General features: G+C 39.1%; 1 protein-coding gene across 1 annotated transcript; it reads right to left on the minus strand.

Moving 5' to 3' along the window:
* Positions 1 to 6,528: 6,528 nt before the first annotated feature.
* TACR1 (tachykinin receptor 1) lies at positions 6,529 to 99,904 on the minus strand (the record flags this gene model as incomplete). The annotated part of the gene is made up of 5 exons (XM_082672593.1): positions 6,529 to 7,015; positions 8,566 to 8,762; positions 15,823 to 15,973; positions 77,835 to 78,029; positions 99,516 to 99,904. The coding sequence occupies 5 exons, from the start codon at positions 99,902 to 99,904 to the stop codon at positions 6,724 to 6,726; spliced, it is 1,224 nt and encodes a 407-aa protein (XP_082528719.1). The 3' UTR covers positions 6,529 to 6,723.
* Positions 99,905 to 144,179: the final 44,275 nt, after the last annotated feature.

The raw sequence follows: 144,179 nt of genomic DNA on the forward strand, positions 1-144,179 counted from the left end.
AAAAAAAAAAGAGGAGGGTTATGAAAAGGCAAGAAGGGAGACTAGAAAAAAACAACAACAATAAACCCAATTGAAAAATCAACAATTGAAAGAGGGTTAAAGAATTTGGAACTTCAGAACCTAAAAAAGTTAGGATGTCTATCTGATATGAGAAAGCTTAGGAGTTTGTGGAAGTCAGTCAGTGAGACAGGAAAACATTTTCTGTGAGTGACTGTATGTGCGTTGCCACTGAGGAAAACCTTGGGCTTAAGATTTTGTTGTCTTTCGACAACATTTGGTGTGGTAAAACATCAAGGTTTCTTTCCAGCATCTCTACTTTGACATTCCTCCCACTGGACTGTGGTGAAACTCTGTCTACCCCTCTGGACTGTAAGTTTTTTGAGGGCAGGGACCATGTGCTATTGAAATTTATATTTCCAACCCCCCACAGACTGACTGCTACATCATGGCAAATCTTCAGTGGATGAAGTTGAATTACCAGCTGTCAAGTCCTTATAGGTATAAAATAAGCAGAAAAGTGCTGCCTCTCTTTCTGAGATAGCGTTTGGGTTGTCCCCAAATTTCTGAGGTGAACCCAGAATCATGTTCATAATCATCCATAACAACATCTGTTTTTGACTATCTGGACCAGCCCAGGTGGCTGCCATGTTTCAGGAATAGTTATTGTCCCGTAGGACACTTTTGCCAAAACAGGTACTCCTCCAGGCGGTGGTTATGGAACAAGAGGGCAATGGGCATGGGTCAATGAGTCAGAAAAGGGCAGAGGAGCACGGCCAAATCCAGAAGGAGCTTTCTGGGCAGTGAGCATGCACTGCCTGGCCTCTTCATGCACTAACATTCTTCTTTAAATTCATGATTGGCATGGTTAGGAGATGACAGCACTGGAACCTGGCATCCCTCTGGAGTCTGCTGTTCTCCCAGCCCAGCCTAGTGGCTGGATCTCTTGCTTCAGCTGCTTCTTTTGAGTGTTGGCACTAATTCAGGAGTCCTGCTCTGAAAATCTTCTTAATTTCAGAAAATGGGTGAGTGGGAGGTGAGGTAAGGGGGTGAAAGAAAAGAGTGGGTGAGTGGGTACATGAAGTGGGCAAGAGGGTACTAGAGATAAGAAACGAGAATTTGTTAGGGATGGTGGGTTTTCACTATTCCACCAAATACGCTCTTTATTAAAATGTGTACTAAGAAGGCATCCAGAGTAGTGGGATTAAAACCTAGAGATTTCAGCAGGGAGTATGTTAGGAGGAGAGAGTTTCTAGGGATGAAAATAATTTTGGACTAAAGAGTGGAGTACAAAAGGATACTGGACATAAAAAGAAGAGGAAAGAGACAAAGGACATGTGAACACATTGCAGAGGACTTGGGTTTGAATCTGTCTGTGTGAAAATCTCTGAAGCTCGTGAAATAGATGCTAACATGCCAGCAGGCAGTGGTGAGGCAAGGGCAGCACCCCCGGTGGGGCTTATGTCATTGTTGATACACTTTGTCACTTGTTTCCAATTAGCAGCCTTTTCTCCTTGCTAGCTGCACTGCTTGAGAAAGAAGCCAGAACCAAAGGTTGAATTTTATGTTGAATTTGGTGTTCATGAGATGTGCCCTTCCATGCCTCATTCCACTTCCTCCCTGTTTTCCTAACTGGTAAAGATAAATGAGGGTGTCTCAGAACATTGCCTGTGGAGTTCAGGAAAGCAGTTTCTGCAGTTAAATGCTCCCTTCACTCTTGAAAATGGAGAGGAACGGTCTTGGTGTGTCCCTACCTTGCCTGCCTCTGTTTGAGGCCTTGACTGAAACCCCCTCTTGAGTTCCAGAGCTGAGGAAATCCATTTACTCATGAAAAGAATCTGAGGCAGCTATGCAGGGAGAATTACCAAAGCCAGACTGGCTCCTAAAGCTAAGCACCTTCAGCGCGTATGAGGTCACATGTGCCTACACAGGACTAAATGAAAACGTGCTTGCATTTCCACAAGAATGTCAATACTCCACAGCTGATATTATTTGTTGACCTGTAACTAAGGTTAGTCTTTCTTCAGCTAACAAATATTCATATTTCCATGGAAGAGTGAGCACACCCCTTAATCATGAATTTGGTGTTTTTACTGCCACAAACATCTTTAAGGATGTTCTACAACTTTAACACATCTGGGCGCCTGAGGTGAATTATGATTTTGTTCCAAAGTTGTTTCAAGTTTCATGGCAGCCACTCTGATTCTCCCAGGGCTCACCTACCTCCCAGTGTGCTCTGAAGGCCTCAGGGCTCCTCACCCCTCTCCCATAAACAATTTATTTTCTCTCCTTCTCTAGAGAGTGGAGGATGAATGATTTCTTCTGAGAAGATTCAGGTTTTGCACCCTTTATTACACACACACACACACACACACACACACACACACACACACAGTGTTTTACATATGATTTGTGGAGACCTTGAAGGGAAGATGTGGATTTCTTGAAGCTTATCCAGGCACCTCAATTTAAGATGCCTTAGTTTAAACAGAAACATCTTTATTATTTGTTTCTGATACTCATCGTGTTGCGACGCTATCTAGATTCTCCTCAAACCTCCCTGTTTTAACGCAGACATAGAGAATGGACTTGAGGACACGCGGAGGGGGAAGGGTAAGCTGGGATGAAGTGAGAGAGTGGCAAGGACATATATACACTACCAAATTGTAAAATAACTAGTGGGAAGCAGCCACATAGCACAGGGAGATCAGCTCAGTGCTTTGTGACCACATAGAGGGGTGGGTTAGGGAGTGTGGGAGGGAGGGAGACACAAGAGGGAGGAGATATGGGGATATATGTATATGTATAGCTGATTCACTTTGTTATAAAGCAGAAACTAACACACCATTGTAAAACAATTATACTCCAATAAAGATGTTAAAAAAAAAACCCAAACTCCCTCTTGTAAGCTTTACAATCTTTGTCATTGCAAGTTTGCTGACAGCTGCTGATCACTCTTTTGAGGATGCATGCCTGAGGGGTGAGGTGGTACAGGGTGGCCCCTACTTCCTGGGCTTCCGTTCAGGTTTGCTGGGCTTACAGAGATGAACCATTGAAGTTTCTAATACTGCCAAGGGTTTCCTGATATGTGTTTTCAAACAGAGGGGGCTGGACCAAAGCTCTGGTGGAAGCTGTGGAAGTGATGTTACAGATCTCCCTTCAGGAGAGGCCCTGCAGTGGGTGTGCCATCAGCTGCCTGCCTCCAGCTGCTGTGATTTCAGGGACCACCACAGTGTTCAAGAGCAGACCACCCTCTCCCAGGAGAGCTCCCAGTCAGTGACCCAGCATGTTGAGGGTACCAGGCCTGGCCATTTCTGCCTGCTGGGGCTTTTCTCTGGGCACCCTTTGCACACTGGTGGGCCAGCTGAGACTTTCTCAAGGCTGCTCCTCATATGGAAGCTCCTCCTGCCCAATCTTACCCTCCCCCTTTTTTCACAGGTGTCAGATCTGCATAGTGGTCTCAAGGCCTCCCCTGCTTACCTTCCTCACCCCTTATCTTTCCCAAGTGTTCCCTCAATAAATCTCTTGCACTTCTGACTCTGTCTTGGTGTCTGCTTCTAGGAGGACTTGAACTGACACAGCTCTACTCATAGGTGACACTGTTGGTCACTTCATACAATCCCATATTACCTTCCCAGATTCCCACCTGGAAACAGTTCCCACATCTTGCCAACCCATTTTGTCACAGAGTTAGGAGTTTTCTGGGTGTTGGGTTCCATTCTTTGGTCTTTGCAATTTATTAAGATTCATAGTACCACCCCATTCAGTGTCTTGTAGGTTGCTTAGTTTCTCTGGAGATGAGACAGAGGCATGAGACAGTTAAAAACACACTTTATTTCTATATGGAGATTCTTTCTATGATCTCAGGTTGGAAAACATAGAAACTTCAAGAAATACCCCTCTCCACTTACATGATTCTTCCTGAAACCAGGTCAATAAGGTTAGCTCCCAAGTCCCCTTTTCCAAGGGTTCCACTCAGTCCTTCCAAGAGAAAGGACATTCCAGTATGTCTTAGCACTCCAGTGGGAGGTGAGGAAGACAAGGACCCCTATCCTTTAGTTCTTGCCATATAGTGTCCCTCCCCAACCCTCAGTTGCTATGGTACTACTGTGAGTCCATTATATACATCAGCTTCTCTCTGTGAAAGAATGAGGAGGAATCAGCACAATACAAATAGCTCATTGACAGCAACTGGATCCCACATTTTAGAAGTAACATAACAGTGATAGCCCCATGATGCCTTATATTCTATTACTACTGAACAGAATATCAAGGAAAAACACTTAGGAGATAACACAGGATGACAGATTTCTATAAGAATGAGACCAATGCACAGTGCAGATCATGGTGTTTCTCACACATGGGAGGAGACAACAATTTTATAAGTTAAACGGGTGTTGGAGAGTGAGTTAGAGGAAGACTTGCTGGGCTCTCTCAGAGGAAACGTTCTGCCATATTTGAAACTGTACACTCCTATTATGTGCAGTGATGATGCTGTCCAAACACACCCCTTCAGTTCCCCTGGATTGGCTGGTGCTCTCTTTGGAATTATCTCAGAGAGCTCTCATTGCAAAAGGCTATCTTAAGGTCTTTGGCCCGATTACCCATGTTGAGTGTGGGTCTTTAGAATCCTGTGGAAAATCTGCTTCTCAACTTCCTCCATGCCTGCTGGGCAGCCTAGACCCACTAAGACTGGTGAGTTAACAATGGCCTGTTGGTAGGCTCCTCAAGAACAGAAGGAGCTGTGCGTCCCCAGCTCAGGGCCAAGTCCAGAGCAAGTGCTCCATAAACCTTGTTGAATTCAACTCTAACCTCTTCCATAGAGGGGATGTCCCCTACTCATTAAGACTTTCTTCTTAGGTACTTCTCATAATCATGCCAGTTCTTTACATCCCTCTGAAGTGAATAATCCATACATGGTATGATTCTTTATCAGAAATAAGACTAATGCTTTGGGCACTGACTTTTGTTGCCCCTAAATTATGTGTTCCATTCATATATTTGCACTGAGTTGGTTTTCTTAGTTTATTTAATCCTTCTCATGCTGCTTTGGAGGATATCTTTCTGGCTTATACTGTTGCTATATAACTTCTTCCTGGCCTGTCAATGCCCTGGTAGGGTTAGGGCCAGCACAGCTGGTAACGGCTGTAAACCTATGTGCAGCACAGTTCTCCCTCAACATGATGGATGCAGAATATGTCCATGCATTCTTCAAACCACAAAGAAGGCATTTAAGGTAGTTACATGAGGTTTCTGCTTTCAGCCACATCTGTACAAAGCACAGATCTGGGAGACAGAAAGAAACTGCACACTCACCTGCTATAACCCCCAAACTGTCAGGACACGAAGCTTTAAGTTCATGACTCTCTGTCAACTGACTCTTCTGTAAGGTTGATCGATCATCCCACCTCTTTTAGACAGGAGGCCAGCAAAGCTGGTGGCAGGAAGGGGAGATTCAGAGAGTCTAAAGGGAAGATGCAAGGTGGCCTCTTCCCACAAGCGTTGTTGCAGGGTGCAGCCTCCTCAGTCACTGAACTCATGCCTTATGCTAGTATAAAGCTAAAAATCTAGGTGAGTGCCCCTGCCCTAAGATACCCAAAAGTCCAGAGCAGGGAGCCTACATGTTTTTCTTCCCTGGTGGCATTCTCCAGCTGGGAGACTTAGCCTGTTAAATCCTTATAGAGAGATGTAGGATTTGACACGAAGTCCTCTGCTCTGTCAAAGGCCAAAATCTTCAGGAGAAGGAAAGTGCTCACAGTTTTAGGATAAATCAGAGAATGTCATATATGGATACTGATACATGGTCTTAGCAGTTGCTACATCTCTAGGTATTAATTCGCTGGACTTACTGCTTCTATTCTTCCTGAGACTACAAATTTTTGGTTGAACAACAAAAAAAGACTCATACAATCATTGAACCAATGAATGTTAACATTCAAAAGGACACCTAGATGATGTAGTTCAGCTCATAGTTTTACAAATAAGGAAAGAGAGGATCAGGTAGATTAAGTATTGCACAGTTCTCCTGAGTCTTGGTTCATAACAGACATTAGCTAGTATCAGTGGACATATTCTATCAGCATTGATTGCTCAGGACAGTCACTGGGGACATAATACAGATAAACTTGAGGCTCTCAATCCCATACTGCACTGAGATATTGAGATGCCAAAAAGGGGCAGAAGTATGCCTTCTTTTCATGAGTCCTTAGAAGAGAGTGTTACATCTTTCATTCAGATTTTATGTGGTTCCTCCTTTTGTTCACCTTATCAAGCAGAGGCTGATGCAGTATGAGCCACCAGCTAAAGGAAAATAATCTAAGCAAGACTGAGAACACCTTTATTGAAATAAGATAGCAGCTTTAGGCAAACAGATCAGTTGGATCTTTTGCTGCATTGCAGGAATTACCCTGAAATGAGTGCCAACATGCAATTAAAGTTAATTCTAGAATCTTGGAATGGATTGTAGAGAAAATCGAGTCTAACCTTCCCATTGTACAGGCTCAGAGAAGTTCGATGATTTGTTTTGGGTCACACAGCATGTGGGTGGCAAAGACATAGAAGAATGCAGGTTTTTGACTCCAGAATAGAATGTTTTTCCTAAACTATTCTGACCTTTTCACAAGCCGCAAAAGCGTTTCTTATGGTCTCTATATTGAGGATTTATCCATGCATGAAATGAAGCAAGACAAACACAAAGGTGACTGCGCCTACTGAACGCCCCATAGTCTAGGAGAGCATGTTGGAGTAGAAGCTGAAGTTCTCCGTCGTGGTCTTAGAGTCGCTGCGAGGGGAGTCATTGGAGGTCTTGTCCAGGGATGAGGGCATGGCCTTGGGGCCTTCCTCCAGGTCTTCCTCATGGGCCCCCACCAGTGTGGAGACAGTGGTCTCCAGGCGGCTGACTTTATACACACTGCCCTGCGTCTGGAGGTACCTAGTGGATTTCATTTCGAGCCCCTCATAGTCACCAGCACTGATGAAAGGGCAGCACCGAAAGGCTTGCTTGAAGCCCAGACGGAACCTGAAGAGAGAGTAGAAGGAGAGGTAATCCTTGAGTATGGCCTGCTTTCAGAGGTGTTCCCATCATTGTGGTAGCTCTTTAATACGTGGACATACCCAAATGAGACACTGTGTTATTAATTTTTTTAATTAATTGACAGCTGAAGATGCTAAGGGCAAAAAGATTCAAAGGTCAGTGATCAAGGTCAAATCCAGGACTAGAACCCAAGTTCATGTGAAATGCATGTCTGTACTTAGGGTGGCTGTTGAAATATACTGCCTCCACTGGTTCAGGGTCAGCTGATTTTGGGTCAATTCAACATCAGTAAAAACATTCACCAAGTGTTTACTATATGCACAATACTGTGTCAAGACTCAGTCCTTTCCTTCAAGTAGCCCACTGACTTTCTGCCAATCATGTCCCTTCAGAATCAACTTTTGGGAGATTAAACTTAGAAGTGTTTAGGTATGTTGTGAGGCTCCTAGAAGAAAGATAAATCCATGAGTTAGACAAGCAAGACCATTTGGACAAGTCCCAGGGGATATCTGTCCCCAAATTCATAGCACCTGAGTGTCTCATTCAGCGAAGTCACGTTATAGGCTGATAACTGTTGGCTATAAATGTGACAAGGCTTTTTTCCTTCCCCCTCCTTCTCCTGCCTCCTTTTTCACAGAGGCTGAGATGGTGCTCCAGATGAGTGAGCTGCCACCATGGCATACCAGCTGCCTCTTGGGGACTCTGCACACAGTGGTGAATTCCCTATTACTGAACACCATTCTAGATGGCTCTCCCTTCTCTTACTTGTCTGAGGTTGGCTTCCACTTCAGGGAAGGCTCTCCTGGCCCCTGTGGCCAAGTAAAGGCAGAATCAGGCCTTTGAGGCTCTGACTTCTTTTTGCTTACCCTGTCCTGCTGGAAGTGCTGGAAGAAACTGGACAAAGCTGCCCAGATTTTATGATGGGATGGGAAGAAGAAAATGAGAGACCAGAGAAGGGAAAAGATGCCATGTGGTGGATAATTATTCTAGGGGCATCAATCTCTCTCTTTCTCTCTTGTTCTCTCTCTCACTATCACTCTCTGACTCATTCACTCTCTGACTCCTCTCTCTCTCTCTCTGATTCTCTTTCTCTCTGTCTGCATGGACAACCCTCTGTGCATGGAATCCATAGAGCAGATTGAGAAATTCATGAACTTGATCCAGCTTGCAACCTGCTTTATATATATTAATCACAGAGGTTTCTTTTATCTGCCCCTGCACCCCACCCTCTACTACTGACTTAGTAACGAGTGTTTAAAAGTCAGAAGATTTCACATAAAAACATGGATTTCTGGTTCATCTTGGAAAAGAAAAAAAAGTCTCCTCAGGGCTCATATTCCTGCATGGTGACAAGAAGACCATTTGTCTTTGTAGTTCCCAAGTAGCCAACCTAAATGAGGAAAGCCAGCTGTGAGACAAGAGGGAGTGGTAAAGACTACAGAGAACTAATCATCGCATGGTTCAGTCCGCAGGGATTGAACAGTGTGATGATTAGTTTCTTGTCCTGGAGAGAGTATGGGGGATGGGGTTCTTACCTGTCATTGAGGCAGCAGTAGATGATGGGGTTGTACATTGTAGAGCTCATGGCCAGCCACATGATGGCCAGGTAAACCTGCTGAATAAACTTCTCCAGGTAGAGATCAGGGTTGATGTAAGGCAGGAGGAAGAAGACGTGGAAGGGCAGCCAGCAGATGGCAAAGGTGCATACAACAATAATCATCATCTTAACCACCTGGCAGGAGGGTGAGACAGGTGAGACCACCAGCACATCCTCTCTTTCTCATGTTATTTTCTCTCTTATCCTGCCCCCTGACTGTGCACAATGTGATATGGAGTGTAAAGTAATTATAATAACACCTTTCAAGGTGGAGGAAGGACCATTTATATGTGGTACCAAAGGACTTTGTTTATGTCAGTGATTCTCAGAGGGTGGCCCCAGGACCAGCAACATGAGTTGCTGTCAGAAATGCAAATTCTTGGACCCCATTCCAGGCTAACCGAATCAAAAAGTTTGAGTGTGGGACCCAGAATTCAGACTTTGACAAGCCCTTCTGATTGTTCTGATGTGCACTCATGTTTGAGAACTTCTGTGTTGTACCATACTTCTGGGCAATGACTGGAGAAGCCAAGGGAGACCAGATTAATGAGCAAAGGGGAATGGGTGTTCAGGAGGTAAAGACCCAGGAATGGGGAGGAAGCAGCAGGGGGAAAGGGGTCATGAGCCAGAGCAGGCTTCTAGGTGTGAAGACTCAGGGAGAGGGAAAGAGAAGGGGTGGGATTTGGACAGCAGCAGCAAGGGAGTGTCAGATGTTTAAAGGGGATATTAATAAAATGGTTTTATGAATACTGGGTGATATAACCCATTCCTTTTTATTCCCAAGAAACCTTCAGAGAAAAAATGACCTAAGAGAGGTGTGGCCAAGATAGTGGTGTAGGAAGACACTGAGCTCACCTCCTCCCATGGGCACACCAACTAGTTACAGAGAAACTATTAATGAGAATGACCTGAAGACTAGCAGAAAAGCTTTTCTTGAACTAAAGATATAAATAAGGAATCACAATGAGATGGATAGGAGGGACAGAGATGCAGTATAGTCAAGAGCCACACCCCTGGGGAGGTCACCCCCAAATGGAAGGATGATCACAATTGCAGAGGTCCTCCCCAAGGAGCAAGAGGTCTGAGCCCCACATCAGCGGGGTATGCACTGGGAAGACAAACCCTCAGAATCTCTTGCTTTGAAGGCAAGCAGGGCTTGCACACTGGAGGGCTAGAGAGCTGTAGGAAACAGAGATTCTGCTCTTAAAGAGTGCACAAAAAATCTCACATGCTCTGAGTCTCAGCACAGAGGTAGTGATTTGAGAGGAGCCTGAGCCAGACCCACTTGCTGACCTTGAAGAGCCTCCTGGAGAAGAAGGAGGCAATTGGGAACATCCCTGGGGACAAAAACACCAGTGGCAGCTGTTTGGGGGAGCTCATTCTACCATGAGGACACTGGTTTTGGCAAATGCCATTTTGGAGTTCTTCTTCTAGTCTATTAGCTCTGGGAGGTTACCCACCCACCAGTGGGCTGGTACCAGCCCCAGGGCCCTCATAGACCCACAGCCAGCTGCCCCAGGACCTGGCCCTGTGCACAAGTGCGCCAACAGTCACAAGGCAGAGTCGGCAGTGAACTGGGCTGGGGGCCAGCCCCACCTACCAACATGCCCACAGTAGTCAGTCCCAACACAACAGAACGGCCCACACAGCACATATAGGGGGCACCCCTAGAGCATATAGCTCTGTTGATCAGAGGAGAGTGTGCTGCTGGGCCCCACAGGACAGCTCCAACACAAGGCCACTTCTCCAAGCTCAGAACATGTAACCAACTTACCTAATGCATAGAAATAAGCACAGAGAAATAAATACACACAATTTGAGGAGACAGAGGAATATGTTTTCAACAAAGGCACAAGACAAAACCTCAGAAAAAGAACTAAATGAGGTGGAGATAAGCAATCTACTTGAAAAAGATTTCAAAGTAATGAAAATAAATATGCTCAATGAACTTGAGAGAAGAATGGATAAACACAATGAGAATTTAAATAAAATTAGAAAATATAAAGAAGAACCAAACAGAACTGAAGAATACAATAACTGAAATAAAAAATTCACTAGAAGGAATCAACAGTGGATTAGGTGATACAGAGGAGTGGATCAGCAAACTGGAAGACACCCAAGCTGAACAAAAAATTTAAAAAGAAAATAATTAACAAAAAAATGAGTGTAGTTTAAGAGACCTCTGGGACAACCAAAGTGTACAAATATTTGCATTGTAGGGGTCCAAGAAGGATAAGAGAGAGAGAAAGCATCAAAGAACTTATTTGAAGGAATAATAGCTGAAAAGTTCCCCAATCTGGGAAAGGGAACAGACATCCATGTCCAAGAAGCACAAAGAGTCCCAAACAAGATGAACCCAAAGCAGTCCACACCAATACACATTATATTAATATGGCATATATTAAAGATAAAGAGAGAATATTAAGAGCAGCAAGAGGAAACAAATAGTTACACACATGGGAACTCCCATAAGACTGTCAGCTGACTTTTCAGTAGAAATTTTGCAGGCCAGAAGGGAGTGGCACCATATATTCAAAGTGATGAAAGGATAAAACATGCAACCAAGAATACTCTATCTGGCAAGACTATCATTCAGATTTGAAGGAGAGATACAAATTTTAAGACAAGCAACAGCTAAAAGAATTCAGCACCACTAAACTGGCTTAACGAGAAATGTTAAAGGGACTTCTCTAAGGGGAAAAGAAAAGACCATAGCCAGAAATATGAAAATTATGAGAGGAAAAATCTCATTGGTTAAAGCAAACATACAATAAAGATAGTAGATCAACCACTTATAAAGCTAGTAGGAAGATTAAAGACAAAAGTAGTAAAATCATCTATATCCACAATAAGTAGTTAAGGGATACACAAAACAAAAAGATGTAAAATATGATGTCAAAACCATTAAATGTGGGGGGGGGAAATAAAAATGAAGGGTGGTTAGAATGAGTTCAGACTTAAGTGGTCACCAACTTAAAAATAATCACATGTGGGACTTCCCTTTGGTGCAGTGGTTAAGAATCTGCCTGCCAATGTGGGGGACACAGGTTCGAGCCCTGGTCTGGGAAGATCCCACATGCCGCAGAGCCCATGCACCACAATTACTGAGCCTGCACTCTAGAGCCCGTGAGCCACAACTACTGAGGTTGCATGCCACAACTACTGAAGCCGGCGCACCTACAGCCCATGATCCACAACAAGAGAAGCCACTGCAGAGAGAAGCCCTCACATCGCAATGAAGAGTAGTCCCCACAACCCACAACTAGAGAAAGTCTGCATGTAGCAATGAAGACCCAACGCAGCCAAAAAAAAAAAAATCACATGTGTATGTATATATAGTTTGCTATATATAAACATCATGGTAACCACAAACCAAAAAAATCTCTAATAGATACACATGAAAAAAGAGAAAGGAATCCAAACATAACATTAAAGGCAGACATTAAACCACAAGGGAAGAGAGCAAAAAAGAGAAGAAAAGAGAACTATAAAACAACAAAATGGCAATAAGTACATTACAGACCAATATAACTGATGAACATGCATGCAAAATCCTCAACAAAATATTAGCAAACAGAATTCAACAATACCTTAAAAGGACCATACACCATGATTGAGTGGAATTTGTGCCTGGGATGCAAGGATGTTTCAACATCAGCAAATTAGTCAATGTGTTACATCACACTAACAAATTGAAGAATAAAAATCATATGATCATTTTCATAAATACAGAAAAAACTTTTGACAGAATTCAGTACCTTTTTATGACAAAAACTCTCAACAAAGTGGGTATAGAGGGAACATACCTCAACATATAAAGGCCATATATGACAAACCCATAGCTAACATCATATTCAGTGGTGAAAAGGTGAAAGCATTTCCTCTAAGATCAGGAACAAGAAAACATTGCCCACTCTCACCCTTTTTATTCAATGTAGTATTGGGAGTTCTATTCAAAGCAATCAGACAAGAAAAAGAAATAAAAGATATCCAAATTAGAAAGGAAGACTTCAAACTGTCACTGTTTGCAGATGACAGGATACTATACATTGAATATCCTAAAGAACCCACCAAAAAACTATTAGAACTAATAAACAAATTCAATAAATTTTCAGGATACAAAATTAATATACAGAAATCTGTTGCATTTCTATATACTAACACTGAAATATCAGAATGAGAAATTAAGAAAACAGTCCCATTTACGACTGCATCAAAAAGAATAAAATACCTAAGAATAAACCTAACCAAGGAGGTAGACAACTTGTACTTGGAAAACTATAAGGCACTGATAAAATAAATTGAAGGGGACACAAGCAAAAACCAAAATATAGCATGCTCACAGATTGGAAGAATTAATATTGTTAAAATGACCATACTACCCAGGGCAACCTACAGATTCAATGCAATCTATCAAAATACCAAAGGCAATTTCACAGAACTACAACAAATAATTCTAAAACTTATACAGAAACACAAAAAGCCCCAAGTAGCCATAAAAATCTTGAGAAAGAAGAACAAAGCTGGAGGCATTATGCTCTTGATTTCAAAAACATACTAAAAGCTACAGTAATCAAAACAATATGGTACTGGCACAAAACAGTCACAGAGCTCAAAAGAACAGAATAGAGATCCCAGAAATAAATCCACACCCATATGGTCAATTAATCTATGACAAAGGAGGCAAGAATTATAGTGGGGAAAATACAGCCTCTTCAAAAAACAGTGTTGGGAAAAGTTGACTGCTACATGCAAAAAAATAGAACTGGATTACATTCTCACATCATATATAAAAATAAATTCAAACTGGATTAAAAACTTAAATAGAAGACCTGAAACCACAAAACTTCTAGAAGAAAACAGGAAGCACCCTTTTTGACACTGATCTTAGCATTTTTTTAAAAAAATTTGTCTCCTCAGGCAAGGGAAACAAGAGCAAAAATTAACAAATGGGACTACATCAAAGTGAAAAGCTTTTGCACAGTGAAGGAAACTAAAAACAAAAAGGCAGCTTACTGAATATTTGCAAATAATATATCTGATAGGGGATTAATATCTAAAATATACAAAGAACTAATATCACTCAACATCAAAAAAACCAAACAACTGCATTAAAATATGGCAGGGACCTGAAGAGATGTTTCTCCAAATAAGGCATACGGATGGCCAAAAGGCACATGTAAAGATACCCAACATCACTCATCAAACCAAAACCGCAATGAGATATCACTTCACACGTGTCAGAATGGCTATATCACAAAGACAGCAGATAACAAGCATTGGCAAGGATGTGGAGAAAAATGAGCCTTTGTAAACTGTTGGTGGAAATGTAAATTGGTGCAGCCATTCTGGAAAACAGTATGGAGATTCCTCAACAAATTGAAAAGAGAACTACCATATGATCCAGCAACTACACCCCTGGGTATTTATCCAAAGGAAACAAAAACACTTTGAAAAGATAAAAGTACCCTGATGTTTATAGGAGCATTATTTACAATAGCCAAGATATGGAAGCAACCTAAGTGTCCATTGATAGAGGAATGGGTATAAAAATATATTTTATGTATATATATATACACACACATACAATGGAATATTACCCAGACATTAAAAAATGAAATCTTGTCATTTGGGACAACATGGATGAATATAGAGGGTATTATCCTAAGAGAAAGTCAAATATCACATCATCTCACTTATATGTGGAATCTAAAAAACAAAACAAAGAAACAAACAAAACAAAAGCAGACTCATAAAGATGTAGAGAATAAAAGGGTGGTTGCCAGAAAGAAGGGGGATGGGTAGGTGGGTGAAATGGGTGAAGGGGATTAAGGGGTACAAACCTTAAATAAGTCATGGGGATGTAATAAGCAGCATAAAGAATATGGTCAGTAACATTTTAATAACTTTGTATGGGGACAGATCGTTACTAGAATTATTGTGGTGCTAGTGGATGCAAATGTCAAATCATTATGTAATACACCTGAAATTAATATACTATTGTAAGTCAACTGTATTTCAATAAAAAAGAAAAGCTATCTAGCATCCACACAATGAAATACTATGCAAAGAAGTACCAAAAGAGAAAAATAAAGAATGAGAAATCTCTTTCTATATTGATTTTTGAAGATTTTGTGGATATTGTTAAATTTAAAAATAAGAGGAAGAACAGCGTGTATTTACTATTTGTGTAAGAAAGAAAAGAATATATATTTATTTGGCTTACAAATAAATTTGGCTTACAAATAAATTTATTTGCATTACAATATCTGAAAGGATTAACAACAACTGTGGTTATCATACTGTGTGTGTGTGTGTGTGTGTGTGTGTGTGTGTGTGTGTGCATACACATTTGGGAACTGTGTAGATGGAGGACCTAGAAAGGAGGGAGACCTTTCATGGTAAGACTCAATATATTTCTTGACTTTTAATTTTCGAATAATTTAAGACTCCCAAGAAGTTGCAAAAATAGGTCAGAGAGTTCCCAGGTACCCATCACACAGCTTCTCCCAATGATATCATCTTACATAACTATGCCACATGATCAAAATCAGGAAACTGATGATAGTGCAGTGCTATTAACGGACTGCATTTGGATTTTGCCAGTTTTTACATGCATTTTTTTTTTGGTGTATAGTTCTATGAAATTTTATCATATGCAGAGATAAGTGAAAAACCCACAGCAATCAGGATACATAGCTGCTCCATCATCACAAAGAAACTCACTCATGCTGTTCCTTTGTAGACAGACTCTTCCCCCAGTACTAATCCTGGCAACTCCTAGTCTATTCTCCATCACCATAATTTTGTTTCTTTTAGTACTTTTTGATGTTTGAACCAAGTAAATGTACTATTTTGTCAAATTTTAATAATAAAAGAGAACTGAATAACGCTTCATGCTTTTGTAGTTAAATATGTGTGTTTGTGTTTTAATGACTTGACAGTTTTCAATTAGCCTTAAGGCGAGAGTGAGGTGGCTTATGCCTGTACAGGCAGGCCTAGGTTACGAAAACATTGAAGAAAGATCTCTTCCCTCCCCTCCCTTCCCCTTTCCTCCACTCCATTCTATTGTTCCCAGGACCCAGGGATGTTTTGTGCCTGCTGCCTCTGGGTCTCCTGAGGCTCTGGGGCTCATAAACTTGCCGATCTGTCACCTATGCCAGGGTGGGTTAAGTACTGCCTGCCCTTTGCTCACCTTGCGCTTGGCAGAGACTTGCTCGTGGTAACGGTCAGAGGAGTCCCCAGGGATCTCGCTGGCCCACAGTGTGATACCCACTACAGTGTACGCATAGCCTATCACCAGCAGGGGGAGGAAGTAGATCAACACAGTCACACAGATGTGGTACCTGCAACAAGGTGGATGGAAGGGGTCAGTTCAAGAAATAATAGGGTTGGTCAAGCCTTGATGGTTACATTTCTCAGCATTTGCCATTAATAAGCTTTGATAATAAGGCTAGCCACCTGCATTGGAGAGAAGGGTGATATGTTAATGGATAAAGTAGAGAAAGCAAATCTCTTCAACTTATGTTTTTCTTATGGACTTTTTCCATAATGGAGATTCCTATTCAGAATGAAAAGAGAAGAACAAACACTGATCAGAGGGAACTGAATCTGTTGTATACCTACAGCAATTTTAGTTGATGTTAAGTTCAATATTGCTTACCTCTCCCTCCAAAGAGAAAATGAAATCTTAGGCTGCATTAATGGAAGTATAGTCTCTAGAATAAAGGAGGTGATTTTACTGCTCAATACATACTTGTCAGATTTAAACTTAGGGTCAATTTTGGTGCAGGAACATAGACCAACTAGTACATTCAGATGAGAACCATCGTCGTGGTTAATGAGACAATCTATCCTAAATGGCAAATGGCTTCACGGATATAAGCATAATTATCTTGGAGAGAGATAAGACTTATCCTAGAATTAAGATCAGTAGGTGAGAGCCACAAAGTTTAAGCTACTTCTAGGCCTGGTCCTTAAATATATATCTCCAGATGGAAGCTGTCTGGGTCTCTGAGTTACCACTTGGAGGACAGATACCAAATGATTTGAGTCTGATTGGAATATGAGAAAGAAACAAACTTTTGCAGTGTTAAACCACAGATTTTGAGGTTTCTTACAACAGCACAACTTATCCTATTCTGTTTAACATGAAGCTCATTGTAAGTTGGACATTTTAATAAATTATTTGAATTTTGAGAAAGAGTATTTTTTCTCAGATGGTCCTTGGCATGTCTGGCTAGTTATAGGACTTTCCCCCTGATGTGAGTTTACTGCAAAGCCTCAGCATTCCTGATAATAATAATAATAAGAAGAACAGCTAATATTTTGAGGGTTTTACTCTAAGTCACTGTGTTCATAATAACATTAATGATAGTATTAATAGCTGAACTGGAAGTTAGATTTTATTGAGTGAATAACACAGTGCCATGCACTTTACTGGCATTATCTTCTTTAATCCTCAAAACAAATGATTAGGTAGATACTATCATAATCCCATTTTGTAGATAAGGAAACCAAAGCTTAGAATTTAATTAACTTTCCGAAATTCATAGCTGGTAAAATGAGGAGCTGAGATTAGAGCCAGCCACAGAGCCAGCTTCTTTTCACTGGAGAAAAGTCACCCAGTGATATATATATATTTTAATAATTTAATTTTATTTATTTTTTTATACAGTAGGTTCTTATTTGTTATCTATTTTATACATACTAGTGTATACATGTCAATCCCAATCTCCCAATTCACCCAACCACCACCATCAGCACCACCACTTTCCCCCCTTGGTGTCCATACGTTTCTTCTCTACACTGTGTCTCTATTTCTGCCCTGCAAACCGGTTCATCAGTACCATTTTTCTAGGCTCCACATATATACGTTAATATACGATATTTGTTTTTCTCTTTCTGGCTCACTTCACTCTGTATGACAGTCTCTAGAACCATCCACGTCTCTACCAGTGACCCAATTTCATTCTTTTTTATGGCTGAGTAATATTCCATTGTATATATGTACCACATCTTATTTATCCATTCATCTGTTGATGGGCATTTAGGTTGCTTCCATGACCTGGCTATTGTAAATAGTGCTGCAAGGAACATCAGGGTGCATGTGTCTTTTTGAATTATGGTTTTCTCTAGGGGTATGCCCAGTAGTGGGATTGCTGGGTCACATGGTAATTCTATTTTTAGTTTTCAAAGGAACCTCCATACTGTTCTCCATAGTGGCTGTATCAATTTATATTCCCACCAACAGTGCAAGAGTGTTCCCTTTTCTCCACACCCTCTCCAGCATTTGTTGTTTGTAGATTTTCTGATGATGCCCATTCTAACTGGTGTAAGGTAATACCTCATTGTGGTTTTGATTTGCATTTCTCTAATAATTAGTGATGTTGAGCAGCTTTTCATGTGTTTCTTGGCCATCTGTATGTCTTCTTTGGAGAAATGTTTATTTAGGTCTTCTGCCCATTTTTTGATTGGGTTATTTGTTTTATTAATATTGAGCTGCATGAGCTATTTATATATTTTGGAGATTAATCCTTTGTCCATTGATTCATTTGCAAATATATTCTCCCATTCTGAGGGCTTTCTTTTCATCTTGTTCATTGTTTCCTTGGCTCTGCAAAAACTTAAGTTTCATTAGGTCCCATTTGTTTATTTTTGTTTTTATTTCCATTACTCTAGGAGGTGGATCAAAAAAGATCTTGCTGTGATTTATGTCAAAGAGTGTTCTGCCTATGTTTTCCTCTAAGATTTTTATAGTGTCTGGTCTTACATTTACATCCATTTTGAGTTTATTTTTGTGTATGGTGTTAGGGAGGGTTCTAATTTCATTCTTTAACATGTAGCTGTCCAGTTTTCCCAACACCACTTATTGAAGAGACTGTCTTTTCTCCATTGTGTATCCTTGCCTCCTTTGCCATAGATTAGTTTACCATAGGTGTGTGGGTTTATCTCTGGTCTTTCTATCCTGTTACATTGATCTATATTTCTGTTTTTGTGACAGTACCATATTTTCTTGATTACTGTAGCTTTGTAGTATAGTCTGAAGTCAGGGAGTCTGACTCCTCCACCTCTGTTTTTTTTTTTCCCCTCAAGACTGCTTTGGCTATTCAGGGTTTTTTGTCTCTATACAAATTTTAAGATTTTTTTGTTCTAGTTCTGTAAAAAATGCCACTGGTAATTCAATAGGGATTGAATTGAATGTGTAGATTGCTTTGGGTAGTAGAGTCATTTTCACAATATTGATTCTTCCAATCCAAGAACATGGTATATCTCTCCATCTGTTTGTGTCATCTTTGATTTCTTTCATCAGTGTCTTATAATTTTCTGAGTACAGGTCTTTTACCTCCTTAGGTAGGTTTATTCCTAGGTATTTTATTCTTTTTGTTGAAATGGTGAATGGGATTATTTCCTTAATTTCTCTTTCTGATTTTTCATTCTTAGTGTATAGGAATGCAAGAGATTTCTGTGCATTAATTTTGTATCCTGCAACTTTACCAAATTCATTGATTAGCTCTAGTCACCCAGTGATATTTTCTTCCACTATTTATGCTTATTTTCTGCAATATTTTTTTTCCAAAAAGGAAAACCCACTTACTCACTCACAATTTCTCCTTTATCAATAGTTTGTTTTCAATCACTTCTTTGCAAAGCCCCACAGTTTTACCACTTATTCTGCCTCCTCTGAATGCTAAAATTTGAAACTTGAAGAAACTTGAAGAGTTCTTAAAGTAACAAGCCACAGATTCAGCAAAGCAGGGTGTTTAGTGCAAGCTGTTATGTACAGACTGGCTGTTCCATGCAGACAGGCTGTTCTGTGCAGACAGGCTCTTCCATGCAGACAGGCTGTTCCAGTCTTACCAGACTTTCAATGTTCACTTTGATTGTCTCCTCTAGAAGACTTCTTGGGAGCCTCAGTTCTCTAGTCACCACAGCAGTGACTGCATACTTGTTTCCTACCTGATCTCAGTCCCTCTTCCTGATTGCTGTATAGATACTGCTTGAAATCAAAATGTTTGGGGACTATGGTGTCAGGGAGACCCTGGGAACCTGCAGGTTGCACCTATTTCTTCTATCTGTAAGAACAGCCCTCCCTTTTGAAGACCAATACTTACTTGGCGATAAAAACATGTTAACTGAGCTTTGTGGGGTCTTTCTCTCAGAGCGCTGAGCATCTTTTTGGAGTCAGGGATATGATGAGAGAACACTGCAGTCAAGTCACAGATGCTTCTTACCTTGGACCAGTGGTTCTCAAACTTAAACCAGCCTCAGAATCACCTAGAGGGCTTGTACAAATATGGAAGGCTAGGCCCCACTCTGGGCCCCACCCAGTTTCCAACTTAGCATGTCTGAGGTAAGTCTGAGAATCTGAATTTATAACAAGTTCCCAGGTGACGCTGATGCTGGTTCTGGTTCAGACTTTGAGAAACATTTAGACCACTGGTTCTCAAGCTCAGAATCACATGAGAAACATCGGGGGAGATTTTTAAATGATCAGTGTCCAGAGATACTCATGTAATTGGTCATGAGTGTGGGAGCAGAAAACCACAGTTTAGAAAATTCCCCAAGCCATTCTGGAATACAGCTGACATTGAGAATCACCTTTTCAGATCCAAGGCCTACAAGCCTGTTGGAACTACTATATTGTTGTTGGAGATTTAATTACATCACTAAAGTATGTATTAACCATATTTTCTAGTTTCTGTATCTGATGCTTTGACATCTTGGGTCTTGCTGATGAATCTAGGAGGGACTGCCTGTCCAGAGCTAGCTAACTCCTAGAGATAACTCCTGCTAGTGTGACTTCATATTCAAACTAAACAACCCAAGGCCCCTACCTGCCGTCTATCTGCTTTTTCGGGGCTCTTACACTACAGGATACTATCCTTCTGCCCTAATCACCCCAGGGCCACCTCAGACATCCATGGGCAGCCCCTACACTGGAGCCCACTGAAATGATTCAAACAAGAAAATGCTAGGCCTGTTTACCCTGCCTCACTGGTTGCTTCCCTCAAAAACATAGTAAAAGACTTTCCTACAGTTTCCCCATGCTCTCTGCCTGTGACCCTCTGTGGGGTGGTGTGCACCTTCCTCTTGGGAACTATGAGTAATAAACTATATTTTCAATGGAAATCACGTCCTGATCTGTTAGTCTCACTGTACGTGAATTAAAAAAATGAAATCTATACTTTAAAACAAAGTGCTCCAGGGAGATCAACTCGATGCTTTGTGACTACCTAGAGGGGTGGGATAGGGAGAGTGGGAGGGAGATGCAAGAGGGAGGAGATATGGGGATATATGTATATGTATAGCTGATTCACTATGTTATAAAGCAGAAACTAACACACCATTGTAAAGCAATTATACTCCAATAAAGATGTTAAAAACAAAAAACAAAGAAAACCCCCACAAAGTGCTCTTTGGAAAATCACAAATCAGACCATTAGGAAAATGCTAAGCTAAATCAGTAAACATAAATTATCAGCTTCTTTTTTTTTTTTAAGAAAGAAAAGTTATTTTGTTATTCATTTGTGGGAAAGAAAAAGTATGGACTTAATTTCAACTAAAATGAGTTATAGACAGGTCCATGCTCTAACAGGGATAATTAAGAATAACAGGAATATGCCCCAACAATTCCACTTCTAGATACATACCCAGAAATGAATGCAGGGACTCAAACAAATACTTGTACACCAATGTTCATAGCAGCATTATTCACAATAACTAAAGCGTGGAAACAACCCAAATGCACCTCAGTAGATGAATGGATAATCAAAATGTGGTATATACATAAAATAGAATATTATTTAGCCTTAAAAAGAATGAAGTTTTGATACATGCTACAACTGGATGAACCTTGCAAACATTATGCTAAGTGAATAAGCCAGACACAAAAGGACAAATATTGTATGACTCCACTTACATGAAATATTTAGAACAGGAAAATTCATAAAGACAGAAAATAGAACAGAGGTTACCAGGAGCTGGGATATGGGGATGGGAGTTACTGTTTAATAGGTACAGAATCTGGGATGATAAAAAGTTCTTGAAATGGACAGTGGTGACAGTTGCATAACATTGTGAATGTAAAATGATAAATTTTACATTATGAATATTTTATCACATATGTAAATGTCATACACACACACATATATATTACATAATATAATAAAAAACCATAAGAACATTTAATCTGACCTGGGGTCCCGGGTCTCCAGATTTTCAGCCTTCTATTCCCCTCAGATACTCCTCAACTACCTCCAAAATAATAAAAATCCTCCACTGTGATCAAAGGGTAAGTTAATCTTGCTCATATAAACCCCTTTCACATGGAAGTTGCAAGTGCTCAATCCAATGTCCAAGTTATCAAAAATTCTAAATGAATGTAGGTCAAGTGAATGAAATTTAATCACTAGAAAATATGAAAATAAATATATTTCTTCCATCTTGACACATTCTTGGAGAAGTTTTACCTATTCTTGCAGTTAATTGGAGATAAACCTGCATTTTAATATTTTGCCCAAATCATTATTTTAGAGAACTGGTCAATAGGACCTAGTATAATCTTATTTTGTACAGCTTCATGGGTTTTTTTGGCTCTTGAATCTGATAGCTCTCAGAAGTAATATCTGCCTTGGGAGAAGAGATCAAGGATCAGGGATCAGGGATGTGCCAAATGTGAGCCAGGGAAAGAATCAGGAGTGACTGCAATAGACTGTGACTGAAAGGACAGCTTGGTTCCCACATGATGAGATAGATGAGACATGTGCATTGGTTTTTTTGTGTTTTTTATTAAGTCTTTTTAAAAACTGAGGCATAGTTGATTTATAAAATTATATGTTTCAGTGCAACATAGTGATTCACAATTTTAGAGGCTATACTCCATTTATAGTTATTATAAAATATTGACTATATCCCCTATTCTGTACAACATATCCTTGTAGCTTATTTATTTTATACATAGTAGTTTGTACCTCTTAATCCCATACTCCTATCTTGCCTCTCCACCCTTGCCTCTCACCACTGGTAAGCACTAGTTTGTCACTATATCTATGAATCTGTTTCTCTTTTATTATATTCACTAGTTTGTTCTATTTTTTAGATTCCACATATAAGTGATAACATACAGTATTTTGTCTTTCTCTGTCTGACTTATTTCACTAAGTACCTTCCAAGTCCATCCATGTTGTTGCAAGTGGCAAAATTTCGTTCCTTTTTATGGCTGAGTAATAGTTCATTGTATTAATATTTATATACCACATCTTCTTTAGTCATTCATCTGGTGATGGAAACTTAGGTTGCTTCCATGTCCTGGCTATTGTCAATTATGCTACTATGAACATTGGGATGCATATATCTTTTTGATTTTTGAATTAGTGTTTTTGTTTTTTTGTATATACATCCAGGAATGGAATTGCTGGGTCATATGGCTAATTCTGTTTTTAGTTTTTTGAGGAACCTCCTTTCTGATTTCCATAATGGCTGCACCAATTTACATTCTCACCAACAGTGTAGGTTTCTTCACATCCTCACCAACAGTTGTTATCTGTAGACTTTTTGAAGATAGCCATTCTGACAAGTGTGAGGTGATATCTCATTGTGGTTTTGATTTGCATTTCTCTGATGATTAGTGATACTAAGCATGTTTTCATGTGCCTGTTAACCATCTATATGTCTTCTTTGGAAATATGTCTAATCAGGTCTTCTGTCCATTTTTAATTGGGTTGTTTCTTGATATTGAGCTGTATGAACAGTTCATATATTTTAGATATTAAACCCTTATTGGTTATATCATTTGTAAATATTTTCTCCCATTCAGTAGGTTGTCTTTTCATTTTGTCCATGGTTCCCTTTGCAGTACAAAAGCTTTTAAGTTCAATTAGGTCTCTTTTGTTTATTTTTGATTTTATTTCCTTTGCCTTAGGAGACAGATCTAAAACAATATTGCTATGATTTATGTCAAAGAATGTTCTGCCTATGTTTTCTTCTAGGAGTTTTATGATTTCAAGCCTTGTATTTAGGTCTTTAACCCTACTATCATTTTCTTACATGTAGTTGTCCAATTTTTCCAGCATCACTTATTGAAGAAACTGCCTTTTTCCAATTGTATATTCTTGCCTCATTTGTCATAGATTAATTGACCATAAGTGCATGGGTTTATTTCTGGGCTCTCAATTCTGTTCCATTGATCTATGTGTCTGTTTTTGTGCCAGTACCATACTGTTTTTACTATTATAGTTTTGTAGTATAGTCTGATGTCCAGACGCATGATCCTCCAGCTCTCTTCTTTTTCAAGATTATTTTGGCTATTCAGGGTCTTTTGCGTTTCCATACAAATTTTAAAATTATTTGTTCTAGTTCTGTGAAAAATTACCCCAGCTTTCTTTTGATTTCCATTTGCATGGATTACCTTTTTCCATCCCCTACTTTCAGTCTGCGTCTTTAGATCTGAGGTGAGTATCTTGTAGGCAGCATTATATACAGGTCTTGTTTTATATTCTTTCAGCCACTCTATGCCTTTTGATAGGAGAATTTAGTCCATTTACATTTAAAGTAATTATTGATATGTACTTTCTTACTGCTATTTTGTTTATTGTTTTTGCGTTGTTTTTGTAGTTCTTTTTGTTTCTTCTTTTTTTCTCTTCTACTGTGATTTTATGACTATCTTAGTGTTATGTTTGGATTCCTTTCTCTTTTGTGTGTGTATCTATTATAGAGTTTTGGTTTGTGATTATCATAAAGTTTATATATATATAATTATCTATGTCTATATATGATTGTTTTAAGTTGCTGATCTCTTAATTCAAACACACTTTAACAACCCTGCATTTGTACTCTCTTCTCTTCTCGATTACTGTTTTTGACTTCACATTTTACATCTAATTGTTTGAGGTATCCCTTAGCTGCTTATTGTGGATATAGGTGATTTTACTACTTCTGTCTTTTAACTTTCCTACTAGCTTTATGCATGGATCATTTCCTACCTTTATTGTATATTTGCCTTTACTAATGAGTCTTTTCCTTTCATAATTTTCATGTTTCTATTTGTGACCTTTCCTTTTTTTACTTAGAGAAGTCCCTTTAGCATTTCTATTAAAGCTGGTGTGTTTGCTGAACTATTTTAGCTTTTGCTTGTCTGTAAAATTTTTGACCCCTTCATCAAATCTGAAGGAGAGCCTTGTTGGGTACTGTGTTTTTGGTTGTAGGCTTCTCCTCTTTTATCACTTTAAATATATCATGCCACTCACTTCTGGCCTGCAGAGTTTCTACTGAAAAGTCAGCTGATGGCCTTATGGGAGTTTCCTTGTATGTTATTTGTTGCTTTTCCCTTGCTGCTTTTAATATTCTTTCTTTAACTTTAATTTTTGTCATTTTAATTAGAATGTGTCTTGGTGTGTTCCTCTTTGGGTTAATCCTGTATGGGACTCTCTGCACTTCCTGGACTTGGATGACTGTTCCTTTCCCAGGTTAGGGAAGTTTTCAGCTATTATGTTTCCAAATATATTATCAGCCCCTTTCTCTTTCTCTCTTCTCCTGGAATCTCTATAAAGCAAATATTAGTGCACTTGGTGTTTTCCCAGAGGCCTCTTAAACTGTCCTCATTTCTTTACATTCCTTTCTTTTTTTTTCTGTTCAGTGGCAGTGATTTCCACTACCCTGTCTTCCAGCTCACTGATTCATTCCTCTGTTTCATTTAGTCTACTTTTGATTCCTTCTAGTGTATTTTTCATTTCAGTTATTGTGTTCTTCATCTCTATTTGGTTATTCTTTATATTTTCTAACTCTTTGTTAAAAACTTATAACTTCTGACTCTGTACATCTATTCTTCTCCCGACTTCATTACCCTGAACTCTTTCTTGGGTATAGTGCATATCTCCACTTCACTTAGTTCCTCTTCTGGGGTTTTATCTTGTTCCTTCATTTTGAACAAGTTCCTCTGTTGCCTTATTTTTCCCAACTTGCTGTTTTTAATTCCTATGATTCTGGAAGTTTGGTTATATTTCCTGACTGTGGAAAGGTGGCCTTTTATAGGAGATGTCCTGTGTGTCTGGCAGCACACTCCTCTCTCATCACTAGAGCTATATGTTCCCCTATGTGGGCTTTGTGTGTTCTTCTGTTGTGGCAGGTTGACTACTGTGAGTGGTCTGGTAGGCTTGGTTGGCCCTGGTCTGGTTGGTTGCTAGGCCCTGCCTTGTGTGAAGTTTGCTGGACACTAGTTTGTGAGGCTGGGTTACAAGGCAGTTGGCTTCAGAACCCAAGGAGGACCAAGGGCTAGTGCTGACGCACTGGTGGACGGAGTTGGGGTCCAGGAGACTCCAGCATTGTTACCTGCCCACTGGTGGGTGAAGCCATGTTCTGGGGCTAATGCTGGTCCACCGGCAGGCAGAGTTGGGTCCTGGGATCTATCTTCAAGACCCAGGGGTCCCAGAGCTTGTGTCAGACTGCTGGTGGGTGGGGTCAGTTTCTGACACAGTAGGCTGTTTTGTCGGGTGTGTCCCAAAGCGTCTGTTGGCCTGCAAGTGGGCAGGGCCTGGGTTCAGTCAGACCAAGGGCCTGGGTTCAGTCAGTCCAAGCAGGTGCTGGACTGGTGGTGAGTGGGCTAGGTCTTCAGGCTGTGGGGTTGCTGTTGTCCTATGGCTGGGTTCCACCTGTGGTGGGTAATGCTTGTCCTGAGGAGAACATTCTCACTGGTGGGCAAAGCTGGGGCCCATCTTGTCCCAGGGCAGGATCTGGCCTGCTATTGTGTGGACTGGGTCCTCAGGCTATGGGGCTGTGTATGTTCTGTGGCTCATGTCTACCTGTTAGTGAGTGAGGCTGGTCTCAAGGCTAGAGCAGGGTTGGTGGGGCCAGGGATTCTGGGGAATGGGTCTGCCTACTGGTGGGTGAAGCTGAGTCCTGAGGTCTCTGAGTGCAAGGCCCTGGGGGTCCCAGTTTTCGTTCTTGCACTCTGTTGTGTGGGGCCAGGTCCTGGACATTTTGGTGGGCCGGACTGTGTCCAGTGGTGGCTGTGGGCTCAGGGGGTTTTAAGGCACCCTGTTGTAAGTGGGGTGTTAAAGTCCCCTACTATTATTGTATTGCTGATTTCTTTTTTTAATGTCTCTTAATATTTGCTTTATATATATAAGTGGTCCTGTATAGAGTGCATATATATTAATGTGTGTAGTACCCTCCTCTTGCATTGATCACTTTATCACTATATAATGCCCTTATTTGTCTTTTGTTATAGAATTTGTTTTAAATTCTATTGTGTCTGATCTGAGTATTGTTATCTGCTTCCTTGTCATTTCCATTTGCATGAAATATCTATTTCTATCCCCTTAATTTCATTCTGTGTGTCTTTGGTTCTGCAGTGCATCTCTTGTAAGCAGCATATAGATAGGTCTTGTTTTTTTTCTTTATCCATTCAGCCATTCTATGTCTTTTGGTTGGAGCATTCAGTCCATTGACATTTAAAGTAATTATTGATAGATATGCACTTATTGACATTTTATTACTCATTTTCAAGTTGTTTTTGTAGTTTTTCCCTATTCTTTTCTTTTTCTCTTAGTCTCTCCACTTGTGGTTTGATGATTTCCTTAGTGGTATGCTTGTCTTCCCCTCTCTCTTGTTTTTGAGTATTTACTGTAACTTTTTGATTTATGCTTACCATGGGGTTCATATATGTTCACTTATAACTATATCTATTTGTTTTAAGCAGGTAGTCCTTTAAGTTCAAACATATTCTAAAAGATCTACATTTTTTATTCCCTTCCCCCATACTTTGTGCTTTTGATGTCACATTTTACACCTTCATATTTATCCCTTTACTGATTATTCTAGTTATACTTGATTTTACACTTTTTTGTCCTTTAATCTTTGGATTAGCTTATTTAAGTTATTGATCCTTAGACTTTCAGCTGTTCTAGTGGGATTTTCCCCTTTCCTACAGAATCTTCATGTTTTAGCCTTTTCTTTTCCCTTTAGAGAAGACCCTTTAACATTTCTTTTAGGGAAGGTTTAGTATTGATTGACTCTTTTAGTTTTTGCTTATATGAAAATTTCTTTACCTCTCCTTCTATTTTAAATGATAATCTTTCTGGGTAGATTATCCTTGGTTGCAGGCTTTTCCCTTTCAGTAATTTAAATATATCATGCTACTCCCTTCTGACCTGCATAGTTTCTGCAGAAAAAGCAGCTGTTAACCTTATGGGGGTTCCCTTGTATATGATTCTTGGTTTTTATTTTGCTACTTTTAGAATTCTCTCTTTAATTTTGCCATTTTAATTATATGTCTTGGTGTGGGTCTATTTAAGTTTATCTTGTTTGGGATTCTCTGTGCTTCCTGTACCTAGATATCTATTTCCCTCTTCAGGCTTGGGAAGTTTTCAGCCATAATTTCATTAAATATATTTTTAACCCCCTTCTCTCTCTTTCCTCCTTCTGGGACCCCTATAATGCAAATGTTGGTATGTTTGCTATTATCCTAAAGATCCCTTAAACTATTCTCATTGAAAAAAAATTTTTTTTTTTGCAATTTTGATTGGGTGATTTCCATTATTCTATCATCTAGATCACATATGCATTCTTCTGTATCATCAAGTCTGCTGTTCATTCCTCTAGTGTGCTTTTCCTTTCATTTATTGTATTCTTTACTTCTGACTCATTCTTGTTGATATATTCTAGTTCCTTGTTAAATTTCTCACTGTGTTCATCTGTTCTTTTTTCTAATTCAGTTAGCATTCTTATTACTAATGCTTTGAATTCTTTATCTGGTTTATTTCCATTTTATTAGTTGTTTTTCCATGGGTTTTCTCTTGCACTTTCAATTGTGACAAATTCCTCTGTCTTCTCATTTTGCTTATCTTTCTCTGTCTCTATGCAATTAAGTGAAACAGTTACCTATTGTAGTCTTGAAGATGTGTCCTTGTGTGGGAGTGTCCCTATACAGTCTCCCTATGTCCAGTGGCATTGGTCAGAGAGCTGGATTTGATGTGAACACAAGTCACATCTTCTTCAGGGTGTGCTGGCAGCTATCATCTTGTAAAGAGCTGGGGCTGGAGATGGAAAGACGAGGGCCAGAGCCAAGTGTGAAGCAGGGCTTCCCCTATGCTCAATGGTTGTTTCTGCCCTATCAGTTGTGGGGTCAGGTCCCAAGTTGCTGGAGCAGAAGAAATCCTGTAGGTTGGGTCCGAGCTGGCTCTGTTCCCTTTAAGTGTGTGTTCTTCTCCCTCCCAGTACTGCACCCAGCAGTACTGGTACAAGAGGGACTGTTGAGGGTAGTCAGCAAGGTTTGGGATGTGGGTTGTGGCAGTCTGGCTGCTGTCAGAAATCCAGACTGCCTCTGATGTGCCACCTGTACAATTGCCAATAATGGCTGCCTTTTCCCTGCTCAGACGCTACTTAGGGTTTGAGCTTCTTCAGCATCTCACAGCCCAGCTTTTCCCTTGGTTGTAGCAGTCCTTGCTCCAGTTTGGAGATGCAATGCAAGGCAAGCAGTGTTGGAGCATTTGCTCAGTTCAGGCTGGGGTGCATGCCGGGGAGGTGGCGGAAAACCAGTCAGCCACCAGTGTGATTTAAATTCTCCCTCTCTGTCCGGCTCAGGAGCAAGCAAGTGTTTATGTATTCCTCATGACTGGAGTTCAGGCTTCCCTCTGCTCTCCTGTTAGCGCCACCAGCCCTCCAACCAGCCAAGGGTGTTCATCTTGCTGGCATCAGACTCCAGGGTTGGGGTGGCCAATATGTGGCTCAAACTGCTCACTCCCCAGGGAGGATCTCTGCCTGTGTAATTACCCTTTTCCTCCTAGTCCCCTCCCAAGGGTACTGACCTGATCGCTTCTCTTCCCTTCCAACCCAATTCCATGTGTATCTTTCTTACAGCTTTGATTGTACAGGAGTCTCTCTGCCAGTTTCCAGATAGTTTCCAGTGAGAATTGCTCCACACGTAGATGTATTTTTGATCTGTTTATGGGAGGAAGTAAACTCTGTGTTCCCTTACTATGCAATCTTGATCTCCCTCCCCATATCTGCTTGATTGGATGATATGGTCCTTAGAGGGAGAGTCCAGTGTTATTTCTCTTTAATTCCTTTTACAACACAGGCACCAAGGAAATATTGGGTTGGCCTGAATGAACTTTTTGGCCAACCCAATACTTCACAGAAAGGTATAATCTCAGGCTTCAAAGGACATTAGAATTCTCACCTCATCCATTCCGTACAGCAAGAAATCCCTCCTGATGGTATCCACCACAGGAGGGGATTCATTGTAAGTTGAAATTTTACAATTATGCTATAGTTATTGTCATTTCTTTTTTGTGAATTGACCACTTGCATAATTTACTTAATTTTACATTGGGGTGTTCATATTGTCTTTGCTAATTTGTAAGAACTCTTTATGGATTCTATCATATCATAGTTAAAATGTCTTTTCCATATAAAATCATGAAAACATTCACTTATGCTTTCTCTTAGCTTATTTATTTATTTGCATTTAACTATTCAGTCTCTCAGGGATCTACTTTGGTATTATGAGAAAAGGCTCCAAATTTGCTTTCTCCAACAATTGTTAATAGTTTCCCAAGTACCACTATTGGATACTCCATCCTTTCCCTGATGATTTAAAATTGCACTTCTGTCTTATACACTCACATGGCTCTGTTTCTGGGCTTTTGCTCTGTTTCCTGGGTCTATCTCTCCTTTCTGGTATCAGCTTCACACCATCTCAATTTCTGTGGCTTTGTAGTACATTTTTTTAATCCTATGGCAGTACAAATCTCTTATTATTTTACTAAGTTCCAAAAAATAAAGTATCTCCATTCCTGCACATTTCTTAAGAAGAGGGTCAAGGGATGGTTTTAGTTATTTGCAGCCAGGTTTGCAGCTTCACAAAAGATATCATATGGTCAGCTCACTGGCCCATCCCAGCACTGATTCTCATGATGAAGTTCAGTGGTGGATGCTATTGATCTGCCCAGGGCCTTATGTCTTTGTTTCAGATTCTTTCTTGGTCAGCTCTTTCAGGCAAACAGAAAGGTTCTATAAGGATGTGTTGCCAGGAATGGCTCCAGAGTTTGGAAATGCTCTAACAAGAAATATTTAAATACTGGACTCCAGCAGAAATAAACTCAGTTCCCTTATCCACACCCCTCCTCCATCCAGCCTGCTTAGGGGCAGGGCAGGGATTTGGGTGGAGGCAGGTGACTAGTAATCCTGCCTGAAATTTTTATTCGGTGGATATGTTAAAGAAAAAAAACAAACCATAAATTACAAAGCTTCTGCAGGCTTCATATATCTGAGAAAGAGGAACAAATTAGTAGTTGGTTTGTTGGTTGTTGGTAGTTGGTAGTTGGTTTGGCTGAGGATCTTATTGTGTTTTGCGATAAGAAAAGATAGGCCAATAGCTTAACTTAAAGTGGGGTGAAAAATGCCAAACTACTGTCTGTGAGGAAGAAAAATATCAAGAGTACCAGTAACAAGAAGGAGAGGGAAAAGGAGAGATTAAGAGAGAGAGAGAGAGAGAGAGAGAAAGACATTGAGACCCCTTGGTTGGTAGCAGGGACTTGTAAAAGGACACATCTAGCAAGAAATTTTCTATGGTAAGGACTGCTCAGTATACTGCAGGAACCGTGGTATCGGAAAGTCAATTCAAGAAAGTACAATCCTGTCCTATACTGTAAATCTCTGATTTCTCTAACCACTCCCAAAATCTTCTGTAAAATATGCCTCACCCAACAATTCCATGTCAGTGGGGCTTTGAGATATGAATGAAGAGGACTGGTTTCCAGAGTGGAACCAAGTGGGCTGGCCAGAAATAGTGGTGGCCACAAAGTTCCCATTACCTTGTGTGGGATAGGAGATGTGGTGGAGAGGAAGTCTCTGTCTCAGGAAGCAGGGAGACAGAGACAGATTTCCTGAATCTGTATTATGTTCCCTGGTCAATCTTCCCAGTCTGGCAGATGACATCAAATCATGTAGATATTCCTTGAATCCCCATGGTAGTTCTGGAAACCCCAACCAGCCACAGGGCTCAGATAATTGACGTCTGAACAGACATTGCCACCATGTGGTGCCAAACTGCAGCTGGCACCTGGACCATTCAGTATTTCACTTAGGTGACTGGTATTTCTGTAACCTATTAATAAAATAGCATGCATTTTATGTGCTTGAATTAATTGTAAACTGCATACCCCTCCTCCCAATCCCTTACCATGTCATGATGTCATTTTCCGGTATGTACCTTGGCCTGGTCTTTACCAACATGGCTTGGGCTTTGCAAACCTCCTCGCATAATTACAAGCCCATTGAGAACAAGATTGAATTTTATCTGTAATTTGTTTTTTCTGAGTGTCAGTGGACATTGATAAATGTTTTGTTTATATAACTTACCCACTTTCAACCTCTCTAGATAGTGCTTAACTCTATGTGTTTTGCTCACCTCGAGGTTGGCTTCACTGACTATCACTGCAGTGGAATATTCCTTGCTGTATAAGCAAGCAGGGACAGATCTGGGATGAGCTTATGCCTTGGCTGCTGAAGCTTGTGATGAATGCTGAGCCAAAGAGGACTCAGATACATGTAGCAGAACTGAAGCTTGTACTTTACCATTCTGTTGAGCATTTAAAATACTGTTTTTTTGGTAGGGCATTGTTTAAAATTTGATTGATGCTAACTGGTATTAGTAAACATTCCCTTATATAAGTAAGTTGCCTATAAATGTGGGTGTTTTTATACTCTAATCTTTGGCATCTGAAAAATGCAAAATAATCAAAACAATCGTAGTCACAAGAGCCTGCAACTAATAACCATTCATGTCCCCAGGTCTGGACTAAGTGCTCAGACTCATGGCCCTCATGCTGAGTGCCCACTTTCCTTGCTATGCCCTGATAGTATTTTCTCTCCACAAGGAAAATCTTGGCATAACAACCACTAACAAATGGCCAGGTAGTGGCCATTTTTCTTTTGATAAAGTCTGATGAAATTTAGTTTATCAAGTGCGGTACAACATAAACAGCCATTTGCTTGTAGAAGATGTAGAAATTTTACATTTTCTATGTGCAGTAGTTTTATTGTAAAGGTGTTTCTGAAAAGTGGATTTGACTTCATCTATTACTTCTGGAACTTGGGGTAAGGGACAGTTATTGCTAACCCCATTTTAAATTGAAAAATAAAGGTACAAGGAAGATAACTGCTTTGTTCAAGTCACTCAGGGTTGAAATGGGAATAGAAAACAGATATGTTCTTTTCTCATTTCAACCCTTTGCATTTCTATTATTTCTGTTTAGATGAGCTTGAAAGAAGAATGGATAAATGTCTCTTAGAGCAGGGAAAACACAGTTTTCAAGAATAAGCATGTATATTAAGCACAAAAATTATTCACAGCATTTAATAATGCAGATAATTCACTGAAAAATGTCATAACTTAAAATATCAGACACAGAATTCAATTCCATCTACATGGGTGACTCGGAATGTGGCCAAGTCTTGGATTTCAGCTTACATCTGGATTCCTTTTTGTATTTCCACAGCCTTTTCCTGTCTTGAACCCTGAGCCCAAAGACTCTCAGTTGGCTGAAATATGTGGGAAAGACAAACACTTTACTTTCGGTACCTCAGCCAAAATTTCTCAGCATAGACAATAGACCGTTATGCTGTGAACCACACAAGCTGCTAGTCTATAGTTTTCATTAACAAATTGAGCAATGCAATTTGTGTGTTTCACAAGAAATTGTCAAGGAGACTACATTAATCAGTTTGAAGTCTGCCGTGAGTTATATGTGAGAGGACAAACATTTTTAATGAAGGACTGTTGACAGCTTTTCATACCTCCTCAAGCTGGTCGAAGAGAATCTAGTCAATAGATGCTTTCATGCTTCTGTGGCTGAGGGGAATAGTTGTGACAGAGATCATAGGGCCTTCAAAACATAAAATATTTACTACCTGGCCTCTTAAACTCTGCCCACTCTGTTCCACTGTACTGCAAAGAGAAGAGGCTATTACTAGTACAGAAAAAAAAGGGAGAGTATGCAAATCAATAAAATTAGAAATGAAAAAGGAGAAATCACAACTGATACCACAGAAATACAAAGGATTATAAGAGATTACTACTAACAACAATATGCCAATAAAATGGACAACCTTGAAGAAATGAACAAATTCTTGGAAGGGTACAATTTTCCAAGACTGAACCAGAAAGAATTAGAAAATATAAACAGCTCTATCACAAGTAATGTAATTGAAACTGTAATTAAAAATTTTCCAACAAAGTCCAGGACCAGATGGCTTAACAGGCGAATTCTATCAAACATTTAGAGAAGAGCTAACACTGATTCTTCTCAAACTCTTGCAAAAAAATTACAGAGGGAGGAACACTCCAAAATTCATTTTACAAAGCCACCATCACCCTGATGCCAAAACCAGAAAAAGATATCACAAAAAAAGAAAATTACAAACCAATATCACTGATGAACATGGATGAACAAAATACTAGCAAACTGAATCCAACAACATATTAAAAGGATCATGCACCATAATCAAGTGGGATTTATCCCAGGGATGCAAGGATTTATCAATATCCACAAATAAATCAGTGTGATATACTATATTAACAAATTAAGGAATAAAAACCATATGATCATCTCAATAGATGCAGAAAAAGCTTTTGACAAAATTCAACACCAATTTATGATAAAAAATAAAACTCTCCAGAAAATGGGCACAGAGGGAAGCCATCTCAACATAATAAAGGCCATATATGACAAACCCACAGCAAACATCTTTCTCAATGGTGAAAAACTGAAAGCATTTCCACTAAGATCAGGAACAAGACAAGATATCCACTCTCACCAATTTTATTCATCATGGGTTTGGAAGTCCTAGCCACAGCAATCAGAGAAGAAAAAGAAATAAACTGTATACAAATTGGAAAAGAAGAAGTAAAGCTGTCACTGCTTGCAGATGACATGATACTATACATAGAAAATCCTAAAGATGCCACCAGAAAACTACTAGAACTAATCAATGAATTTGGTAAGTTTGCAGGATACAAAATTAATGCACAGAAATCTCTGACATTCCTATACATTAACAATGAAAAATCAGAAAAAGAAATTAAGGAAACAATTCCATTTACCATTGCAACAAAAAGAATAAAGTACCTAGCAATAAACCTGCCTAAGGAGGCAAAAGACTTGTACTCAGGAAACTATAAAACACTGAGGAAAGAAATCAAAGATGACATAAACAGACAGAGAAATATACCATGGTCTTGGATTGGAAGAATCAATATTGTGAAAATGACTAAACTACCCAAAGCAATCTACAGATTCAATGTAATCCCTATCAAACTACCAATGGCATTCTTCACAGAATTAGAACAAACAATTTTACAATTCATATGGAAACACAAAAGACCTCAAGTAGCCAAAGCAATCTTGAGAAAGAAAAACTGAGCTGGAGGAATCAGGCTTCCCAACTTCAAACTATACTATAAAGCTACAGTAATCAAGACAGTATGGTACTGGCACAAAAACAGAATTATAGCTCAATGGTACAGTGGGAGAAAATATTTGCAAATGAAAAAACAGACAAAGGATTAATGTCCAAAATATACAAATAGCCCATGGAGCTCAATATCAAAAAAAAACCAAACAACTCAATTAAAAAATGGGCAGAAGACCTTAATAGACATTTCACCAAAGAAGACACACAGATGGTCAAGAGGCACATGAAAAGATGCTCAACATCACTAATTATTAGAGAAATGCAAATCAAAACTACAATGAGGTATCACCTCACACTTGTCAGAATAGCCATTATCAAAAAATCTACAAACAAGTGCTGGGGAGGGTGTGGAGAAAAGGGAACCCTCTTGCACTGTTGGTGGGAATGTAATTTGATACAACCACTATGGAGAACAGTATGGAGGTTCCTTAAAAAACTAAAAATAGAAGTACTGTATGGCCCAGCAATCCCACTGCTGGGCATATACCCTGAGAAAACCAGAATTCAAAAAGAGACATGTACCACAATGTTCATTGCAGCACTATTTACAATAGCCAGGACATGGAAGCAACCCAAATATCCATCAAGAGATGACTGGATAAAGAAGATGTGCAACATATGGAATGGAATGGAATATTTCTCAGCCATAAAAAGAACTGAAATTGAGTTATTTGTAGTGAGGTGAATGGACCTTGAGTCTGTCATACAGAGTGAAATAAGTCAGAAAGAGAAAAACAAATACCATATGCTAATGCATATATATGGAATCTAAAAAAAAATGTTCTGATGAACCTAGTGGCAGGGCAGGAATAAAGATGTAGACATAGAGAATGCACTTAAGGACCCTGGGGGAAGGGGAAGCTGGGGCGAAGTGAGAGTAGCATCGACATATATACACTACCCAATGTAAAATAGCTAGCTAGTGGAAAGCAGCAGCATAGCACAGGGAGATTAGCTCGGTGCTTTGTGACCACCTAGAAGGGTGGGATGGGGCAGGGAGGCTCAAGAGGGTGGGGATATGGGGATATATATATGCATATGGCTGATTCACTTTGTTGTACAACAGAAACTAACACAGTATTGTGAAACAATTGTACTCCAATAAAGATGTATTAAAAAAAAAGAAGAAAGTAGTATAGATCAATACTGTGCCTTCACTGGTCTTATTAGTGCTATCGTGATGCTCTCCCTTCTTCTGGCACCAACCCAACTCCTACCCTTCTTCAAGGTCCATCTCCTGATGCTGAGAACTTCTCTGGACGAGTCTAGTCTTCACAATTCCTCCTAGTCCTTTGATCTCCAAGACCACTTAACATCTACTAAGTTTTTGATTACTTGATGCCTTGTACAGTTCTTCATTTCAGGCAGCTTAGCTTTGTCTTCCAAGTTACCTGTAAACTCTGTGAAAGCACAGACCATGGGTATCTTTCTTCTCCCTACATTATCAACCATGGATTAAGTTTTCTACTACTCAGCTCTGATTGTTGATACAAATGTCCTCCCTGTTTAGGCTCCCTATTACCTACCAGATTAAGCATGAACTCCTTAGCACAACATTTAAAGCTCTCTATAATCTTCAGCCCCCATTCTTACTAGCTAACTAGTGCCCAGAGTGGCTGCTCAGGAATGGTCTTTTCTGCTTTCCCTTACTTTGCTTTCTCTTATGCTCTTACTTCATTGGAAGAGGCCTGAGAACAGTTCTGGATTTGATAATGATGAGGTCAGTCATGAGCAATTTTAGTGTTAGGATGGGGACAAAAGCCAGAAAGCAGGAACAAAGGAATATGTCAATGAAAAAAATAACTGTAGCAGGCATAGTGTAGATGTTTGTGCTGAGAAGGAAGAAGTGGTGAGGCAGCCAGAAGACCGATGTTTAGTCTAGGGTGAGTACTGCATGGATTTGTGGGTGAATGACAGGAGTCAACGGCAATATGAAGAGGAAGTTAGCTAGGAATATCTCAGAAGGAGCAGAAAGAGGGCTCAATTGCAGAGAGGGAGAGAGAAGAGAAGGGAGGTCCAGTTTCTGTCTTCTCAGTGTGGTTGACATGAGCCATCTACTGAATCAAATATGCAGGACAGGATTAGAGATCTGAGGAGACTGGCCACAGGAAGGCAGCTGCTGACATCAGTAAGAGAAGATTGCCAAGTAGCATGAATTAATATGGACACAATTAGCCTCATTTCCTGGCTTTTGCTAGCATTCCTGGGAGATCTGAGTCTGATAATATCAGGACTGATAATATCAGGGGAGAAAATATCAGGAGAAAATATAAGGTGGGAGAGTTGAAGTTGGGGATGGCCATAGAATCCATGGAAAACCTTGGGAACAATGCCTAGGTGAACACATTGGATTGAGCGACCTTTGATTTAGCACCAACTGCAGTCCAGAAAATTACCATGTCTTACCCTGTTTAACCAATTCTGTTAAGATTGGGGTTCATCATCCTAATTTTTCAATTTAATTTGAGGTTCAAAGATGTTCCTTGACTGATGTGGTTTGAGCTGGAACTTTAATCCAGATATTTATTTCCTTTTCCACTCTATCATTGTGCCTTCGTACTATAGAAATGGTGTGTCAAGAGGCCCCAGGGTACCACAGATTGGGTGGGGGGGTAAGTGGAGCCTTGAACGGTTAAGATTCTTTAGCACCTTCATTTCTATCGAATCACATATACTTCCTCATTGTGACACCATTCATCTAACCCCTCCTGGTCCACCCAGCCACATGAGTGGTGTTTGTTCTCTGCTGAATTTGTCTGTGAAAAGCAGAGTCCTGAGGGTACCAGTGTCCATCTGGGGGAACCATGGGTAGCACAGGTCACTCCTTGCTTTACCCTCTCTCCAGTAGAAGAAAATCAGGAGTGGGAAGGGGACCAGCAAGGGTCCAACCCCAAGACCCCTTTGCTCTTCACTATGACTCTCCAAGAAAGACCTCTGTTAGGGACTGAATGTCTGTGTTCCCCAAATAGACCTGTTGAAACGTTAACTCCCAGAGGGATGATATTAGGAGACCGGAGTCTTTGGGAGGTAATTAAGTCATGAGGGTGGAGCTCTTATAAGAAGAGAGAAATAATCTCTCTTTCTCCGCAGTTGAGGATACAGCAAGGTGTCCCTCCACAAACCAGGAAGAAAGTTCTCACCAGGAAAAGAGTGGGCCAGCATCTTGATCTTGCATTTACCAGCCTTCAAAACTGTGAGAAATAAATGTTTGCTGTTTAAGCCACCTAGCCTATGGTATTTTGTTGCAGCAGCCCAAATTAAGATAACCCCAGTTTATTCCAGACTCAGATTTCTGAGTACAATTCTCTGGTGAAAACCTGTTTTGGTGTCATCTTAACAATAACAACAAAAAGTGTTTTTAAAGATAAGAAGGCAGTTTCCTGGGTCTAGAAGCAGAAAGACAAGAGACTTTCCCATCATATTTAAACTCATTTCTTCCATCTTCATGGCAGTTAGTCTCAACAGAATGTTTAAAAAAAAATCACTGTGAGCCAGCTTTAAAAATGATGATTTCTGGGCCCTACCCTAGGGATTCTGAGGGAAGTCCTGGGAGCACGAATTTTAACAAGTGCCTCAGTGATTCTGAGGCAGGTAGCTCTTCCTACATGTGAAAAAACGGTGCTCAGAGAGGGACATTGTGTCTGTTGTACACAGTGGTGTCTCGGGATGGCTGGTTGGCCAGGCACCAAGAGACCCTCAAGGGCATTTTCCTTAATAAGTTTTCTCTAGTGCAGGGGCTTGCTCCAGTCTTTGAGCCTCAGAACCCTCATTTGTCAGCATGCATAGCCTCACAGGCATGGACATACTAACCACACTCTCAGGAATCTGATTTGTAAACCATTTTTAAGGGAGAAATATGACCGCTAAGTAAACTCGGTGTTGGTGCTGGCCAAATCAAAAGGCTGCAGATCATGTAACCAGATTCAGCACCAGGAGCGTTGGCTGGCTGAACCCAGGGCCTCCCTGGCATCAGACTCTGAGAGCCTGAAAGGCAGGTGCACCCGCTTCCACAGTGAGAATCTATTTGTCAGAGGGATGGATACACCTGTTCCTGAGGGGACCCCTGCCCTTGCATAGTGCCTGGCACACAGTTGGTGTCCTGAAGGTGACTTAGCAGGGTGAGAACAGCTTCAGAACTCTTTCGTCTAAAATCTCAAGATCTATGGTTCCCAGACTTCTGCATTTCATGGAAAAATTTTAAATAAAATTTGGGAACTGATGTAGGTTTTGTTTTCAGTTTCTTATTGTTCCAAGTAAGGATGGAACAACAAAATTAACCTAACCTAAACTAAGGTAAGCTAAACTAAGCTACTGATGATTGTCTTCATCATTCCATTTGGCAAAGTATATTTTAATAACAGAAAAGAAGGGTGGGTATAATTTCTGCATGAAAACCAGACCTTTAAATGAAAAAAACCTCATTACCCACAGGTATACAGACTGGGTATTTGGAAACACCTGACACTCTGGGCAATCAGTCTCTTTCTTTGCCTGCAGTCACCCTCCAGACAAGCTACAATCGGATTCATTTTATTTCCATCTACTCACAATCACAGTCCAGCCCAACCTCTGAGATCACCCTGATTGGGGTTTTAGGTGTTCTCAAACTGGGCAGTGTCACTTTCAGACAAGCTCCTGATGTAAAGACAGCTTTGGCATCCTCTGTGTGTGGAAGCTCCCAGTGAAAGTCTCAGAGGGTGATTTTATTTCCAAGAGGAGGCATTTGAGGAGAAGTGTGATGACTGCCTGGTGCTGGTCACCAGGGCTCGGAGCCTGCATCTTCACTCTGACCTCCCTCTTAGGGAGGGTGTGTGATAAGGGGGCCACACGATGTTGGTGTTGGCTGGTAAGACAGTAACTGGTTTGAGTCCAGTTTCTAAGTGGGACCAAGACAGAAGAAATAAAGAAACAAAAAGGAATAAAGGATAAGCGCATGGTGGTTGCTCACAGGTGAGAGTGCAGCTTGCGGCTTTCCCTGCCTGGAGTCAGGTGGGCACCCACTGGGGCTGGCCTGGGAGGAGGGAGCAGTCGACCAGTAGGTAACGAGGCTCCTCTGTCTGGAGACCAGTCACGGAGGAAATAGGAGAACAGAGAAAGGAATCTCTCCCACTTCCATTTAATGGAATTTTCCACAGCCTCACATAGGAATGGCCACCTCTTACCAAGAGACATAAGGCCAAATAAAGCAAGGCTTCCCAAACCCACCTGGAGGACCATTTCTGCTGGGCAGAGTGAGACATTTACAGAATAGGTTTCCTCAGCTCAGCTTTGAGGCCCTTTCCTACCCAAGGGCAACTTCACAAGCCCTGAAATAAAGGATACCTGCACCACCCCTCCCATTTTGTGTTCTGCCCAAACCCAAAACACATCTTGGAATTATATGACATATATAGTGTCCGAGATGAACCACACATATTAGAGTTTATATTAGTGTATATTATTAAGTAGTGTGTTTTTTTTAAAAACACCTACTATGTAATATACTATCTACTAAATGGAAGGAAGTGTCAAAATATTTTCACAACTGGTGCAGCTGTGCCTGTTTGTTTCTGCTGAATGCCAGCCCAGCTCATGAGGAGCACCCAGCTTATCTGCAAGGTAAGAAATGACCGACACAAGTGTTGGCTGGTGCTGTCGTAACTTGCTGCAAAGGAAAAAAATTGACAATGGGGGTTTTGTCATTTTTGTTCCCTGAAACTCCAGCCTCTAGCAAGAGCCCTATTAAATCTCTTAACTGTTAAGCCCTGTTAACAGTCCATCAGGAGCTCTTGGGCATACTCTGCCTTGTGGGGGAGGCAAAACTCAAACTTCATGTCCAAGTAACATGGCTCTATAGAATGTGGCTGATTTTCCCAGGTAGACTGGCCCTGGGTCCTGCATCATTTTTGAGATGTCTTTCCCCACTATGGAGAAATAAGAATTTTTATAAAAATAGCTACTGAAGAATATACTGACATGAAATGCAATATGATCCAGATTTCTCTTTAAAACTTTTTTTACAGACTTCTCTTTTAAAATGAGAAGTAAAATTATTTTATTCACCTTATTCACTAATAACAACAGTATTTTCAGGCAAGACGGTCGCTTCGAATTGTAGTCTATATGCTGCCACCTGCCATACAGAGGCCAGGCTAATTTGGGGTGTGTGTGCATGAGGATTAGTCTTCCTTCATGGAATAAAATGTTTTAGTCCTAATAGGGTTGGAGAGCATCTATATATGCAGTGTAAGTAGGTGACCAAATTGTCTTGGCTTGCCCGGGATTTTCCTGATTTTAAAATGAAAAGTCCTACGTTCAGGGAAACCCCTCAGTTCCAGACAAATCAGTATCGTTGTTTACCCTAGATGTGGAGTTGCTGTGAGCCTGCTCCTCTTCCCAGCTGTCCCCTCTTTCAATGGCTATAATAGGGCTGATTGTACACTATTTAAAATCCATTCTTTTGAGTTAAAACACTGTCCATATTAAAATGTAGGCATCTTTGAGAGGGGTGAACCATTAAACCATTATAACTGGAAGCAACATTCTATGCAGCTGATCACTCCCTCTTCTTGAAACAACTATCTTCTTCCTCATAAAGATGCAAATTAAGATCACAACAAGATAGCATTTTACATTTACTATGTAGGCAAAAAATAAAGAAGTCTGGCAACACCAAGTGTTGACAGGGACACAGAACACCAGGAACTCTTATTTACTGCTGGCAGGTATGTAAGTTGGTACACCCACTTTGGAAAACAATCATCATATAGACTCTTATAAAGTTGAACTTTATAACTTATAAAGTTCAACTCTTATAAAGTTGAACATGTGCGAACTCAAGTTAATTTCACTTTAAGATATATGCCCTAGAGAAACTCTTCTACTTGGGTCTCAGGAATCATACACAAGTATTTCATAGTAGCAAAAAATTGGAAACCACCTAAGTGATGACAAGTAATACAATGGATAAATGAATTATGGAGTACTTATACAGGAGACAATATGGAGCAGTTAACACTAATGAACCACCGCTACATAATGTCAAGCAAAAATGTTAAACTAATTATGAAAACTAAATGCAGCCATTTCCATAAAGGTGAAAATCAAGAAAATTCCTATTTTTTAGGAATCCATACAGAGCACCTATGGGAAGGAAGCAGAGATGGTTTCTATAGCTTAATAATGTTCTAGTTCACAAGATGAGTGTTAGATTCTTATATTATAAATTATTAATATGCCCAATTATTTACATATATGTTACATACATTTATTTGTAAAAATAAAAAATACATAACAAATGTTTTAGGAAAATAAAATGTGGAAATAAATCAAAATATTGTCAATGAATACAATAAACATAAAGAGACTAAATTCACTGGCTAAAAGGCCAGTAAGATGGTAAGATTATATTTTAAACAGCAACAATTATGAGAAATCCAGGTAAGTGCTCTTTATGAAAGTGACACACAAAACAAAAGCACAGAGAAAAATTGACAGTAAAAGGGCAGAAGAAGATATTACAAGCAAGAGGTAACTATGTTAACATCAGACAAATAGACGTTAAGCCAAAATTTAGGAATATCCAATATCCTAATATCCAATATTAGGAATCGAGTCTCTGTAAAATCACCAGAAAGTTAAAACTTATTTTAATCTGTATAACATAGCTTTACTATGTTAGAAAGGTATAAAGCAATACACAACATAAGTACTAGGAGAAATGGATAAATTCACAACAACACTGGGTGGGAGATTTTAACACAAGTGAATGGGAGATGCAGGTTTGTGCTTCAATCTGCCTCTGCTATTCTGTCCCTACTAATTTTTATGTGACCGTGAGCAAGTCTCTTCCTCTCGTTAAACCTTAGTTTCTCATATCTGAAAAGAAGAGACTGGACCATATGAATAGGAATTCCATGAAATACCCACAATCCTATGCCAGGCAGTGTTTTGGAAAGAGAACTTGTCATATGATGGATGCTTTTAAGAATCTACCACGCACTGTTTTCCCTGACAATGTCACCTCCCAACACCCCACTGCCTCTCACCCCCATCCCAGGCAGCTTTACAAATACAGAAGCTTATATTTGTTAGCTGAAAGGCTAAGAGAGTGAAAACACAGTCCAGTCGATCCAGCTTCTGGGAGCTGTACTTGTGGTTTGCCTCTTGAAGCTAATTAGAGTGAGGTAGGCAGTCCAAACCACCTCCACTGGAAGGCTGGCATTAATACAGGACAAATGCACCTGCAAACCTGGAAGTGGCCATCTGTGAAAGTTGGGAGTACAGCTTCCTTCAGTGGCAATTCCAAGTGCAGCATAAAGGGACTAGTTGGACAGTGCTGGTGTGTAATAGAGGTTGTTTTTGCTGCCTTGACAATCACTGGTGCAACATTGGGCTGACTGCTGCTTATCTCTGTATCTCTTTCTCTTCTCTAAAGTGATTGGACTGGGTTCTAACCTCCAAGGCCTTCCCAGCTCTGGAAGAGACTGAGAACTCTAAGTCTTGGCAAGATAACTCTTTTGTTAATTGACATTTTTACTCAGTAGGAAAAGGGGAGTGTACTAGCATTTACTAGGTGCTACGAGGTTCCAGATGCTTTACATAAGTAATTTCATATAATTCTCACCATATACCTATTGTTATTTTAGTTTTACTTATGAGAACTGAGGCTCAGAGAAAAAATACAGTAATATTGACAGGATTCAAACTCAGGTCTTTTGACACCACAGAGTGTGATTTTTTCTATGCCAACCAACCTACAGTAGCTAATTCATCTCCAGTAAAAGATTGTTCAGATTGTTCTGCTGTGAATTTTTCTTCCTATAAGGCAGAATTCTTCCCGAAGAAGCTAAAAGAAAAGAGAGGTTTTTGGTAAATTGCTGACACAGGACTACAAAAATTCCACAAATATCTGATGATTGATATGGGAACAACTCAAATACACAAACATTCTGGCAAGGGATGTGTAGGAGGTCATCCTGAGGTAGAGCCTTGTAGTCAACAAGGCAGCACGTGCATTCATTCATTCTTACATCCACTTTTCAAATACTTTCTCAGCATTTATTGTGGGACAGGTCTGGAATGCTGAGGGTACAGTGATGAGCAACATAGACCCAGTCCCTGCTCTCTTTAGTTCTGCTAAATTCTCAGTAGCTCAGGTCTACTGAGAATTCAGTCACTGGATAATGCATTTCAATATGGTGTGAAAGTGCTGTGATGGGAGAGTACATGTATCATGGGAGCTTTTGTCTGGTGCCTGCTCCTCCAGACAAGAGGGTTCAGGGAAGGCTCCTAGGAACATAACCCATTAATGATCTTGTCCTCTTCTCTTTATCCTTCAGTCTTCCCGTTTTTCTTGGTCTCAGCTCTGTGCTGTTCTCTCTTTCTTCCAATAATCAAACTCACATCAATTAATTCAGGTTGGAAAGCTCATCCACATCTATTGTGTTACCCCTTCTGGAGAATCTACATTTTGATTTGGGACTCCTGATATCAAATGAACCAATTCTCTATTGATGTGACTTCTATTATTAGAGCAGGGAGATGTTCCAGATTGGGAGTGAGATGGGCTCCCCTAGATCACCCAGGTAGGGCCTCTGACCACCAGCAAAGAGGAAAGAACAGGGGTTGTTCATTTAAAGTGCTTAGCATAGTACCTGGCTTATACAAGAGCTTGACAAAAAATTAATGTCATTCAAAATAATAATTTCATTTCTATTAGTTCCCCTTTGCTTCCATTTTATTATTTCTCCTTTCTATGAAGACCCTCTGCTTCTAGGCAAAATGTCCAATGGCATCTTGGTTTGCTTTTCCACATTCCACTCTAATATGTTCCAATTACACCATCTATGCCACTTCCAACATCGTGGAGGTAGCACAGAGATGCAAACAGGGTCCTGGAAGTGATATATTCAGAGGAACCAAGGATCCTCTTTGGGCACCAAAAAAGCAAATAGTAACTCTAAGTGGTTTTCAAACCATACATATTCTTGTCTGCCTTTGTTCCTTTTCTGATAGGAACAAAGTCACACTGTGTGCAAAATGTTTAGCACCATGACTTGTCTCCTATAGGCTCTTAGTAAATGAGAGTTTCTCTTTTTTGGTAGTTCTTCCACTACCCACCATATATTTTTTAAAATCTATTTAGTAACAAATCCTGAAGATTCTCAGAATTATTAAGGGGAAAATATGATAAATAATTCTAAAGTTCATGTAAAGTGAACACAGACATTGAATCATGCACCCACAAGCTCTCTGACAAATGTATTAAAGCATCAAAATCCTGTCTGTGCTTGAGGCCTTACCAATGTCAGGGAGCTCACACTTCACAAGGCAGTCTATACCATTACTTCTCAGTAGTAATTATTCCCAAAGTTGTCTTTACATGGATGCCACATAACATGCCTTCCTGCCACTTCCATTCATTGGTCCTAATTTTGCTCTCTGGAACAACCCAAAGTAAGTCCCTTACCTCTTCCATGTGAAAGGGCCGTAGGACTGTAGTGTTGTCCATCACAGTTGAAGGGGCTATTATAATAAGTCTCCTTAGCATATCCTTCTGTGTCTAGTCTCTCTTCCAGAGAGAGTACATTAGTGCTCCCAGCCCCACCTTATACCTAGGCAAGAGGGGGTCATTATCCCATGTCCTTTGCTATAGGAGCCCCTGTCAGGCCCTTTCATGACCAGGCCAACCCCATAAAGCAAGGAGTCTGTGCGTTTCCTGGGGGTCAAGAAGACATGCCTGTAGGTGACCCCTCCACCCTCATCATGTTGTACTTGGAACCCTGGAATTCCCTAGACCCTATTTCTAGGGCCTATGTAAGCCTCTTCCTTTGGGTCAGTCTCCCCAAGGGTAGACAATGCTGCTTGTGTTGCCTGTGAGGTGGCCAAGGGACAACTGCTTATAGGGACTGGATTTAGAAAGAACTTGGATGCAGAGATTGGGGTGTCACTGTGTGAGACCCCATCTCTGGGTAGGGGCAGAAGCAGTGGTGAGAAGGAAAGTAGACCAGTCTGCAAGCTAGAGGCTAGGTTGTCCTGCAAGATCATTTTCTCACAGAGAACATCAAGGAGTAAAATGTTCAAACCTGGGCTTCAGGTTAACATTAAGGCATATTTTTTTCAAGATAAAGGATAAAGATGTTAATGAATGGTTTATTAGCTTGATTTATAACTTTTAAATATTTAGACATATTATGCAAGATGCACTCTTGTTTTGGCAGGCCTGAGTGCTACAGTAGTTTGGAGAAGGAAGAGACAAACATTTGCTAAGCAGCTGTATCACCTCAGGCAGGTTGCTGCATCACAAGATGCAGAGAAGGTTTTCAGAAGCTGGTTTTGAAGCAATTAAGTGGATCTGACCACAGATCACAGCATTAACGGAAGCAGTTACTCTCCAATTTTGCAAATGGTTGTTACATGTTTATTACTTATACTTCAGGATATTAAGATTGTGAGGAAAGTAATTCTTACTGAAATTAACTGCAAGCATAAGGAAGGACGTCCCCTAGGAGATAAGGTTTGAATTTTGCCTTGCAGTATTTGTCAATATTGGGAAGGAATTCCAAGGCACACAAATTATTGAGCAAAGTCCTGGAGGTAATGAGGGTGACCTGGCTGGAGTCAGTCATTGTTGATTTCTTCCAGCCCCAACCACTCTTTATAGTCCCCCATGTGGCTAAATTCCTGACCTTTCTTCAAATCTTACTGAAGTTCCTCTTCTTCCATGGAGCTTACTTGGATTTCCTCATTTCATAATCACCTTTCTTTTCTGCTTCCATTGGAATACTTTATCTACACCATCAACATGTACAAGCATTTTTAGAAAATCTACTGTACATGGGCACTACTAGTTGGCACTAACCAGTTTAGAATTTAATTGTGAACTAATACTTTTGGGAGTGTTATTTTTGACTCCAAAAACTAGAACTCGTGGGGATCAAGAGCCCTTCAGTTAGAGAATGACAATAAAACTGGTCTGTGGCAAGGTCATTCTGACAGTTCTAAGTTGTTTGGGTTGAGGAGAGAGAAAACGAAGGAGGGGGAGCAATTATCAGTCTTCTCAGACTTTTTGATCAAAGTTGCTTCTTGTAGTACAGGAACTGGGGACATGTGTATCCTCTGGGGAATCTGAGGGCATAGTCCTAAGCTATGCATGTCAAGCTCAGACATTTATGTAAAGCCTCTTGCTTTATCTTAAAACTTCATGCAGATTTTATATTTTATGCCATGATACATTTTTGTATCTGTTAAAATTAAGTTTTAAATTACTTATCACTGAGTAAAACCAACTCTCCTGGAATATTTATCATGCCAGTTTTATAAAACATGAATTATTCTCAGGGCCAAGCACAGCACTTGACACATAGTGAACAATTGATAAATATTTGTTGAATGAATGAATGAATGAATGAATCATATTGGGGAGTCTCATATGCCCAGTCCATTGCACTATATTCCCAGGAGGAAGCATGGCTGCATTTGAGTAGCTGGAGGTTAGATCACTATTTCAATGGTCATATCAGGTGTGAACAAAGAATGTTGCCTGCCATTTCAGTAAACAAAAGATGTTGCGGCCATCAAGCTATCAGACATTACGGTGCACCCTGAGGGGATTCAGGATGGAGAAAAACAGGATACTGGCCCTAGATAGTTAGGGTGCATATCAAAGGAATAACTTCATTAAGCCCAGACTCTTGCATCTTCCCATACATAGAAAAGTGCTAAATTCATTAAATTGAGATGTCTGGTTTTTCTTTAATTAGCAGTAATGTTTTGATGTTGGCTTACCTGTTTTTGTTTTTGGTTTCTTTGCAAAAATTCCTATATATCCTGTCTCCTCCCTTACCTCGTTGGAAGAGTCCCTCAGAGCTTTTTGAGAGGCTGTATCCCAGGCTTAAGTCCTCAGTAATACCCCAAATAAAACATAATTTTCAACTTTTAGGTTGTGCATTTTTTTCAGTTGACAGTTTTAGCAACCAATGAAGGGACCCAGAGCAGACTTCTCTCCTTTGCCTGAACTCTATGAGGACCTGGAACCTTGGCATTGGGAAATGGAATATTTCCTGCCATATCAGTAAACAAAGGATGTCACAGTCATCAGAGATTGCAGCCACAGCCTATGGTGAACTGGTGAGCCCTGAGGGAACTCAGGAAGTAAAGAATACCTGTCATCTAGCAACCAAAAGACTTCAGCCACTTCCTACGCTGAGCCCTGAGGAAACTCAGGATATGAAAACAGAGGATACTGGCCCCAGATAGCTGAGGTGCCTATCAAAGGAATGATTTCAGTGAGCTCAGACTCTTGCATCTTCCCATACATAGAAAAGTGCTAAATTCCTTAACCTGGCATATCTGGTTTCCTTTAATTAACAGGAATCTTTTGATGTTCTTGACTATCTGCCCTTTGTTGCAAAACTCCTGTATATACTAGCTCCCCCTTCGCCTCGTCGGAACAGTTCTCTCAGGGTTACTTGAGATGCTGCCTCCCAGCCTTGAAGTCCTAAAAATTCCTGCCGAATAAAACATAACTCTCAACTTTTAGGTTGTGAATATTTTTTAAGTCGACAGTATCCGCAGAGGCCTCTTGTGCCCATCTGCCTTCTCAGAGAGTCCAGACAAATTTGGGCGAGTCTCTTCCGGTTCTTGGATTTTCAGATTATTGGCAGATGATCCTGAATTTTATGTGGTGATGTATAACAGGTACCTGGCTCCCCAGTTGAAAGATACTGCAGGAATCTGGTTGAAAGACACTGGGAGTTGTTCATTTGCGAGACACTGAACAGTCTGGACTGGGAGTCCAGAGAGGCTGGCTTAAATGAGGGGTACCAGAGAGCCAACCTCCAACTAACACTCCAGCTAGATTTATGTATGTACAAAACTTATAAACAAGTACTTACTTAATTGGGTGTTAAAGGAAATCTCCCCATGAAAATAGCCAATATGGGGCTCTTTTATCGCATACACATTAAGTTAGAGAATCTGATGGATGGAACATCTTTTCAGAATTCTGACCTTAAAGAAATAAAAGCCCTTCTGGGGGAACTTGTACTAGGTGGCTACAAAGACCAATTATCATTCACTACACACATTTGATAGGGTTTACTGTTGAGAAAAGCTGTAGAAGTGTAAATTCAAATGGAAACTAATTAAAACCCTTGCCTAAAGAAGCCCCATCAGTCCCAAACAACTTCAAGTAGAGACCTTTGATTAAAGTCACTTTTGTGCTAGTCAGTACTTCTCCAGCTTTATCTCCAGGTTGTCACTGATTTCCCCACCCCTTTCCATTTTAAACAAATAATTGGACACCTGTTTATCTCCTTACCATTCCTAATCACTTCTCCCCTGCTGAGACCTGGTCCTTTAAACTAAGTAGTCTATTCACCTGGAGGAATTGAAGCATTTTTTGATACTGTTACCAAGTCTAACTGCAGCTCTAGCAGGGTCAGGATTCTAATTACCTAGTTGCTATTTGTGGTATTTTCATGAGGCAAAGTGCTACATGCAGTTACATAGAGATCTACTCATTGATAAGGAACTTGACCCCCAGGGGCAGGCATTTAGTTATTGTTTTTGGAATCCTTCCAAGGGAAGCTCTCCTCTGTGGTAGAATGAACTTCTCTCATCTGCAGTCCTGCCACACCTGAGTCCTTGCTTGATCCTTGGTTTGATCTTGCAGCCTGAAGTTCCACCTATCCCTTTTGGTGATGGATAAAGACCTAGACCCTCAACTGGCCAGCAATGCATTGTCTGACCTGGCCCTGCCCCTTTCTGCAGCCACATCTCAAGCCACTCTCCCATGAACCTTGTTCCAGCCATCCTGGCTGGACTTGGTCCTTGTTCTTGATCAGGTCCTACTGCTTTCAGCCTCAGGACAATTCCTTGCAGCCTCTCCGCTTGGAATAAGTCCCCCTACTCTCCTTTTTCATTCACAAACTCCTCAAGGCTTAGCCCCGCTGCGCATCTTCCTCGAAACCTCCAGCCTTTTTATTTATTCTCAAGGTATACTGTCTTTCAAATGCTTGTCACAGTTGATGATATTATATTGTTAGATGATTATTTGATGTGTGTCTTTGCCACTTGATATTAAGCACATGGAAGATAGGGATAATCTTTGGTTTGTTCACTGTTGTATATCCAGGGGTTGAGACTCAATAAATATTTGCTGAATGAATTCATAAAAGTGTTTGCTTTGTGGCATGGTCATTCTGACAGTTCTGTGTTGTTCAGGTTGAGGAGAGAGAAAACGAAAGCGGGGCGGGAGGCAATTACTGGTCCTCTCAGACTTTTTGATGAAAGTTACTTCTTGCAGCAGAGGAACTGGGGACATGTATCCTCTGGAGAATCTGAGGGCATAGCCCTAAGCTATGCATGTCAAGCTTAGACATTTATGTGAAGCCTCGCTTCATCTTAGACTGATGAAATTGCATTGGTGAGAGTGCTAAGGTGCATGTGCACGTGCATGTATGTGTGGTGTGTGTGTGTGTGTCTCCCTCCTCTTCCCTTCTTCTTCCATAAGGTGGAGACCCTTGTACTTTAGACAATAGCTGCCATGTGTATGGCAATGGTGGGTTAGGTGGGTCATTTACAAGGAACTTGGAAGCAAAATGACTTATGGTGTCCTCCCAACGCACAAACCTTAAATCACGTCTCCCTTCTTAATTCCCTTGACGTGAGCTACCTATTCTCACTTCCTGAGATTCCTTATCTCTGGATTTCAAATCTTCTCCCTCTTCCCCAAAGCTCTTCTGCTTTAGCTGCTCACAACTCCTTCTCCCCCCTTTCCATGTGCTGCCCCCATCTTCTTGCTAGTCTGATAGATTCCCTTAGAGAATATCAAGCTCTTAGCCTGTGGCAATTTTCCATCTGATTATAGTGGTTTCCAGTTTTAACATACCCACGTAAGATAGCCCAGGCTCAATTAGATGCCATGGAGGCTTATCACATGTTCCTCTCTTTGGCCTAGAACACAGAACTGGGGGCCAGGTACAGAGTTTCAGATGAGGCCACTGGTCAGAGAGTTCTTCATGTTCCAGAGATCACAACTGCCACAATTTTACATAGGAAGTACACATGACTCATCTTTTGCATAAATATAAGATTTTTCATCAGCAAAATCTACTAGCTCTCCTTTCAAAGATATATCAAGAAACAGACCACTTTTCACCACCTCCACTTGCAGCATTTTGACCTAAGCCACTTCCATCTTTCTCCAGAATTACTGCCATGGTCTCCCTGCTTCTCCCTTAAGTCCCTATTTCAACACTGCATTCTGAGTGATCTTATTGACATTGTAATTCAATCATGCTGCTCCTCTGCTTAATGTCCTCCAATGGAAGGAAATCCTGCCATTTGAAACAGCATGGATGGACTTTGAGCACATATTCCTAGGTGAAATAAGTCAAAGAAAGGCAAATGCTGTATGATCTCACTTATATGTGGAATCTGAATAAAACCAAACTCACAGAGTATAGATTGGTGGTTGCCAGAAATAAGGGATAGAGAGTGGAGAAAATGGGTGAAGGTGGCCAAAAGGTACAAATTTCCAATTGTAACATAACTCCTAGGGACGTGATATACAAAATGTGACTATAGTTAAAAATATTGTATTGTATTTGAAAGTTGCTTAAAAGTTCTCACCTCAAGAAAAAAAAATTGTAACTGTGTGAAGTGATGAATGTTAACTAAACTTACTGTGGTAATCATTTCACAGTATATACATATATCAAACCATTATGTTGTACACCTAAATTCTTTAAATTTCATTTCAGAGAAATGAAATGTATAACCATGTGAACATGTTGGTAGGGGCAGAGGTGTCACTCTCTTAGCTGACAGATTGGGAAAGTGTTGCCGAGAGGCTAAATTCTTAATGTAGAAGCTGGAAGCAGTTAAGGGAGCCTGAGTGGAGACGGCTTGGCTTTGTCACCATCACCACTCCTACCTTCCCCCCACCCAACCATAGTGCATTACAAGGGTTTTATCAATACTAAAAGAAATAAATTTCTGGAAATCACAGCACACTGCCTGTCTTAAAATGAATGCACCAAATATGGCAACTCATCATTTCATCAAAATCATTATCAACACCATTCATCTAATTATCTATATTGCACCGTTTTTTCCATAAGTACAGTGTGAGGACTTATCACAGCATTTGTTGAAACAAATATATTATTGCCTCCTCAGGTCTGCTCAAAGATCACTTCTCAATGACATGACCATCCTACTGCAAAGTACAACCCACTCCTTTCCTGTCCTCTGAACTTCCATCTCCACTCTGATTTTATTTTTTTCCCCCAAATTGCTTTTCACCTTCTAACATGCTATACAATTTACTTATTTTTGTTTATCTATTGCTTAATTTCTACCCCCCTACCCCCACTAGAATGTAAACTAAGCATGGATATCTGCTCTGCCCATTAGCATTCCACTCTCCCTTCAAGTTCCAGTCAAGTCTCAGCCTTTTTTCCTGTCTCTGGTTTGCACTGATTCTGCCTCCCTTGGTTACTCATGGAGTAAATTTTTTATTTCACATCTCAGTGTTTGACAGAATTCCTTTTTGTAATCTTCTATTTCTTATGTGCTTGGAGGTAAAAAATAATTTCACACTGGGCTATAACTCTTAATTTAGTCATAAGTTAATGATGACCTTGAAAAATTACCCAACCAGTCTAGACCTCATTCTCTCCATTTTACAATAAGGGGCTCAATTAGGTGATATTCAAGTTCTCCTCAGATTTTATGTTCTAAGACATGATAAGTAGTTTGACAGCAGGGTCCATGGCCAATAATAATAATGACAGTTCTCATTCACAAGTTCCTGCTTGCTACATTGTTTCCAATCCTCTCAATAATCCTATAAGGGAGGTACTATTATACCCATTTTACAGATTAGGAAACTAATACTCAGAACTGTTAAAAAAAACTTACTTAAGTGACTGTTAGTGAGACAGTCACTAACAGCAGTGACTGATAGGCTGGAACTCTATCTTAAGCCTGTCTAACTTCAAAGGCTGTGTCCATTTCCCACTTCTAAATGGCTTCTTGCCTTATATTTCTTTTATATTACTCTTGACCATGGATGACATACCCGGGTACAATAAATGATCTGAGGTGAAATTTGAATTGTATTTCAAAGCTCAAAAAGAGGAATCTGTTTGCATTTTCTTGTGTGGCTCTGACACCTGCCTGCTGTTTGGGCTGGGGCTTACCCTCAGAAGCTCCTTGATCCTGGCAGTTGGACAGAAGACAGCCCACCTGGTGAAGAAGTTGCTCTCCCACCCACTGATGTATGACTGTGGGCAGGTTACATAAGTTTTATATGCCTCAGTTTACAAATTGTTTTCATTCATTAAATAAGGATAATAACACCTACCTCCTGGGATTTTTAGGAGAAATTTAAATGAAGAATGATTGTAACATCAGCATGTGATGTTTTAAAGATTTTTTTTAAAATTGTGGTAAAATATATATAATATTTACCATCATTTTTTAAATATTTACCATCTTAACCATTTTTAATGTACAGTTCATTGGTATTAAATACATTCATTTTGTTATACAACCACTACCACTCTCCACCTCCAAAACTCTTTTCATCTTGCAAAACTGAAACTCTATATATGGTGGGTTTTTTTTGTTCCAACTTAACCTGGATGCAGAACTCAGCACACCTTCCAATTCTCTCAAAAGAATACACAAACACCAAACATACACTCACATCAATGAGCAACAAAGACCTCCCTGATAATCTGACAGGGTGTTAGGAGGGAGGGTTTTCATCACACACACTGTAGTAAACAATTCCATATTCACATATTCTGAGTCACCTTTCCTGATATGATGCCAATCCTCTGGTTCCCATCCTTCTCATCCCTCCCCCAACTTCAAATCCCTCCTCCATTGATTGTGCAGAATGCAATACCACCAGCTTTCTTTTCCAAATTCATGTTTCCAACTTATTATGGTGCTCAGAAAACAAAGTCCTTGCCAGTTAACATGGCATTTGTTGGGGTTCTAAATAATAAAGATTATTTTCCTTGTACATTATCATCATCACCTACATCATCAAAAACTTCTGTTGTGAAGAAGAGACCAAGATGACGGAGGAGTAGGAAGCAGAGTTCACCTTCTTCCACAGAAACATGGAAAATACAAGTGGAACAATTGTATTTGTACAAGTGGAACGATTCACACAGAACAGCTACTGCGTGCTGACAGAAGACCTCAGACATCCAAAAAGGGAAGAAAACCTCCATGTAACTGGGTAGGAAAAAAAGAAAAGGAAAAAGAACGAATCAGGATGGGACCTGTGCCCCATGGAGGGAGCTGTGAAGGAGGAAATGTTCCCGCACCTTGGGAAGTCTCCTCACTGGTGGGGAGATCAGCCTGGAAGGAGGGGGAGCTTCAAAGTCTAAGAGGAGAGAGCAGCAATCAGTTTGTGGAAGGCAAAAGTAAGAGTAACCTGCACAGAGGGTTGGCACCACCACCCTGAGCTCCCCAACCTGAGACATTCCTCTCTCAGTGTGGGGGGGTGTTGGGGAATGAAGCTCAGGCTCTGAAGGTCAGTCCCAATAAGAGGACTAGGGTTAGGTGTGGAAACAGCCTTAAGAGGTTGGGCAGTGACAACTGAGGGTGTACTAGGAAGAAACTTGGACCCACCAGAGAGGCAAGTCACAGTTATTGGAAGGCACATGGAGAGGGGTGGGACCACCATAAGAACTTCTTTTCCTGCGAGTGTTCCCAGGCAACAAGACACCACCGACAGGAGCTCTGGGGGCAGGTGCAAGTCGCAGTTGCCATCTTGGGCTCCAGAGGTGGGCACTGGCCACCTCTTCCAAACCCATGGGCAGACACCAGGACATGCCCCTGCTGACCCAGAAGGTCAGGGATAGCTTCTGAAACTAGGAAATCTGTCAGTGGGCACTGTGACCTGCCCTGCTCTCCTGAGAGGCATGGATAGCTCCCCCCACTAAGAAATCAGCCCAGAGGAGGGGCTGAAACCACAGCAGAACCACAGGGGCCATATGACTAAGGAAGAAGAGCTGAAATCTCTCCTCATGGCTTCATGAACTATGGAGTTACAACTCTGGTGACAACTTCCTAAATGCAGCACCTGTGAAACATCCAAAAGGACAACAAGTGCTCTGGCAGCTGGGATGGGGCTGGATTTAGCAGCTATGGGCTTTGTGGGCATGTACATGTGGGGGTTGGGCAAGGCCAGAGTCTGAGCTGCTTCCATAGCTCCCACAGTGGGTCCAGGTGTATGACAACTGCAGTCGTGGGACCTGATCTCAGTGGATCTGTGCTAGTGGCCTGGTGAAAACGAAAGTCACCAGGGCCAATTACTGGCACATGCACAGTTAAGGTGGGACTGAGAGCAGTGTCAACAAGAGTGTACCTTTTGAGCCCATACAATGGGTGAAAAGTGACACAACAGAACACATTCACAGGTGAACAGCTCCAAAGGAGGAATAGTCAGTGGCTTCTCTCCCAGTGAGGGTGCTACAATTCCATCTACTTCACACCACAGGTCAGAAACACAGCTAAGAAACAGATATGGGGGCTTCTACTCCAACAATGAGGGAGCAGCCACTGGCCCTGAAGGGCAGTGAGAACCACAGAGCAAAGGGGAGACCCTGCTCAATATCTAGGGCAGGCTCTGGTCTCCACACCAGTCAAAACCCATATCAAGCGGATAATGGCACAAGCCTCTGGACCAACCTCACCCAACAGGGGGCAGACACCAGAAGCAAGAGGAACTATGATATTGCAGCCTGTGGAAAGGAGACCACAAACACAGTAAGTTTCACAAAATGAGATGACAAAGAAACATGTTGCAGACAAAGGAGAAAGATAAAAACTTACAAGAAAACTTCTTCCTTTGAAGAGATGGGCAATCTACTTGAAAAAGAATTCAGAGTATGATATTAAAGATGATCCAAGATCTCGAAAAAAGAATGGAGGCACAAATTGAGAAGATATAAGAAATGTTTAACAAAGACCTAGAAGAACTAAAGAACAAACAAACAGAGATGAACAATACAATCACTGAAATGAAAAATACACTAGAAGGAACCAACAGCAGAATAATTGAGGCAGAAGAATGGGTAAGTGAGCTGGAAGACAGAATGATGGAAATCACTGCTACAGAATAGAACAAAGAAAAAAGAATAAAAAGAAATAAGGACAGTCTCAGAGACACCTGGGACAACATTAAATGCACCAACATTGACATTATAGGGGTCCCAGGAGAGGAAGAGAAAAAGAAAGAGGCTAAGAAAATATTTGAAGAGATTCTAATTGAAAACTTACCTAACATGGGAAAGGGAATAGTCACCAAAGTCCAGGAAGTTCAGAGAGTCCCATATAGGATAAACCCAAGGAAGAACACACCAAGACACACATTAATCAAACTAACAAAAATTAAATATAATGAAAAAATATTGAAAGCAACAAGGGAAAAGCAGCAAATAACATACAAGGGAATTCCCAGAAGGTTATCCACTGATTTTTCAGCAGAAACTCTGCAGGCCAGAAGGAAGTGACACGATAAATTCAAAGTGATGAAAGGGAAAAACCTACAACCAAGGATACTCTACCCAGCAAGGCTCTCATTCAGATTCGAAGGAGAAATCAAAAGCTTTAGAGACAAGCAAAAGCTAAGAGAATTCAGCACCACCAAACCATCTTTACAACAAATGCCAAAGGATCTTCTCTAATCAAAGGGGTTGGGGAGAGAAGCCACAACTAGAAATAAGAAAATCACAAATGGGAAAGCCCACTGGTAAAGGCAAACATACAATAAAATCAGGAAATCATCCACACACAAATGTGATATCAAAACCAGTAACCATGATGAGAAGAGAGAACAAAGGTAGGAAATGGGAATTGCATTTGAAATTAAGAGACTAGCAACTTAAACAACCTTGTACATATATAGACTGCTTTATCAAAACATCATGAGGAAGGGAAGAAAAAAGACCTATGAAAACAAACCCAAAACAATTAATAAAATGGCAATAAGAACATACATATCAGTAATTACCTTAAATGTAAAAGGATTAAATGCTCCAACCAAAAAGCACAGACTGGCTGAATGGGTACAAAAACAAGACCTGTATATATGCCGTCTACAAGAGACCCACTTCAGACCTAGGGAAACATACAGACTGAAAGCAATGGGATGGAAAAAGGTATTCCATGCAAATGGAAATCAAAAGAAAGCTGGAGTAGCAATACTCATATTAGACAAAATAGACTTTAAAATAAAGACTGTTGCAAGAGACAAGGAAGGACACTGCATAATGATCAAGGAATCAATCCAAAAAGAAGATATAACAATTGTAAATATATGTGCACCCAATATAGGAGCACCTCAATATATAAGGCAAATGCTAATAGTCATAAAAGGGGAAATTGACAGTAACACAATAAGAGTGGGGGACTTTAACACCCCACTTACACCAATGGACAGAAAATCCAGACAGATAATTAATGAGAAAACATAAGCCTTAAATGACAAACTAGACCCAATAAACTTAATTGATGTTTATAGGACATTCCATCCAAAAACAACAGATTACACTTTCTTCTCAAATGCACACAGAACATTCTCCAGGATAGATCACATCTTGCATCACAAATCAAGCCTCAGTAAATTTAAGCATCTTTTCTGACCAAAATGCTATGAGATTAGAAATCAATTACAGGGAAAAAAAATCTGTAAAAAACACAAACACATGGAGGCTAAACAATATGTAACTAAATAACCAATGGATCACTGAAGAAGTCGAAGAGGAAATCAAAAAGTACCTGGAGATAAATGACAACGATGATCCAAAACCTATGGAATGCAGCAAAAGCAGTTCTAAGAGGGAAGTTTACAGCAATACAATCTCACCTCAAGAGAGAAGCAAAATCTCAAATAAACAACCTAACCTTACATCTAAAGCAAATAGAGAAGGAAGAACAAACAAAATCAAAAGTTAGTAGAAGGAAAGAAATCATAAAGATCAGAGCAGAAGTAAATGAAATAGAGATGAAGAAAACAATAGCAACAATCAATGAAACTAAAAGCTGGTTCTTTGAGAAGATATACAAAATTGATATACCTTTAGCCAGACTCATGAAGAAAAAAGGGAGAGGACTCAAATCAATAAAATTGGAAATGAAAAGAAGTTAAAACAGACACCACAGAAATACAAAGGATCGTAAGAGACTGCTGTGAAGAACTATATGCCAATAAAATGGACAACCTGGAAGAAATGGAAAAATTCTTTGAAAGGTACAACCTTCCATGATAGAACCATGAAGAAACAGAAATTATGACGAGGCCAATCACTAGTACTGAAATTCAAACTGTAATTAAAAATCTTCCAACGAAATAAAGTCCAGGATGAGATGGCTTCACATGAAAATTCTATCCAACATTTGGAGAAGAGTTAACACCTACCCTTCTGAAACTCCTCAGAAAATTGCAGAGGAAGGAACACTCCCAAGCTCATACTAGGAGGGCACCATCACCCTGATACCAAAACCAGACAAAGATATCACACACAAAAATTATAGACCAATATCATTGATGAACATAGATGTAAAAATCCTCAACAAAATACCAGCAAACAGAATCCAACAACACATTAAAAGGATTATACACCATGATCAAGTGGGATTTATTCCAGGGATGCAAGGATACTTCAATATATACAAATCAATCATTGTGATACACCATATTAACAAATTGAAGAATGAAAATTATATGATCATCTCAATAGATGAAGAAAAAGCTTTTGACAAAATTCAACACCTATTTATGATAAAAAAAACTCTCCAGAAAGTAAGCATAGAGGGAACCTACCTCAACATAATAAAGGCCATATATGACAAACCCACAGCAAACATCATTTTCAATGGTGCAAAACTGAAAGCATTTCCTCAGAGATCAGAAACAAGAGAAGGATGTCCACTCACGCCACTTTTATTCAACACAGTTTTGGAAGTCTTAGCCATGGCAATCAGAGAAGAAAAAAAAATAAACTGTATAGAAATTGGAAAGGAAGAAACTAAAGTGTCACTGTTTGCAGATGACAATACTATACATAAAAAATTCTAAAGATGCTACCAGAAAACTACTACAGCTCATCAATGAATTTGGTAAAGTTGCAGGATACAAAATTAATACAAGAAATATCTCTCATTCTTATACACTAACAACAAAAAATACGAAAGATAAATTAAGGAAACAATCTCATTTACCATTGGAACAAAAAGTATAAAATACCTAGGATTCAACCTAGCTAAGGAGGCAAAAGACCTGTACTCAGAAAACTATAAGATACTAAGGAAATGAATAAAATATGACACAGACAGATGGAGAGATATACCATGTTCTTGGATTGGAAGAATCAACATTGTCAAAATGACTGAACTACCCAAAGAGGTCTACAGATTCAGTGCAATCCCTATCAAATTACCAATAGCAATTTTCACAGAATTAGAACAAAAAATTTTTACAATTTGTATGGAAACACAAAAACCTCCAAATAGCCAAAGAAAACCTGAGGAAAAAAAAAAATCAGAGCCGGAAGAATCAACTCCTTGACTTCAGACCATACTGCAAAGCTACAGTCATCAAAATAGTATGTTACTGACATAAAAACAGAAATAGAAATAAATGGAACAGAATAGAAAGCCCAGAAATAAACCCATGCACCATGATTACCTAATCTATGACAAAGGAGGCAAGAATATACAATGGAGAAAAGGCACTCTCTTCAATAAGTGGTGCTGGGAAAACAGGACAGCTACATGTAAAAGAATGAAATTAGAACACTCCTTAACAGGATACACACAAATAAACTCAAAATGGATTAAAGACCTAAATGTGAGGTCAGACACCATCAAATGGTTAGAGGAAAACATAGGCAGAACACTCTATGACATAAATCACAGCAAGATCTTTTTTGACCCACCTCCTAGAGAAATGGAAATAAAAACAAAAATAAACAAATGGGACCTAATGAAACTTAAAACGTTTGCACAGCAAAGGAAACCATAAACAAGATGAAAAGATAATCCTCAGAATGGGAGAAAATATTTGCAAATGAAGCAACTGACAAAGGATTAATCTCCAAAACATACAAGCAACTCATGCAGCTCAATAACAAAGAAACAAAAAACCCAATCCAAAAAGGGCAGAAGACCTAAAGAGACATTTCTCCAAAGAAGATATACAGATTGCCAACAAACACATGAAAGAATGCTCAACATCATTAATCATTAGAGAAATGCAAATCAAAACTACAATGAGATATCATCTCACACCAGTCAGAATGGCCATCATCAAAAAATCTAGAAACAATAAATGCTGGAGAGGGTGTGGAGAAAAGGGAACCATCTTGCACTGTTGGTGGGCATGTGAACTGATACAGCCACTATGGAGAACAGGATGGATTTTCCTTAAAAAACTACAAATAGAACTACCATATGGCCCAGCAATCCCACTACTGGGCATATACCCTGAGAAAACCATAACTCAAAAAGAGTCATGTACCAAAATGTTCATTGCAGCTCTATTTACAATAGCCAGGGCATGGAAGCAACCTAAGTGTCCATCAACAGATGAATTGATAAAGAAGATGTGGCACATATATACAATGGAATATTACTAAACCATAAAAAGGAATGAATCTGAATTATTTGTAGTGAGGTGGATGGACCTAGAGACTGTCAAACAGAGTGAAGTAAGTCAGAAAGAGAAAAACAAATACCATATGCTAACACATATATATGGAATCTAAAAATAAAAGAAGAAAATAGAAAATGGTCAGAAGAACCTAGGGGCAAGACTGGAATAAAGATGCAGATCTACTAGAGAATGGACTTGAGGATATGGGGAAGGGGAAGGGTAAGCTGGGACAAAGTGAGAGCGTGGCATGGACATATATACACTACCAAACGTAAAGTAGATAGTTGGTGGGAAGAAGCTGCATAGCACAGGAGATCAGCTTGGTGTATTGTGACCACCTGGAGGGGTGGGATTGGGGGGGTGGGAGGGAGGGAGATGCAGGGGGGAAGATATATGGGGACATATGTATATGTATAACTGATTCACTTTGTTATAAAGCAGAAACTAACACACCATTGTAAAGCAATTATACTCTAATGAAGATGTTAAAAAAAAAAAAAAAAAAAACCTCAAAATGGGTGAAAGACCTAAACGTAAGACCAGACACTATAAAACTATTTGAGGAAAACATAGGCAGAACACTCTTTGACATAAATCGCAGGAAGATATTTTTTGATTCACCTCCTAGTGTAAAAAAAATTTAAAAAAATAATAAGCAAATGGGACCTAATGAAACTTAAAACTTTTACACAGCAGAGGAAATCACAAACAAAACGAAAAGACGACCCTCAGAATGGCAGAAAATATTTGCAAATGAAGCAGCTGACAAGGGCTTTATCTCAAAAATATACAAAGAGTTCATGTAGCTCAATATCAAAAAAACAAAACACCCAATCAAAAAATGGGGGGAAGATCTAAATAGACATTTCTCCAAAGAAGACATACAGGTGCCTGAAAAGAACATGAAAAGATCCTCAACATTGCTAATTATTAGAGAAATGTAAATCAAAACTACAATGAGGTATCACCTCACACTGGTGAGAATGGCTATCATCAAGAAATCTACAAACAATAAATGCTGGAGAGGGTGTGGAGAAAAGGGAATCCTCCTCACTGTTGGTGGGAATGTAAATTGGTTCAGCCACTATGGAGAACAGTATGGAGGTTCCTTAAAAATTTAAAAATAGAACTACCATATGACCCAGTAGTCCTACACCTAGGCAGATACCCAGGGAAAACCATAATTCAAAAAGATATGTACACTCCAATGTTCATTGCAGTATTATTTACAATAGCCAGAACTTGGGAACAAGCTTAATGTCCAACAGAGGAATGGACAAAGAAGATGTGGTACATATATACAATGGAATATTACTCAGCCATAAAAAAGAACTAAATAATGCCTTTTGCATCAACATGGATGGACCTAGAGATTGTCTTTTCTCCATTGCATATCATTTCCTCCTTTGTCATAGATTGGGTGACATATATGTGTGGGTTTATCTCTGGGCTTTGTATCCTGTACTATTGATCTATATTTCTGTTTTTGTGCCAGTACAATACTGTCTTGATTACTGTAGCTTTGTAGTATAGTCTGAAGTCAGGGAGTCTGATTCCTCTAGCTCTGTTTTACTCTCTCCAGATTTTTTTGGCTATTTACAGCTTTTCTGTTTCCATGCAAATTGTAAATTTTTTTTTGTTCTAATTCTTTGAAAAATGCCATTGGTAATTTGTAGGGATTGCATTGAATCTGTGGATTACTTGGGGTAGTACAGCCATGTTGACAATATTGATTTTTCCAATACATGGTATATCTCTCCATCTGTTTGCATTATCTTTGATTTCTATCATCAGTGTTTTATAGTTTTGTGAGTACAGGTCTTTTGTCTCCTTAGGTAGGTTTATTCCTAGGTATTTTATTCTTTTTGTTGCAATGGTAATTGGGAGTGTTTCCTTAATTTCTCTTTCTGATCTTTCATCATTAGAGTATAGGAATGCAAGAGATTTCTGTGCATTAACTTTATATCCTGCAACTTTACTAAATTCATTGATTAGCACTAGTCGTTTTCTGGTAGCATCTTTAGGATTTTCTCTCTATATATAGTATTATGTCATCTGTGAACAGTGACTGTTTTACTTCTTCTTTTCCAATTTGTTTTCCTTTTATTTCTTTTTTTTTTTTCTCTGATTGCCATGGCTAGGACTTCCAAAACTATGTTAAATAAAAGTGGAGAGAGTGGACATCCTTGTCTTTTTCCTCATCTTGGAGGAAAGCTTTCAGTTTATCAACATTATGAATGATGTTTGCTGTGGGTTTGTCATATATGGCCTTTTTTATGTTGAGGTAGATTACCTCTATGCCCACTTTCTGGAGAGTTTTTATCATAAATGGGTGTTGAATTTTGTCAAAAGCTTTTTTTTTGCATCTATTGAGATGATCATATGCTTTTTATTCTTAATTTGTTAATATGGTGTATCACACTGATTAATTTGTGTGTATTGAAGAATCCTTGCATCCCTGGGATAAATCCAATTTTATCATGGTGTATGCTCCTTTTAATGTGTTGCTGGATTCTGTTTGCTGTTATTTTTTTGAGGATTTTTGCATCTATATTCTTCAGTGATATTGGTCATAGAATTCGCCTGTGAAGCCCTCTGGTCCTGGACTTTTGTTTACTGAAAAAAATTTTTTTAATTTATTTTATTTATTTTTGGCTGCATTGGGGGTTTTTTTTGCGTGCATGGGCTTTCTCCAATTGTGATGAGTGGGGGTTAATCTTGGTTACAGTGCACGGGCTTCTCATTGTGGTGGCTTCTCTTTGTTGTTGAGCATGGGCTCTGGGTGTGTGGGCTTCAGTAGTTGCAGCATGCAGGTTCACTGCTTGTGGCTCACGGGCCCTAGAGCACAGCCCCCACAGTTGTGCCACATGTGCTTAGTTGCTCCGCGGCATGTGGGATCTTCCCAGACCAGGGCTTGAACCTGTGTCCCCTGCATTGGCAGGCAGATTCTTAACCACTGCACCACCAGGGAAGCCCTACTGGAAGATTTTAATTACAGTTTCAATTTCATTACTTGTGATTGGTATGTTCATGTCTTCTAATTCTTCTTGGTTCATTTTTGGAAGGTTGTACATTTCTAAGAATTTTTCCATTTCTTCCACGTTGTCCATTCTATTGGCATAGTGTTGCTTGTGTAGTCTCTTATGATCCTTTGTATTCCTGCATTGTCAGTTATAATTTCTCCATTTCATTTCAAATTTTATTGATTTGAATTCTATCCTTTTTTCTTGATGAGTCTGGTTAAAGGTTTATCAATTTTTTTTATGTTCTCAAGGAATCAACTTTTAGTTTTATTGATCTTTACTATTGTTTTCTTCATTTCTATTTCATGTATTTCTACTCTGCTCTTTATGATTTCTTTCCTTTTATTAACTTTGGGGGTTTCATTCTTCTTTCTCTAGTTGCTTTAGGTGTAAGGTTAGATTTTTTATTTGAGACTTTTCTGGTTTCTTGAGGTGAAATTGAATTGCTATAAACTTCCCTCTTAGAACTGCTTTTGCTGTGTCCCATAGGTTTTGGGTTTTCATGTTCTCATTGTCATTTGTTTCTATGTACTTTTTGATTTCTTCTGTGATCTCTTAGTTATTTAGTAGCATAATGTTTAGCCTCCATTTGTTTGTGTTTTTTCCAGTTTTTTTCCCTGTAATTGATTTCTAATCTCATAGTGTTGTGGTCAGAAAAGATTCTTGATATGATTTCAATTGTTTTAAATCTACCAAGTCTTGATTTGTGACCCAAGATGTGATATATCCTGGAGAATGTTCCATGTGCACTTGAGAAGAAAGTGTATTCTGCCACTTTCGGGTGGAATGTTCTATAAATATCAATTAAATCTATGTGGTCTATTGTGTCATTTAAAGCTTGTGTTTCTTTGTTTATTTTCTCTCTGGATGATCTGTCTATTGATGTAAGTGGGGTGTTAAAGTCCGCCACTATTATTGTGTTACTGTCGATTTCCCCTTTCATGACTATTAGCATTTGTCTTATATATTGAGGTGCTCCTATGTTGGGTGCATGTATATTTACAATTGTTATATCTTCTTTTTTGATTGATCCCTTGATCATTATGTAGTGTCATTTCTTGTCTCTTGCAACAGTCTTTATTTTAAAGTCTATTTTTTCTGATATGAATATTGCTACTCCATCTTTCTTTTGATTTCCATTTGCATGGAATATCTTTTCCCATCCCCTCGCTTGCTGTCTGTATGTGTCCCTAGGACTGAAATGGGTCTGTTGTAGAGAGCTTATATACGGATCTTGTTTTTGTATCCATTCAGCCAATCTGTGTCTTTTGGTTGGAGCACTTAATCTATTTACATTCAAGATAATTATTGATATGTATGTTCCTATTGCTATTTTCTTAATTGTTTTGTGTTTGTTTATGTGGGTCTCTTTCTTCTCTTGAGAAGAGAAGCTTAGAGAAGAGAAGCCACTTAGAGAAGCTCCTTTAGCATTTGTTGGAAATTTGGTTTGGTGGTGCTGAATTCCCTTAGCTTTTGCTTGTCTGTAAAGCTTTTCATTTCTCTGTTGAATCTGAGTGAGATCCTTGCTGGGTAGAGTAATCTTGGTTGTAGGATTTTCCCTTTCGTCACTTTAAATATATCCTGGCACTCCCTTCTATCTTACAGAGTTTCTGCTTAAAAACCAGCTGATAACCTTATAGGAATTCTCTTTTACATTATTTGTTGCTTTTCCCTTGATGCTTTTAACATTTTTCCTTGAATTTATGTTTTTTAGTTTGATTAATATGTGTCTTAGTGTGTTTCTTCTTGGGTTTATGCTGTATGGGACTCTGTGTTTCCTGGACCTGTATGGCTATTTCCTTTCCCATGTCAGGGAAGTTTTTGACTATAATCTCTTCAAATATTTTCTCAGACCCTATCTTTTTATCTTCCTCTTCTGGGACCCCTATAATTCGAATTTTGGTGAATTTAATTTGTCCCAGAGGTCTCTGAGGGTGTCCTCATTTCTTTTCAGTCTTTTTTCTTTATTCCATTCCATGGCAGTTATTTTCACCATTCTATCCTCCAGTTCACTTATCTGTTCTTCTGCCTCAGTTATTCTGCTATTGATTCCTTCTAGTGTATTTTTCATTTCAGTAATTGTGTTGTTCATCACTGTTTTTTTGTTCTTTAGGTCTTGTATGTCCTTGTTAAACATTTCTTTTATTTTCTCAATCCATGCCTCCATTTCTATTACTACTTGGATCATCTTTACTATTGTTGCTCTGAATACTTTTTCAGTTATGTTGCCTATTTCCTCTTCATTTATTTGCTCTTGTAGGTTTTTACCTTAATCCTTCATCTGTAACATATTTTTTGGTCATCTCATTTTTTTGATAGGTGCAGCTGTGTTCCTGTCTTGCTGATTGTTTGGCCTGAGGCATCCACCACTGGAGTTTGCAGGCAGTTAGTTGGAGGCAGGTCTTGTCGCCGAGATGAGGGCCTCTGGGAGAGCTCACACTGACTAATATTCCTGGTACCTGAAGATCTCTGTTAGTCCAGTGGTTTGGACTTGGTGCTCCAACCACAGGTGCTCAGGTCTCCTCTATGTTAATTATGTCAATGGTTTGTCTCATACATTGTGGGTTTTTCCCTCACTTTGTCATTTGCCAAACTCTCTCATGGAGTTTCCTGGCATACAGTATTTAACAAATATATCTATACCTGTATCTATATCTATGTTTATACTCAAACCAACCATCTCTTCATTTTAGTTTTGTCTTGAGTGTTATTTTTTGAAAGTTTTCACTCCTTTCCAATATATTTGGAATTTATATTCATTTTAAGATGTCAGAAAGAAACACATTTTTTTGATTAGTGCAGAGTTTCACCAGAATATATATTATGGACACTATTTCTGTGGGATGTTACCAGGGTTAGTCAAAAGAAGGATTCTATGATCAAGTAAATTTGGGAAACACAAGGTTTAACCAAAACCATCAGGTTTCTTTGCTGAAAAATTATCAGAGTGGAGCCTATTCATTACAATATTATTTGAAATAGCAAAGCACTAGAAGCAATCCAAATATAAATCAATATCATGCCAGATAAATAAGTTATGATTTTTCTATACAAAGTAATACTATGCAGCTGTAAAGAAAAAAATGAGACTATTTGCTTAATACTAAGGGGAAAGAATATCTGAGTTAAACTGTAAGTGGAAGAAACAAGAATATGGTATGTCATATATGACACTTTGTGTTAAGAAAGGAGACAATTAGAATATGTAGTCAAACCCTTTTTGATAAGCAGAGAGGAATTTTGGAAAGTTCACAAGAAACTGAGAACAAAACAGATGGAGAGATATACCATGTTCTTGGATTGGAAGAATCAATATTGTGAAAATGACTATACTACCCAAAGCAATCTACAGATTCAATACAATCCCTATCAAATTACCAATGGCATTTTTTTTTAAAGAACTAGAACAAAAAGATCTTAAAATTTGTATGGAGACACAAAAGACCCCGAATAGCCAAAGCAGTCTTCAGGGAAACAAACGGAGCTGGAGGAATCAGACTCCCTGACTTCAGACTATACTACAAAGCTACAGTAATCAAGACAATATGGTACTGGCACAAAAAGAGAAGCATAGATCAATGAAATAGGATAGAAAGCCCAGAGATAAACCCACGCACATATGGTCAACTAAACTATGAGAAAGGAGACAAAGATATACAATGGAGAAAAGACAATCTCTTCAATAAGTGGTGCTGGGAAAACTGGACAGCTACATGTAAAAGAATGAAATTAGAACCCTCCCTAACACCATACACAAAATTAAACTCAAAATGGATTAGAGACCTAAGTGTAAGACCAGACACTGTAAAACTCTTAGAGGAAAACATAGGCAGAATACTCTTTGACATAAATCACAGCAAGATCCTTTTTGATCCACCTCCTAGACTAATGGAAATGAAAACCAAAATAAACACATGGGACCTAATGAAACTTAAAAGCTTTTGCACAGAAAAGGAAACTACAAACAAGATGAAAAGACAACCCTCAGAATGGGAGAAAATATTTGAAAATGAATCAATGGACACAGGATTAATCTCCAAAATATATAAACAGCTCATGCAGCTCAATATTAAAAAAAAACAAATAACCCAATCAAGAAATGGGCAGAAGACCTAAATAGACATTTCTCCAAAGAAGACATACAGATGGCCAAGAAGCACATGAAAAGCTGCTCAACATCACTAATTATTAGAGAAATGCAAATCAAAATTACAATGATGTATCACCTCACACCAGTTAGAATGGACATCATCAGAAAATCTAAAAACAAGAAATGCTGGAGAGGGTGTGGGGAAAAGGGAACCCTCTTGCACTGTTGGTGGGAATGTAAAATGATACAGCCACTATGGAGAACAGTATGGAGGTTCCTTTAAAAACTAAAAATAGAATTACCATATGACCCAGCAATCCCACTACTGGGCATATACACTGAGAAAACCATAATTCAAAAAGACACATGCCCCCCTATGTTCATTGCAGCACTGTTTACAATAGCCAGGTCATAGAACAACCTAAATGCCCATTGACAGAGGAATGGATAAATAAGATGTGGTACATATATACAATGGAATATTACTCAGCCATAAAAAGGAATGAAATTGGGTCATTTGTAGAAATGTGGATGGATCTAGAGACTGTCATATAGAGTGAAGTAAGTCAGAAAGAGAAAAACAAATATCAAATATTAACGCATATATGTGGAACCTAGAAAAATGGTACAGATGAACTGGTTTGCAGGGCAGAAATAGAGACACAGATGTAGAGAACAAACATATGGACACCAAGGGGGGAAAGTGGCGGGGTAGGCGTTGTGCTGTGATGAATTGGGAGATTGGGATTGACATATATACATTAATATGTATAAAATGTATAACTAATAAGAACCTGCTGTATAAAAAATAAATTAATTAAAATTTAAAAATTCAAAAGAAACTAAGAACAGTGGTTAGAGGGAGAAATCTTTTTTCTGATTACTTTTGAAACTTACTGGTTTTTAAACCACATGAATATATTATATTAAAAAAGTAAATAAAAAATTTAAAAATGGAAAGCCTCTTAGAGGCTTCAGTACACTAATGTAATTTTGACTCTCTAAGTTGTGGGTAGCTGTGAGTTATGTGGTTACCCATAATGGTTACTTATAAACTCATTCAAGTTACAAAATCCTACAGAATTTGGGGTTCTCACGTTTCCAAAAAAATTATGGAAAAATTGTTTCAGAATTCACATGTTATCTGTAGCATATACTATATATAAAATTTTATATTCTTGGGTTTCTGTGTGTGTGTATGTATGTGTGTGTGTGTGTCTGTGTGTGTGATTTCTATTCTGTTTTTTATTGACCAATTCTATCCTCAGTATTGAGTATTTTCATATCTGAAAGAACAAGCCACTTCTTATATTTCTTTTTTGTTATTTTGCTGATATCAAAATTAATTCTTCTTTTTCAACATTTTCTTGAACTATTTTTATCCATTTATTCTTTCAGATGATTTGCTTTATCAGCCACCTAAACATACTTGTTGGAATAGTTTGAGAAGAACTGATATCTTCATGGAATTACATAAAGACAGAAGGGCGTTTCCACCTTTTTGGCTATTGTGAATAATGCTGCTATGAACATTGGTGTACAAAAAAAAAAATGTATATAGAAGGGAGACTGTTTCCTATATACCCTTAGATAATTTCCAGGTTTTGGATCATGTGAAATGTTTCTCAAGTATTCTGTTATGCCATTCAGTAAAGTCTAAAATAGCATGATTTTTTTGTTTTTCTTCATATAATGCCTATTTCTTAATTTTCTGGGGTTTTCTTTGTTTGTTTCTGTTGTAAAGAAGATGTGTTATTCACTTTATTTTCTCAAGGATTATTATTGATATAAACTATTTTTTTCTTTAATACATATTACCTTTTAAAAATTTTATTTTTGACATTTATTGAGACAAATATATACTTCCCTTTGACCAATTCATTTGATAAAATAAAATAACAATTTACTGATAACTTACTAACGTTATTGTTGGAAGAAGTCATGTTCAAAAAATAAAACATTGTTATTTTAATATAATTTTGAATTCTTTTGTGTGGATCTCTTGTCTATAGTTGGAAATGGAATTGGCCTAAATGTTTGTTTTTGGAGCTTAGTTTGTCAACTTTTTACATTTAGGTCATACCAAATGCATATAATAAATTAGCAAGTTCTCCATATGGTTCTGAACTCATTAAGAGTTTATAAGGTATTTGAAAGAAATTTTCTGCACAAATTTTGATTCCATTGCCTTTTATAATTGTAACTCTTGAACAGTATTTTCATTCTTCGCCTCTCAAGCTGCATTAATGTGATTTACAGTTTTGTAGAAAATTGTTCATTTAATCTTACATTCAATTACACTTTCAGGTCTGGTTGTGTTTTCTCTTTCAGTAAGGTCAGCTATCTCTGGAAATTTAACATGACAGCACAAAGGAATCCCAAATTTGGTAGTCCCATCTTTTTCAAGCTTACACTTTCACCTCCAAATTAGGCGTTGCCATATGTATTGCACATGACTTCCCATGGTGGCTACTGCCTCCTCTTTGTCTCTATCTGTGCAATATCTACCAGAAAGGTAGTGAAATTTATGGCATTTTTATGGCAACCTTCCTAGTTTCTGCATTAATGTAGGCTTCTTCTCCTTCTCCTTCTTTTTTTAAAATTTTATTTACTGTAAATTTTTTGTCTGAGTGTCAGGGTTAAAGACTTGCTTTTGTGCAACCATTTTCCCTTGAAATATCAATGCACTTTTCATTATCAGTTTAACTGCTTTCCATCAACAGCAGTGACAATACTAGGAGTGCTGGGCTATATAAATGTCGTGGGTGTCAGGGAGGAGATTAATCATACAAGCTAGCATAAACAGTCCTGGAACCACTAATATGCTGACACCCTTTTGGCAAGGCCTGGAGCAGGTTGGTAAAGGATCCACACTTGTTTTTTATTTGTGAAATAATCAAGAATGTGGAAAATTGGGGAAGTAAACTACAGGTACTTTTTCTAATATTCTTTTTTCCTTCTTATTCTCCACCAATTAGTTGATTTTTAATTTTCATTATTATTAATGAAACTAAAGGATATGTATAAATGTAAATATTTCAGCTAAGATGACGGGATATGACATACAAAAGACAAAATGCTATAAATAAAGACAGTCTTCTGTTACAATTGGTACTAATTAAGAATTATATTAGAGGACCTCCCTGGTGGTGCAGTGGTTAAAAATCCACCTGCCAGATGTAGAGAATGGACTTCAGGACACAAGGAGGGGGAAGGGTAAGCTGGGACGAAGTGAGAGAGTGGCAGTGACATATATACACTATGAAATGTAAAATAGATAACTAGTGGGAAGCAGCTGCATAGCACAGGGAGATCAGCTCAGTGCTTTGTGACCACCTATAGGGGTGGGATAGGGAAGATGGGAGGGAGAAGCAAGAGGGAAAGGATATGGGGATATATGTATATGTATAGCTGATTCACTTTGCTATACAGCAGAAACTAACACAACATTGTAAAGCAATTATACTCCAATAAAGATGTTTAAAAAAAAAAAGAATCTGCCTGCCAATGCAGGGGACTAGGGCTTGGAGCCCTAGTCTTGGAAGATCCCACATGCCACAGAGCAACTAAGCCCATGTGCCACAACTACTGAGCCTGCATGCCAAAATTACTGAAGCCCATGCACCTAGAGCCCATGCTCTGCAAGAAGAGAAGCTACCACAATGAGAAGCCCGTGCACTGCAGCGAAGAGTAGCCCCCAGTCGCCACAACTAGAGAAAGCCCGAGGGCAACAACGAAGACCCAATGCAGCCAAAAATAAATAAAATGAATAAATTTATAAAAAATAAAAGAATTATATTAGAGTTAATATATCCACGTTCATGTACACTTTCACAAAATCTCCAGGTAATTATAGTCATGAGTGATGCTGTTTTCTGACATAGTTTCCTTTCCCAGGACTATTGGTAATATTTGTAATTCAGATAAGCACATCTTACTTCATGCTAAAACTTTACCACAAAGTTATGTACAAAGAAGTTTAATTAACAGAAAATCACATATGACCAATATTAATAAATGATTCAGGGAAGCTGAAATTCCCCAGGCTGCCTAAATCTCATTCTTTGGGATGTATTTCTCATTTTTCATCCTTATTATAGACTTTTTCTTGGCCATATTGGTGAGCCCTCTGATAAAGAAATATTGACTCATTCATCTTCCTTGTCCTCAGGGGTATTACCCCATAACCTTCCAGGGCCACGGCAACTTGACACCCTGGATAGCATCCTCAAGAGTGGGCTTGGATCCAAATAATTTTGATAGCTACTGAATTTGCATTTTTCAAAGCCAAATATTTCTTCTTTATACTTTAATTTTTCTTTTACTGTGCTTTTTTTCTCCATCGGGAAGAGTTACTTTTGGTTACCCGTGAAATTTTTCTTCCTCACCAGTCAATCACTCTACCATTACAGGACTTCCTAGGTAGTGTCACAGTTTCACAAGAGCAGTCACAGCTGCCAAGTTGCTAAAATTATGGCAGGACTCAATCACAAACTATGACAATACTATATTAATAATGAACTCAAGTCTCCAGTTTCATGAATAATTTTAGAATAACATTCCATAACTGCAGATTGTAGACATAAACAGTGGATGACAGAAGAAATTGAACCTGTCCCTGCAGGGATCTAGGGATGTAGCTAGAAGCAGCCTGCTTATGAAGTTTGCTGTTTTATCTTACTAGTCAGCTAAGGGAAATCACTAATCAATTTTCAAAGAAGGAGATTAGTTAAAAAAACTATTATTTACATATGCATACACACATATATGTTCACATCAAATTGTACAAACATGTATAATGACATAAGAAATTCTTTATGATATGGTAAATGGCGGATTATAAAATGTAAATACAAATGATTCAAACTATGAAAAAAATTCAACCCTGTTCCAATAAGAGAAACTTATTGGAAACTTATTTAACTTTAGTGGGTAAAAATCTAAAATCTTGACAATACAGTCTGTTGACGAGGCTGTGGAGAAACAGAGACTTTCACACATTTCTGGTGGGAATGTAAATTAGTATGGAAGGCCAATATAAAAATTTGACCCAGCAATTCCATTTTGGGGATTTTTATGCTCCACATAGCCTTACATTATAAATGTAAAGGTTATTCATGACAGCAATCCAATAGCAAAAGGCTGGAGACAATCCCAAGTCCACTAAAAGTGACTGGTTAAATAATATTGTACATTTATAACATGGAGTACTGTGTAGCTGAAAAAAAGAATAGAGAAGCTTTTCATGAACTGATATGAAAAGATCTCTAAGACGTATTAAGTTAAATAAAAAACAGAACAATGTGCATAATAAGCTACATTTTGTGTTACAAAAAGGGAAACAATCTATATTTGTGTTGACCTGTAGGTACACAAGACACTTCAAAAGAAACTAAGAACAATATTTCCCTGGATGGAAATTCATCAAAATGTTAGAGCCTTTGTAAATGATGGGAATATGGGTGATTAAAGAAATTATAAGAACTTTCATTATACCCCATAATTTATTTATATTTTTAAATGCAAAATGAAGTTTTAAATGATTTTCCAGGAAGATGAACCAAGTCTATCTGTAGCATTTTGTAGCCCAGATGTACGTGCTTATGAATAATAGCAGCAAGGGATGAGTGCTGTGGAGAGTCTATGGGCTTGTTCTCTGGTTAACATTTGTCACATCCTTCCAGGGACAATAATTTGTCCTAACCCCCATTAGACCAATTGGAAAAATTCCAAATGGGCTGACACATAGGAGTTAGCAAGGCAAAATGCAAATAAACGTGAGAATGAAACGGGGCCCATCCATACTTCGGCTAATTCAGAGATGAGTACTTATGAATGTCACCCCAGGCACAGCCCACACTTCAGAAGATAATTTCTTATGGAGGAAATTTGGGGTTATCCCAATGGAAGCAGTATCTTGAGAGCTTGCAAAAGCAAAAACCTTTGGATAGCATTTAATTTTAAGTTAAATAAAAATGAAACATAAATTCCAGACAAAGTGCATAAGTCAAACTACTTGGCATTACGAGTAATTTTAAAGCAAACACTCATGCTACTACCATTGTGCTGGAGAAATATAATGCCATATCCTCAGAAGCAACTCCAAGTGTCCCTTCTTGATCACATCCCTTTCTCTCCCTTGAAAGATAATCACAGTCTTCACTTTCATGGTAACTACTTCTTTGCTTGCAGTTGTAGTATTACCACCTTTCATTTTGCTTGTTTTAAAACCTTATTTACAAGAGCCATTTATGCTGCATGGAGCTACATTTTGTTCATTCTGCCAACTACATAATATTCCACGGCATGCTTGTACCACAGTTAAAATATCCATCTAACTGAAGACGGACATTTGGAATATCTCCAGTTTAGGGCTTTAAGAATGATGCTGATATAAACAATATCTAGATGTATGTGGGTTCATAGCATGAGTTTTTCTAGGGTAATTAATTACCCCTGAGTGAAATTGCAGGGTTATGGGGTATGAATAGTTTCTTCTTTTCTAGATACTACAAAATGTTTTCCAATGTGGTTTTATCAATGTATACTTTTAGCAGTCTACTAAGGTTCTTCACCAAAAGTTCTAAATGCTTAGTTTAGTCAGACTTCTGAACATTTGCTAGTCTAATAGGTAGATAGTAAGATCTCATTATGGTTTTAATTTTCATTTCACTGTTGATGAATGAAGTTGTGTGCCTCCTTATATATTAATTGGCCATTTAATATATAAGGATATCTTTTGCCTGTCCTTTTATTGGATTGCGTTTCTTTAAAAGTGTTTACTTTAATACATGTATTAATAAGAATCTAAATGATAAGTGATCAGGGTTAGAGGTTAACCATGTAGCCAGAAGGCAAATGCCAGACTTTCAAAGATTTTCAAAAGACCCAGATTTTCACAAAACCTTTTAGCGTAATTATCTGGCATAAATTATTCATCAGATGAATTGGGCCTAAGCATTTGCCCATCTCACTCCCTGCTGCCAGTTTTCTGCCCATGTACCCAGATCAATGAATGACGCTAACAACAGTAGGTAACATTCACTAGATTCTTTCCAATGTGCATGGCACTGAGCTAAGCAAGTACCTTATTTACTTCTCTCAACACCTCTATATGGACTGTACTATTAGGCTTAGGAGCTTGAATAACTTGACTATTACGACTCAACTAGAGAGAGATGTAGCTGGGAGTTGATCACTCATTTAACTCTCAAGCCTATGCTCTTACCCTGTCTCAAAATAAAATTTCATTATGGTTTCAAATTTGGAATTACTGTGTACTGTGGAAATGGCAATCATTAGTTCTAATAAAAGAGAATATAATAAAGTACTTAGTTTAGAACTGATGGAATTTAAATTCCCTAAAAAATATATCATGATGCATTATGACAGATACTGACAAAAATAAAATAGGTTTGCATAAAGCTTACACTTATGTTTGTATCACAGACAATATGTGAATGGCAAATGTGGATGCTTTCAACTTACCACTGCATCTATAAACATTTTATACATCTTGAATAGATAAAATCAGGAGCTCTTATTCCAGGCCCATTTGTTTTTAGGTTAAAATCATGAAATAAACAATAATGGCAAACCTAACCATGCATCCAGTAGCAGTTACCCAAAATTCTTTAAAGGTAACTTGAAAGGACAGTCCAAAACATTGAGTCTCAAAGGGACTTTCTAATCATTAGTAAGCATAAAACAGAAAAATGTTTAAAAGTAAAACACTATTGTTTCTTGCATGAGATCCCAGAGATCTGTGAGAAAATAAACCTTTATTTCCAAGTTAAAATTTGAATTTGTTGGAAGATAAAAGAACTGTGCTTATTTGAAGCAAAAAGTTTCAGAAAGGTGATCAGACTTTGAAAAGCTCACAAGAACTAAGAACTGAGCTAAGGTCCATGAAGTTGACGGCAGTTTCTGAAGCAGTTTATATAATGAACTTTAATTCAGAGGGGTTTTTTTTCCCCCTTTTGAGGGAAGCTTCTGGCTTGAACATGTTCATGGGTCCCGTACAGCTTGTAAAGCTATGTTCTTTCTCCCACTGTGACTCTGCTCAGGCTTGTAGTTTCACTTGAAAGAAAAATGTTCAACATCTCCTAGGCTAAGCATTAATCCTCCCACTGCCTGATCAATTAAATCCCGCTGTCTGTGTCTGGAAGGCAAAGTCTGAACTTTATGTATTGCTTTCTGACAGGCTACATTTCCATGCTCCATGGAACAGATGCAGTAGTGTAACTCTGTGTGCAACAGGATTTTGGACCCTCAAATCTAGAGGGCCAACAGGTACAGTGTCTCATTTTACCATTTAATAAGTTCAAAGGTCTATAATGATTATATTATACTATCTAATGAATTTAGTTCAATAACAGTATCTTATCTTTCGTATGGCATTTAATAGCTTACAAGGCGAGAATACATTATCTTGTTTGCTCTTCAAAACAGTTTTTTATGTGAGGCAGTGCTTTATCATATTCCATTTAACAACGAGGAGAGACTGTGCTCTTGCCCAGGGTCACAAAGCTAGAAACTGGCAATCTTGTAATTAACACCCAGATCTTCTGATTCTAATACAAGTGGTCTTTCTTTTACAATTCACTTAATAAACCCAAGATTGGAAAATTATAGAGGACTTTCAAAAGGAGCCATATTATCAATGTGCTTTGAATCCAGAAAACTGATGATAATATAAATGTCAAATTGCTGCTCACTTGAATAGAACAAAACAAAGAATAAGGCATTTTAATGTTGCCTCTAAGATAAGAAATTTTGGAAAATGTGCCAAGATAGCTTTAAAAAGCCCTAAATGTGATCGGTCAGGCCGCTGGAAGAGAAACAGTCTTGTCCTGTGGGGGACCTGTTACTCATAAGGTCTCAATGTTCTGGCCTTGCCTTCCCATGCATTTCACATGTATAGGTATTTTTCCAGCTGCAAAATCCTAGAAGGTAGGTGTTTTGGTTTAGTTTTCCCCAGAGACACATCCTGAGATAAAGATTCAGGTGCAAATGACTTATTTGGAAGGAGAAAGAAACACTAGTAGGGAGTGGGGCTAACAAAGCGTGTGTCATTGAGCCAGCTGCTACCAGGGTGACTGGAGCTTAATCCCAAGAGGAAACCCTGAACACAGTAAAACACACACCTCAGAGACCTCCCACCTGAAGGGGGAGGGAGCTGGGGTGTTCATATGCCAACTCCCATCAGTTTGTGTGTGTTTTTTTTTTGGTTGAGTTGGGTCATTGTTGCTGTGTGCAGGCTCTCTCTAGTTGCGGTGAGCGGGGGCTACTCTTCATTGCAGTGTGCGGGCTTCTCATTGCGGTGGCATCACTTGCGGAGCACAGGCTCTAGGCGTGTGGGTTTCAATAGCTGTGGCTCGCAGGCTTTAGAGCACGAGCTCAGTAGTTGTGGTGCACTGGCTTAGGTTGCTCCGTGGTATGTGGGACCTTCCCAGACCAGGGCTTGAACCCCTGTCCCCTGCATTGGCAGGCGGATTCTTAACCACTGCACCACCAGAGAAGTTCCCCCATCAGTTGTTTTTGAGAGCTGCTGGGAGTGTGGAGGGAAAGATAATTCCCTTACCCTCTGGCATGCTGTGCAAGAGGGCAAAATGGCACTCTATAGGGTAGGAAAAAGTTCCCAGGCAAAGAAATGCAGACACTGGCAGGGCAAAGTCACTGGTAAGAGGGACACGGTAGTGTGCCCAAATGGTATGCTATATCAGGATCCAGGTCTTATATTTTAAAACTTTTCATTCAAAATCCAGAATAGTATTTGGGACATAACAGTCTCCTGAAAATTATGGACACATCAACCTGACACAGAGTGGTTGTGAGAAATGTTTACAAATTAAAACCTAACATACAAATTAAATCCTAACCACCAGAAGAACAAAAGAAAGAAGGAACAAGAAAGGGCAAAGAAGGCACTGAAATTCATCTCTACTCACACTTTCTCATAAATCTTGTTGGGATGCTCCGGCCAATCGATCATGCACACCACTCGGTTGGGCATGGTCTCCGTGGTTGAGTAGTAGCCCTGGGGGAAGGCCAGGAGGAGAGCCAGGACCCAGATGACGCAGATGACCACCTTGGTGGCTGTGGCCGACAGTCGGGGCTGGAGGGGGTGGATGATGGCCATGTACCTGGAACAGAGAAGAAAGGACAAAAATTCCAATTTGGTCACCAAAATCTGCATTAGTGATTATGTATTGTTCCTGCCCAGTGAAAAATTCTCCAGAAGCCCTTTGAGTCCTGGTGATTTTTACAATTATTTTCTTTTTCATATTCTATCCTTAAGTTTTATGACTTTTATGACATAAATGCTAAACTCAGCCATATATTTTTAATATTTTAGAACCCATCTAGCAACATTTCAGGAGAGAAATTTTCATCCTTGTCCTTATGCTAGGGACATGATGCCTAAGTATATGTCAGTGGTTTACAGTGAAATAAGAAAAATAAGAACAACTTTGTGAATTTAGCCAATGTAAAGCCTATTTTTACCTTTTTTGGATTAAGGAATAATGGTGATAGAAATAGTAGTTTTTAAAGTCCTGGTGTGGCAATTTTAAAGGCTAGCAATCCTGTACAGGTCCATACAATTTGAAGGGAAGTGAATGTGTACAAATGAGAAAGCAGTGGCCTAAAGCTAACAAAAAACCAATAGCTCCTGGAGAAATCTTCACCAATTCTTTGAACATCTAAAAGTCAGTGTATGGCTAACAAAGTATGCTTCATGAAGAGAAAGAGACTCTCCACCTCCTGAGACAGATACACTTGAGCATATCAAAGCCCAGGGTAGATGAAACCTCTCTGCAGGAAGAGGGAAGCAAAGTGAATGATGACTTTAGGTCTGGAGCCATTTCTCCATCTCTTACTTGGGATCAAGCACTGAGTGGTGTCATCTGAATGAGTGTCCACGTCTGAATTTGTGTATAGACTTTGAGATTTTAGAATTAACAAATGTTCCAATCAGCATTTCATATCAGTTATAGTCACATCAATTCTGCCTCCTGCATTGAAAAAATCACTTACCTTTTAAAGGAATAGGTTTAGCCCAGTCCCCTAACACCCCTGCCCCGAGCTTTTGAGGTGTGTGGTGGACAGGAACGAAGCAGCTTGGGATGGAACAGAGCTCACGCCCCTTCTAGGGTACTGCTCCCTTCCCCCATGTTGTGAGGACCCCTCCTGCCTGGAATCTTGTTCTCCAGTGGATGCTGGACTCAAAGTGGCTGAAGTCAAGTACTCCTACCTCACTGGCCTGGTTACAGGGTCCTCACTTGGGGAAGGGGAGCCATGTCAACCTCTTTTCCCATCCCTTTGTTACTATTTTGCACTCTTAACACCTGCCAATAAATATTGTCTACACTGAAAACAATTATTTTTTGCAGAGTTCATGGATCCATCCCTTAAAATATGCATTTTTTTTTCACAGTAGGAATTATGTCTTATACCGCCTTTTGGGTTTAAGTATCTGACAAAGTCTCCGAATCATGCATTTGATTCTCTGACAGGCAGGTGTTTCTGGCTTCCATGGGACTGAATAGTCAATGGAGACTTCAGAAATGAGCAGACAAATAGAACAGCTGTCAGCTGGCTCCAAATAATTCCACATAATTCTTTTCTACAGTCTTTGGACTCTAGGATCTCTAGGCTGGAACTGGGGCCAGGCTTACAAGGAAAGCAATTTCATTCAGTATGTGCACTACAAATTCACACTGTGCACCTGCCGCACGCAGAGCACTGTGTTTCCTTGTGAACTCCGAGCTTCTAATTTCTCCAAGGAGAAAACGCATATAAATAAACAGCCACAAAACATGACAGTAGGATATGTGACCTCAAGTGGTAATCTGATAAATACCTCAGAGCCTTAGGGAGGCTGCAGATTCGGAATGGCAGGTGGATTATTGAAGAGGCTTAAAGGGGTGTGCTTGGCTGGATTTGGGGTGAGCCTGCTGAGCATCTGGCTTGAAGGGCAAGAAGCATTCAGAGACTTCCTCCCTTCTCCATGTTATGATTAGTTAGATCTTCCCTGTCTGAGAAGCGTGATGGCTCAGTTTTCATGAAGGCTTCCCTGATTGTCCTTTTATAGAATACCTTTTAGAATAACTTTTCCTAGATTTTCTTGCTAGGGACTTAGGCTTTCCTTCTCTGGTCTGTAAGAGCGATGGCACAGACAGTGTTCAGTATATGAAAGAATATTAGGATGCCTCAGGTCAGCTTTTACACATGTAATCAGAACTGATGATAGCTCCCCGGAAGGAAATCCCCAGTATCTTTTCCTTCTCCCTCTTTTGGAAAGTGGTTAGGTAGTCTTTTTTAAAATTTATTTTATTCAAGTATTGTTGATTTATAATATAGTGTTAGTTTCTACTGTACACCAAAGTGGTTTATATATATATATATATATGTACATTCTAAGGGTTGATAGTAATTTTTTTCCTTGTGATGAGAGCTCTTAGGATTTATTCTCTTAACAACTTTCATATATAACATACAGCAGTGTCAATTATATTTATCATGTTGTATATTACATCCTTAGTACTTTTTTATCTTATAATGAAAATTTGTACCTTTTGGCTACTTTTACCCAATTCCCACTCCCCCAACCCCCACCTCTGAAAACCACAAATCTGATCTTCTTTTTCTATGAGTTTGTTTGTTTTTGAAGTATAACACTATGTTAGTTCCTGGTATACAGCATAGTGATTGGATATTTCTATGCAGTTCAAAATGATCACCATAAGAAGTCTGGTTGTGATCTGTCACCATAAAAAGATATTACATAATTATGGACTTCCCACACTGTACATTTCATACCCATGTCTCTACTCTTATTTGAATATTTTAGTCATGACATATCAGCAAGTCACTGTGCCCCTCCTTTGTCAAACACACAAAAGTGTCAGCATGACTCTGAAAATGTTATCACCTATTTGGGAAATATAATTATGCTTTAACAAAAGGACACTAAGTGTAGGTAGTCTTGAAGTCAGGAGAGAGCGGAATTAGGAATAGACTTGCAAAAGATATTGTGGTGGAGGTGAGTAGTAATCTATAAATCTCTGGGCAAATTTCCCTGGTTGATTTGGTGGCTATAAAGTCTGTTACTCAACTACCATCTACAGAGCATTGAAAGGGCAAAGACAGGGATTTCCCTGGTGGCACAGTGGTTAAGAATCTGCCTGCCAATGCAGGGGACACGGGTTTGAGCCTTGGTTCGGGAAGATGCCACATGCCACGGGGCAACTAAACCTGTGCATCACAACTACTGAGCTTGTGCTGTAGAGCCCGTGAACCACAAATACTGAGCCCACACGCCACAACTACTGAAGCCCGCGTGCCTAGAGCCCGTGCTCCGCAACAAGAGAAGCCACTGTAATAAGCCCACGCACCCCAACGAAGAGTAGCCTCTGCCTGCCGCAACTAGAGAATGCCCGCACGCAACAAGGAAGACCCAACGCAGCCAAAAATAAATAAATAAATTTATATATAAGAAAGAAAGGGCAGGGCTTCCCTGGTGGCGCAGTGGTTGAGAGTCCGCCTGTCGATGCAGGGGACACGGGTCCGTGCCCTGGTCCGGGAAGATCCCACATGCCGCGGAGCAGCTGGGCCCGTGAGCCATGGCCGCTGAGCCTGCGCGTCCGGAGCCTGTGCTCCGCGGCGGGAGAGGCCACAACAGTGAGAGGCCCGCGTACCGCAAAAAAAAGAAAGAAAGAAAGAAAGAAAGAAGGCAAAGACAACTCTCAACCTGCAGTGAATCAAGCATTGTCTGGCTACTTCCAACGGAGGTCCAGTGTACTGCAGACCTGATGACCTTCTATACTTGGGGTGGTATCCTGAAAAGAATCCTGAGAAGTCTTGATTTCCCTCTTGGTTCTGCCTCTTTCCTGCTGCCTGACAGCAATGAAACCTTTGTTTCCTCTTTAGTCATGGGGTTGTTGTGGCAATCCTAGAATCAGAGCCAGTGGATGTGGATTTGTGCAATCACTATTGTCTTCTTTCCAATTTGCTGAAGGGCTGGACCTGGTTGGTCATGACTAGAGTCTCTTTTGAGTGTTTGTATTAAAATTGTAAAATTGCTTACTGAAGCATTTCCCAGAGACAAGATCTTTCCCCTACAAAGCTGGACATGCAGCCGTGAAGATGCCTGTCTCAGCTTCAGCACCTCCCAGGCTCCTGCTTTCACTGTGTCTGTGCATTCTCAGACTTCACAGGAGCTTAGAGAGGATGCACAAGGGAGAATGTGGTGATTACACTGTCTCTTTTGGATATTATTTCAAATGCAAATTTTTAATTTACTTTTAACTCAGAATAAATGTTCAGACTTTAATAAATTTAACCTAACAGTCATCCTCATGGCCGAATTGGTGATACATGGCTCAGAATCTAATGTGACTGGGGCTTAAGGGGGATCGCATAAGCATATCAGTGCTGTAGCTCCAAATGGGTGGCAGAAAGCCATATTTTATTTTTATTGCAAAAATTGTAATTTGGAAGCCCATTTCAGTTAACTCTGCCATTTCCTGAGTGTAGGCGCTATTTCAGTGACAGATAAAAGTATTGTACACATAAAGCCAGAGAGACTAAAAAAGATTGACTTTAAAAATGTATATATTTTCATTTGTATGAAATAGAGCCATTTATAAATCTCCTTCCTCCCTTTTTTTCTTTCTTCTTTCTCTCTCTTGCAATTCTCACTTCTGGGGTTTGTGTAATGCACTTCTTTCTTATTTACCCTAAATCTAGTACCACTTGGATGACTTGTCTGCAGAAGGTTACATATTTCCTTTCTTACTGTCCATTTGTATTTTGGATTCCATTAACATACATTTATATATTTATTTGTAACCACCCTGAACAATTCTTGCTTATTCGCTTGTAAGTTATCACAGAGTAAGTGCTGCAAGCCCCTGGAAATTACATTCAATAAATATTTATTGACTACATTGCGCTCATGGGACTAGAAGGCAGTCAATGAAATGTCTTTCTAGTTTATGCATTAATCATCAGGCTACCAGAGAGACTGTCTGGAGGCTGTGTGGGATGTAGATTATGTTCTCCACTTCAGGTTGTTTCAGTCCCGTGGTGGGCCATGAGCTCTGATTTGAATTGTATGTGGCCTCTCTGATGAAAACTTGAGGTGCTGTCTTCCTCTTGCATAATTTTGCTTTATAAAATGAACTCTCCATATAGTGCTTTAAGTCTGGCAAAATATAAGCCTGCACATTTTTAAAAACACAGAATGAAACAATCCTATTGTGAGAAAGAATTCCAATCTTCTGACAAGCTGCAGTATTCTCATAACTTTCACCTATACCAGCCCTAAGTCATTTGGCAAACAGAATGTCTTTCCTCTACTAGGATATCTGTCTCACCACATCCTTCTTGTACATTTCCCTTCCAATTCCAGTCCTTGCTCTCCCTTATCCACATTCACTTCTTCCTGTGATGGTACAAGTTTCCTTTGAGGGACTGCATCTCCCTGGGTTCAAATGACCAGGAGGGGTGACAGCTAAGAGCATGGCTATCTCTTCTCTCTTTATCCTCCACAGATTCTTTGAGGATGGTAGTTGCTGTGACTTATTCATGCTGGTATCCTTGGCTTCCTCAGTGCCTAGGATATAGTAAATACTCAATGAAAGCTTAATTTAATAAATGAATATACAAATTTCTTGGCACATGGCAGGGGCTCTGTAAATGGTTGTTGAATAAAAATACATGCAGCAGGAGAAGTACATGCATATTATACCTTTGTTTCTCCCAGTCTGAATATATGTGAGAATAATTATTGCTCAGTGTTTTCTGTTGTACAGACATCCAGGATCATCCTGCAGGAGTGATCTCACTGGACCCAGGTCTTCAGAATTTCCTAGATCTTGACATTAAGCCCTTAAATTCTCAATAATTATTTGTCAAATAAATTCTGCATTGACCAGCATGTTGGGAACTGTACAAAACAAAACTCAGTCTTTCTACATGGCATCACCCTTTGGCTCTTCCTCTGAACAAGAGGTCACTTCATCCTTTCTCCTACTCCCCTCCCTTCCATTATAAGGAGCACATAGTCCTTCTACCTGAGGTCACTAACATTTCATCAGTTGGGGTTTTCTTCCAGGACATTTCCTTAATGTCCTGGAAAATTCAGGGAACTTATTTAGCCAGATCATTTGACCAGCAACTTTATCTACTCAACTAAGACAAATCTCACAACTTATAACCAAAGAGGTCTTTGAGCAGCCAATAGAGATGACACAGAGTCATCTACTAAATCATTGTGGTAATGGCAGAGCCTCTCACGTTCTCACTGCTGTTATGTACAACTCTAAATAGCATGAATTTTTTGCCTCCAAGCCCAAGTAGATTCATAACACTGTTGGTGGACTCATTTCAAAAAGTACCAAATAACAACAAGATTTCAGTAAACAAGACCATAAGAAATGGGTACAAAGACAGATGAAACCAAGAGCCTGTGACAATTTAGAGTGAATTGAAGGAGGGGATGTGGCTGACTGTTGTCCAAGTTGTCCTATTCAGGTGGACCCATGTGGTCAAATATGATTCAGATGTAGAGTCTCCAGCCAGGGTTACCATAAAAGTTACATGACTAAAGACTGAAATGGACTATGGGTAAAATGCAGTAAAGGTCTAAACCAAATATAATATCCTGAGTGTTTTGAGGAACAGCCAAGATGACAGAGTAGGAAGACCCTGAGCTCAACTCCTCCCATGGACACACCAAAATTAGTGAGAATGACATGAAGATGAACCAAAAAGATTTTCCACATCTAAATATATAAAGAAGGAACCACAAGGAGACAGGTGGGATGGGGGGCAAAGACATGGTATAGTCAAGATCCACAATCCTGGCGAGCTGACCAACAAATAGGAGGATAATCACAATTGAAGAGGTTCTTCCCAAGGAGTGAGGGGTCCAAGCCCCACAGAGGGCTCCCAATCCCAGAGGTCCTTTACTTGGAAGGTGAGTCCCCAAACATCGGGGTTTGAAGGCTAACCAAGTTTGCATATGGGAGAGCTGGAGGCCTTTGGGAAACAGACTCTGGGCTTGAAGGGTACATGCAAAATTTCACACTCTCTGAGACCCACTGCAGAAGCAGTAATTTGAAAGGAGACCAGGTCAGACCCACTTGTTGATCTTAGAGAGCCCCTCAGAGAGGCAAGAGGGAACTGGGACTCCCACTGGAGACATAGACAATCAAGGCAGCCATTTTTTTAAAAATGGGCAAAGATATTTATTCCATATTAAAAACAAACAAAAGGAACGGCAAACAAGTTAAAACCACACACCACCTGATGTCAGTAGGGATGCTGGTATTTTAATCTACCAATCTGTTTGTAATGAAGGCTTTTAAGCAATCCCACTTTCTATAATGGAAGCTTTCAAAGGAGCTGGGGTAGCTGGTATGGGTAGGTTAACATTTAATAGGCTCTGGATCATTCACATCCAGATATCAATCTCTGTGGGGTTTTTTTTAAATTTTTATTTTACTCTATTGGAGCATAGTTGATTAACAATGTTTTGTTAGTTTCAGGTGTATAGCAAAGTGATTCAGTTATACATATGCATGTGTCTATTCTTTTTTAAAATTCTTTTCCCATTTACATTATTACAGAGCATTAAGCAGAGTTCCCTGTGCTATACAGTAGGTACTTGTTGGTTATCCATTTTAAATACAAGAGTAGTATGTACATGTTAATCCCAAACTCCCAATCTATCCCTCCCACCCACCCTTCACCTCTGGTAACCATAAGTTCCTTCTCTGTTTCTGTTTTGTAAATAAGTTCATTTGTATCATTTTTTAAAGATTCTGCATATAAGCGATATCATATGGTATTTGTCTTTCCCTGTCTGACTTCACTTACTATGATAATCTCCAGGTCCATCCATGTTGCTGCAAATCACATTATTTCATTCTTTGTAATGACTAAATAATATTCCATTTCATATATACTACATCTTCTTTATGTATTCATTTGTTGATGGACATTTAGGTTGCTTCCATGTCCTGGCTATTGTAAACAGTGCTACAATGAACATTGGGGTGCATGTATCTTTTTGAACCATGTTTTTCTCTGGATATATGCCGAAGAGTGGGATTACTGGATCATATGGTAGCTCTATTTTTAGTCCCTTAAGGAACCTCCATACTGTTCTCCACAGTGGCTGTACCAATTTACATTCCCACCAACAGTGTAGGAGGGTTCCCTTTTCTCCACACCATCTCCAGTATTTACTGTTTGTAGATTTTTTGATGATGGCCATACTGACAAGTGTGAGGTGATATCTCATTGTAGTTTTGATTTGTATTTCTCTAATACTTAGTGATATTGAACATCTTTTCATGTGCCTCTTGGATATCTGTACGTCTTCTTTGGAGAAATGTCTGTTTAGGTCTTCAGCCCATTTTTTGATTGGGTTGTTTGTTTTTTTCATATTGAGTTACATGAGCTGTTTGTAAATTTTGGAGACTGATCCCTTGTCATTGCATTGTTTGCAAATACTTCCTCCCATTCTGTGGGTTGTCTTTTTGTTTTGTCCATGGTTTTCTTTGCTGTGCAAAAGGTTTTGAGTTTAATTAGGTCCATTTGTTTATTTTTGATCTGTCTAGGAGACATATCAAAAAAGATATTGCTGTGATTTATGTCAAAGTATGTTCTGCCTAATTTTCCTCTAAGAGTTTTATAGTAACCAGTCTTACATTTAGGTTTTAATCCATTTTGAGTTTGTTTTTGTATATGGTGTTAAAGAATGTTCTAAGTTCATTTTTTTACATGTGGATGTCCAGTTTTCCCAGCATCATTTATTGAAGAGACTTTCTTCCATTGTATAGTCTTGCTTCCATTGTCAGAGATTAATTGACCATAGGTGCATGGGTTTACTTCTGGGCTTTCTATCCTATCCCATTGATCTATATTTCTGGTTTTGTGCCAGTACTATACTGTTTTGATGACTGTAGTTTCATAGTATAGTCTAAAGTCAAGGAGCCTGATTCCTCTAGCTCCGTTTTTTCCCTCAAGATTGCTTTGGATATTCGGTGTCTTTTGTGCCTCCATACAAATTTTAACATACTTTGTTCTAGTTCTGTGAAAAATGCCATTGGTAATTTGATAGGGATGGCATTGACTCTGTAGATTGCCTTGTGTAGTAGTCTTTTTGACATTATTGATTCTTTCAATCCAGAACATGGTATATCTTTCCATTTGTTTGTGCCACCTTCAATTACTTTCATTAGCATCTTACAGTTTTTGGAGTACAGGTCCTTTGTATCCTTAGGTAGTTATATTCCTAGGTATTTTATTCTTTTTGATGTGATGGTAAATGGGATTGTTTCTTTAATTTCTCTTTCTGATCTTTTGTTGTTGTTACTGTAGAGAAGTGCAAGAGATTTCTGTGTATTAATTTTGTATCCTGAAACGTTACCAAATTCATTGATGAGCTCTAGTATTTTACTGGTGGCATCTTTAGGATTATCTACGTATAGTATCGTGTCATCTGCAAACTGTGAGAGTTTTACTTCTTCCTTTCCAGTTTGCATTTATCTTATTCTTTTTCTGCTTTAATGCCATGGCAAGGACTTCCAAAACTATGTTGAATAAAAGTGGTGAGATTGGACATCCTTGTCTTGTTCCCAATCTTAGAGGAAATGCTTTCAGCTTTTCACCAGTGAGCATGATGTTAGTGGTAGGTTTGTCATATATGGCCTTTATTAAGTTGAGGTAAGTTCCCTCTATGCCTACTTTCTGGAGGTTTTTTTTTTTTAATCATAAGTGGGTGTTGAATTTGTCAAAAGGTTTTCTGTATCTATTTAGATGATCATATGGGTTTTATTCCTCAATTTGTTATGTGGTGTATCCCACTGATTGATTTGTGGATATTGAAAAATCCTTGCATCCCTGGGATAAATCTCACTTGATCATGGAGTACATCATAATGTATTGTTGGATTTGGATTGCTAGTATTTTCCTGAGGATTTTTTACATCTATGTTCATCAGTCATATTGGCCTATAATTTTCTTTTTCTGTGGTATCTTTGTCTGGTTTTGGTATCAGTGTGATGGCGGCCTCATAGAATGAGTTTGCAATTATTCCTTCCTCTGCAAGTTTTTGGAGGAGCTTGAGAGTGATAAGTGTTAACTTGTCTCTAAACGTTTGATAGAATTCTCCTGTGAAGCCATTGGGTCCTGGAATTTTGTTTATTGGGAGTTTTTAAATCACAGTTTCAATTTCAGTACTTGTGATTTGTCTGTTCATATTTTCTATTGCTTCTGGGTTCAGACTTGGGAGATTGTACCTTTCTAAGAATTTGTCCATTTCTTCCAGGCTGTGCATTTTATTGGCACATAGTTGCTTGTAATAGTCTCTTATGATCCTTTGTATTTCTGTGGTGTCCGTTGCAACTTCTCCTTATTCATTTCTAATTTTATTGATTTGAGCCCTCTCCCTTTATTTCTTGATGAGTTTGGATAAAGGTTTATCAATTCTATTTATCTTTGCAAAAACCAGCTTTTGATCTTTTAATTTTTTTAACAACGTTATTGGAGTATAATTGCTTTACAAAGGTGGTTACATTCTGCTTTATAACAAAGTGAATCAGCTATATATATATACATATATCCCCATATCTCCTCCACCTTGTGTCTTCCTCACACCCTCCTTATCCCACCCCTCTAGGTGGTCACAAAGCACCAAGCTGAACTCCCTGTGCTTTGCGACTGCATCCCACTAGCTATCTATTTTACATTTGGTAGTATAAAGAAGTCAATGCCACTCTCTCACTTCGTCCCAGCTTACCCTTCCCCCTCCCCATGTCCTCAAATCCATTCTCTACATCTGTGTCTTTATTCCTGTCCTGCCCCTAGGTTCTTCAGAACCATTTTCTTCTCTTTTTTTAGATTCCATATATATGTGTTACCATACGGTACTTATTTTACTCTTTATGACTTACTTCACTCTGTATGACAGTCTCTAGGTCCTTCCACCTCACTACAAATAACTCAGTTTCGTTTTATTTTATTGCTGAGTAATATTCCATTGTATATATGTGCCACATCTTCTTATTCCATTCATCTTTTGATGGACACTTAGGTTGCTTCCATGTCCAAGCTAATGTAAATAGAGCTGCAATGGACATTGTGTTACACGACTCATTTGGAATTATGGTTTTCTCAGGGTATATGCCCAGTAGTGAGATTGCTGGGTCATACGGTAGTTATAATTTTAGTTTCTTAGGGAACGTCCATACTGTTCTCCATACTGGCTGTATCAATTTCCATTCCCACCAACAGCGTAAGAGGGTTCCATTTACTTCACACCCTCTCCAGCATTTATTGTTTGTAGATTTTTTGCTGATGGCCATTCTGACTGGTGTGAGGTGATACCTCATTGAAGTTTGATTTGCATTTCTCTAACGATTAGTGATGTTGAGCATCCTTTCATGTTTGTTGGCAATCCGTACATCTTCTTTGGAGAAATGTCTATTTAGGTCTTCTGCCCATTTTTGGACTGGGTAGTTTTTTTGTGTTTTTTTTGATATTGAGCTGTATGAGCTGCTTGTAAATTTGGAGATTAATCCTTTGTCTGTTGCTTCATTTGCAAATATTTTCTCCAATTATGAGGGTTGCCTTTTTGCCTTGTTTATGGTTTCCTTTGCTGTGTAAAAGCTTTTAAGTTTCATGAGGTCCCACTTGTTTATTTTTGATTTATTTCCATTTCTCTAGGAAGTGGGTCCAAAAGCATCTTGCTGTGATTCATGTCATAGAGTGTTCTGCCTATGTTTTCCTCTAAGAGTTTTATAGTGTCTGGCCTTACATTTAGGTCTTTAATCCATTTTGAGTTTATTTTTGTGTATAGTGTTAAGGAGTGTTCTAATTTCATTCTTTTACAGGTAGCTGTCCAGTTTTCCCAGCACCACTTACTGAAGAGACAATCTTTTCTCCATTGTATACTCTTGCTTTCTTTATTAAAAATAAGGTGACCATATATACATGGGTTTATCTCTGTGCTTTCTATCCTGTTCCATTGATCTATATTTCTGGTTTTGTGCCAGTACCATACTCTCCTGATTACTGTAGCTTTGTAGTATAATCTGAAGCCTGGGAGCCTGTTTGCTCCAGCTCCGCTTTTTCCTCAAGTTGTTTTTTGCTATTTGGGGTCTTTTGCATTTGCATACAAATTGTGAAATTTTTTGTTCTAGTTCTGTGAAAAATGCCATTGGTAGTTTGATAGGGATTGCACTGAATCTGTAGATTGCTATGGGTAGTATAGTCATTTTCACAACATTGACTCTTCCAGTCCAATAACATGGTATATTTCTCCATCTATTTGTATCATCTTTAATTTCTTTCATCAGTGTCTTATAGTTTACTGCATACAGGTCTTTTGTCTCCTTAGGTTGGTTTATTCCTAGGTATTTTATTCCTTTTGTTGCAATGGTAAATGTGACTGCTTCCTTAATTTCTCTTTCAGATTTTTCACTCATTAGTGTGTAGGAATGCAGGAGATTTCTGTGTATTAATTTGTATCCTGCTACTTCACCAAATTCATTGATTAGCTCTAGTAGTTTTCTGGTAGCATCTGTAGGATTGTCTATATATAGTATCATGTCATCTGCAAAGAATGATAGCTTTACTTCGTTTTTTCCTATTTGGATTCCGTTTATTTCTTTTTCTTCTCTGACTGCTGTGGCTAAAACTTCCAATACTATGTTGAATAATAGTGGTGAGAGTGGACAACCTTGTCTTATTCCTCATCTTAGAGGAAATGGTTTCAGCTTTCCACCATTGAGAATGGTGTTAGCTGTGTGTTTGTCATATATGGCCTTTATTGTGTTGAGGTAAGTTCCCTCTATGCCTGCTTTCTGGAGGATTTTTTATCATAAAAGTGTATTGAACTTTGTTGAAAGATTTTTCTTTATCTATTGAGATGATCATATGGTTTTCTCCTTCAATCTGCTAATATTGTTTATCACGTTGATTCACCTGCGTGTATTCAAGAATCCTTGCATTCCTGGGATAAATCTCACTTGATCATGCTGTATGATCATTTTAATGTGCTGTTGGATTCTGTTTGCTAGCATTTTCTTCAGGATTTTTACATCTATGTTCATCAGTGATATTGACCTGTAGTTTTCTTTCTTTGTGACATCTTTGTCTGTTTTTGTTATCATGGTGATGGTGACCTCAGAGAATGAGTTTGGGAGTGTTCCTCCTGCTTCTATATTTTAGAAGATTTTTAGAAGGATAGGTGTTAGCTCTTCTCTAAATATTTTAGAGAATTCTCCCGTGAAGCCTTCTGGTCCTGGGCTTTTGTTTGTTGGAAGATTTTTAATCAAAGTCTCAATTTCAGTGCTTGTGATTTGTCTGGTTATATTTTCTATTTCTTCCTGGTTCAGTCTTGGAAGGTTGCGCTTTTCTAAGAACTTGTCCATTTCTTCCAGGTTTTCCATTTTATTGGCATATAGGTGCTTGTAGTAATCCCTCATGATCCTTTGTATTTCTGCACTGTCAGTTGTTACTTCTCCTTTTTCATTTCTAATTCTATTGATTTGAGTCTTCTCCCTTTTTTTCTTGATGAGTCTGGCTAATGGTTTATCAATTTTGTTTATCTTCTCAATGAACCAGCTTTCAGTTTTATTGATCTTTGCTATTGTTTCCTTCATTTCGTTTTCATTTATGTCTGATATGATCTTTATGACTTCTTTCTTTCTGCTAACTTTGGTTTTTTTGTTCTTATTTCTCTATTTGCTTTAGTTGTAAGTTTATATTGTTTAATTGAGATGTTTCTTATTTCTTAAGGTAGGATTGTATTGCTATAAACTTCCATCTTAGAACAGCTTTTGCTGCATTCAATAGGTTTTGGTGTTTTCATTGTCATTTGTTTCTAGGTATTTTTTGATTTACTCTTTGATTTTTTCAATGATATCTTGGTTATTAAGTAGTGTATTGTTTACCGTTCATGTGTTTGTATTTTTTATAGATTTTTTTCCTGTAATTGATTTCTAGTCTCATAGCACTGTGGTTGGAAAAGATACTTGATACGATTTCAATTTTCTTAAATTAATCAAAGCTTGATTTATGACCCAGTGTATGATCTATCATGGAGAATATTCCATGAGCCCTTGAGAAGAAAGTGTATTCTGTTGTTTCTGGATGGAATGTCCTATAAATGTCAGTTAGTCCATCTTGTTTAAAGTATCATTTAAAGCTTCTGTTTCCCTATTTATTTTCATTTTTGATGATCTGTCCATTGGTGAAAGTGGGGTGTTAGAAGTCCCTACTATGATTGTGTTACTGTTGATTTCCCCTTTTATAGCTGTTAGTATTTTCCTTAGGTATTGAAGTTCACCTATGTTGGGTGCGTAAATATTTACAATTGTTATATCTTCTTCTTGGATTGATCCCTTGATCATTTTGTAGTGTCCTTCTTTGTTTCTTCTAATAGTCTTTATTTTAAAGTCTATTTTGTCTGATATGAAAATTGTTACTCCAGCTGTCTTTGTTTTCCATTTGAATGGAATAACTTTTTCCATGACGTCACTTTCAGTGTTTATGTGTCCCTAGGTCTGAAGTGGGTCTCTTGTGGACAGCATATATATGGGTCTTGTTTTTGTATCCATTCAGCCAGTCTATGTTTTTTGTTGGGAACATCTAATCCATTTACATTTAAGGTAATTATCGATATGTATCTTTCTATTACCATTTCCTGAATTGTTTTGAGTTTGTTATTTTAGGTCTTTTCCTGTCTGCTGGTGGGTGGAGCTGGGTCTTGTCCCTCTGGTGTCAGGGATGTGCTCAGGAAGACTTTAAGCAGACTGTCTGCTGATAGGTTGGGCTGTTTTCCTGCCCTGTTGGTTGTTTGGCCTGATGCATCCCAGCACCAGAGCCTAAAGTCTGTTGGGTGGGGCTAGGTCTTGGGGGAAAATGGTGGCCTCCAGAAGGGCTAATACCAATGAATACTCACCAGAGCTTCTGCTGCCAGTGTTTTTCTCCCTGCAGTGAGCCACAGCCACCCCCTGCCTCTGCAGGAGACCCTCTAATACTAGCAAGTAGCTCTGGCCCCGTCTCTTATGATGTCACTGCTTTTTTCCCTGGGTCTTCCTGCACAATAGACCTTGGGTGACCCCTCCAAGAATAGAGCTTCTGTTTCTTCCAGTCCTGTAGAATTCCTGCAATCAAACCCCACTGGCTCTCAAAGCCAGATTCTCTGGGACTCCTCCTCCCATTGCCAGACCCCCAGGCTGGGAAGCCTGATGTGGGGCTCAGGACTTTCACTTCTGTGGGAGAACTTCTGTGGTATAATTGTTTTCTGGTTTGTTGGCCACCCATCTGGCGGGTATGGGATTTGCTTTTATTGCAATTGCACCCCTCCTACTATCTCATTGTGGCTTCTTTTTTGTCTTTGGACTTAAGGTATCTTTTTTGGTAGGTTCCAGCGTTTTAGTTTTTTAGATGTTTTTTCAGCAGTTAGTTTTGATTTTGATGCTTTTGTAAGAAGGGATAAGCTCTCAACCTTCTACTCTGCCATCTTGCTGGCAAGTCTCTAAAGACAGCTATTTTTGAGAGCTCACTCTACCACAAGGACACTGGTTCTGGCAAGGACAATTTTGACATCTTCCCTCTAGCCTATTAACACTGGAGCCAGGTCCCATGCACCAGTAGTCCAGAACCAGCTCTGGGACTCCCTGGGCTATGCAGTCAACTATGCCAGGAACCAGAAATGCCCACCAGTAGGATAGGATCAGCCCAGTGACTTCCTGGGCCACATAATCAACCATGCTGGACCCTATACCACCCACTCATGTACTAGGAACAGCCCCATGGTCTCCTGGCACACACAGCCATGCTGGAATTTAGCACTGCTCACCAGCAGTACTGCAGTAGCTCCAGGACACCCAAGGCCATAACCCTGTCCACTAGTGGGCCAGTATCAGGGCTGGGACCCCCAGCACATGTAGTCAGCCATCCCAGGACCAGGATGTACCCACTAGTGACTGGCAGCATACACACAAGGCAGGACTGGCAGCCAGCTGGGTTGGAAAACAGCTCTGCCAACCAGCACACTCACAGTAGTTGGTCCCACTACAACAGATGGGCCCATTCAGCCCACACAGAGGGCACACCAAGATAATATATCTCTAGTGTCCAAAGGGGAATGTGCTACTGGTACCCAATGGAATCTGCTACATAAGTTCTTTTCTCTAACACTGGAAAAAATAACTGACCTAACCAATATATACAAATAAACACAGAGTCTTGGGCAAAATGAGACAACAAAGAAATATATTCCAAATGAGGGAACAAAATAAAACTCCAGGTGAAGGACTAAGTGAAGTGGAGAAGAGCAAAGCACTGAATAAAGGACTGATACTTATACAATAATAGAAGGGGACCTTAACACCCCACTTACATTAATGGATGATCTTTGAGACACAAATCAACAGGAAAACACTGGCAACAATGCATTAGAGAGACAACACATTAGATCAGATGAACTTAATAGACATATATAGAACATTTCATCCAAAAGTAGCAGAACACACATTCTTTTCAAGGGCACATGGAACATTCTCTAAAAATAGATCACATACTGATCCACAAAACAATCAATAAATTTAGAAAAATTGAAAACATATCAAGCATCTATTCTTTTTTACTATTTTATTTATTTATTTATTTGGCTGCATCAGGTCTTAGTTGCAGCATGCAGGATCTTTGTTGTGACATATGGGATCATTAGTTGTGGTGTGCGGTCTCTTTGTTGCAGCACACAGACTTCTCTATTTGCAGCATGTGGGTTTCTCTCTAGCTGTGGCTTACGGGCTCCAGAGTATGCGGGCTCAGTACTTGTGGCATTGGGGCTTAGTTGCCCTGCAGCATGTGGGATATAAGTTCCCCAACCAGGGATTAAACCTGTGTCCCTGCATTGGAAGGTGAATTCTTAATCATTGGACCACCAGGGAAGTTTCCAAGCATCTACTCTGACCACAATGGTATGAGACTAGAAATCAACTACAAGAAAAAAACTGCAAAATCACAAACACATGGAGTCTAAACAATATGCTAGAAAACAACCAATGGGTCACTGAAGAAATCAAAGAGAAAATAAAAAATACCTGGAGAGAAATTGAAAGTGGATCCAAAATCTATGGTGTGCAGCAAAAACATTTACAAGAGGGAAGTTTATACAAGTGTACATCAGGAAACAAGAAAAATCTCAAACAAATAATTTAACCTTAAACCTAAAGGAACTAGAAAAAGAAACAAAATCCAAAGTAGTGGAAGGAAAAAAATAAAAAATATCAGAACAGAAATAAATGAAATAGAGACTGAAAAACAATAGGAACGATCAATGAAACTAAGAGCTGGTTCTTTGAAAAGATAAACAAAATTGATAAATCTTTAGCCAGACTCATCAAGAGAAAAAGAGAGAGGACCTAAATAAACAAAATCAGAAATGAAAAAGGAGAAGTTACAGATAAATACTTCAGAAATACAAAGGGTAATAAGAGATTACTATGAAAAATATACACCAATAAAGTGGACAACTTAGAAGAAATGGAAAATTCTTAGAAATGCATGATCTCCCAAGACTGAATCAGGAAGAAATAAAAAAATATGAATAGACAAATTAACAGTAGAGAAGCTGAATCAGTAATTTTAAAACTCCCAACTAACAAAAGTGAAGAATCAGGCAGCTTCACAGGTGAACTTTACAAAACATTTAAAGAAGAGCTAACATCTAACCTTCTCAAATTATTCCAAAATACTCAAGAGGAAGGAACACTTCCAAATCCATTATATGAAGCCAGCATCACCCTGATATCAACATCAGACAAAGATAACACAAAAAAGTAAAATACAGGTCAATATCACTGATGAACATAGATGAAAAATCCTGAACAAAACGCTAGCAAACCGAATTAGACAATACATTAATAGTACCATTCATTATGATCTAGTGGAATCTATCACAGGGTTGCAAGGGTGGTTCAATATCAGCAAATCAGTCAATGTGACACCCAAGTTAACAAATGAAGAATAAAAATTATAAGTTCATTTATTAGATGTAGAAAAGTTTTTGGCAAAATTTAACATCCATTTATGATAAAAACTCTCAACAAGTGGATATAGAGAGAATGTACCTCAACATATAAAGGTCATATATGACAAGCCCACCACTAACATCATACTTAATGGTGAAATGCTGAAAGCATTTCCTCTAAGATCAGGAACAAGGCAAGGATGTCCACTTTTGCCCCTTTTATTCAACATAGTATTAGAAGTCCTAGACACAGCAATTAAACAAGAAAAATAAATAAAAGGAATCAAAATTGGAAAGGAACAAGTAAAGTTGTCACTGTTTGCTGATGACATGATATTATACATAGAGAATCCTAAAGACACCACCAATAAATATTCAAATTAATAAATTAATTCAGTAAAGGTGCAGCCTCCAAATTAATATACAATAATCTGTTCTGTTTCTATGTTATAGCAATGAACTATCATAAAGAGAAATTGAGAAAACAATCCTATTTAAAATCACATCAAAAAGAATAAAATCCCTAAGAATAAAGTTAACTAAGACAGTTTTGTACTCCAAAAACTAGAAAACTCTGATGAAGTAACTTTAAGATGACACAAACAGATGGAAAGATATACCATGATCACAAATTGGAAAAATTAATATTGTTATAATGATCATACTATCCAAGGAAATCTACAGATTAAATGCAATTTCTATTAAAATACCAATGGCATTTTTAAAAAATTTCATTTCATTTTACCCAGTAATTCTACTTCTGGGAAATCTACCCTAAAGAAATAATCAAGAAAGCAAAATAAAATTATCATACAGAAATGTTTATTAGTACCTTAATCATAATGGCAAAACAATCTAGACATCACCTAGGTTCCCAGCATTAGGGAGATGGTTAAAGTAATAATGGCACATTCAAAAAATGGAATAATAGGAAGCCACTATGATTATGTGACTGAAGACATTTTAATAACATGGGAAAATATTATTAATGTTTTCCATTAATATCAATGGAAAAAAGTAAGTTACAAAATTATCTAGAATCTGACTTCAATTATGTAGTGTAATAGTCATAAAAGAAATTCAACTGTTAACAGGTGTTATTTTTACATTGCGAATTAATGGTTGATTTGTATTTTTGTTTCTATGTCCTTCATGAACAAGGTTTAATTTTATAATCTGGAAAACCATGTTGCTTTCATTTTTAATATGATTCAAAGGTTATCTGTTAAAAATTCAAGGAGCATACAAAAAGATAATTTAACATTTCCTCAAAGTCTGCATTGTCATGGTGGAGAAAGAAGCAATCATTCATATGGAAAGAGCTCGAGGTCTCTTCCTTTCTAAAGCATTCTTGGGAGAGAATGGATGACCATGCCTGTGGTGGAGCTAGATTCATCAGAGGGCCTGAGGAGATTAATTTACTCAGCTCATGAGGCTGAGCAAGGAAAAACAGAAGGAGCACTTGGAGGACTTGGAGACACAGCCTTGAGGCATCATCCCTCACTCTACCTTGAACTCTAACCCTGAGCATGCCATTGATAATCTGCACATCAGGCACAGATGACATTTCTTGTTGTCATTGCTCTCAACTCTGACACCAGAGATCCTCTGACCTCACTGAGCAGGTGTCATGAAGGGTCAGGGTCTATGGTTTGCCTGGAGAGAAACAGTGGAGCCTGTGATGCCAGAGTCAAGGCAGTCAAAATCTGGCTCCTTGCCCAACCCACTGAAGAGTTTGACCCTGTATCTTGCCCCTAACCTTCTAAGTTCAAAGGGAAAGAGAAGGGCTGTGGAACATGTCATTTCTGTGTAAGCCAAAGCAAGAGAGCTGTCCTCTGGTGTTCCATCAGCTACTGAATGCTTGGGCTCATGCTGACTGTCAGGTCTCCCTTGAGCTCACACAAGTACCTGATGCAGTAAAAATACCAACTTCCCCTCTAATTTAGGGATAATCAAGACAGCGTTTGTAAGGCCGAAAAGGCACCAGGTTTCACTGCACATATAATCAGTTATACATCATGCTGTGAGTTTTCTAAGTTTAAGAGGGCTGATGTGAAGTTAAAAGAGCAAGTTAGTGCAGAAAGATTACAGGTACCTCACTTTCAGCAAACCAAATATCTAAAAACCAGAATAGCATAAGAGATAAATTTACAAAAGAATTCATTTCACTACCACTTTGAGTAATTGGTTTCCCTTCTACATTTAAAATATAAATTGATTCACCACAACTTATTTTACACACAACATATTAAGCACTTAAGAGTTGCATAAAGGGAACTTAAAAATTAGCATTTGGACATCACTGCAAAGAAAACATAGTTTTCTCTGATTTTAAAAGTGATCATTGACTACAGAACCTGCAAAAGACCTCAAATCAATTGCAAATCTCTATACAAAAGAATTCAGTAATTTGGGAATGATATTTTTTGAAGTTTTTCTCTTAGCTCCTTCTTTGGGCTTCTCATATTCATTTATCTCAGCAAGGCCATCAAAAGAACCCATTTTAAAATCACAGTGGTAGGTGTTTTAAACATACCTCCACATCCTAGGTAAACATTTAACACTTGTACACCCAGAGATATACACATTAGAGACCTAGGACACCCACCAAAAAGTCAATACAAATAGAGCTGTGCTCTAATGATCAATTTTCCATCATGCCACCTGAGGACACTTTCATTCCAGAACTGTAGCTCTAATGTGTGAAAATGCCAACACTTTCACTTTTAATCAGCTTCTGAAACCCTAGCCTGTTGGGTGCGGGAAAGAAAGAGCTTTCAATTGCCTTTAATTGCCTTTGCCAAGCATGTTTATCTGTAGATGTAGAGAGGCTAAAAACATTGACCTCACATGGCCAGTGAAGTTTAGAAAAACTCCTGGATCCTTAAGAACAGCATAGCTGCCTCTCATTTCTGAATGAGAACCCCTAGCAGCATAGAGAGAGCTGAATTAGAATCCTGAGTATTTTATGATTCTAATAAAATGCTTTTCACATCCAAATAATATTGGAGAGTTGTGTTGGGAGCAGAAAGCTCCTGAATATTCAGGAAAAATTGAAGATGAGAAAGTTGTCCTATGGGTACTTAAAACTGGAAGGTATCAAAAGGCTGTATAGCTGAATAGCAGGCCTGCAAGGATTCACAAAGCCCTAGCCAGGGGTTGGCCCCTTGGCCACATCCTGGGTATCCCCTTCAGGCATTAAAGGCAAAAGAGAGAAGGAATATATGGAAAGAAGCAAAGTAGGAGTTGAATGGAAAATGTCAGGAAGATGAGTGGAGAAGGGAAAAATAAAAGAGAGAAATGAAGAAAAAAGGTAGGATGTATACATAAAGGAAGGGAGACTGGTGATGGGTGAAAAAGAGTAGAAAAAGAAAGAAATAGAAAAGAAAATCGTGAGATAAGATAAAATATCCCATCAACAACTGACTCAGCTGACTGTCAGTATAAATCCAGGGGTTCAGGTGGCCAATCTCCACCTTGAACCAGGCACTATCCAACCCTGAAGCTGCATAGCAATGCTATCTTCCTTTAAGGATTTTTTCCCCTTTTCCACAAAGGGCAAGCTCACCTATCGAAGGCCACAGCTGTCATGGAGTAGATACTGGCAAAGACAGCAGCAATGGGGAAGAAGTTGTGGAATTTGCAGTAGAACAGGCCATAGTACCACTCGTTGTGGACAGCATAAGTGAAGTTCACCACTGTATTGAATGCAGCCATGGAGGCCTCTGCGAAGGCCAGGTTCACCAGGAAATAGTTAGTAACTGTCCTCATTCTCTTGTGAGCCAAGATGATCCACATCACCACCACGTTGCCCACCACGGAGGTCACCACAATGACTGTGTAGGCAGCTGCCCAAAGGACAATTTGCCAGGCCGGCTGCACAAACTGGTTGGGCTCCGAGGTGTTGGTGGAGATGTTTGGGAAGAGGTCTGAGTCCACAGGGAGGACGTTATCCATTTTTCTGCTAAGCGATTAAACCTTCCTCTCTGTACACACACACAAATCCTTTGCAGCAGGGTCCTGAGCCAGCGCCTGGGGTCAGAGTCCTGTTTAACCAAGACAGGAGGGCTGCAGGCTCTTTCTAGACAGAACTCTTTCCTTGTAAGCAGAAGACTTGACGCTAAGATAAAAGCTTCTAGATGTGCTGTATACCCTTGGTGGCTTTGAATTCCTCCACTTTTGAGCTTCAGAAAGCACTTGAGTTCTGTAATCTGGAGACAGCGTCTCTCCTGCGTTGAGCTGGAAAAGAGAAAGAAATTCCACGGGTCGCGGTTCCAGGAAGCAGAGATCCTCCACCTTACTGCACCTGCTGCTGCTTGCAACTGCTATTCCTCCTATCTGCAGCGGGAAAGGCAAAGTCCTGTGCTGCGTGAGGACTTCGGGGCGAAGGTGGGGGTGGGAGGTATTAGTCACAGCACGACCTGTCAAAGTTCAGAGCCTGTGGCAGGAATTCTGGGGCCCTGCGTCCAGCTGGAGATTTTTTCCTTTGCTTTCACTACAGCCGCCTCCGCCGCCGCCGCCACCGTCTGCAGCTTTGTAGGCGCCTCTTGGCTCCGGTCCTGCTCGGCTCGGGAGTTAGCAGAACCTTGGCAGGCTGCGCGTGAGGTCTTTATAACCCACTGTAAAGACGTCACTGGGAAGGGGCAGTACCTGGCTACGTGCTCGCCAGTCCCCTTGCGCAGAGCTGCAGCTGCATCATCTGTTAACAACAGTCTCACTGCACCATCTCAGCCACCAAGCCTTTTGCTGCTACCTGCTGTGAGAGTCTGCAAGCCGGGTTCCCCACGCACTCCTCGAGGGGGCGCTAGCTAGGTCCCCTCGGAGTAACTGCGCCAGATGGGGTCCGCAGCTAGAACCCCAGATGAACCAAGGGGAAAGGAAGGATTCGCGAAAGAGCTGTAGCGATGGACGCTCAACATCCAGGGAGGTCAGGAATGCTGCCATAGCTCTGCAGAGGCCCCTGCTTCTGGAGGTCGGAGTTGGCCAAGTGTGGGGGCGACGTGCCAGCGCGCGCTCCGGGCCTCGCTCCAGCCCGAAACGCTCCCAAAACACCTAGTTCCTTTCCCTAGCAGGCCGATTCCCCTGGGAAGCAGTGATAGGTTCTAAGCTTTGGGGACACCTTCCCCAGCCACCCTTGTCCCATGAAAAGCACCAGTAGCGCTCTCCAGATGAGGCCCCCGCGCAGGCGGTGGGGACTGGGCTGAGCTCCCTGCGAAGGGGTCGGGGGCTCTTCCTCCTCTCCCCACCCGGCTGCCAGGTTTGCATAAATACTGGAGGGCATGTCTGCTCGTCTTATCTCCCCACCCCAGACCCGCCCCTGGCGGGCTTCGAGGCCTCGTCTCCTAGTCCAAGACCATTTCAAATGGCCAAGCTGGTACAGGGCGCTGGGAGAAGCTGGGAGGGGCTCGCCAGTAGGTGCCAACCGTTTCGCAGAAACCGAGGTGGACTGAGGTTCTGAGGGCGTTCCAGCCAGACGCCCTGGGAGATGAGGTTCCGTGGGCACTCGAGTCTTCCGAGCCTTTCTGGGGGCCATCTACCCCTCTGCCCGATACCACACCTTTCACTGCGGGGACTCGGAACTGTGGGATGTGGGCTGAGATGGGCGCGGAAGCTCGGGTTTGAGTAAGCCGGCACTCTACTGGGAGCCGAGTTTATGCACTCGTTCTGCCTGGCTGAGCGCTTCTCCTGCGAGGGAGAAAAGTGTCTCCAGGGAAGCGCTTTAATGTTCAGAAAGGTTTTTTGTTTGTTTGTTTGTTTGTTTTTAACATCTTTATTGGAGTGTAATTGCTCCACAATGGTGTGTTAGTTTCTGCTTTACAACAAAGTGAATCAGTTATACATATACACATGGTCCCACATCTCTTCCCTCCTGCGTCTCCCCTCCTGCCACCTTCCCTATCCCACCTCTCCAGGCGGTCACAAAGCACCGAGCTGATCTCCCTGTGCTATGCGGCTGCTTCCCACTAGCTATCTACCTTACGTTTGGTAGTGTATATATATCCATGCCACTCTCTCGCTTTGTCACAGCTTACCCTCCCCCCTTCCCATATTCTCAAGTCCATTCTCTAGTAGGTCTGTGTCCTTATTCCTGTCTTGGATTTAAGCTGGGCTAAAATCCGACGCTTTCGGGGAATCTGCTAGTTCACTCTGCTTTTGTTGAATCCTGGAATTTCAGCGTTTATATGAATCGCATGTTGCACTGCCTGGTCCTCCAAGCACCCTTAAACCCTGAAAAGAAAACTCCAGTGATACCTTGAAGAGAACAGTGCTCACCCTGCCCCATCCCGCCCCACCCCACCCCATTTAGAGAGGCAGCAAAGGAGAGCCTTCTTGTGGAAGGGAACACCTTCTCTTCCACTCTGGATCTCTCACTTCTGCTTCCACCACCTCGCAGAGCTGACAGAGAGTGTGAGTATGTATGTGTGTGTCCACCTTTAATTTTTCCTCCCAAGCTGTCTTAAGGCTATCTTTCCCTCTTTCTCCCTGTCTGGTGGAGACAGCCTGACTTTTTCTAAAGGAATTTTACTCAATGCTTGGGGGTGGGGTGGGGAGAAAGAGAATAAATCCTAAGTAAATAATAAAAGCTAAATATAAATAAATTTAAAATAAATGCTAAAAAATCAGGATTTATCTATTAATCCTCCATTAGTGGGGCAAGATGATAATTTGAACCAGGTACTACTGTGCTGTGGATATAGCCTAGAAAACATTTACAGTATAGTGACAGAGAAAGAGAAAATTACCTACACAAAATGGGCAGTATTATGATGAGCAAAGGTATTAGGCCTGATAAGAGAAGAGGGAGGCATTAATCTAGACAATGAGGGGAACCAGGGAAGAGTGTAGAAAATCATATCTGTGGATTTGAATGTTAAGCCTGAAGAATGTTAAGGATGAGAGGAGGCTGAGGGTGAAAGGGAGGAGAATATCCCATATATACATTTCATATGTCAAATCATGTCACCCTGCTTAAAGTCCCACAAGGTCCAGCTAACTCAGAAGAACACCTACATTTCTTTGGCCTTCAAGAGTCTGCATTCCTGGCCCCGAAGAGTAGGTGAGGCTGGCTTAGGTGGCTCCTTCCTCTTCCTGGATCCTCATGGCTGGTAGCCATGTCCTAAGTATGTATGACTTGCTGAAGTTAATTTCTTTCCCACAAAAAAAACAAAGCATATTCATGATAGTTTCACATTAATAAAATGACGCAGCCATACAGTAGCAAAAGTTATCCTTAATTCGCACACACACACACACACACACACACGCACACACACACCTTATAAGCAGGGACTTGCTCTGGCATCACTCCTTCCCCACACAGGGAATAACTTTGTTTGCAAAATTTTATCAGTGAGATCCTATATATGCTTTTTTTCTCCAAGAGTTGATATTTGTTTCCTTAGCTCTCCTTTCTACTGAACTTCCTCCTTGGCACACAACACAGACCCACCGGGCTCAGAGAAAATTCTGACAACCTAGTATAAATTCTTTCATATTTGTCCAGGTCCTTTAATAGTATAGGCAGAAATACAAACACAATAGCCATACATTTACACATATAGGATTTTCACTATCATCTGAATTTTGTTTTTCTCACTCAAAATATTGTTTGGATGCTTCAGAGACAACAGGTAGATTTAACTCATTCTTTTCAATGGCTAAATATTATTCTTGTGGTATAGATGTATCATAATTTATACACTCTCTTCCCTATTTGTATTAAAATTCACTTTGCTTCCAGTTTTTGCTGCTAAAGACAATGCTACTATAAACATTTTTATGTCTCCGCAGTCCGATGCTTTATTTCAATGAGATAGATTCCAAGTGGGATTGCTAGTGGATTGTATTTATATTCATATGCATATATGTATATGTGTTGTATGTTTCTATTTTATGTTGCCAGATTGCCTTCTAAAAGGGTATAACACTATAACATTTCACTAGTGATTAATTTACCGTTTTCCCCACATCACCTACAGTAATAGATATTAAGGTTTTTTTTAGTTTTGTCAGTCTAAAATATGTAAAATACGTTAACATTGTTAATACATAGTTTTTATTTTCCTGACAGCTAGAGAATTTGGACTTCTTCTAATATTTTTTGGCTATGTGGATTTTCCCTTCTATAAATTGTCTATTCATACCCCTTTGTCCCTTTTTCTGTTGGATTGCTTTCTGGTCATTTTTTTCTAGGTGCTCTTTGTATGTTATAGGTATAAACACTTTGCATGTCATGAATATTTCAAATATTTTTTCTAGTGTTATTATTTATCTCTTGAATTTATGTATTTTCCATAAAAATGTAAACAATTTTTAAGTAGTCTGTATTTGCTTTAATAGCTTTTGGGGTTTTTATGTTCTGGTTTAAAAGAACCTCCCCAAATCCTGGCTTTTTTCACATTGTTTCCTAGATTTTCTTTTCAGTTTTTTACTGTTTCTTTTTTTTACATTTAGGTCTTTAATTCACCTCGAGTTTGCTATTTTATATTATGTAAAATACTTTTTTCATATAGTTTGCTCATTTTCACAGCTCTATCCAGTTTCATAGTGAATTAACTCATTATCCTTGTCATAGAATAAATTTTTGAATATATGTGATTTAATATTTATATTCTCCAGTCTTTCCCACTGATCTATTTATCTATTTCTATAGCAACATTATACATATAATTCATATGAGCTCCTACTTTTCCTAGCCCACTTGCAATGAGGCAGAGCCAACTAATTCAGCCAACAGGTTGTTAGTGGAAATGAAATGATATGTATCACTTCCAGGCTAAAGCATAGAAGTGTGTGTGTGTGTGGGCAGGGGAGGGAGTAAAAGAAAGAGAGTGAGAGAGAGAGAGAGACTTCTCCATATATTGTCTCCTGCCAAGTCCCAAATGATGCAGCTACAAGAGGACAGGTCCTAATCATCTGGAATTCCGGAGTGACTGCATAATACAGGCCCCTGCCTGATCATTATGGACATGTAGCATATGCAAGAAATGAATTCTTCTTGTGTTAAAGCACTAGGGGGGCTTCCCTGGTGGCGCAGTGGTTGGGAGTCTGCCTGCCGATGCAGCGGACGCTGGTTTGTGCCCTGGTCCGGGAGGATCCCGCATGCCGCGGAGCGGCTGGGCCCGTGGGCCATGGTCACTGGGCCTGTGTGTCCAGAGCCTGTGCTCCGCGGCGGGAGAGGCCACAGCAGGGAGGGGCCCGCGTACCGCAAAAAAAAAAAAAAAAAAAGCACTAGGGTTTGGGATTAATTTGTTACTCACTATGATATAGTAGCTTATCCTGACTAACACAGAAATAAAATATTCTGATACTGGTAAGGCAAGTTCACATAAGTGCTCATTTCATGATTTTCTTATCTATTTTGGGACATCACATTTAAATTTTAGTATTTTTAATTCAATTTTAAAAATTCCAAACAAAATAGACTGCAGTACTATTCTAATTGGAACTGCCTGTAATTTATTTAATTTTGACAGAATTGACATTTTTGATACTAGATTTTTTCTTCCAAGAACATGGTATGCCTTTCCATTTCTTCAAGGCTTGTTTTATGCCTTTCAAAATGATTTTATAATTTTGGTTAAAATAGATCCAGTCTTTTGATTAAATGTATTTCCATGTGTTTTGTTTCTATTGTAAATGAAATATTTTCCTTTTTTACCTTAGATCAAAGAAAGCCTATTGACTTCTGTGTATACGTATTTGTTTATATGTGTCTGTGTGTGTGACTTAGCCATCCTACTTAATTTCTTATTCAAGAAAATTCTAGTGTTTTCCACTTGAGTTTCTGTAGTTTTCAATCACATCTTTAGCATTTTCTTGTCTCATTGAATTTCCTTTACCTTCCAAGACAAAGTCGAATTCAAAACAGTGATAGCAGGTATTTCCATACAGTTTCTGAAGTTAATTAGGATGGCTTTGGTTTTTTACCATTTAGGATAATATTTGTTGTTAAATTTGTTAAACAGTCTTTTATGTTTAAATAGCTTCCTTCTACTATATTTTGCCTTGACGTTTTCATTGGAATGTCATATCATTTCTTTTTATTAATGCCTTTTTCGGGATTTGTTGATATGAATGTGCAATTTTTTTCACTAACTTGTCGACACAATGGATTAACTGGATAGACTTCCCAACACTGACCCAAACACTGACCTACCCTAACCTTCCTGGCATGAATTCTGCTTGGCCAGAGGCTATATCATTCCTTTGATACATTGCTGGAATCAAATTGCTCGTGTTTTATTTAACATTTTTGCATCTATTTGCCTAAGCGAGATTGATGTCTGGGTTTTTTTCCTCTTTTCCTTTTCTATCTTTTTTTTTCATGGTTTTATCTCATTTATTTACAGAAATAAATATATTTATTTACAGTAACAGAAAGATGTTCAGGAAAACAGGCAAATTGCAATATAAGGTTTTGGTATCAATGTTATGCATCAAAAAGTGAACTGTGAAGCATCTAATCATTAACTATGGCCAAAGTATTACTCCTGGTCCCTGAACCAGCAGCATTGGCATCACCCGGAAGCTACTTGGGAATGTAAGTGCTTGGGCCAATGCAGAACTATCAAACTAGGTAGGCATTTTAATAAGACTGTAGGTCTTATTACACAGTGTTCATTGCAGCACTATTTACAATAGCCAGAACATGGAAGCAACCTAAGTGTCCATCAACAGATGAATGGGTAAAGAAGATGTGGCACATATATACAATGGAATATTACTCAGCCATAAAAAGAAACCAAACTGAGTTATTTGCAGTGAGGTGGATGAACCTAGAGTCTGTCATACAGAGTGAAGTAAGTCAGAAAGAGAAAAACAAATACCGTATGCTAACACATATATATCGTATCTAAAAGAAAAGAAAAGGTTCTGATGAACCTAGGGGCAGGACAGGAATAAAAATGCAGTTGTAGAGAATGTACTTGAGGACACAGGGAGGGAGAAGGGTAAAGTGGGATGAAGTGAGAGAGTAGCATTGACATATATATATTACCAAATGTAAATCAGATAGCTAGTGGGAAGCAACTGCATAGCACAGTACTTTGAGACCACCTAGAGGGGTGGGATAGAGAGGGTGGTAGGGAGATGCAAGAGGGGATATGGGGATATATGTATACATATAGCTGATTCACTTTGTTATACAGCAGAAACTAACACAACATTGTAAAGCAATTATACTCCAATAAAGATGTTTAAAAATAAAGACTGTAGGTGACTCGTATGCACATTAAAGTTTGGGGAGCTTAAAAGAGGTCTAAGTGTTTTCCAAATTTCTCAGATGATAAGAATATCTTGAATTGCTTGTTAAATAAACATGTTATCATTTTCCCCTAAAAATTCTAATTTGGTAGGACTGGATTGAGGCTCAGTGATCTGTGCTTTTATCAAGTACTTTGGGTCAGTCTTCTCTTCAAGCAAGTTTTGGAAATAAAGGGGTGTGTTGTTTAAAATGAAGCATGAAACTAGATGATTCCTTTCTTCATCTGAAGAAAATTTTCTTCTAGTATTTTTTGAAATTATTACCTCTTTTCCATTAATCCTTTTTTCTCCTTTTGGGACTCTTATTTTTGGCATGCTATGTCTCTTGTATTCATTCTGTGAATGTTTTAAAAACTATGCTTCACCCCTTGGTGGTAACTAGTATCTAAAAGATGAAATAACAGAATAGAAAATGTCAGAGTGCATAACACATAGAGTAAGGGTAAGTATTGTTTTGTGAAATTTTTATTTCCATTACAGCCTTGTGTGAATTGCAGTAGAAAAAAAATTTGAACATGATTCTGAAAGTTTCTTTAAAATTTCCTCATGGTTTCCATCTTTTTTATATTTCTGATTTGTGATCAAATATATTTCTTGCACTTGATTTTTCTCAGCCTTTCTCTTGGGTCTTTTAATACAGATGTAGAGTATTTTAGCCAAAATGTTTTTGTTTAGTTTCTTGAATCTCCTTAAGGATACTTACTGTTATTGTAATGTTTTATTCAGGTGTTCATGTAACTCTTTCAGCAGCTATCTTATCTGAACATGTTTTCTGATCGTCTAGCTTCATTCTTTTTCTGACTGCTAGGTACCATTGAATAGATTGCTCTTTTCTTTCTTACATTACCAGGACTCAGGTTGAAGCATTCTAAACAGTGGGCATTTAGTGATTACCCAAGTCATGAAAGAAGTTGTGGGATTAGGGTTAGGGTTGTCCATTCCCTCCCCCAACATACAGACTATCAAAGTCCTGCTGTGATGCCAGGGAGCATCCCTGCCTTCATTCTCCTAGCCTTTTTCTGCCCCAGGGGCAGGGAGACCTACCTCATCCTTCCTATTTCCTCTAGACCTTTTGAGCATCATGGAGACTCCCTGGTACACCAACCCAGGGCAGACACTTGCCCCTATTTTAAGATCTGAGTACCCAGTTTCCTCTGTTTTGGTTCTCCTCCAAGTTTTCACTCTGATCTCCCAACAAAGCCCAGTCTGCTAGAGGAAGCTCTGCCGAATTCTATCGTTCTCTTAGTTCAACCCCCAACAGAGTCCCAGGAATCACTTTATGTCCAGCTGCCTTTAAGGCCTGAAGCCACTTGGATGTTGAGAGAGGATATTGGAGTTGGCTGAGAAAGGGAGGGAAGCTGCATTCCAGTCCCCATAAACCCTGGTCCCCTGGAACCACTGGTGTGGAAGCAACTCCTTCCCTGCTTCAAGTGTTGATGTGTTACTTAGTCACTGGCTCCCTTCCTCAGCCATCCTTTCACAAGACAGACTGTCTGGTGTGCATTATACCTCATTCAAATTAGATTGTTAGTTCTCTGAAGGCAAGAAAAATGTTATTTGTTAGCATTCCCTTCCATACAGTGTTCTTCCCAGAGTGAGTGATCAATACATATGTATTAAATTGGATTGAATTAAACAAAAATGGTTGAATTTAGAAAGGCAAGGAGGCAGCAACAGATCAGAAATCATTAAACTGTAAATCTTCCAAACAAAAAAACAACAATAAAAAATAATAATAACAGGAGGCAGGGGCAGGAAGAGGAGGATCCCTGGCACTTAACAGTGATTACTATGTGCCAGGCACTATTCTATGTGCTTTACATATAATAAATTTATTTTATCTTGTGTCAGCACTTCTAATATAATAACATGAGTACTATGATTATAACTGTACGTGGATGTTATTCCCCTCCTACTTCTCCAGACTCATGAAACATTTTTCTTAAAGTAACCATTTCCCACACAGACCCTTGTTCCTCATAGTGTTCTGAACAGTGAGATGCCTCTGAACTGAACTGAAGGTGGTGGGAGTAGGCAGTGTGGTCTGCTCAGTCACGGTAGGGACAGACACTGTGGTCTATCTGAAAAACTCCAGTGCAAAGCCTTTGTTTCTTAAAGGGTGGCAGACACAGTTCTGAGCCTAAACCTTATGAGGCCTTGTGAACTTCTTTTCCCATTCTCTCTCTCAAACACACACTCTACTAACCACATTAAAACAAGCCCAGACTAGCCTGCTGGTAGATAAGAGGCCATGTACAGGAGACCCCAGTTGTCCCAACCAAGAACCTCCTAGACCAGATCACAGCCCGTCAATCTCCAAACATGTGTGGGTACCCAGATCTGCAGAGCCACATGAGCCCAGGCAATACCAGATGAATCATCCAGTTGACCTGCAGACTCATGAATAAAACAGTCAGTCGTTATTTTAAGCCACTGAGTTTTGAGGTGGCTTGTTATACAACAGCTAACAAATACAGGAAGACTGGCAATACGTAAGTGAACAAATATATAAGGGAGAGTAAGCAGATCAGATATGGACAACTGCCATGAAGGAAATAAGACAGGTTCACATAATGGAGAGGGACTTGCACAGGCTATTATATACAAGAAGAGGAGTGAAGGTCTTTCTGAGGAGGAGAGAGGTAAGCCAACATCCAATTGATTAGAAGATGTTGTCTGTGGGGAGGGTTGAGGCAGTGTTTTCCTGGAGCAAAGAAAAGCATGTGTTGGGGGAATAATGAATTAGAAAGGCAATGATAGGGGAAGAGGTCTGGGAGAGAGGCAGGAGCCAGACTGGAGCCCTGCAGGCTGCAATAAGGAGTTAGGATTTTAACTCGTGCTGGGAGAAGCCACGAGGATATTGACACAGGGGAGTGTTGTGTTTTTTCACTCTCTGGTTGTTGTGTGGTGGCTGCAGGAAAGCAGTTGATAGACCAATGCAGAGGTCAGATGGGAGGTGCTGGTGACTCAGATGAAGATGGCCCAAAGTGAGCAGAACCCCTCCATGCCTGTCATAACACTCACTCCATTCTTCCTTGTTCAGAGCCTGCTGTTTACCCAGCAGGGCTGCCACCAGGTGATGGTGGACTCCCTGAGGGGGTCACCTGTCTCCTTTGTCTCCCCATATCCGATGCCACACACACAGTAGGACCTTAGTAAACACTTGCCTTAGGAAAGCTCTTCTCTGAATTTTTGATCCCTAACTTGTGCAGTGAAGTCCTATCCAGTCTCTTCCCTTTCCTTTCACTCCAGTGGCTTGGAAGAGGTGCTAGTCCTCTTTCACAGCACTGTGGAGGCCCCAAGAAGTGCTCCAGGACATGGTCCTTGTTATTACAAAGCATCTCTTAATGGCCTGTGGCCACCACCACCCAGTTGGTTCCTCTCCAAAGCCTGGAGTGCGTGCCTGGGCTCTGTTTGGGGTTCAGCCTGAATCATCAGATGACTGTGGGGAAGTCTTTAGGCTTTTTGGCACCTCTTTCTCCTGCTATAAAATTCCTCTTGTTTGCACTTCCCACCAACCCACCTTGAAGGCCCTAGACTCCTACGATCCAGCATTTATAGAACACCAGGAGTGATTGAGGCAACCACTAGGAGCAGGTGTTGCATTTGGGACCCTGACCTGATGAGCTAACGTTCCCCAAGCACCTTGGAAGTCACAAATATAGGAACTTTATGAGGATATTAACCTTACTGATTTTATCTTTTAAAGAGAGGCAGACAACAGCATGTCTTTAGAGGTAATGACCTAAAGGTCATCCAAAGTAGTTTTAAAGGATGGTTGGTCACAAAAAGCCTTGAAACAAGTTATTTCATTTTAGATGAATTGGATAAGAGTTGTTATTTAGTTAACGATTGCAAGAAAAAGGCTGTATTGCGAGAAAGAGCAAGAACACACAATGGATGTACTGACATCCGTGGGAACAGAATATAATTGTGAGTTACTGAGATGGAAACAAAAATTAGCATGGTCAGGGACTGATAGTAATTTTAGTGTATCTATCTGGGAAATTTTTTAAGGATAGTGTATATGAACAGCTGAAGTAGATGCAGAGTGATTATGAGAGTCTGAATGTTTCTTTGCAAAGTGGAAGAGAAAGAAGGAATAAAATAAAAAATAGTCATTCCTCTCTAAAGAGTAAAATTCTAGCTAATATACAGGGTAGATGAAAAATTAATACATTACCAATTATGGTTCTGCTTTTACTTCTATTTGCCAGGATTTATGGCTTCTGTGTGATGTCCTCTTGGGATAAGTGATGTGAATATATAAAAATGTGTCATCTGTGACACGTATCACATTTAACAGAAAAAATCTCAGGCTTGATCAATATTTTCATTTGCTGTCACCTCTTTCTAAAGTATAGGGTATTAGAGGAGGTGGCCAAGTAGGAAGACCATGAACTCATCTCTTCCCATGGACACACCAAAATTACAATTATTTACAGAGCAACTATGAGAACAACCTGAAGACTAGCAGAAAAGATTTTCTACAACTAAAGGTATAAAGAAGGAACCACAACAAGATGGGTAGGAAGTGTTGAGACATGGTATAGTCAAGACTCACTCCCCTGGGAAGGTGACCTACAAATGGGAGGATAATCACAATTGCAGAGGTCCTCCCCAGGGAAAGAGAGGGCCAAGCCCCACATCAGACTCCTCAGCCAGGGAGTCCTGCACCAGGAAGACGAGCCCTCGGAACATTTGGCTTTGGAGGCCGGTGGAACTTGCATATGGGAGAGTCTGAGGGCTATAGGAAATGGGGAATCCTTTCTTAAATTGTGCATGCAAAATCTCACATGCTTGGAGTCCCAGTACAGAGGCAATAATTACAAGTGGCCTGGGTCAGACCCCCTTCCTGATTTTTTGGAGAGCCTCCCAGAGAGGCAGGAGGCAACTGGGACTTGTGCTGGGGATAGAGCCATTGGTGGCAGCCTTTTTGGGGAGCTCCTTATGAGGAGCTATCACTGGCAAGTGCCATTTTGGAATCCCCCCTCTAGTATATTAGTACCAGGGGCCCCTCCCCATCCACCAGTAGGCCAGCACCAACTCCGAGCCCCCTGGGCCATGCAGCCAACTGCATGGGAAGACCACCCCACCATCCACTGTGCCTGCAGCCACTGCATGAAGCACAGCTTCACAGACAATCAGGACAGGGGTCAACCCCACCTACCAACACAGACATAATAGTTGGCCCCACCACAATAGAAAGATGCACACAACAAATATAGGGGCACCTGTAGAGCACATGGCTCTGGTGACCAGAGGGGAGCATGCTGCTGGGTCCCTCAGGACGTCGCCTACATAAGGCCATTTCTCTAAAAGAGGAAAATGTAATCAACCTACCTAATACAAAGAAATAAACTCAGAGATTGGGCAAAATGAGGAAACAGAGGAGTATGCTTCAAACAAACGAACAACACATAAACTCAGAAAAGATCTAAATGAGGTAGACATCAGCAATTTACCCAATAAAGAGATCAAGGTAATGATCATAAAGATGTCCAACAATAAAATGATATGAGTATTACCTTCCTCAAGAGCAGTTTGAGAACTAAAGAAGATAATGTGTATGTCTTTAACATTGCATTGATTATGTAAACGATGGTAATAGCAATGTAACACTGCTTACCTAAACATCTTACTTTTAGTATCTACACTCCCTTGTGGCACATACTGTGTCTTTTTAAAAATTGAAGTATAGTTCATTTACAAATTTATCTTAGTTTCAGGCATATAACATAGTAATTCAATATTATTACAGATTACATTCCATTTAAAGTTATTATAAGATATTGTCTATATTCCCTGTGCTGTATAACATATCCTTGTAGCTTATTTATTTTATACATAGTAGTTGGTGCCTCTTAATCCTCATTGCTAATTTTCCCCTTCCCCCTTTTCTCTCCCTACTGGTAGTCACTAGATTGTTCTTTATATATGTGAGTCTGTTTCTATTTTGTTATATTGATTTGTTTGTTTCATTTTTTAGATTCTACATATAAATAATAAGTGTTATCTTTGATTTATTTCACTAAACATAATAAAACTAGGTCCATCCATATTGTTGCAAGAGGTAGAATTTCATTTTTATGGCTAATATTCCATTGTGTGTGTGTGTATATATATACATAAACCACATCTTCATTATCCATTCATTTGTTGATAGACACGGGTTACTTCCATATCTTGGCTCTTGTAAATAATGCTGCTCTGAAATTTGGGGTTCATGTATCTTTTCGAATTGATGTTTTCTTTATTCTCAGATATATACCAAAGAGTGGAATTGCTGGATCATATGGTAGTTCTAGTTTTAGATTTTTGAGGAACCTCCATACTGTTTTCCATAGTGGCTGCACCAATTTACATTCCTATTAACAGTGTACAAGGGTTAAGTTTTCTCCATATCCTTGTCAATATTGGTTATCTGTAGACCTTTTGAGGATAGCTATTATGATATGTGTATGGTGCTATCTCATGGTGGTTTTGATTTGCAATTCTCTGGTGATTAGCCAGGTTGAGCATCATATCATGTGCCTGTTGGCCATCTGTATGTTTTCTCATGATTTTTTGTATCTTTGTGGTATTGGTTATTTCTTCTGCTTCATTTCTTATTTTGTTTATTTGTGTCCTCTCTCTTTTCTTCTGGCTAAAGGTTTATTAGTTTTGTTTATCTTTCCAAAACATCAGCTCTTTGTTTCATTGATTTTTCTATTGTTTTTTCAATCTCTATTTTATTTATTTCCTATGTGACCTTTATTATTTCCTTCATTTTGTTGACTTTGGGCTTTGTTAGTTTCCTTTTTCTAGTTTTTTTAGGTGGTAGGTAAGATTGATTGAGATTTTTCCTGTTTCTTGAGGAAGACCTATATTGCTATGAACCGCCCTCTTAGAACTGCTTTTGCTGCATTCCATAGATTTTGGAAAGTGATATTTCCATTTTCATTCATCTTGAGGTATTTTTTAATTTCCTCTTTGATTTAATCATTGACCAATTGGTATTTTTTAGAAGCATGCTGTTTAGTCTCCTCTTGCTTGTTTTATTCCCCCATTTTTCTTGGTAGTTGATTTCTAGTTTCATACCATTGTGGTTGGAGAAAATGCTTGATATAATTTCTAACCTCTTAATTTTGTTGAGGCTTATTTTGTGGCATAGTATGTGATCTATTCTGGAGAACCTCCCATGTAGAGTTGAAAAGAATTTTTATTCTGCTATTTTTGGATGTAATGTCATGTAGATATCTATTAAATACAATTGGTCTATTGTGTCATTTAAGACCGCCGTTGCCTTATTTATTTTTTGCCTGAATGATATGTCCATTGATGTCAATGGGACGTTAAATTTCCCTACTATTATTATGTTATAGTCAATTTGTCCCTTTATATATTTAGGTGCTTCTGTATTTGTTTGTTTGTTTGTATTTTTTGTGGTACGCGGGCCTCTCACTGTTGTGGCCTCTCCCGTCGCGGAGCACAGGCTCTGGACGCGCAGGCCCAGTGACCATGGCTCATGGCCCCAACCGCTCCGCGGCACGTGGGATCTTCCCAGACCGGAGCACGAACCCGTGTCCCCTGCATTGGCAGGCGGACTCCCAACCACCGCGCCACCAGGGAAGCCCGGTGCTTCTGTATTGAATGCGTACATGTTAACAAGTGTAATATCCTCTTCTGGTATTTATTCCTTTATCATTCCCTTTATTAACATACAATGCCTTTATTTGTTATAAACTTTGTTTTAAAGTCTATTTTTTTTTCTGGTATGGGCAATGTTGTGTTCACTTTCTTTTCTTTTCCATTTGCATATCTTTTTCCATCCCCACACCTTCAGTCTGTGTGTTTCTTTAGCCCTGAAGTCAGTCTATTGGAAGCAGCATATTGAAGGGTCTTGTGGGTTTTTTTAATCCAATCAGTCACCTTGTGTCTTTTTTTTAAATTAATTTTTATTGGAGTATAGTTGCTTTACAATGTTGTGTTAGTTTTTACTGTGCAGCCAAATGAATCAGCTATGAATATATATATGTCCCCTCTTTTTGGACTTCTTTCCCATTTAGGTCACCACAGTGCATTAAGTAGAGTTCCCTGTGCTATACATTATGTTCTCATTTGTTGTCTATTTTATACATAGTATCAATAGTGTATATGTGTCAATCCTAATCTCCCAATTCCTCCCACTGCCCCCCCTCTTTCCTCCTTGATATCCATACATTTGTTCTCTATGTCTGTGTCTCTATTTCTGCTTTGCAAATAATATCATCTATACCATTTTTCTAGATTCCACATATATGTGTTAATATATGACATTTTTTTTCTCTTTCTGACTTACTTCACTCTGCATGACCCTCACTAAGTCCATCCACATCTCTACAAATGACCCAATTTCTTTCTTTTTAATGGCTGAGTAATATTCCATTGTATATATGTACCACATCTTCTGTATCCATTCATCTATTGATGGACACTTAGATTGCTTCCATGTCCTGGCTATTGTAAATAGTGCTACAATTAACACTAGGGTGCCTCTGTCTTCTTGAATTATGGTTTCCTCAGGGTATAGGCCCAGTAGTGGGATTGCTGGGACATATGGTAATTCTATTTTTAGTTTTTTAAAGAACCTCCATACTGTTTTCTATAATGGCTGTATCAATTTACATTCCCACCAACAGTGCATGAGTGTTCCCTTTTCTCCACACCCTCTCTAGCATTTAGTGTTAGTAGATTTTTTGATGATGGCAATTCTGACCAGTGTGAGGTGATACCTCATTGTAGTTTTGATTTGTATTTCTCTAGTAGTTACTGATGTTGAGCATCTTTTCATGTGCCTCTTGGCTGTCTGTATGACTTCTTTGGAGAAATGTCTATTTAGGTCTTCTGCCCATTTTTTGATTGGGTGGTTTGTTTTTATGATATTGAGCTGCACAAACTGCTTGTATATTTTGGAGATTAATTCTTTGTCAGTTGCTTCATTTGCAAATATATTCACCCATTCTGAGGGTTGTCTTTTTGTCTTGCTTATAGTTTCCTTTGATGTGCAAAAGCTTTTAAGTTTCATTAGGTGCTATTTGTTTATTTTTGTTTTTATTTTCATTACTCTAGGAGGTGGGTCAAAAAAGATCTTGCTGCAATTTATGTCAAAGAGTGTTCTGCCTTTGTTTTCCTTTAAGAGTTTTATAGTGTCTGACCTTACATTTAGGTCTTTAATTCATTTTGAGTTTATTTTTGTATATGGTGTTAGAGAGTGTTCTAATTTCATTCTTTTACATGTAGCTATCCAGTTTTCCCAACACCACTTATTGAAGAGGCTGTCTTTTCTCCATTGTGTATTTTTGCCTCGTTTTTCATAGATAAGGTGACCGTAGGTGCGTTCAACTTGTGTCTCTTGATTGGAGCATTTCATACATCGACATTTGAAATAATTATTGAAAGGTATGTCTTTATTGCCTTTTTATTCCTTGTTTTCAGTCGTTTTTGTAGTTGTTCTCTATTCATTCCCTTTTATTGTTTCTACCATTATGGTTTGATTATTTTCTTTAATAGTGTGTTTGGGTTCCTTTCTTGCTAGTTTTTGTTTATCTATTGTAGGTTTTTGATTTGTGGTTACCAAGGAGTTCATATATGTTGGCCCATAATTGTATCTACTTGCTTTAAACTGATTGTCATTTAAGTTTCAAACACATTTTTAAAAGATATTGTATTCCTCTCCCCCACATTTTGTGTTTTTGATGTCATAGCTTATCCATTTACTATTTACTGAGATTTCATTTGGTTTACAATTTTTTGTCTTTTAATGGATGTGTAGGCTTATTTAAGTGATCTTCTATCTTTACTATATATTTACCTTTCCTATCAGGATTTTCCCTTTCCTATAGATTCTTAGGTTTCTTCAATTTAGAGAAGACCCTTCAACGTTTCTTTTAATGTAAATACAATATTGCTGTATTATTTTATTTTTTACCTGTTTGAGAAGCTCTTTATCTCTCCTTCCATTATAAATTATGATCTAACTGTGTACAGTATACTAGGTGGCAGGTTTATTCCTTTCAGTACTTTGAATATATCATGCCACTCCCATCTCGCCTGCAAAGTTTTGCAGAGAAAGAAGCTGATAGCCTTATGGGGATTCCCTGGTATATGACTCTTTGTCTTTCTCTTGATGCCTTTAGAACTCTCTCTTTATCGTTAACTTATGCCATTTTAATTATGATATGTCTTGGTGTGGGTCTATTGTGTTCATTTGTTTGAGACCCTCTGTGCTTCCTGTACCTGGTTGTTTCCTTCTTTAGGTTTGGGAAGTTTTCAGCCATAATTTCTTCAAATGCATTTTTAAATTCCCTTCTCTTCTCTTCTCGTTCTGGAACCCCTATAATGCAAATGTTGGTATGCTTGATATTATCCCATAGATCTTGTATGTTGCTTTTATTTGTTTGTTTCCTTTGTATTTCTGTCTGTTGTTCTGATTAGCTTATTTCCATTACTCTATATTCCAGATCACTTATGCATTCTTCTCTTTTAGTCTACTATACATTGTTTCTAGAGTGTTTTTTTTATAAAGTGAAGTATAGTTGAAAAACAATAATATATAATTTACAGATATAAATACAGTGATTCATAATTTTTAAATGTTATACTCCACTTATAGTATTATAAAATATTGGCTATAATCCCTGTGTTGTATAATATACACTTGTAGCTTATATTATACATAATAGATTTTACCTCTTCATCCCCTACCACTATCCCACCTGTTCTGACTCCCTTCTCCACACTGATAACCACTAATTTGTTCCCTATATCCGTGAGTCTCTTTCTTTTTTGTTATATTCATTAGTGTGTTTTAATTTTTAGATTCCACATATAAGTGATTTCATTCAGTTTTTGTATTTCTCTGTCTTACTGATATGTATGTTCTTATTGACATTTTGTTAATTGTTTTTTGATTATTTTTTCAGGTATTTTTCCCTTTTTCTTTTGTTTACTTCTTTTGTGCTTTTATGACTATTTTAATTTTTATGTTTAGATTCCTTTGTCTTTTTTTGTATATATTTATTATAGATTTTTGGTTTGTGGTTACCATCAGGTTTTTATATAGCAATCTATTTACATACATGATTGTTTTAAGTTGCTGATCTCTTAATTTCATATGGATTTTAACAACCCTGAATTTGTACTCTCCTCCCCTCATGGTTACTGTTTCTGATATCATATTTTACATCTAATTGTTTTGTGTACCCCTTAACAGCTTGTTGGGGATATAGATGATTTTACTAATTTTGTCTTTTATTCTTCCTACTGGCTTTGTGTGTGGATGATTTCCTACCTTACTGTATTTTTGCCTTTAGCAATGAGGTTTTCCATTTCATAATTTTCATGTTTCTAGTTGTGGCCTTTTCTTTATTGTTTAGAGATATTTCTTTAACGTGTATTATAAAGCTGGTTTTGTGATACTGAACTCTTTTAGCTTTTGCTTGTGTATAAAGCTTTTAATCTCTCTATCAAATCTGCATTTTTGTTTGTTTGTTTGCAGTTTTGACTGTTTGGCAAAAGAGAAGGATGGTTAAACACACAGACTCTGGAGTCAGATGGCCTGAACCTAAACCCTAATGAGGAGCTCTGTGAATTGTCTCTATCAATTCTGAATGATAGCCTTGCTGGGTAGAATATCCTTGATTGTATGTTTTCCCTTTTCATCACTTTAAATATATCATGCCTCTCCCTTCTGGCCTGCAAAGTTTCTTGCAAAAAGTCAGCTGATAGCCTTAAGGGAGTTACTTTGTATATTATTTGTTCCTTTTCGCTTGCTGCTTTTAATATTCTCTCTTTATCTTTAATTTTTGCCTTTTTAATTACAATATGTCTTGCTTTGTTCCTCTTTGGGTTAATCTTGTATAGGACTTTGGACTTCCTGGACTTGTATGACTGTTTCCTTTTGCAGGTTAGGGGATTTTTCATTTATTATGTCTTTTTTTTTACATTTTTATTGGAGTATAATTGCTTTACAATGGTGTGTTAGTTTCTGTTTTATAACAAAGTGAATCAGTTATACATATACGTATGTTCCCATATCTCTTCCATCTTGCATCTCCCTCCCTCCCACCCTCCCTATCCCACCCCTCTAGGTGGTCACAAAGCACTGAGCTGATCTCCCTGTGCTATATGGCTGCTTCCCATTAGCTATCTATTTTACGTTTGGTAGTGTGTATATGTCCATGCCACTCTCTCACTTTGTCACAGCTTACCCTTCCCCCTCCCCATATCCTCAAGTCCATTTTCTAGTAGGTCTGTGTCTTTATTCCTGTCTTACCCCTAGGTTCTTCATGATATTTTTTTTCTTAAATTCCATATATATGTGTTAGCACATGGTATTTGTCCTTCTCTTTCTGACTTACTTCACTCTGTATGACAGACTCTAGGTTCATCCACCTCACTGCAAATAACTCAGTTTGGTTTCTTTTTATGGCTGAGTAATATTCCATTGTATATATGTGCCACATCTTCTTTACCCATTCATCCAATGATGGGCACTTAGGTTGTTTCCATCTCCAGGCTATTGTAAATAGAGCTGCAATGAACATTTTGGTACATGACTCTTTTTGAATTATGGTTTTATCAGGTTATATGCCCAGTAGTGGGATTGCTGGGTCATATGGTAGCTTTATTTGTAGTTTTTTAAGGAACCTCCATACTGTTCTCGATAGTGGCTGTATCAATTCACATTCCCACCAGCAGTGCAAGAGTGTTCCCTTTTCTCCACACCCTCTCCAGCATTTATTGTTTCTAGATTTTTTGATGATGGACATTTTGACTGGTGTGAGATGATATCTCATTGTAGTTTTGATTTGCATTTCTCTAATGATTAATGATGTTGAGCATTCTTTCATGTGTTTGTTGGAAGTCTGTATATCTTCTTTGGAGAAATGTCTATTTAGATCTTCTGCCCATTTTTGGATTGGTTTTTTTGGTTTTTTTTTGTTCTTAGCTCCTTTCTCTCTTCTCCTTCTGGGACCTATATAATTCAAATATTAGTGCACTTAATGTTGTCCCAGAGGTCTCTTAAACTGTCCTCATTTCCTTTCATTCTTTTTTCTGTTCAGCTTGAGTGATTTCCACTACTCCACCTTCCAGCTCACTGATCCATTCCTCTGTATCATTTAGTCAACTGTTGATTTCTCCTAGTGTATTTTTCACTTCAATTATTGTATTCTTCATCTCTGTTTGGTTGTTCTTTATATTTTCTAACTCTTCATTAAAAACTTCTAACTTCTCAGTCTGTACACCCATTCTTCACCCAAGTTTTTGATCATCTTTATGATCACTACCCTGTACTCTTTCTTGGGTAGATTGCCTATCTCCACTTCACTTAGTTCTTCTTCTGGGGTTTTATCTTGTTCCTTCAACAGGAACATGTTCCTCTGTCTCCTAAGTTTGCTTAAGTTGTTGCTTTTATTTTTGTGTGTCTCGTAGGCTAGTTATGCTTTCCAACTTTGGAGAAGTGTTCCTTCTGTAGGAGACGTCCTATGCATCCTTGCAGTGCACTCACTTCTCGTAACCCAAACTATATGCTCTAGGGGGTTCCCCCACGAGGGTGACATGGGTCTTTCTGTTGTGGCATGCTGACTATATGGGCAGTTTGGTAGGCTTGGTTGGCCCCCATTCTGGTTGGTTTCCAAGGCTGGTTTTGTGTGGAGGCTGCTGGTTGGTGGGCAGGTTCACAAGGTGGCTGACTGCAGAACCCCTGGGGGCCCCAGGGCTAATGCTTGCTCACTGGTGGTAGAGTCAGAGTCCAAAGATTCTAGGGCTGTTTCCCATCCACTGGTATGTGAAGTCAGTTGCTGAGGTTAGTGCTGGACTACTGACCGGCAGAGCCGAGTCCTGGAGTCTGTTTACATGGCCCAGAAATCCAAGAGCTTGTTTTAGATCACTGGTGGGGGGTGCACCTGTTCCTGACACGTCTTGTGTGCTGTCCAGTGTGTCCCAAAGCTTCTGTTGGCTTGCTAGTGGGCAGGGCGTGGCCCAGGTGATCCCATGGCAGGTTCTCACATGTTATAGGCAGGCTGAGTCTGCAGGCTGTGAATTTGTGGTTTTCTTGCATCTGGTGTCTGAGCCTTGGTGGGTAAGCCTGGTTCAGAGCTTAGAGCAAGCTTCCTGAGTGCAGGGCTTGAGCCCAGGGTAGTCTGGGGCTGGTGCCTGCCCACTAGTGGGTGGAGCTGGTTCTGGGCCCTCTGGTGAGCTGGGCCATGTCCAGAGGTGGCTGTGTGCTCAGGAGGATTTTAGATAGCTTCTCTGCTAATGTGGTTTGGTGGAGGGGTGGCTATGTCCTCATCCAATTAGTTGCTTAGCTTGAGGCATTTCAGCACTGGATTCTACGGCTATTGAGTGGGTTCAGGTCTTGGAGCAAATAAGCTAGAGTGAGGGTTCCACAGTGACACCCACCAGCACCAGCATTTATTCAGTAGATGAAGCTCTCAAGAATGGCTGCTAGCGTCTATTTCAGCAGGGTGAGTCATAGCCACACCATGCCTCTCCAGAAGACTCTCCAAGACAAGTCAGTCTAGCCCTGGCTCCTATTAAATTACTGCTTTTTCCTGGGTTTCCAGAACAAGTGAGGTTTTGTGTGTACCCTTTAAGAGTGAAGTCGCTATTTCCCCCAGTCATGTGGGACTCATGAAATCAAGCCCAGCTTGCCTTCAAAACCAAATGCTCTGGGGGCTCATCTTCCTGGTGCAGGATCCTTGGGCTGGAGAGCCCAATGTGTGGCTCAGTACTTTCAGTCCTATGGGAAAACCTCTGCAATATAATTATAGTCCAGTTTGTGGGTCACCCACCTGGGGGTATGACTTGACTATATCACCAGTCTTTTTCTCCTACCCATCTTGTTATGGTTTCTTCTTTATGCCTTTAGTTGTGGAAGATCTTTTCTAGTAGGTTCCAGTCTTTTTCATTGATAGTTGTTCCACAAATAGTTGTGATTTTGGTGTGGTCATGAGAAGAGGTGAGCTCATGGATTTTATACTCCACAACCATGGCCAGTCTCAAGATAGAGTGTGGTAGACTGTTTTTTATCTCAGATATTGAATTATCTATTTTTTATTGAGTCTTCTTTATATTTTCTTGTACCTTGTAAAAATGATCTATGTTTAGATCAATTTTATTCCTTAATTCAGTTAGCATTTTTAATACCAATGATTTGAATTCTTTATCTGGTGAATTGTTTATTTCTGTATTATTATTTATTTTTTCAGGGCTTTTTTCTTGCTCTTTCAATTGAGAGTAGTTCTCCTCTTTTTCATTTTACTTAACCTTCTCTGTCTCTATTAATTTAGATGAAAAAGTTTGCTTTTGTGGTCTTGAATGGATGTTCTTATGTGGGAGCATCCCTACGCAGACTGTTTGTGTCCCAAGCCTTTGGTGGTGGGGGCTGGATTCAATGTGGTTGCCAGTCAATTATTTCCTCAGGGTGTTCTGGCAGCTATCACCTTGGTAGAGGATGTGGCTGATTGATGGAGGATATAGAGAGCCCACTCATGGTGTGAGGCAGGACTTCCTCTCTGCTCAGTAGTTGTCACCACCCTGTTAGGAGTGGGGTCTGCTATCAAGTTGCTGGAGCCTATGCACTGTGGGTTGTGCTCAAGCTGGCTCTGTTCCCTCCAAGTATGTTTTTCCTTCTCCCCTCATGGCAACATTTGTCTCAAAGGAGGGGAGTTATAAAGCAAGTGAGACTCGTGCACTTACAGAGATCCAATGCTCTGCCTGTGCAGGTGTCTGTGGCTTTGCTCAACTGGAGCCCACTGTCATGTGTTTTCCTTGGTGTGGCCTCCCAGATCTAGCACTGCATTATGGTGTGGAATTATCAGAGCTGGAGCATATGCTTGGTTTGTGCTGGGGCATGAAACCAGGCAGTCATGGAAATTCCAGCAGATGCCCTGCAATTAGAAGTATGGGTTGCTTCTAGGGTGCTGCTTTGTAAACACCAACAATAGCTACTGCAGCCCCACCTGGGCTATGCTTCTGGCCCCTGGGTCACCCCTCCATCCCTAGATCAAGTTTTTGTCCAGATTCTGGCCACACTCTACCCAGTGCCACAGTGTTGCTTGGAGTAGGTGGACTCAGTGCATTCACTCAGCTCAGGCTAGGGGGAACAACGAGGTGACAACTGCTAAGACAGACCTATCCACCCTGCCTGGGGACAAGTCAGCACCCACACACTCCTTACAAGTGGGTTCTAGTCTTCTCCAGCTTTTTTCTCTCTCCAGGGGTTCTCTAAGCAGCCAAGGGTGTTTGTCTCTTATGGGGTGTAGAACCCCAGGACGGGGACACCTTGTCTGTGACTCAACCCCTTAACTTCCTGGGGGCAAGTGTCCAGCCATGCGATCTCCATTTTCCTCTGAATCCACTCCCAGGGGCACACGTCCTGACCCAACTGTTTTTCTTTCCGTCCTACTCAATTGCATGTGTATTTTTCTTAGGTTGTACAGGAGTCCTTCCACCAGTTTCCAGTTAGTTTTCTGTGAGAATTGTTCCACATGTATATGTATTTTTTATGTGTTCATGGGGGGTGGTGAGCTCCATGTCCTATTACTCCACCATCTTGATCTCCTTCCCCTGCTTTTCCTTTTTGTTCACTAACATATGACTATTTTAATAGTCTGAGGTTTGTTTCAAAGTTAAGTGGATGAAAGAAACTAGAAATTTTACAATAAGATAATCAATTGTCCCAGCACATCTTATAAATTCTTGTTTCTTTTTCTAACTACTAGCTGTGTGAACTTAGCCAAATCACATAACTTCTCTGAGTCAGAGTTTCCTCATAAGAGTTCTTATCTCACAGGGCTGTTGTGGGATTTAGTGAGTTAATATTTTGCCACCCTTTGTACAATGAGTAGCAACAAATAATCTATCAATAAAAGTCATCACGTTGTGTTTTTATTTGTACCTCAACCATCATTAAGTGTACATGTAATAGGATGTTAAAATGAGACTTCTTCCCTTTTGGGAGCTTTAACTTACATTGTAAACCTGGGAAAATAGGTATCAATTACCCCATCATTCAAAAGCATATCTCTGTTGGACTTGGAATAGGAAGAATATCTCTACAGAACTTGCAATCGGAAGATAGAAAACAAATTTCACCATCATTAGTTCCTATAACCTCCAGGCTATATAAGAAGGATATTCCAAGATGGACAGAGAGTAAGTGTGCTATGGTGCCCCCCACCCACAGAGCAGAAGATGCGAGCTCCTTAAATAGTCCAAAGATAAGAGGCTGTCTAACAGTTCTGACAGCATAGAGAAGGGAGAGTGCCTTCCTGACTTCTGTTGGACAAGAATGTGTGTTCCCTGTAGCACAGATGGGGACTCTGAATTATCCTGGAAACAAGTGTCTGAGGAGGAGTTATAAGTGACCAGGAGAGAAGGCATTGTGCATAACAGGGAACTGCAGTTGGAGGTCTCCTGCTGGAAGGGGGTCTGCAACCCTGGAGGAACCAACTGCAGAATCAGTGAAGATTGTTTTGACAGAAAATCAAGGCAGAGAGAAATAATGAAAGAGTCTCCACAATCCCTTTCCCTATGATCAGTTTCAGAATATGATTCAGACCAGAACTTAGAAAAAAGAGAAGTTTGAGATTGGTTAAAAGATTAAAGTTTTGGTGTTTTGGTATTTGGTTTTGAAGTTTGGGACTTTTGAATATATGGAAAAGTTCTGGAATTTGTCAGACATTTATATTCAGTGCCATAGAAGGATGATTATAGAGAGCCAGTGTATCAAGGGACAGTGAGAAAAAAATACAGTGGCTTGGGGCTTCCCTGGTGGCTCAGTGGTTGAGAATCTGCCTGCTAATGCAGGGGACACGGGTTCGAGCCCTGGTCTGGGAGGATCCCACATGCCGCGGAGCAACTAGGCCCATGAGCCACAACTACTGAGCCTGCGCGTCTGGAGCCTGTGCTCCGCAACAAGAGAGGCCGCGATAGTGAGAGGCCCGCGCACCGCGATGAAGACTGGCCCCCGCTTGCCACAACTAGAGAAAGCCCTCGCACAGAAACGAAAACCCAACACAGCCAAAAAATAAAAATAAATAAACAAATGTGGGGTTTAAAAAAAAAAGAAAAGAATTAAAAAAAAAATCTAATCTAAAAAAAAAAAATACAGTGGCTTTCTGCTTACATACTACTTAATCCAGCTCTGTTACATATATTAATGTTATTGTTTTCATTTATGTAGTGTTATCTATTGATATCTTTATATCCATGTACCAGGAGTAGATTGTAATATACATTGTAACTTTAAGTGATGTTTTAATATTTGATATATATTTGAAAGTAGCTTCCATATGGTCCTCACCATAGTAGTCTACTATGCTACAAATATTATATTTAATAACTTTCTCAACAAGCATGCACTGGTACTATTTTCACTATCTTAAGATTGACATTTAAGGAATTTGCTCAAGATCATGAAACCATTATATGACTCTTAGATTCCAATGCTTCACTCTCTTTTTTTTTTTTTAATTGAAGTATAGGTGATTTACAACTTTGGGTTAGTTTCAGATTTACAGCAAAGTGATTCAGATATATATCCAAACTCAATTCTTTTCCATTATAAGTTATTACCAGATATTGAATATAGTTCCCTGTGCCATATAGTAAATCTTCATTGTTTATTTTATGTATAGTAGTGTGTATCTGTTAATCCCATACTCCTAATTTATCCCTCCCCCTTTCCTCTTTGGTAACCATAGTTTGTTTTCTATATCTGTGAGTCTGTTTATGTTTTGTAAATAAGTTCAATTTACTATTTTTTAGATTCCACATATAGGTGACATCATATAATATTTGTCTTTATCTGACTTCACATAGAATGATAATCTCTAGGTCCATCCATCTTGCTGTAAATGGCATTATTTCATTGTTTTATATGGGTGAGTATATTCCACTGTATATGTATACCATATCTTCTTTAGCCATTCATCAGTTGATGGACACTTATGTTTCTTCCATGTCTTGTCTATTTCAAATAATATTGTGATTAACATTGGGGTGCATGTATCTTTTCAAATTAGATATACATCCAGGAGTGAGATTGCTGGATTATATGGTAACTCTATTTTTAGTTTTTTAAGGAACTTCCATACTGTTTTCCATAGTGGCTGTACCAATTTGCATCCTCACCAACAGTGTAAGAGGGTTCCCTTTTCTCCACACCCTCCCCAGCATTTATTATTTGTATATATTTTGATGATGGTCATTCTAACCTGTCTGAGGTGACACCTTATAGTAGTTTTGATTTGCTTTTCTCTAATAATTAGCAATGTTGAGCATCTTTTCATGTGCCTGTTGACCATTTGTATGTCTTCTTTGGAGAAACGTCTATTTAAGTCTTCTGCCCATTTTTTGATTGGGTTGTTCGTTTTTCTGATCTTTAGTTGTATAAGCTGTTAGCATGTTTTGGAAATTAAGCCCTTGTCAATCGTATCATTTGGTAATATTTTCTCCCATTCTGTTGGTTGTCTTTTCATTTTGTTTATGATTTCCTTTGCTGTGCAAAAGCTTTTAAGTTTGATGATGTTCCATTTGTTTATTTTCGCTTTTAGTTCTTTTGCCTTGGGAGACAGACTTAAGAAAATACTGCTATAATTTATGTTAGAGGATGTTTTGCCTATGTTCTCTTCTAGGAGTTTTATGTTAATTATGTCTTATATGATGTTTCAGTATTTAAGCCATTTTGAATTTATTTTTGTGTATGGTGTGAGGGAGTGTTCTAATTTCACTGATTTACATGTAGCTGTCCAGCTTTCCCAACACAACTTGCTGAAGAGACTGTCTTTTCTCCATTGTATATTCTTGCCTCCTTTGTCAACGATTAATTAACTGTAGGTGTGGGTTTATTTCTGGGCTCTCTTCTGTTCCATTGATTCATATGTCTCTATTTGTGCCAGTACATTCCCGTTTTGATTACTGTAGCTTTGTACTATAGTCCTAAGACTGGAAGAGTTATGCCTCCAGCTTTGTTCTTTTTCCTAAAGATCACTTTGAAAATTTTAAGCCTTTTGTGATTCCATATAAATTTTAGGACTCTTTGTTCTATTACAGTGAAAAGTGTCATGGGTATTTGATAGGGATTACATTAGATCTCTGGATTGCTTTGGTTAGAATGGCCATTTTAACAATATTAATTCTTCCAATCTAAGAGCATGAGATATATTTTCATTTCCTTGAATCATCTTCAATTTCCTTTACCAATGTTTTATAGTTCTCAGCATATAAGTCTTTCACCTCCTTGATTAGGTTTATTTCTAGGTTGGTTTTTTTTTTTTTTTTGATGTGATTTTAAGTGGGTTTTTTTTTTTTTTTTACTTTCTATTTCTGATATTTCATTGCTAGTGTAAAGAAATGCAACAGATTTCTGTATATTAATCTTGTATCCTGCTACCTTGCTGAATTCATTCATCAATTGTAATAGTTTTTGTGTGGAGTCTTTAGGGTTTTCTATATAGAGCATCATGTCATCTGCATTTAACATTTTATTTCTTTTTCTTGTCTGATTGTCATGGCTAAGGGTTCTAATACTATGTTGAATAGAAGTGATGAGAGTGGGCATCTTTGTCTTGTTCCAGAATTTAGTGGGAAGGCTTTCAGTTTTTCACCATTGAGTATTATGTTGCTGTGTGTATGTCACAAATGGCTTTTATTATGTTGAGATATGTTCCCTTTATACACTCTTTGGCAAGAGATTTTATCATGAGTTTTTATCCTGAATTTTATCAAATGCATTTTTGCTTCTATTGAGATAATAAATAAACATGTGATTTTTGTGTTTTCATTTGTTGCTGTGGTGTACCACATTGATTCATTTGCATATGTTGAACCATCCTTGTGCCCTGGCATGAATCCAACGTGATCATGGTGTATGATCCTTTTTATGTGTTGTTGGATTTGGCTTGTTAATATTTTGCTGAGGATTTTTGCATCTAAATTCGTCAAAGATATTGACCTGTAGTTTTCTTTTTTGGTAGTGTCTTTGTCTGGTTTTGGTATCAGGGTGATGGTGGTTTCCTAGAATAAATTTGGGAGTGTTCCCTCTTCTTCAATCTTTTGGAAGAGTTTAAGAAGGATCAGTATAAGTTCTTCTTTGTATGTTTGGTAGAATTCTCCGGTGGTCCTGGACTTTTGTTAACAGGGAGTTTTATAATTACACATTTTATTTCACGTCTAGTGATCAGTCTGTTCAAATTATCTATTTCTTCTTGATTCAGTTTTGGTGAACTCTATGTTTCTGGAAACTTGTCTGTTTCTTGTACATTGCTTTGGCATCTAATTGTTCATAATATTCTCTGACGGTTTTTTGTATTTCTGTGGTACCAGATGTTATTTCTCCTCTTTCATTTCTTATTCTGTTTATTTGGGTTCTCTATCTTCTTCTTGGTGAGCCCAGCCAGAAGTTTGCCAATTTTGTTTATCCTTTTCCAAAAACCAGCTCTTGGTTTTACTGATTTTTTTCTATTTTTTTAAATCTTTATTTTATTTATTTCCTCTCTGATCTTTATTATTTCTTTTTATGAAGACTTTAGATGTTATTTTGTTCTTCTTTTTCTAATTCTTTTAAGTGGTAGGTTAGGTTCCTTATTTGAGATTTTTCTTGTTTTTTGAGGGAAGCCTGTAGCTCTATGAACTTCCCTCTTAGGACTGTGTTTGCCGCATCCCATAGATTTTGTAAGGTTGTGTTTTCATTGTCATTTTGTCTAAAGGTATTTTTTAATTTCCTCTTTGATTTTATTATTGACCTATTGGTTTTTTGTAGCATGCTGTTTAGTCTCCATGTAATTCTTTTCTCGTTTGTTTTTCTGTGATTGATTTCTATTTTCATGCCATTGTGGTCAGAAAAGATGCTTGAAATAATTTCTATCCTCTGAAATTTGTTGAGGCTTGTTTTGTGTCCTGGTATGTAATTTATCCTAGAGAATGTTCCATGTGTGCTGGAAGAGAATGTGTATTCTGTGTTTTTTGGATGTAATGTCCTGAACTGTTCTCTTGTGTCATTTAGGATTTCTGCTGTCTTATTGATTTTCTGTCTGGAAGCTTGGTCCACTGATGTCAGGGGGGTGTTAAAATCTCCTAGTGTTATTGTATCCTTATTGTATTAGGAATATTATTGTATTCCTAATTTCTCTCTTTATGTTTCTTAGTATTTATTTTATATATTTAGGTACTCCTATATTGGGTGCATAGAGGTTAATGAGTGTGATATCCTCTTCTTGTATTGATCAGTTTATCATTGTATCATGTCCTTCTTTGTCTTTTTTTATAGACTGTATTTATGGCCTATTTTTTCTGATATGGGTATTTCTACCCCTGCTTTCCTGTCCCTTCCATTTGCATGAAATATCTTTTTCCATCCCCTCATTTTCATTCTATATGTGTCTTTCACCCTAAAGTGAGTCTCTTGTAGGCAGCATATGTAGGATATTAATTACTTTATTATCCAATCTGCCACACTATGTCTTTTGACTGAAGCATTTAGTCCATTGACATTTAAGGTAATTTTTTTTTTTTTCCAGTACACAGACCTCTCCCTGTTGTGGCCTCTCCCATTGCGGAGCACAGGTTCTGGATGCACAGGCTCAGAGGCCATGGCTCACAGGCCCAGCCACTCTGCGACATGTGGTGTCCTCCCCGACCAGGGCACAAACCCGCGTCCCCTGTATCAGCAGGCGGACTCTCAACCACTGCACCACCAAGGAAGCCCTAAGGTAATTATTGATAAGTATATATTTATTGCCATTTTTAACCTTATTTTCTAGTTGATTTTGTATTTCTTCTTTTTCCCTTTCTTCTTTTTTGTGGTTTGATGGTTTTCTTTTATATTTTGCTTGAGTTCCTTTTTTTTCTGTTTTTGTAAATCTATTGTATGTTTTTGGCTTGTGATTATCCTGATTTTCAATTATGTAAGCCCATAACTATATCTAATTGCTTTAGACTGGTAGTCATAAATCTCAGACACATTCTAAAAGATCTATATTTTCTTACTCCCATCCCCCATATTTTGTGATTTTGATGTCATATTTTACATATTCATGCTTATCCTTTTGCAGTTCATTGTATTTATAATCTCTTTCACAGAATTTTTGGATTATTTTTTAATCTATGTACTGGCTTATTTAAGTGATTTTCAATCCTTTTATATATTCACTTTTCCTATTGTGATTTTCCCTTTTCTATAGATTCTTGCTTCTTTTCTATTTGGAGATGACCTTTCCATATTTCTTTAGGATAAGTTTAGTAGTGCTGTATTCTTTTCATTTTTGCTTCACTGAGAAATTCTATTTCTCCTTCTATTCTAAAAAATAATCTTCCTGAATATAGTATCTTATGTTTTAGTTTTTTCCCTATCATGCCACTCCCTCTGGCCTACAAAGTTTGTGCAGAGAAATCAGCTGATAGATTTATGGGTGTTCCCTTGTAACTGACCCTATCTTTTGCTGCCTCTAGAATCCTCTCTTTATCATTAACTTTTGCCATTTTAATTATGATATGTCTTGGTCTGTTTGGGTTCATCTTTTGGGGACCCTTTATGCTTCCTGTACCTGGATATCTGTTTCTTTCTTTAGGTTTGGGAAGTTTTCAACCATAATTTCTTCAAATACTTTTTTGATGCCCTTCTCTCTCTCCTTTCCTCCTGGAACTCCATAACTAATTGGTTGTCATTTTATATTATCCCATAGATCTCATATGTTGCTTTTTTTTTTTTATTTCCCTTCTGTCTGATTGGGTGATTTGCATTATTCTATCTTCCAGATAACTTACTTGTTTTCTTGTTTCATTTAGTCTTCTATTCACTGCTTCTAGATTGGTTTTTATCTTGGTAATTGAGTTGTCTAATTTTGATTGGCTCCTCTTTATATTTTCTAGTTCCTTGCTATAGTGATCCACATTTCTATCAATAGTCTTCCTTAGTACCTTCAGCATTTTTATTACCTCCTTTTTGAATTCAGGTTCTGGTGGCCTGGTCTACCAGAGGTTTGTTTCATAGTTTATTCTTTCAGGGGAATTTCTGTTGTTTTTTTAATTGAAAAGGACAGTTCCTATGCTTTTTCATTTTACTCTATGAAGTTAGGAGAAACAGTTATCTACTGTGGTATTGAAGTGCTGTTTTTATTTGGGAACAGCCATGTGTAGACTATGAGAGTCCAATATTTTTGGTTCAAGGTTTGTTTTATGTTATTGATGTTTGCCACATCTTTCCTCAGATTGTGCTGACCGTTGTCCCCTTGATAGGGAGTGTGTTTGGTATTGTGGTGACCAGAGCCTGCAGTGGATGTTGGGTGGGGCCTCCTCTTTGCTCTGTGGTTGTCAAAGCCCTGTCAGAGACAGATTCTGCTGCCCAGTTATTGAAGTAGAAGCCCCCAGATCCAATTCTAAGCTTCAGTGTGAGGTAGGTGGGACTTGAGTGCTCCCTCTGGGAAAGGAGCCATTGCAGGTTCTTCCCCAGGAGCTGTCTTCTGGGACATGTGGCTCTGTGATACTGCCTGCCACCTGCTGTGCACACCCAAAAAGATCACAGTTGCTGCCCTCAGGGGTCACCTTTGCTGTGTGAGTGCCAGTAATTGGCTTAGATGTGCAGGCATGTGTGCAGACTCACAAAGCCACCAGTGCAAAAATTCCCCAAAGCCACAACTCCATTTCCACAGTGGGAGTGCTGGTAATTGGCTCCGATTTTAGCCCTGCCTCCCCATGTGTGCACCCACAAAATTTGCAAGACCTGTGATGGCAGGAGCTGTTCCCTGCTGTGAGCACACAATGAGGCTGCAATGGTAACCCACGCCCCTCCCTTCCTATGTTGACAATGGTGCTCCTATGGTGAACCTGTATTCCATCCTGCTCCAGTTTTGGTCCAGGCTACACTCCAGGCCCTTCAGGCTGTCTCTGCACAGCAAAGCTGAGTTTTCTCCCCAGGTCAGTCCACTGAAGCTTGAGTTCCTGCAGCCAGTCACTGCACACACCAGCAGGTACATGTCTCGGGCTGGGAAGTGTGATGATGTGGCAAGGGCCATCTATGCTGGCCTCTCTCTACCCTGTTTGGCCTCAGGCCAGCTTCCACACTCTCCTCTCAAGCCCCTGAACCTCCCTATCTGTCTTGATGAACCTCCCAGCCGGTGAAGGAGATTCCAGAGTGAAAGAACCTTTCTTCTTTCACAGCTCCCTCCCAGAAACTCAGGTCCCATCCCGATTACTCTTCTCCTTTTTACCCAGTTACATGGGGATCTTTCCTGCAGCTCTGGTTGGATGAGACCTTCTGCAAGCTTTCAATAGGTATACTGTGAGAATTTTTCCACATGTAGATGTATTTTTGATGTATTTCTAGGAGGAGTTGAGCTCTATGTCCCTCTACTCTGCCAGCTTGATCTCCTCTTTCCCAAACCTTCACTCTTGACATTGGAGACAGGTCCCCATATTCATTTTTCTCAAAAACTTCATAAATTTCTTGCCTCTTCATTTCTTTTCATACAATTAGGAGAATTTTGCCAATGTATTTTTGTTGATGAATAGTGTATCTGATCAAATACACCTTTTCTCAGGTCCTCTCTGCCAGAAGACAGGCATCTTCTAAGGGATACTTAATTTTTTTTTTACATAATAATCACTCTAGACAGGCATACTTTCAAACTACTGTTGAAAAATTCTTGTGTATTTTCACACCTAAACATCTTCATTCTTTCCTATCTGGGTCATTTCCTCATAACATTGGCCCTCCAAAGCATATCATGTTTTTCCCAACTTTTTGCACTGCTCATATTAATTTTTGCACATGAAACACTTAGAATTACTAACTCCCTTACTCTCCTACTTTTACTCCCTCAAATCATCCCTTTCTTTAAAGCCCAATTCAAGTTGCAGATGCTCCACAATTATCCCAGTTAATGGCAGCCATCTTTCAGTCTGCATTTATTGTATACTGCTTTACAGTGTTAGGAACCTTCTTATGGTTTTATGTTTGCCATAAAAATCATGGCCTTATCTGAAGGTGTATTAAGTGTTCTAAGTTGTTAGGCAAGTGCAAGCCTGTTCTGTCAGGTGGGGAGATAGAAGTGGGATGGACAAGCCAACTTGTGTACTAAGCATAACCAGCCAGCTAGCTGTCTAAATTGCCAACTCTAAAGGATACTGCCAACCTCAATCTGATTCCAGTCAGCATCCATCTTCAGGAGTGTTTGGCTCAAGGATGGAAGTATTTAGCCTCCTAGGCATTAAGAAAATAAATATTAAATGCTTAGTCTACTTGTGGGAGGAAAAAAAGTAAAGGTAAGAAGTTTATGATTATAGTCGACAACTCCTAGATAAAGGAAGTCTTTCTGAGTCAATGGAGAGATGCATAGAAGGGTCTAGAGCAAGGATTCTGAATTCAGGGTGATTTTGCCCCACCAAGACATTTGGCAATATCTGGAGGAAACAATTTTGATTGTCATACCTGGGAGGGAAATAGTTGGGTTCTAATGGCATCTAGTGATTAGAGGCCAGGATGCTACTAGAGCATCCTGCAATCCACAGAACAGCCACCCACAACAAAGAATCATCCTACCCTAAATGTTGATAATGCCAAAGTGGAGAAATCTTGCTTTAGTGCTAGGACAAAGAGACTAAGGGTAGCAGGTACCTTGAGACTTAGTTGGTGTTCAGGGCTGGGCTCCATTAATAATAAGAACAGGAACAAACAAACAAAATAAAACAAAAACCTAGAAACTAAGGCAGAAGGACAGTTAAATGAAGAGTCCCCAAGCAGTAGTAGAAGAGGAAGTTGTGTCTCAATGTTAATGTAGTCTCATGTATGTGTCAGTCAGGGCAGCCTGGTGATGGCAAATGATTCCCAGAGTTCTCTCAGGGAAAGGCGTGCCTGATATACCTATAATGGACTTGGAATGAAGCTATAGGTGGTGGGTAATATTGATACAGTGAGGTGAGGTCTATAGGACTGAAAATGGCCTTTCAGTATTTCCTACATAATTTAAAGACAGGGACTTCTTATGCCTATTTATATCCCCCTAAAATGCTTAACCCACTTTTCTACAGTCAATTAGCATTTATTAATTTATTAATAGATTGATGATTTCCTTAATTGATTATGCCATTCATATCCAACTATGCTCAGCACTGCCATGACAACTTGGACATATTCTGATGTACTGAGGATTTAAATCTTCCACTGAAGACCCTAGCAATCATATCACCACAAGACTTGGATTCAGCACTGCATTTAAATAGAAATATAACAAGCACATTCCAACCCTCTAGGTAGCATACTCTGCTTACTTATGGTTAGGCCTCCATGGGAAATAAGAGTGATAAGCAGTAACTTCAGTGATGAATTACAGAACAGCTTCAATTACCTCACCCCATCTAAACAAAGCATCCTGCAACCCTCTGGAGAAATTAATCCACCTTAATTTGAATTAGTAGATACTTTTAGGTCAGCTACTTTACATATCTTCCTGCCACTTCTTCCATTCCTAGGCTATCTTTTCCCTTCAATCTGCCTGGCTCAACAGCACACTTTGATCCTAGTTCTGGGTGTTAAATATATAAGCTAAATACTGTGGAAGCTAAGGAATGAAGCAGAAATCAGTGGACATGGGTCATGTCCTTACCCTCCCAAAGAAGGCTAACATTGTCTCTTTCCCACAGAGCCTAGTTTTAAGTTTGCTTTCAATATTGTTGATGCTGAAATGAATAGCTTTATTTCTTTGATGAGGATTTTTATAGCAACAGTTCAAGAGTGTGGTTGCTGATAAGATTAAGGTGTGTGCAGGGCCTGCACTCCTTTATTCTGGTTTCAGGTAATCCCCTGATGAGTTTCCTGGTTCCTTTAATCTGGCCTAAGGTGATCTTCTCTGGAATGAAGAATGCTGATGTCTTTCATTTATTGGGAGTTTTAGTTCTGTAAAGAGCTCAAAGATATTGTTAGGTGTATCACTTGAAGCAGAACTAGACCTGCCCCAAGGTTGTACTATTGTTTCTTGATTGCCCCTCCCTTGTCTCTGCATCCCCTCCCTTCACTGATTAGCAGCTGTTTGAATCTGCCCCTTGGAACTCAGGGAAGGTCATGGAGGCTGGAGTCTATTCCCTTCAAAAAAGAAACAGGAAACATACAAATGCTTCCATGCCCAGGAGCCCCACAGAGTCACGTCTGTTTGTGGAAGAAGTTGTTACCTCATCCGAGAGTAGTTCCATCATAATGGAAGACCCTAAAAGCCAGAAAGTCTTTACAATTCATATAAAACTTCTCCTTAGTGATGACAGGATTTTAGGCACCACAGAGGCAACATAGACAGGGAAAGTGTCTGAATGCCTAAAAATCACACCACTTCTACAAGTAAATAATGATGACATCGATTGGCCATTAACTTGCTGTGGGACCTTTACCATGAAACTCCCTTTATTTTTTCCTTCTTGATGATTCTTTTTTCCATTTACCAAACCACAGACTTCAACAGCCTTACTGTTTTGAGGTGTCAGAGGACAAAGGTCAGAGTGGCAGAGCAGCCAGAAAGTTAGGAGGTTTAGTTGTTTCCTTTGACTGCTGTAAAAAATTACCACAAACTGCGTGGCTTGAAACAAGAGAAAGTTATTCTTTTATAGTTCTGAAAATCAGTAGTATGAAATCAAGGTGTTTACAGGACCATGCTCCTTCTGGTGGCTCGAGGGAAACTCAATTCCTTGCCTTTTCTAGCTTCTTGGTTCCAGGCATTCCTTCATTTGTAGCCATATCACTCGAATCTCTGCCTCTTCCTCTTCTGCCTGTCTTCTCCTCTGTTTGTCTGTCTCACCCTCTGCTTCTTCTGATATATGTGATTGCATTTAGGGCCCACACAGATGATCAAGGATAAATTTCTCCTCTCAAGATTCTTAACTATCACATCATTTGCCATATAAGGTAAAGTTCACAGGTTCCTGAGATTGCAATGGGGATATAGACACTATTCAACTTATTACATGGGAGACATTCTAGAAGGAACGATGTTTCAGAGCGATTGAACTCCAAAATATTCATTTAAAATATGCCCAAAACTTTGATTAGCTGCCAAACTACACAAATAAGGGAGAGACCCAAGGGAGCCTGATCACAAAGCGGCAGCCAGAGGCTGAAAGAACTAAATGAAGATTTTAGCAGCTGCCAATTGAAACAAAGACAGTTTGTAGTTTGAGTCTAGCCAAGTTAACTCTTGCTAGAAAAAAAAAATCACTTTCCAAAGGAGCATGACAGAATCTAAAGCCTCTACTGGAGTTAGCTGCAGGTCAGAATCCTATGTGTGATCTTTCAGGCCTGACCGTAGACAGTTACAAAATTTACCTAGCAAGCCTCATAGGGGGAAAAGCTGCTCTCTTCACATCTGATTTGGTGCACAGCTAGTGCCCTGTGTCCTCTGAAGTTAGCTGTAGTAATGGACTCAGTCACTTCCTCTCCCTGGGCTGACTATGCTCTTATGAATATCTTCAATTCTATCCCAGGCACTTCCATTCAGAGACCTCCTTATGTGGGGAAGGAGGAGGGTGGGGAGGATGTTTTGCTAAGACATCTTCAGACTCCTCTGCCAAGGTTTCCTTATCAAAGTTCCAAGAGGATACTTTTCCCTACTCTGACTCAGTCTTTTCCAATCCAGTTCTTCCTCTCTCTCTCACCCTGGCATTCAGTTCCAGAAAAGAGCAGGAACTTTTGGTTCCCCAGCTGCAGTGATCCAACTGACCCTTGTCACTGGGAACATTGGGAGAGCCAACAATACCCTTCTTTTTTTGGCCTCTTGCTTACACCATCACAAAAAGTGAAGTAAGGATTTAGTTTGGCTAAATTGACCACCTTGACACTTTGCAGCTCTCAACATGTACAATATCTCCAGTTAAAACTCCAAAGCTCATAATCTCCAGTTTTCAATAAAAGTCATGAGACATGTGAAGAAACATGAAAATCATGGCCATGCTGAAGAAGGAGAAGGAGGAAGTGAAAATAAAAGCCAATCCCAAGTTTACCTACATGCTGTAATTAGCAAAAAAGAACTTTAAAGCATCTCTTACAAATATGTTTAAGAACTTAAAGAAAAATATATGAGCAATAAATAATCAAGTGGAAAATCTCAGCAATAAATAATCAAGTGGAAAACAGCATAATAGATGCTATGTTAAAGAAACAAATGTAAATGCTAGAGCTGAAAAATAAAATTATTGAAATGAAAATTCATTGGATTGACTTAACTATAGATTGGAAATAGCAGAAGTCAGTTAATTTGAAAATAGATCAAAAGGAATTATCTAATCTGAAGGTCATAGAGAAAAAGATCGACTTAAAATGATCAGAGCCACTCAAAGACCTGTGGAACCATTTATTTAGCAGCTTAATACATACACAGTTGGAGTACTGGAAGGAGAAAAGAGAAAGAATGGAGAAAAAATTCTTAAAGAACTAATGAGTACAATTTATGAAAGCCATCAACTTAGAGATTCAAAATGCCACACAAACATCAAGCAGAAAGTTACATCAAGACACATAGTCAAATTGGTGAAATCTAAAGATAAGGAAAAAATTTAAAGTAGCCAGAGAAAAATCATGTATTTCATACAGTAGAACAATGATGTAAATCATGGTTGGCTTCTTATCAGAAACAATGGAGGATAGAAGACAGTAGCTTACTTCACTGCTGAGTCTATGACTCATGTCTCAGTCATATTATAAGCTATGGCTAGAAATCTGTTTTAATCACCCTCAGAAAATTATAATTATAAAGAATAGGATCATGTTTCTTATTTATTATAAAAATTTAAGGTCAAATAAGCTGCCTCCTAAGGGTAGACAATAAATTACTAGGCTTGAAAAGGGTCATAATAATTCCAGTCAATTTCCAGGTAAGTAAGTCTAAAGAGAGATGAAATTTAGGGGAACAAATAAGGGAATAAGTTAGATATGGAGTGCAGCAGGAGAAGAAAAATGAGACAAATAATGACAATGTATAATCCAAATGTTTCTCGGTCATCTAGACTTCTGAGGTCATCCTTTCTTTCGTTTTCAAGTACAGTGGATTAAGCCCCTGCCCCATTCTAAGATTTTTTATTATCTCATGGTCACCTATTGTTCCGAATTCCTGCTTACACTTAATTATTGGTATTTATTCATTATCTCACCTCCAATAGCTGCTGTTCTCTTTCTGTCTCATAATTTCAAGGGTGGAAGAAATTACTTCCTATTTATTCTCCAAAGTACCTCTAGCTCAGAGCTAGTGGAGCTGGCCCCACCCACCAAGGGCCCATGGCCTGGCCCCATGCACCAGTGGGACTGCACTAACCTCAGGACACCCAGGGACCCATAGCCAAACAACAGAGCCACCAACCAGCTCCAGGACTCCTGGTTCTCATAGCCAGAGACCACAGGACCCAGCTCTGTCCACCATTTGACCAGCATTAGCCCCAGGACCTGGCCTCACCCACTAGGGGACAGGCACCAGCTCTGGGACCCCTCAAACCTCATCTACACCCACCACTGGGCCAAAACCAGCTTCAGGAACCCCAGGCCTATAGCCAGAGATGAAGGAACTTGACCCCACCATCCAGTGGTCCAGAACTAACCCCTTAGATTCTGGCCCCATTCACCAGTGGGCCAACCCATCTCAGGGACTCCTAACCCCACAGCCAGAGACTCAAGGAGCCAGATTTTCCCACTAGTGGTCTGGCACCAGCCCCAAGACTCTCTGGGCCTTGGCCCCACCCATCAATGTGTAGACACCAGCACTGGGACATTTTGGGTCCCATAGTCTACCACGTCAGGATCTGGTCCTACCCACCAGTGTGCTTACACTAGATCTGGAACATCATGGACCCTACAGCAAGCCATGTCAGGCCCCAACCACTATCAGGCCAACAGCAGTCTTGGGACCCCTCTGGTCCATGGTCATACCCATCAGCAGGCTGACACTAACTCCAAGACCACTAGTCTCAGAGCCAGTCACACTGAGACCTTGGCTCCTCTCACCACTGGGTCAGAACTAGTCCCAGGACCCCTCAGACTCTGTAGCCAGCTTCCTCATGACCTGGCCCTACCCACAAGTGGCCCAGCACCAGGACCTAGACCCCCTTGGCTGTGCAGCCAGCCATGACAAGACCCATCATCCCTACCCACCAGCAGTTGGCAGCCTCTGCACAGGATGAATGACACAGAGGAACAAATCAGCAAACTGGAAGACAGAATAGTGGAAATCACTCAAGCTGAACAGAAAAAAGGAGAAGAATTTTAAAAAATGAGGACAGTTTAAGAGACCTCTGTGACAACATCAAACTTCCTAACTTTCTCATTATAAGTGTCACAGAAAGACAAAAGAGAGAGAGGCAAAGAACATAGTTGAAGACATAAGAACTAACAATTTCCTTAACCTGGCAAAGGAAACAGACTTCTAGGACCAGGAATCACAAAGAGTCCCAAACAGGCTCAACCCAAAAAAGACCACACCAAGATACATTGTAATTATAATGCCAAAAAGTTAAAGATAAAGAGAGAATATTAAAAGCAGCAAAGGAAAAGCAGCTAGTTACATACAAGGAAAGGAATACCCATAAGACTGTGAGCTGACTTTTCAGCAGAAATTCTGCAGGACAGAAGAGAGTGGAATGATATATTTAAAGTGATGAAAGGGAGAAACCTACAACCAAGAATTCACACTTGAAGAAGGGAGAAAAAGTTTTCCAGACAAGCAAATGCTAAAAGAGTCCAGCACCATGAAACCAGCTTCACAAGAAATGTTAAAGGGACTTCTCTAAGCAGAAAAGAAAGGCCACAACTAGAAAAATAAAATTTACAGGAGGAAATGTCTCATTTGTAAGGCAAATATAGACTAAAGGTAGTAGATCAACCACTTACACAGCTAGTAGAAAGGTTAAATGACAAAAGTAGTAAAATCATATAGATCCACAATAAATATTTAAGGGATAATAAGATGTAAATATGATGTCAAAAACAGTAAACATGAGAGTAGGAGTAAATATGCAGGGTTGTTTAAATGCTTTCAAACGAAATCAGCAACTTAAAATAATTATATGTAAATATATAGATTGTTAAAAATTAAACCTAATGATAACTACAAACCAAAAATCTGTACTAGATACACACACAAAGAAGACAAAGGAATCAAAACATAAAATAAAAAATAGTCATCAAAAAACAAAGGAAGAGGGTAAATCCCTGGCAGTCCAGTGGTTAGGACTCAGTGCTTTCACTGCCAGGGCCCGGGTTCAATCCCTGTTGAGGAACTAAGATCCCACAAGCTGTAGAGTGCAGCCTGAATAAATACATACATACATAGATACATACATAAAAGTTTAAAAAAACAATAACAAAGGAAGAGAGCAAAAGGAGACAAAAGAAAGAAACCAAAACAACAACAACTACTACAAAAATAATCAGATGTTTTCCAGTTGGACACAATGGTAAAAAGATCCTATCAATGATTACTTTAAATGTAACTGGACTAACTGATTCAATCAAAAGACATAGAGTGGCTGAATGGATAAAAAACAATACCCAAATATATACTACCTACAAGACTCACCTCAGATCAGATCTAAAGATACACACGCAGACTGAAAGTGAGGAGTTGGAGAAAAGGAATTCCATGAAAATGGAAATGAAAAGAAAATCACAGTAGCAATACTTATATCAGATAAATAAACTTTAAAACAAAAACAGTAACAAGAGACAAGGACATTACATAATAATAAAAAGATGAATCCAAGAAGACAATATAACAATTGTAAATATATATGCACCCAACATAGGAGCACCTAAATATATAAAGCTAATGTTAACAACATAAAGACAGAAGTTGACAGCAACACAATAATAGCACGCAAATTTAACAACCCATGTACATCAATGTGCAGATCATCCAGACATAAAATCAATAAGGAAACAGTGGACTTAAATGATACATTAGAACAGATAAACTTAATAAATATATATATATTTATAACTATTTAAATATATATATAAACATTCCAGCCAAAAACAATAGAATACACATTCTTTTCAAATGCACATGGAACATGCTCCAGGATAGATCACATGCTAGGTCACAAAACAAATCTCAGTAAATTTAAGAAGACTGAAATCCTATGAAGCATTTTTTCCATCTTGGTTCCAAGTATGATTCCATAGGTCATCAATGTTATGAAACTGGAAATAAACTACAAGAAAAAACTGCAAGAACCCCCCCCCACAAACATGTGAAAGCTAAACAATATGCTACCAAACAATCAATAAGTCACTGAAGAAACCAAAGAGGAAAATAAAAAATACCTGGAGAAAAATGACTTTAGCTGGACTCATTACGAAAAAAGAAAGAGGACTTAAATAAATAAAATCAGAAATGAAAAAGAAGTTACACCTGATACCAAATAAATACAAATGATCATAAGAGATCATTATGAACAATAATACACCAAAAAAAAAGGACAACCTAGAAGATATGGACAAATTCCTATAAATGTACTATCTCCCAAGATTGAATCAGGAAGAAAGACAAAATATGAATCAATTACCAGTAATGAAATTGAATCAGTAGTAAAGAAACTCCAAACAAACAAAAGTCCAGGACCAGATGCCTTTATAGGGGAATTCTACATTTATTTTTCTCCCACTATACCAAAAAACTGAAGAGGAAGGAATGCTTCCCAACTCATTCTATGAGGCCAACATCACCTTGATACCAAATCCAGAACAAAGATACCACAAAAAAGAAAAAAAAAGAAAGAAAATTATGGGCTAAAATCACTGATAAACATAGATGCAAAAAACCTCAACAAAATATTAGCAAACAGAATTCACCAGTACATTAAAAGTATCATACACCTTGATCAAGTAGGATCTATCTCTGGGATAAAATGATGCTTCAGTTTTCTGCAAATCAATGGGATACACCATATTAACAAACTGAAGAATAAAAAATCATATGATCATTTCAATAGATGCAGAAAAAGATTTTGACAAAATTTAACATCCATTTATGATAAAAACTCTCAACAAAAGAGGTATAAGATACATACCTGAACACAATAAAGGTAATAAATGTTTATATGACAAACCGATAGCCAACATCGTACTCGGTGCTTAAAAGCTGAAAGTCTTTCCTCTAAGATCAGGGACAAGACAAGGATACCCATTCTTGCCACTTTTATTCAACATACTATTGGAAGTCCTAGCCACAGGAATCATACAAGAAAAAGAAAAAAGTAATTCAGACTGAAAAGGAAGAAGTAAATTTGTCACTGGTTGCAGATGACATGATATTATACATAGAAAATCCTAAAGATGTCACCACAAAATATTCAAACAATAAATGAATTCATTAAAGAGGCAGGATACAAAATGAATGTACAGAAATCTGTTGTGTTTCTACACACTTATATAGAACTATCAGAAAAAGAAATTAAGAAAACAATTCCATTTACAACTGCAAAAAAAAGAATATATGTAGGAATAAATTTTACCAAAGAGGCAAAAGGTAAAAAAAAATGACATTTATTTTTTAATTTTTTACGTTTTTATGGTTTTACTTTTTTAATATGTCATTATGGTACAATGATTTTTATTTATTTATTTTTATTTTTTTGGTGTTTTTTTTTTTTTTACATCCTTATAGGAGTATAATTGCTTTACAATGGTGTGTTAGTTTCTGCTTTATAACAAAGTGAATCAGTTATACATATACATATGTTCCCATATCTCTTCCCTCTTGAGACTCCATCCCTCCCACCCCCCCATCCCACCCCTCTAGGCGGTCACAAAGCACTGAACTGATTTCCCTGTGCTGTGCGGCTGCTTCCCACTAGCTATCTACCTTACGTTTGGTAGTGTATATATATATGTCCATGCCTCTCTCTCGCTTTGTCACAGCTTACCCTTTCTCCTGCCCATATCTTCAAGTCCATTCTCTAGTAGGTCTGTGTCTTTATTCCTGTCTTACCCCTAGGTTCTTCATGACATTTTCTTCTTAAATTCCATATATATGTGTTAGCATATGGTATTTGTCTTTCTCTTTCTGACTTACTTCACTCTGTATGACAGACTCTAGATCTATCAACCTCATTATAAATAGCTCAATTTTGATTCTTTTTATGGCTGAGTAATATTCCATTGTATATATGTGCCACATCTTCTTTATCCATTCATCTGATGATGGGCACTTAGGTTGTTTCCATCTCCAGGCTATTGTAAATAGAGCTGCAATGAACATTGTGGTACATGACTCTTTTTGAATTATGGTTTTCTCAGGGTATACGCCCAGTTGTGGGATTGCTGGGCCATATGGTAGTTCTATTTGTAGTTTTTTAAGGAACCTCCATACTGTTCTCCATAGTGGCTGTACCAATTCACATGCCCACCAACAGTGCAAGAGTGTTCCCTTTCCTCCACACTCTCTCCAGCATTTATTGTTTCTAGATTTTTTGATGATGGCCATTCTGACCAGTGTGAGATGATATCTCATTGTAGTTTTGATTTGCATTTCTCTAATGATTAATGATGTTGAGCATTCTTTCATGTGTTTGTTGGAAGTCTGTATATCTTCTTTGGAGAAATGTCTATTTAGGTCTTCTGCCCATTTTTCGATTGGGTTGTTTGTTTTTTTGTTATTGAGCTGCATGAGCTGCTTATAAATTTTGGACATTAATCCTTTGTCAGTTATTTCATTTGCAAATATTTTCTCCCATTCTGAGGGTTGTCTTTTGGTCTTCTTTATAGTTTCCTTTGCTGTGCAAAAGCTTTGAAGTTTCATTAAGTCCCATTTGTTTATTTTTGTTTTTATTTCCATTTCTCTAGGAGGTGGGTCAGAAAGGATCTTGCTGTGATTTATGTCATAGAGTGTTCTGCCTATATTTTCCTCTAAGAGTTTGATAGTTTCTAGCCTTACATTTCAGTCTTTAATCTATTTTGAGCTTATTTTTGTGTATGGTG

Source organism: Grampus griseus, assembly GCF_964374135.1.
Source record: "Grampus griseus genome assembly, chromosome: 15".
Lineage (NCBI taxonomy): Eukaryota > Metazoa > Chordata > Mammalia > Artiodactyla > Delphinidae > Grampus > Grampus griseus.